This window comes from Diabrotica virgifera, chromosome 5 (genome assembly GCF_917563875.1).
Source record: "Diabrotica virgifera virgifera chromosome 5, PGI_DIABVI_V3a".
Lineage (NCBI taxonomy): Eukaryota > Metazoa > Arthropoda > Insecta > Coleoptera > Chrysomelidae > Diabrotica > Diabrotica virgifera.
The window spans coordinates 237,518,840-237,663,018 of NC_065447.1; the positions used below are offsets into that span (position 1 = coordinate 237,518,840).

Here is a 144,179-nt window from a genome sequence, read left to right on the forward strand (position 1 = left end):
TTTTTTCAAGATATTTGGCACACATATTCGTAATATAATAAAGAATGGCGGTACAGAGCCCAATTTGAAAAATATATTAATATGTGGAAATTACTCTGTAATTAAATACAATATAAAAAAAACGAGCTTGTACCGCCATTAAGAAGAACAAAAAAATACACTTTTTTCAAATACAACTTTTTTATCCGATTTTGTGTTATTTTGGAACTACTAAAATTTTTTATTTCATTAGTAGTTCCAAAATTACACAAAATCTAGGCATCGGATAAAAAAGTTTATTTGAAGAAAGTGTATTTTTTTGTTCTTCTTAATGGCGGTACAGACTCGTTTTTTAAATATTGTATAATTACAGAGTAATTTCCACATATTAATATATTTTTAAAATTGGGCTCTGTACCGCCATTCTTTATTATTTTACGAATACGTGTGCCAAATGAAACGAAAAAATATTCAAAATTACAGTGACAATCTTGGAACACGTTTTGGCTACCTGTTTATCGCTACTGTATTACCTTAAAACATTGTAATTTGCTAAACCAGTATATTTGACTCTACTACTACTCTACTAGCTACCTCATTTTCCACTGTTTCTAAAGACTTGTTTACATGGGTAGAGTTTTGAGGAGACTAGAGTAGTGGTAGTACTCTACCAAAAATGGCTTGATACCATTCACATGAGGAGAGTACAAGTATAGTACTGATGCTAGTATAGTGAAACCGATTTTTGTATTTTTAAACACTCTTCATTATAAGTGCACCTTAAATTCTTAATTTTTTGCTTAAGCTCGTTTACTCCAAAGCCCCTTTGCCATTCTTTCAACGATTTCATCCTCCGCAGCTTGCTGCAAACTTTTATTTCTGTAGTATACACTACCTAAATTCCATAAACACTGGTATTCGCCGTATTATAGCTCTACAAGTTTTAAAGTTTCATCTTCGGTGAACTTCATTTTCACTATTTACACAAAACACAATTCCAGCCAGAATGACAGCGCCCCCATGTACTCTCCTACCTACTCTATTCTGCCATAATTGAGCGTGTTCCATGGGTAGAGTGTGCAGCCGAGTAGACATTTTGGCAGTAGTGGTGGTCATAGAGTAGTTACTTTGCCATAGGTTGCTAGTCACTCTACTTTAACTCCAACTATACACTCTACCAGCTATTCTACTGTGCTGAGCATTTTTACAGGTAGAGTTACTCTACTCTATCAAGTACTTGCATCATTACTCTACCCGTGTAAACAAGTCTTAAATCTACTGAATGAAAATCTACTTAATCTTAATCTACTCTTAATGAAAAATCTCTAAAATCATTTACCCACCTAGTATTATTGTAGAATTTAAGACAGTCCAGTGCCTTATAAATAATTTCAATATGAATATTTTTTCCTTTAATTCGCCTTTGATACCACTCCATTTTAGATTTTGGGGAACTTATTTCATTGTGTTTATAGACCATATTTATTGAAGGAACCCAATCTGGAGATTGTTATTATCGATTAAGTCGGCTGGTTTTCCTATAAGATTAAAATGTTAACATTTTCAAAAATCGTTACTGTTGTAATTGTAACTTACCAGATATAAAATGATTACAGCAGACAGGACAGGAAAATTTTCATTTCGCTAGTAAAACCTGTACATTGTATTGCATTTAACCATTGTTGTCTCTCAGATACCTTATTTAGTTCAGTTTAAAAGTGAACTTTATCTTGACTTTATCACAATTACTTTGCATTTTACACTTCAAAACACAACACCAATGAAGCATATTATCTTTCTAAATTAATACTTCCAGAGAAAATGTTAAATTAATCTTTGTACAACACAAAATTACAAAGAAATACAACTAAAATTATCTAAAACTCATTAAGAACAGATAGAATAAGATTTATCTTTTACACCCAGTAGCCATATTGACATATTGATTTAATTTTGAAAACGATTATATTTCAATTTGGTAAATATAACTCCGCACGACCACGCAACTCGAAACACAAGTACGCAAACACGGTTGCGTGAAGCGTGGCTCGCAATCGTGAAATTTACGAGACTTGCTCGACCTGTAGATTCTTGTTTTCTCAACGGTTGATTTTCCTGGTGCAGAGTCCGAATATTGTTTATCAAGCCAAGCTTTGGCTTTAGCAGTATTTTTGTCTCCAAAAAGCAATCAATTATTAAGGTACGAAATACCTATAAATACCTTTATTTAAAATAACATAAGTTGCTTCACTCTAAATGCTATATCTCATAAACTAATAGATCGATAGCTGTTAAATTTATAAACACATCTTTTGAAGGTCAGGGCTGACTAAAAATCATATAGATTTAATACCAGTAGCATTATCTTCTATGTGTCAGCCTACGAACTATTCAGCTCGCCGATTATAGTTTTGCTTCTCTTCTTGGTTTGTTACTTAGTCTTTTGTACTTTTTCTCTCTTCTAATTAATCTTTTTGTATTAAAAAACAACGCAGATATTATGTTGTATTAATTCTTAAAGAAAACTTATAAAATAGATCACATTACATTTCACCAGTTTTGATAACTTTAAGAAGTCCTTCGGCACTGTTGTTATTCAAACAGGTTCTACAAAAATTGATCATGTTTGACGACTTTGATCCCACTAAAACAAATTTATGTAAAAGTATCTACAGTATGTCCCTCTGTAAGTTGTATCCATATGGAAAACTTTTTTATTATTAATTTTACGAAAAAAGTTATTCTTCATAAAAAGCTCTGCATGGTCCAAAACCTAAGATTCAACCATCAGGTATCAGATTTTATGAATATTATACGAGGTATGTCAAAAAGTTTGAATTTCACTCAAGAGTAAAGTAGCTTTATTTTTCACAATATTGAAAATTGCTATTATCAAAAGTTGTTTGGAATTAAAAACTATATTCTAATATGCACTTACATCCTTCTAATTGAAAAAAAAAATTTTGAAAAATTATGGATAACTAACAATATTTTCAGTAATTTTAGTTCTAATAACTCTTTTATTATTAATTTTACGAAAAAACTGATTCGTAATAAAAAGTTCTGCATGGTCTAAAATACTCTAAAACCTACAATACAACCATCTTATGTCAATTTTATAAGAGGTGTGTCAAAAAAGATAAATTTAGATCAAAATTAAAGTACCTTTATAGTTCAAAATATTTCAATAAGAAGGATGTAATTACATATTGAAACATGGTTTTTAATTCTTAATAACTTTTCATAACAACAATTTTCGATATTGTGAAAAATAAAGGTATTTTACTCTTGAGCCAAATTCATATTTTTTGACATACCTTGTATAAAATTGATAAAATTTGACCTAAGATGGTTGTATTTTAGGTTTCAGACCATGTAGAACTTTTTATTAAGAATCACTTTTTTCGTAAAATTAATAATAAAAGAGTTATCAGAATTGAAATAACTGAAAATAATGTTAGTTATCCATAATTTTTCAAAAAAAAAAAAAATTTCAATTAGAAGGATGTAATTACATATTAGAATATAGTTTTTAATTCCAAACAACTTTTCATAATAGCAATTTTAAATATTGTGAAAAATAAAGCTACTTTACTCTTGAGTGAAATTTCAAACTTTTTGACACACCTCGTATAATATTCATAAAATTTTATATCTGATGATTGAATCTTAGATTTTGGACCATGCAGAGCTTTTTATGAAGAATGACTTTTTTTCGTAAAATTAATAATAAAAAAGTTTTCCATATGGATTCAACTTACAGGGACATACTGTATATTTACTATTAAATATTTATATATTCCACTTACCTCTTAGTCTTGAAGCCTTCTGTATAATCGAATTAAGTGTTTTCATGGTTTCAACACCTTCATTATAATTTTGCAATCTGATATTATAACCATTTATTAGTTCTGCATTTATAGTCATTAATTCTTTATACTGATCCGGTAGTGCGTTTCTAGAACACAAATTAAAACATTATCAATGAAAATAATTTTTTTTTTTTTTTCATAAATTAGCAATATTGATTGTTATGAATAAAGCTATAAATATTTAGAAACCTTCAAACAAGCAAACAAAAAGATCCCAAATTGAAATACCAGTTGAAAATACGTCGTATACTGAAAAGAAAGATAAAGCATGGTTAATGTAGGGATAAGATAATGAAAAGTGCTTAACCCTGAAATGCAACAGACTAACACTTATAATATTTTTTCTTCAAACGTCAAATAATGATGACATTACTTATCTAACTTGATCCTGTCAAATTTGATGTCTCCGCCGGCAGCAGTTTTTTTTCCCATTTCTTTACGGCAGAGGGAAAAATGTTGTCATGGCAACAATATGAAACATGTCACAAAGCAACAATACAAATGTCATTAACAACAATTAAACATCATTTTTATTTATAGTAATATTAAAAGTACAATTAGTTAATGAGGCATTTTCAAAATTGAAACCGTGCAAAAATGTTCCCGACTTTTGATACGCATTGGTAATTGTTGATGATACTGATGGTCGAGCACAACCTTCAGCAATCATTCCCGATGTTGGCGAATCATGAGGGTTTCAAATTTTTTGAGCATTATCGTTCTTATTTCTTATTGAATCCTCTATATATCCTTCGGCAACCGTGCTTGATTTCCAGCCCCCATGTCGTTTGAGGCATTTTAGATTTCCGCCTCCATCAATTAAAAGTGTTGCTGAAGTTCGTCGTAAAGAGTGACCCGTGTATGCGCTTGCATCGTTTAAATTTAAATAACTAGCTACTTTTTGGGCTACTGCGCTGATCGAATGTATTCCCATGACGCTTCGGTAACACTTTTCATTTTGGTACTTGATAAAAATCGGTTTTCTGTGAAATTTTCAGGCCGCAGTGATGCATACTTTTTATACAGTTTAATGTAGTTTTGACCAATTATCGTAAAATATCTAATTTGTCGTGTTTTACTGTCTGGGATTTTGATAATTATTACATTTTCTTTATCCTCAATGTCCACAGTCTTCATTTTTACTATTTCGTCGCATCGACAGGCGCCGGTAACCCCAATTAACAAAACAATCTGAAATATTTTTGTAATTTAGTAGAGTATACTACATGCTTTGCAATATAATTTTTTTTACCTTTAATCCTAAATACAACTTATCTGGCGCTTCAAACAAAAATTTATCAAACTCGTCTTTAGTGAAAACTTTAGACTTCTTTGCAGTATATCCTTCGCTTGTCTTTTTCAGAAAGGCACGTAACTTTAAAAATTTGCTTATATCCACATTTTTTCTAATAACTAACTCGGATTTTATCATAGAGTATCGTGACCACATTGTAGAAGATTTCCATTTATTTTCATTTTCCATTATATTAAAATATGCCAGTAAAACGTCTTCGGTAACTTGCCGTACTCCTCTTGTATCGCACCCCTCTTGGAAGTGCTTGTACGCTAACAACCGATACTTTATTCCGGACTTGGAGGGCCCCAAACGTGCTACTGCATCATTAGCCGCGGACTCAATTTCGTTTAGGTTTTCCATTTTCGCACTAAATTTGCGCTTGCGGTTGCAACAACAATAAGCTGTCTTTAATAATTGAAAACAACTGTCAAACAACTGTAACCAGGGAGACGCAAATCCCACCGACGCGACGACTTAATTATTTTAATTTCTAACATCTAGACGACTTTGATGGTTGTCACAGTTAATTTCGAGTAAAAATAGCGTATGAATTGTACTATTTATAGTTGAAAATTGCTACGTTTGAAGAAAAAATAGTATACTTTATTCGGCAAAGAAGCGACTTTTCTTGACTTGCCCTCTATTACGCGCCTCACTTCGTTCGGCGCGTAATATCGGGCGCGTCAAGAAAAGTCATGCTTCTCCGCCTCATAAAGTAATATACTATTTTCTGAAATTAATATCCGCTAGAGAAATTTGAAAAAATCGAAGTTGTTTATCACTGAAAAATACGTCTACAATGAATTTTGTCAAATTTTTTGTAACATAGTTGCGCAAGAGAAAAAATAAATTCAAAAATGGGGACGTTCGTTAAGATACCCTCCAGAAGGCCGAAAATTTGCATGGTACACCATCTAGTTACGGTACATTTAGTTTTAGTCAATTTTAGCTTATCCCTCTATAGCCTTTATCTAAAAATGGATTAAATTTAAATTAATAGCAAAAATCTTACAGATTATTTATCCTGCAATCATCTGCTTGAACAATTAAAGCTCTTATTTGTGAAGTTCGATCAGCAACATCGGTTTCTAATCGCAATCTTGCATTTTGAATGTCTTGTAGTTTTCCCATCAAAGTCGATACCTTTTCTTCTTCTTGGGGAAAAGACGCACTAGACTAAAATATAACATTTCAAAGATCGTTATAAAAATAATTATCGAAATTAAAAAAAAAATACTTTTAGCTTTTTCTTTTTCAGGAGTCGCTGTTTCTTATTTTTCTTTGTCCTTATTCCTGTCAATCGTGTCTTGTTCACCTAAACCTTTCTCTTTCTTAAGTCCTCTGTCACACAGTCCCTCCATATTCTCCTCGGTTTCACTTTACCTCTCTTTCCACCAATTTCTAAAAGCACTGTCCTTCGTCCCACTTAGTTTTTATTTCTACGTCTGAGGTGACCAAAACATTGCAGTCTTTGTTCTTGAATCCTTTTGGAGACTGTACTCAACCCGGCTATTTCCCTAAAGTTAATCCTGATCCTGTCCATTTTAGTCTTATGTGTCTTAACATCTACTGTAACATTTTCGTTTTAGTTACCTCCATCGTCTTTTCTTGAATCTTCTTTATAGGACAGACTTCACCAACGTACACCAACACAGGCCTCACCATACTCGAGTATAATTTTCCTTTTAACCTTTTTTCGATTTTTCGATCACAGCGTATCCAGCTGATTCGCTTCCAGTTAAATTAACCAGCCTGTATTCAATGAACAATTTATTGATCCAGTTTTCCATTTTGTAGGAGCCAAGATGTTTAAATTCACCTGCTCATAATAATGCTTCTCCAAGCAATTCTGTCTCCCACCATTCCTCTTCATCCAACCACATATACTCCGTTTTCGACATGTTGTTCTAACCAGGGGCTTTGGCTCATGCGCACTGGTTCCTGCACTTTTTAACCGTGAATGGTTGTAAATCATTCAGCCGGTGGTTAGAGCAAGGGGACAGTTCCTATGGTTCAAATACTACGAAATAATACCACAGGAAACTGTAAACTCTTTAATGTTAAAGGGAAATCAACATTAAACATAAATAAACAATACTCTGCGAGAGAATTATACTCTACAATAGTTTGTTATTGTGTGTGTGTGTGTGTAGAGGAAAGGGATGGCCTTAGACGCAGTCTATTAGCCACAGAATTTATTTTTATTCATACGCATATTTATATTAGATGTATATAAGATTAAATATCGATATTAGATTCTTTAACGAAATTTATTATAGCATCGAAGACGAGTTTATTATTGCTAGATAACAGGGAACCGATGTTGAGAGGGAGAGGTGTGTTGTGTTCTATTAAGGAATTATATAGTTTAAAAATAGCTGTGCTATTCTTTTGACACTCCAGGAACATGTGGTTAATGTCACCTATGGACATGTTGTCACAGTCACATAACGGGGAGTTAAGTATCCCTAATTTATGAAGGTGCGCCGGAAAACGGCCGTGATTCAATTTTAAGCGAGTTATAACTGAAGTATGTCTTTTGATATAATCAAAAGTCGTATGCGGTATTTTATTTGGAAGTTGTGGATAAAGCTGAAAATAAAGATTTTTCGATGTCTTGCTAAAATTATTGTAAGATTCTGTCCATCTGTCTTTAATAGATTTTTTTAATTTAGTACTTAAGTCGGTATGTGAAAATATTTTTACGAATTTATCTGATTTACAAGCTTCTTTCGCTTCATAATCAACCCTTTCGTTACCGATAATACCGCTGTGACCTTTTACCCATATGAGAATTATTTTTTTATTTTGCTGATTTAATTGGTACAATAAGTTTTTTATTTCACAAATTAATTCTTGATTATATATATTTATTGGAGGTCCTTCAATAGCTTGCAAAACGGACTTAGAATCTGACATAATACAAACAGTTTGAACTGGATTTAGCGTGCACCATAATAGGCTTTTTTTAATCGCCAAGGACTCGGCGCTGTAAATAGAGAATATATCCGCTAGTTTAAATTTTTCGACATGATTGATGTGTGAAACAAAAAATGCTGCACCTATTCCAACCTCACTTTTGGACCCATCTGTAAATATTTTAGTTACATCCTTTCCAAAAGCATTCAATGTGGTGGTGAGTATTAGGTTATTTAAATTAGGGATTTCTGAATATTCAGGGTATATAATTGTTGGCCGAAATATGATACTTTGATAACTATATTGAAATATTGGATATTTGGGACTATTTAATATAAAAATTTCATAATGGTTGGTATTAACAAAGCCATCTGCCAAGGGAGGGGAATTTTTTATCCTCCAATAAGGTGTTGTAAGATTACAAGTGTTAATAAAAGCTATTTTTCGGATCATACTCGTATTAAATGTTCTGTATTTAATTATTTGTTTTTCAGCTAAGTACTGTCTACGTATATTTAATGGGGGTTCTTGTATTTCTGCAAGGACTGCTTGGTTAGGCGATGACATCATTAGACCCATACAAATTTTTAAAGCCTTATATTGTATACGATCAATAGTGATTAGATTCGTTTTGGATGACGCCCCGTATAATGTACAACCATAGTCCAATATGGAACGAATATATGCTTTGTAGAATGTATACGATACAGTAACATCTGCTCCCCATTTTTTTTTGGAAACCACTTTTAGTAGATTTATGCCGTGTTCGGATCTTTTTTTAATATATTTTATGTGGTTAGTCCAAAGCAGTTTTTTATCTAGTACTATACCTAGGTACTTATATTCGTCGACGAATGGAATCGTGAACTCGTCTAGACAAGCAGCTCTAGCAGTTCTAACTCGGTGACGAGTAAAACATACCAAGGCAGTCTTATCCTGAGAAACACTGAATCCCATGTCATTAAACCAACCTGTTATCAAATGCATACATTCATTTAAGTCATCTAAACATTTCTCATATGAACCATGGCTGAAGTAAAAACATAAATCATCCGCGTATTGTATCATGTTGAATTTATCACCTACTAACGTATGCAGATCTGCAGTGTATATATTAAATAAAATAGGGCTCAATACAGACCCCTGAGGTAAACCGTTACATACTGTGTGTGGACCATGTAATACGTTATTATGATCACGTAAAAATATTTTTCTATTATGAAAGATACTTAAGATATTGGTACATACAGTTTTATTAATTCCAATTTTTTCCATCTTTTTTGATAAAATATTTAGGTCAACTACATCATAGGCCCCTGTTAGATCTATGAATAAACATAATGTATATAGGTTTCTGGAAAAACTTATTTGTATATCTGAAACTAAGTGACTCACCGCATCTATTGTTCCCCGTCCTCTGCGAAAACCATATTGAATGCTTGGTAAAAGGGATCTATATTCCACAAAATGTTCTAATCTAAACTTAATTAATCTTTCGAATGTTTTGGTCACGCATGATATTAACGAGATTGGGCGGTATGATGATGGAATTTCTGGATCTTTATAAGGTTTAAGTAACAGACAAATTATAATATTTTTAAAGCAGTCATAATATTTTTGTTTCCTCCACCAGTCATTAAATAATTGCAAAAGAAAATTTTTAGCAGAATATGGTAAGTTATAAATTATTTTATAAGTAAAGCCATCTAACCCGGGAGCTGTGTTCCGACTATTTTTGATCGCTAAATCCAATTCGTCCATTGTGAAAGAAGTAGACAATTCATCTTCATGATTAAATGGGAATTTGTTAACTGATTTAACCACAAAATTAGAAGCAGAAGGAGGACCTATTTTGTTTAGTATTTCCTCTATTAATTTTTTTGAAAGAGGTTTTTTGGGACAATGAAAATTTTTATTATTTACAGCTTTAACGAACTTCCAAATTTCAGTTAGTGGTGTATTTTTATTAAGTTTATTTAGGAAGTTAATCCAGCTACAACGTTGTTTGTTTTTAAATAAACGTTTAGCTTGGGCAGCTACGTTTTTATAAACTAAATAATTATTATGATTGGACAGAATTCTATAATTTTTTAAGGCCGTTTTCCGTTTTTCTACCATCTTACTACATTCCTGATCCCACCAAATTGGTCTTGGGGAAATGGGAGTAAAAGATTTTTTAACAGGCATAGACCGAGTCGCTGCATTGGAAATCATTTCGAAAAATGTTGATGCATTACTTGTGTTATTTTCAGTAAGTAACTGAGTAACATCTTTTTCCAAGAGTGTTTGGAATAATTCCCAGTCTGCGCATGTGTCATTCCACTTAGTGGATGGGTTTATTGAAAAATTTGAAGGCTTAATTTGGATGTCGATAGCTATTGGGTAGTGGTCCGATCCCATAGTGTCATCTAAAACCGTCCAAGTTAATTTATCAACTAAAAAATGAGAGGTTAATGTTATGTCAACAGCTGAATGATTTCCACTAGAGTTAATTCTAGTGGGAGTACCATCGTTTAATACAACAAGGTCTAGATGATCTATTGCATCTACTAAAATTTTACCATGTCGATCATCAGGTATAGGTCCCCACCTATCATGGTGCGCATTAAAGTCTCCGCAAAAAAGAGTATGGGACTTGAACTGCTGAAATAATTGTAGCCAGTCGGTAAAATTGACAATCACGTTAGGTGGTCGGTAAATAGACACTATTGATAAGTTTATAGAAGGTAAAGTAATTGCGCACACTTCTAAATCTATGTTTAACGGCTGGATGATATTAACCTCTTTAAAACCGAGCCCTTGCGCTACAAAAATACCAACGCCACCATAACCATCAACTCTACATTTTTTAACTAAATTGAACCCTTTCAAAAAAAAGTTTTCGTCAGGCTTAAGCCATAGTTCTGATATAACAATGATGTCAATAGTTGTACTGTTAACAAAATTAATTAAACTTGCTTTATTTGATTTTAAAGATCTACAGTTCCACTGCAAAATATATAGTTTGTCTTTTTTAATATTATGGTCAGGAATCGGGAAGGTTAATAATATTCGGATTCAGATCCACTAATATTAATGTCCATTCCATCTGTGTGATTGTCGGTATCAAACATATTATTAACAAATTCTCTTATATCTGATTCTGCAAAAGAAACTGGGCTAGACGGAAAACTTTTTTGAAGTTGTTTAACGAATGTAGATAGTATAAGTACTGACTTTTCTTTATAGTTCATATATTCGTCCCTATAAGGATTAGGAAGAACAGTATTAGCATTTGATTTTAATGGGGGGTTTTTTTTTATTGGTGACATTTCTGTAGTGGGAGATAGTGGGGAAGGTTTTCGTTTTTTGGAAGTAGGAATATTTGTTTTGATAAAGGGTTTCCTTAATACGGCTGAAGAACTCTGAGAAGATGTTTGCCTTACTTCAGGCAATGGTGGAAAGTTGTTAATATTATTTAACACCGAGAACCTGTTATTCGTAATAATTTTGGCATAGGAAGGATTTACATACATATTTTCAGCTTCTTTAAAGGAAATGTTTTCCTGAGCCATAATATGTTTAATTTGTTTTTGTTTTGTGAAAATAGGGCATTTACGAGAGATTGAAGTGTGTTCATTGTTTTTACAGTAAATACAAACATTTTCTGATTGACACTCATCTTCCAGATGATCCAAGCCTGTGCATTTTTTGCATCTGCTCTCTTTAGATTTGCACTGTCTGGCCGAATGGCCATAACGCAAACATTTAAAGCATTGGACAACCGGTTGTACATAAGGTTCTACTTGAAAGTTACAAAGATTAATTTGTATGTTTTGTGGGATTTCATTGCCCAGAAATTGTACTATAATCATTTGTCTGTTAACTAAACTGGAATTTCCGTCTGAGTCTATAATTTTTCTTTTCATTCTTTGAACGCTTACAATTTGTTTATTGGAAATGATGGCTTTTAGTAGATACTCCTCGGAGAAAGTCGTATCAACCATTCTGACGATGCCTTTTTTATGGGTGTAAAATTTAGGGATATATGCTACTAAGTTATTTTGATTTATAACATAATGATTTACTAGCGAATTAGCGGATTCCATAGTTTTAAATATGACTTTTACGCGGTTTATTCCTACCGATTTTATATCCTCCACTTGTTTACTTAATTTCTCCTCCGGGAGTATATAGTGACCAATTTTAATTGGGAAAAGCCTTCCAATATGTTTTTCTTTACTTTCCACGAAAACAAAATAAGGACCTTTATCGCCTGGTCTATAACGATTTTCTAAATCAATAATATTATTATAACTAGAATCAATATTTTCTTTTTCAGTATTGTTCGGACAATTATTTAAATTTAAATCGGGCGGTTTCCCGCCCGTATTTTCCCCCATGGTTTATAAAATATTAGAAATGTTTTTAAATAATATTTGTAAATAAAATATATAAATCGTAAAATCAAAACCAAACTCTTAAATATAAATAGGAAACAATAGTTGAAATACTAGGTATTTCAATTAAAATATAATTAGCAGGTAATATACTTATCTCAGCAAAAAGTAAAAATACCAGCACACGAATTTATGTCCGCACTATTAGACTGATGAATTCGAACTCTAGTTTGTTATTGTTAACAAAGGGTTGAGAAATACATGGTGTGAGCTGCGAGAATAACTACACTACTTACGAACATGAGAGAGAGTGTTAGCAACAAATTCGTTGTGGCTAGGCGTCAGAATCTTGCACATACTCTTCTATTTACACTAGAGTGGGGCACTGCACTTTCATACACTTTACTGTTTTTTGACAACAGAGATACTAAATATAATAAATTGTTTGTAGGTACAGAGCCCTTGAGAGAGTTGGCATCATAGCTTACGCGAGCCAATAGTGCCTAAAACGATCGGCGCTACACTAGGTACATACTGAAACGGTGTCTAATTTGCTACTGGTGACTTACTAAAAAGAACTGAACTACCGGTGGTTCGAGGGGGCGAAGGGGAAAACTACAAGAAATGTGTTGTTTTGGCATAGCAACAGCAACAGCTGAGCTCAAGTTTTGGGAATCAGTGGCTCGGGCCACAACTATTTATCTGTGTTCCATCAGCGGCGTGGGGAGTTATTTTTTCTCGCTGTGCACAGTTTAAATGCAATTTGAACATTCTGCCACCACCGGAAAAGCGGCTATCCATATACAAGGCGGAGAAGACTACACTACGCGACAAACGACAACACGATACCTAACAATTTTACATATATGCATATATATATAACGCAGCTGGTTTAATTTGATGAGGCGACCATGTCATCTGAAGGGAGGGGGCAAACTTTTGTGATGGACCTGGTATATTCACCATTTGTCGTTTTAAGACGTACGACTCTAACCTTACCGTCTTTCCCTGGTATTACCTCTAATACCCTAGCTAGAGGCCACTTTAATGGAGGCGTGTCTTCATTTTTTATTAAAACAACTTGATCTACTTTCAGATCTGTTTGTGGGCGTAACCACTTTGGGCGTTGCTGCAACCTGTTAAGATAATCTTTTGTCCACCTTTTCCAGAATATTTGCTGTGCCTTAGTGCACCTTTGCCAAGATGTGAGTTTATTGTCTAATTGTTCTGAAATATCTTTGTCGGGATACGCGGTTACTGGACCACCAATGAGGAAGTGCCCAGGTGTGAGTGGCTGCAAGTCGGAGGCGTCATTTGATATTGGAGATAGAGGTCTAGAGTTCAATATTGCTTCAACCTGTGCTAATATTGTGTAGAGTTCTTCAAAGGTATAACTAGAGTTACCTAGGATTCTTTGTAAATGGTATTTTACACTTTTGATGGAAGCTTCCCAAAGCCCACCGAAGTGAGGAGCCCTAGGGGGAATGAACTGCCATTGCGTTTCATTCTGTGATAAATATTCTCTAATTGTGTCATAATTACTTTGGGTTTTGAAAAAGTCATAGAGTTCTTTCAGTTGATTTCTTGCCCCTTGAAAGTTCGAACCATTATCGCTAAATATTTTGGAAGGGTTACCTCTACGAGCTATGAATCTTTTGAGAGTCGCTAAGAATGCCTCTGTGGTGAGATTGGAGATAAGTTCTACATGTACCGCTTTCGTGACCATGCAGACAAAAACTGCGATGTAACATTTCGTTACTGGGGCTTTTCTCAATTTTGAAGATTTTACGAGGTAGGGTCCTCCAAAGTCGACACCTACTTTGAAAAATGGGCGGGATGCACAAATCCTTTCTTTGGGGAGATCTGACATAATCTGTTCAGCTACTTTTGCGTTGAATCTGTGACAAATAGTACAAGAATGGATAATGCGTTTAATTTCTCTAAGAGCATTGAGTGGCCAATATCTGAGTCGGAGATTTGAGAGTGTATTTTGCGGTCCTGCATGCCGCAAACGAATGTGTTCTTTTTTGATCATGAGTGTGACAACGTGAGCTTTGGAGGGGAGCAATAGCGGAAATTTTTGATCGAAGGGTATCTCAGCGTTAGCGAGCCTGCCGCCTACGCGGAGGAAATTAGAAGAGTCGAGAAAGGGATTCAAACTTAATAACTGCTTATTTGACAAGGGGCGATTTGCGGAGATTTCTGCAATTTCTTTTGCAAAATAATGCGATTGTATGGCTTTCACTATGCGATCATGCGCTTGAGAGAGTTCAGAGGTGGAGAGCGGTTCAGAATTTTTCTTTTTATTTTTCAGTACTTGAGTGAATCTTAATACGTACCCCACTGTACGTTGAATGGTGGAAAACTTAGAAAAACGAGAGAATAGAGATAGCCAAAAATTTTCAGGCTGAACAAGAGTCGTAAGAACAACTTTCTTTTCTTCGGGTAATTTGAGAGAGGGTGGGGGTAGGTTATTTACTTGCGGCGTTTCAAAGTCTGGGTTTCGTATGAATTCTGGGCCATGGAACCAAATTTCAAAATTACTAGGTTGAAATGAGCCTCTAGACAGCATGTCGGCTGCATTATCTGGGGATGAAACGTGCCGCCACTGGAACGTTTCACACTGACTCTGTATTTGACTGACACGATTAGCTACAAACGTGTTCCATCTACTTGGGTGAGAATTTATCCAATGTAAAGCAATAGTGGAATCAGTCCACAAATTTACTGAGTGAGGGCGGAGATCATTTTCAAATATACTTAAAATTTTTGTAGTCAACTTCGCGAGGAGCAACATGGCACATAACTCTAGTTTGGGGATAGTGATTATTTTCTTGAGAGGGCATACACGACTTTTACTGGAAATTAAGTTACATGAAATACTATTATCTGAGTATTTAACTCTGAGATACAAAGCACACCCATACGCTGATGAGCTGCTGTCAGCGAATCCATGAATTTCAATACGAGAGACATCTTTACTAACTTGCAATTGTCTAGGGATGACGAGATTTTTTAACTGGAGGAGATTTGACACAAAATCTTGCCAATATTCAAGAATAGCGGAGTCACAGATGGGAGTGTCCCAATCAATTTTTTGCAGCCAAAGTTTCTGCATAAGGATTTTTCCATTTACTATGACTGGATTTACTAGACCTAGGGGATCATATGAGGAGCTAATTATCGACAAAACTTTTCTTTTCGTGAGAGGAGTGACTTCTAGAGCAGTGGGGACAGAGATTTTAAATTCATCGGTAGCGGGGTTCCATTTGATGCCTAAAACTTTGCAGGGTAAGTCATCTAAATTTAAATCTTTTTCTTGGGGGTCAGAGTGAGAGATTTTTTGCAACATCTCTATTGAATTGCTGCACCATTTGTGTAATTGAAAACCAGAGTTAGCGAGGGCGGAGTTTAACTGAGTGTACAAAATTTCTAATTCAGAGAGAGAGTGCGCTCCACACAAAATATCGTCAACATACGTTTGGTAGAGGAGCGCATGAGAAGCAAGAGGGAGATTAGTGTTTTTCTGTGCGATGTCCTTTAAAACTCGACAAGATAAGTAGGGAGCAAAAGTTTGACCAAATGACACGGTTAAGAGTTCAAGACATTCCAGTTGATCTGAAGGGGAGTTGCGCCAAAGTATGTTCTGCAAAAAATTTTGTGTGGGGTCTGTTTTGATTTGCCTAAACATTTGACGTATGTCAGCGGTGAGTGCGAGGGGGAAAAGACGAAATCTTAAGAGAATGTCATACAGATCTGGTTGGACCTGATAACCTTTAAGTGCTATATCATTGAAAGAGAGCTTCGAGCTGCTGGGACAAGAGAAATCGTACACGACTCGAGTTTTTGTCGTAACGTGGTCGCTTCTAATGACGGCCAGGTGGGGAACGAAATACTTGTTCTGCGAGAGCGAATTCGTAAGGGTTAGGGGTATGGGTCGAGCGTGACCTTGAGCTACATAATCATTAATAAATTCTTGATAATCTTTCAACAGATTGGGGTTTTTCTGAAGTTTGTTTTCTAGCGATAAGAAACGCCTCTTTGCTATAGAAAAGGAGTCACCTAGCTTGAGGTATTCGTCGGGGGTTTTAAAGGGCATTTTTACAACGTAAGTGCCATTTTCTAAAATTTTAGTGCTGGAGGTGAACAAATTTTCAACAATTTCATTTTCAGGTGCGGAGTGGGAGGAAGTGTCAAGAATTTCTTCTTGATTCCAGAATCTATTTAAGAGAGTATCTAGTCATAAATTTTCTTCATTATGTTCGAGGGAGAGAGCGTCGGAGATACCTGTAAACGCGTAAACTTTTTCTTTGGGGGTATTTTGGAGACAATGTTGGGGGACATTACCAGAGATCACCCAACCCAAATGTGTATTAATTAACGATGGGAGTCCTTTACCTAAATGTAACAACCCATGAGATAATAGCGAGTAATAAATTTCAGCGCCTCCTAAAATTTGAATCTCGGACGGCACTGCAAATGTGCTATCAGCTAAGCAACTGATTAAATGTGCAGGTATATTTAATTTTGCGGGGTTTATACTATACTGTGGCAGACGTTGTGAAATGGTATCGATAACAGAGCAATCAATAACAAATTTCCTATTATTAACTTTTGAGTTAATTTCCAGCTCAACTTTTTCGCGCGAGATTAGCGTTTCTTGTCCGGATAAGCCGGACACATGCAAATTTTGTGTTTCAGAGGGTAATCCTAATTGTTCAGCCAACTTTGTTGTTACAAAACTATTTTGAGAGCCGTTGTCTAATAACATTTTAACAGTCATGGGTTGACCGTTGTGAGAGAAAACTACCACTTCAGCTGTGGCTAGCAAAACTTGCGATTCCTGATTTCTATTTTGTGTAACTGCGTTGTGCGAGCTCGCGTAAGAGACATCGGTTTGTGACCTATAATTTCCACGATTTACATGGTTACCTGCTTGGGGGGCTTGGTTTGGACGCTCTTGTGCGTCTGGCGTAGTACTTTGACGCGAATGTGCGTCCTGTTGCGAATAGCGGCGTGTGCGAGAGTCCGGAGTATGATTTCTTGAATTATCGTGGTAAGAATTATTTTGCCGTATATTAGAGTGCTGTGGGTGAGTGTGATTATTATTCGTATGATAAGTTTGGGAGCGCGGCGCATATTGAGTGTTGGAGTTTGCCTGTGAGTCTAAGTGAATCAAAGTGTGATGCTTTTGGCGACAAATAGAACAACTTATTGTTGACCGGCAATCCTTGATTGAGTGCTGATAACCTAAACAATTGAAACACAGCTTTTTCTGTTTCACACTATTAAATCTTTCGCGAGGAGGGAGAGCGGTAAATCTAGCGCAAGAATAAATTCTATGAGCACCGTTGCAAATCACACAAGTAGCGTTAAAATTCGGAGAACTGGGGCGTGAGTGGGGGCGGTTTCGTGGCGAGGGGGGGCGAGCATTAGATTCACAACTTGCATGCAAGTTAACCTTAGGTTTGAACGCGACCGTTTTATTTTCTTGTACATTGTGCTTTTTCTCATTAGCGTTTTCAAAACTGGACAAATTTTCTAAAATAACGCAACGTTTATCTATAAAATCAAAAAATTCTTTAAGAGTGGGGATTTGAGCAGTTTTGCGTTCTTCTTCAAAGGACTTTCGCGAGTTTGCATCTAATTTTTGTTCAAACAGAAATACTAAAAGAGCCTCTGTCAAAACTTTATCGGTGAGATTTAGATTATTGAGACATTCGATATCCTTGCGCAGCGATGAGGCAAACTCTCTCAAAACCTCAGAGTTACACTTATTAATTTGGGGGAAATGTACAATATTTGACAAATATTCGTTTACTACAATAGATTTGTTCTCATACCGGTCTCTCAATGTCTTAAGTGCAACTGCGTAATTAGAGTCTGTAACTTTTAAGGTATCAATTAACTTAAGGGCGGATCCCTTTACTAAGGTACGTAAATAATAGAGCCTCTCAGCATCTTTAAGCCGAGAGTTACTGCCAATTAAAGCTTCGAAAATATCTATAAAGCCTCCCCATTCGGAAGGGCGTGAACCGTCAAAACTTCCGAGCTTAATGTCAGGTAACTTAACATTACTATGTAAATCTTGAGAGACAGGTACAGAACTATTATTGCGTATGGGGGTAGAGCTACTAGAGGGGGACAATTTTTTAATTGAATCTTTCAGCGCGGCGATACTAATAACAAACATTTCTTCCGTTACCTCCCTGTCTTCAGAATCTGACAAATTGTCATTTTCTGCTACTAAAATCTCTATCGAGTCTTGTGCGATTGAGTACTTATCAAAATATTTCTCTACAATGTCTAACTTTGCTTCAAAAATTGAAATCGACTTAGTACCCTGTGATTTTTTATTAATCCAATCCTGAACGCGAGTTACCTGCCCTTTGGCAGCTGTCCTGTTATTACATAGCGATTTGTAATCCATTATTTAACTTTTATATGAGCAAAATACAAATTTTCATCAATTTACTTCCTAAGAGATTTGAGTTATGCACTAAAAACAAGGTCGTAGAAAAAACTATGTTAAATACGCGTGTATGCTGAACTGAGTAAACCGACAAAAAAAACTTTTTATACTAGCGATACCTGTTATACATATCACCTTTTTCATGTATCTAAATACTTATACCTACCTATTTACATACAACATAAAAAAAAATCATATATCTTAATCAGCGTAAAACGAATAAAATGCATCATAAACTGTAACAATTACGAGTTACACCCTGTAAATCCTAAAATGTTTTCATATATTTATACACCTAAACTCGAAAAATTAATATTATAACTCATCATCATTGTGAGATTAAAATCAGTTTTAACTATTTCTACTTTAAAAATTATGAAGAAAAAACCTGTCTGTAGTCCACTTGTCGGGTCGGGGTTTCAACTGCTAGATTGCTTGCGGTGTTGCCGTCGCTTCAAAACTTTCTTGAGAGCCTTGAAGCTTTCTTGATTGGAGCGTTGGCGGTGTTGATTCGTCTGCGATTCTTTTGTTTCCGAAGAACTTGTATTCACGCGCTAGCGATTCTGCCCGACACATGCTAGCGTGTGTAGACACCAGCGTGTTGAAATCAGTTAGGGTTTGGAAAAACAGTACATTTACAGATGCTAGCGCGTGTTGACACCACGGTGTGCCGCGGTGTTCAAATCAGTTAGGGTTTGGAGAAACAGTACGTTTACAGATGCTAGCGTGTGTTGACACTATGGTGCTGAAATCAGTTAGGGTTTGGAAAAACAGTACATTTACAAATACTAACAGATTTGGACACCAGAGTGTTGAAAGCAGCTAGCTTTTTTAGTTGTTATACATGCATAGATGCTAACGGCTATTGACATTGATTTTATATACCTACTGCTGTGGAAAAGTATTTAAGTGATTTAGGTACCAATAAATAATTAAACGTTGTTGGGATATAAACATTAATATATTAACACAAAAGAACAACATAAAAAATAATGTTGTTCTGAGGCTATTTCCTTGTGGCATTTTTATAATAATTAACTATTTAGATGGGAAATATGAATAGATAATAACAGCCAAGACTTTACCCGTGAGTACTACTTCATTACTCACAGGTCATTACTCACGGGCTGAAGTAAGGTTCAAGTAGTGCATGCCACTTTTAGTATATTAGTATATAAACCGCAGATAATAGTATATTATTCAACGAGCTTCATCATGTAATGATGGCTATTACTCACGATGATGAAGTTTGCGGCACGAGCCAAAGGCGAGTGTCGTAATTCATCAGAGTGAATAATAGCCATTACGTGCGAGTATAATCCTATACTTTTTCTACGACCTTTTTTATTTTAATTAGTAAAAACATGATTATCAACTAATCGAGATTAAAATTATACAGAATTATAAAAAATGTAACAATGGTTGAGTATACTTTTACGTTTATACCTTGTTTAGTATGTATGAATTTTGACCTTTATCATTTTTAGTGAGAGTGACATTAGCGCATTTGCTGTGTTTATTGGAATTTATAACTTACACTTATTGTGTTTATTTTATAAAGTTATATTGTCTTAAATATATTATAACATAGTTATATTATTATATTATATAGTTAAATTTAAAAACGTACATTATAACTTTATAACATACGTCCACCAATAATAGCCATTTCTTATTTATTACATTGACAATTGGTACACAAGTGCTTAAAATTTTCGTAAACGAATAGAACTTGAATTGAATATTTCTTATTGTATTTTTACAATACATAAGACAGTATTTGCCGTTTTTTTTTTAATTTTATAAAGCAACATTTATTTTTGTATATTATAATTTTAATCTCGAGTACCTAGCTGACAATATTATTTTTTTACTAATTAAAATAAAAAAGGTCGTAGAAAAAGTATAGTATTCTACTCTCATGTAATGGCAATCACTTACTCCGATGAATTACGACACTCGCCTTCGGCTCGTACCGCAAACTTCATCGTGAGTAGTAGCTGTCTATCAATGCATGCTCCTTGAATAACTATGAAGACCTAAGTGGAAGAAGGGGTATGTAACATTTTCTAAAATTTTGAGTTTCTTAGTGAATGAAGGTGGTATGTAATCTCACTATCATATGACACTTATACTGTATCTCTAAAAAGCTTAATAAGAGATATTCTAGTGGATGAAGGAGCATGTAACATTTAAAATACGATTCTTGAATGGAAGAAGGAGGTATGAAATATTTTTCGTCTTTTTCAGGTTTAAATTGTTTATAACTCAAAAATATTAACTTTAGAGAAAAATTACAAAAGACATTTTTTGTTCCCAATGATCAAAAGAACCTAAAATAATGTACCCGGGTTGAAAAAATTGATTTTTTTTAATTTGTTTAAATTTTTTTTTTATTAAATATAGCTAAATATCTACGAAATTATGGTATTTAGATATAGGGAATATAACACGAAAACAATCAGCATTTCTTAAGGACTTCAAAACGCAAAAATATACAGGGTGTTCCATTTGAAAAAAAAAATTCATTAGATTTACAGAAAAACGAAAGTTCTGACAACAATGTAATTGTCACTATTAGGTATATCGGCCGCATTAGAAAACCCTTTGTCACCAAAATCTATAAAAAATCGTGCATGCCGTTTCCGAGATAATTGAGGCTTTCCATATATAAAACTCAGTCTGTGTAATATACTCCATTTAATAATACAAGGCAAGGTATACGGAAGAAGAAAGGCCAGGTCGAATAAGACCGTCATGGCTTAGACACCTGTGAGAATGGTTTAACAGATCCTCTGCATCCCTTTGCCGAGCTGCTATTAACAAAATTACTATAGCCTTGCCAATATAAATGAGTCAGATTAAATAAATTATTACAAGAATTTTTTACTAAGCAACAACATTTTTGTTTAATTTAGTAGTATTTTGTATTTTTATTTATTTATTTATTTATTTACGGGTTTCCCCAATTTAAAAAAAAATATACATATATAACAATATATACATATATTTTGACAACGACACCCGATTTGGGCATCGAAACGTTAATAAAATTATTTTTTTCAATTTAATTGCGGCTTATTTTCTATCTAAATAGTTAATTATAAAAATGCCACAAGGAAATAGCCTAAGAACAACATCATTTTATATGTTGTTCTTTTGTGTTAATATATTATTGTTTATGTCCCAACAACGTTTAATTATTTATTAATACCTAAATCACTTAAACATTTTTCCACAGCAGTAGGTATATAAAATCAGTGTCAATAGCCGTTAGCATATTATATGCATGTATAACAACTAAAAAAGCTAGCTGCTTTCAACACTCTGGTGTCCAAATCTGTTAGCATTTGTAAATGTACTGTTTTTCCAAACCATAACTGATTTCAACACCCTAATGCCCTAGTGTGAACACACGCTAGCATCTGTAAACGTACTGTTTTTCCAAACCCTTACTGATTTCAACACCGCGGCACACCGTGGTGTCAACACGCGCTAGCATCTGTAAATGTACTGTTTTTCCAAACCCTAACTGATTTCAACACCCTGGTGTCTACATACGCTAGCATCTGTAAATATGCGCCCGGGCGCGAGTTGGTTTAACCGGAGACAATGTCTTTAAATAGGAGACTTATTACACTTTATTGTCTATGCGTGCTTAGAGAGAGAGAGAGAGAGAGAGAGAGAGAGAGAGAGAGAGAGAGAGAGAGAGTCCGAACGGACTCCAAACAATCTTAAGAGATAGAGTGAGCTTGTGATGCGGGAAGGACCTTTGATGCCCTTAAGAATGGCTTTAGGATACTATCCAAAGGGGTGGAATGTGGGTGTAAGAGCAAATACATCAACTAAGGTCAGCCAAGGGCTGAAATACTAAAATTAATAGGCTACGAAGGGCCAGTTACCCTTTGAAGGCTCGAAGGACCATTTGTTCTAACCAGGGGCTTTGGCTCATGCGCACTGGTTCCTGCACTTTTTAACCGTGAATGGTTGTAAATCATTCAGCCGGTGGTTAGAGCAAGGGGACAGTTCCTATGGTTCAAATACTACGAAATAATACCACAGGAAACTGTAAACTCTTTAATGTTAAAGGGAAATCAACATTGAACATAAATAAACAATACTCTGCGAGAGAATTATACTCTACAATAGTTTGTTATTGTTAACAAAGGGTTGAGAAATACATGGTGTGAGCTGCGAGAATAACTACACTACTTACGAACATGAGAGAGAGTGTTAGCAACAAATTCGTTGTGGCTAGGCGTCAGAATCTTGCACATACTCTTCTATTTACACTAGAGTGGGGCACTGCACTTTCATACACTTTACTGTTTTTTGACAACAGAGATACTAAATATAATAAATTGTTTGTAGGTACAGAGCCCTTGAGAGAGTTGGCATCATAGCTTACGCGAGCCAATAGTGCCTAAAACGATCGGCGCTACACTAGGTACATACTGAAACGGTGTCTAATTTGCTACTGGTGTGTAACTAAAAAGAACTGAACTACCGGTGGTTCGAGGGGGCGAAGGGGAAAACTACAAGAAATGTGTTGTTTTGGCATAGCAACAGCAACAGCTGAGCTCAAGTTTTGGGAATCAGTGGCTCGGGCCACAACTATTTATCTGTGTTCCATCAGCGGCGTGGGGAGTTATTTTTTCTCGCTGTGCACAGTTTAAATGCAATTTGAACACATGTTAACCTTAAGTTCCCTGTTTTCAATAGCCTTCATTCAATCCTCCAACTTCTCCTCCATTTCTTTACTCTCCTTTATTAATACAAAATTATCAGCGAAGAGTATTGATCAAGGAGTCCCTCTTTTCTTCTCGTCATATTTCTCTATCAACTATCTCAAAGCAAACAAGGAATCTGTAGCCGAAACCAAAGCATTTCGTGTAAGATTGGATCTATAAATTTTCTAATATATAAAAATCGTTGTTTAATTATTACAGTTCAGAGAAATAAGGAAAAAAATATCCTGTTGGCGACACAACCCCCTCGAGACCGAAACCAAATTTTTTGAGTAGCATGGACATCTATAATAATAACCTGTATGTTTCATGCAGCCGATTTTGATGATATACATAGTTATAAACAAATGAAGATTAAAAAACGGTACATTTTCGCTTTTTTCGTCTATTACCAAAAAGTTAAGCATTTTAAACAAATTTGAGAATGAGATTCTCATAAATCGTACAAAAAACTTCAATATGGCGTTCGCGGAATATGTTTATCCTTATTGGTTGCTTAGAAAATTGCAAAATAAGTCATAAATTTGGAGTTTTTATAAATATTCATAACTTATGTAAAAAATAACTTAAAACCTTCTTATTACATGGAATGCTGAGACTTCTGGTGCTTAAGGCTATGGGTACATAATTCGCAAATATTTTACGTGTATCCCTACTTTTTCTGTCTTTACATGGCAAATTACGTGTAGTAAAATTCACACTGGTATGGATATGTAAATATTACTAGAATGTCACTCTACTTGAAAATGTCATCATTAATTTAAAGAGATGGCTTTTGAATGTTCTTGGATAACTGTTATTTTTATAATTGCAAATTATTAATTCAGTTAATAAATGTGATAATTTTTTCACTAACTATGTATTCAGTGATTGTAATAATTTATTTGTACAACAAAGACTAATACTCAATCGAAAAAAGAGGAAAAGTGTTAAAGTGATTTTTTTAATAATATATTGTTATGGAACGCTTACAATTTTGAACATCTTTAACAACAAAATACTTGGATCACAGAATATATTATCCTGATGTATTCTCTGCTTGGATCTTCCACAAATAATACACAATAAATAAATTTTTATTAAGTTCACGTCTTAAATCAATTATTTATCAAATACACTATATATCAATAATATTTAATCAATAACTCAACATATTCCCGATGCAATGTCAAATATTTAAAATTGTCACTGATTGTCAATGTCTGACTGACAATATATGCTGACAATATTATATTCGGCTGAGTGCGTTGTAAGACAAAGATAGATTTGGAAAATATTACCACGGCATTGTGTTCATTTTTTTCTAATCCTGAAAAAACCAATAAATATTTTTGAAAAATTTAAACGCAGAATGAAAGACTAAATTATTACCGAGGGCCGAAAGTCCCTTACAATAAATAAAAAGTTTATTTTGAATGATATATTTGAAATTAAAAATCACACTAAATTTTCTCTTAGTTTTTCACCCCTGTAACTTATTAAAATAAACATTATAGAAGTTCTCATGGACTTTCGGCCCTCGCTAATAACGTAATCTTTCATTCTGCGTTTAAATTTTTCAAAAATACTTATTAGTTTTTTCAGGATTCGAAAAAAAAGCATTGCAGCCGAAAATACGTACCGATCCTCTTAAATCATACCCTAAATTTCAGAGCAATTGGTCAAATAGTTTAAAAGTTATTTAATTTGTTTATCCCAAATTAGTTTTTTTTTGCAACACTATAAGTCAGAAAATGATGAAATTACAGTAATACTTTGGATAGTTTATAAAAGAAGAAGATTTACACTACTAATTTAATTTTAAAAAAATGACAAAAAAATAATTCTAAATATTGCAAAATTATTTTGCAAGAACATGTGAATTAAAAAAGGGACTAACTTCGTCCCTAATTGTCCTACTAGGACAATTGCTTTTCTTCATTCTTTCTAAATATGAAAAAATAATTTTTCTAAGGCTACCGGTTAAAAAGTTATTCTAATTGTTTATGGTAGGGGAGCCCAAGCGGGGATTTTTGCAGTTACTCGAGCGCGTCAGATTATGATATGGGGAGAAACGTGGTACCCTGCAGATGTACCTCTGCCATATAATGGCTCTTAACACAGGGGAGTTCGTTTAGGGGGGCCCGAAAAAAAAAATCTATCCTTAAAAATACTCGAAATTGTCAGATTAAGATAAGGTAAGTTAAGTACATGCAAAACAGTGTATATTTAAAAAATCTGACGATTTGAGCGGGGCGTAAGGGAATTGGGGTACACGTTCAATATTTTTCAAAAATCTATCGATAGATACCAAACACGACACCTCGCAGAGGGGGGTGGGGGGTAAATTTTAAATTTTAAATACAAATCCCGCGATATTTAGCAAAATAAACATCAGATCGAAAAACTGCAAAATACACTTATTTAATATTTTTAAAAAATATATCAAATGGTACCAAACGCGACCCCCCACGGAGGTGGGGTGGGGGGTTACTTTAAAATCTTAAGTAGAAGCCCCCATTTTTTATTGCAGATTTGAATTCTTTGCATAAAAATAAGCAACTTTTATTCGAAACATTTTTTCGAATTATGGATAGATGGCGCTATATTCGGAAAAAACCATTAATGGAAATGGAAAATTAAATTATAAAATGGCAAGCGCCCGCTAAAATGGAAAATTTTACTTAACTTTTTTTGGTTTTAGGACCTAATAATCACAACCCAATAGGTCCCCAAAGCGCTCGAGTGACTGCACATTTAGCATACTTTGCTCCCTACCATTATAAAAAAGCAAAAAATCGAAATGTTTTTGCAAAATAATTTTACCCTGTTTAAATTAATGTATAAATGTTCTTGTTACCCTTTCTATCGGTACATTTTCCAAATGTATGTTTGTTTGTATATTTGTATTATTTGTTATTATCATGTATTTGGTCTTTTTTATATTCATTTTTAGTCCATCTTTTTCAAAGAAACTGTTTGTTTTGTTTAGAAGTAGGTAATTGGAGTTGTTCAGCAGAGCTTGCCACCACACGGTGTTATCTGCACATCTTATGTTAATTGATGGATTCGACCGTTACTTGATGGAAGTTCATTTTATCTCACAATAAAACACTGAAAAACGTTTGTTTTCTATACTTCCACAAAATTTATTACAACTATGTTATTACTACAGCTGTTTCGGCAAAGTGCCTTTCTCAAGTGATATATTTAACAATGTGTTTGCCTTTTTAAGTCTTTAACTGAAGAGGTTGAGGAGTGGGGTTTGTTTTTCTATACTTCCACAAAGTTTATTACAACTATGTTATTACTACAGCTGTTTCGGCAAAGTGCCTTTCTCAAGTGATATATTTAACAATGTGTTTGCCTTTTTAAGTCTTTAACTGAAGAGGTTGAGGAGTGGGGAGTTTTAAACCAAAAACTCCATAAGAAAGCCTTGAAATTAGTGTATCCACCACCACAGAAAGAACCCAGTACCTTCTGCTCTCTCACATATACTGGCAAAATAACAACAAAAATAGCCAGATACATAAAAAAGAAAGGAATAACACCAGCTTTCAGAACTAACAACAACTTAAGCAAACATATTAAAAACAATAAAAGCCGAAAGAGAAAGCAACTACAGAGTGGTGTGTACAAACTAACTTGTGGTGACTGTCCGAAAACTTACATCGGTCAAACTGGCAGAACTTTTGACAAACGGATAGCAGAACACAAAAGGGCTTTCAACAATAGAAAAACAGACACTTCTACATACGCACTTCACCTTCTAGATCATAATCATTCTTTCAATGAAGAGTTTCAAATTCTACATATTCAAAATAAAGGCCTTAAGCTATCACTTTTAGAATCAAAGGAAATTAATAAATTGAAAAATACAGATATAATTCTGAATGACCAACTCGAAACAAACAGCTCCCCACTCCTCAACCTCTTCAGTTAAAGACTTAAAAAGGCAAACACATTGTTAAATATATCACTTGAGAAAGGCACTTTGCCGAAACAGCTGTAGTAATAACATAGTTGTAATAAATTTTGTGGAAGTATAGAAAAACAAACGTTTTTCAGTGTTTTATTGTGAGACATCTTATGTTGTTAATAGATCTTTCGTTAATTATTATTCCTTCACTTTGAGATAGTAAGGCTTCTTCAAATATATCTTCACTATACATTAAATAGTAATGGAGATATAATACATCCCTGCCTAACTCCTCTCCTGATTTCATTTTCTGGACTGGATTCGTTATCTATTACGATTTGTGCTCTTTAATTCCAGTAAAGGTTTTTATTATTCGTAAGTCGCTTTTGTCTATGTCCTTGGTCTTTAGAATTTGGACTAATTTTTCATGTCCTACCTTGTCAAATGCTTTCTCAAAATCAACGTAGCACACATGCACATCCACATTCATATCCATGCATCTTTAAGCTAACACATTAAAAGCAAATAACGCCTCTCTGATTCCTAGTCCGTTTTTGAACCCAAACTGACTAGCATCTATTCCTTCTTCCAGTTTTTTATTTATACGACCATGTATTATTTTCAAGAATAATTTGAGAATGTGACTTATGAATGATATTGTTCTGTATTCACTGCAATATTTAGCGTTTGTATTTTTAGGGATAGCACAATAGGTCGAGAGTAACCATTGTTTCGGTATTATAATATATTAAACCAGGGAGATAAGGCAAAAATATACCATGTTCGGGACACTTGAGCAGCCAGGTTGCAAATGGGTTTTTTGGGTACTATAATATATCTAATACATTATAAATACAAAAATGCCCGTCACAGTTCGGACGAGAAATTTAGTTATTAACAAATAAGTGTCAAAAATGAGAGTTTTTTCGTTTAAATCGCTACATGTAAAAATAGGGTAAATAAATGTCTTATTTATAATATTTTTCTTTTAGTAGATGAGCCAAGGTTTAAAATAGCGTTTTTAGAATTTTGGTCCGATTATGTGTTGCTTCGGATATTGCAAAATAGGACTAAAATTTCGAAACTAAAAAAATTTGCTATAACTTTTGCGAAAATGAATTAAGGACATTCATATTGCACGAAAAGTTAAGTCAAATAGTCCATAAAATGCACAAAAAATTTTAAGACGATGCGTCAATTAGTTTAAAGTTTATTCAATTTGTTTTTCCCAAAGAGCTTTTTTTTTTCGCAATGTCATTGTTCAGAAAATAATAGCGATACGGCAATTCTGTGTAAACAACATGAAATAAGAATAGTCATATTTTCAAAGCGTTTAAAAAAAATCATTAAAAAACATTTTACTCAAATAAAGTCATTTTTGGCTTGTAAACAATTTGAATAACTTTGTTAATATTGACTGTAGGCTAAAACTAAATGGAATTTGAAAAACTGGTATTTTTATACGAATTTTCAAAGAAAAACTTTTCGCCTAGGTTAATTACGGTCAAAGTTAGCCACTTTTTTTATTTAATTGACGGCTACTTTGTTTATAACAATTAAGCAACCTAACTAGAGCCATTTTGAAGTTGAAGATATATACAGAGAGAGTCTGTAATTTGGAATAAATTCAATATCTCAAATACTAATTGTTTTTTTGAAAAATGCTTAGACCCTTCGATTAGTATTTCAAATTGTCCTTTTTGACATACAATAATAATGTATACAGGATGTCCCAATTTAGAGATATGACGTCATCGTTGATTTCCTTAAATGACAACACTGTCATTTTGATAGCTATTTTGATAGGCTGTGTAAAGTTATGCACAACTGCAAAATATCAAATTTTTATTCTCTACCATTTACAAGATAATAGGAAATAACAAAGTTATGTCTGTAATTTGGAATAAATTCAATAATTAAAATACCAATTGTTTTTTTGAAAAATGCTCAGACCCGTCGATTACTATTTCACATTGTCATTTTTGACATACAATAATAATTTATACAGGGTGTCCCAATTTAGAGATATGACGTCATCGTTGATTTTTTTAAATGACAACACTATCATTTTGATAGCTATTTTGATAGGGTGTATAAAGTTATACACAACTGCAAAATTCCAAATTTTTATTCCCTACCGTTTACAAGATAATAAAAAATAACAAAATTATGAAAAACCAGTAATCAAATAATAATTGAATTTTATTTTTTCAATTAAGCAAATACTCATAATGTTGCCCTCAATTATTGTCAAATTGTCAATGGGCAACGTTATGAGCATTTGCTTAATTGAAATAATTAGGTAAATTCAATTATTATTTGATTACTTGTTTTTCATAACTTAGTTATTTTTTATTCTCTTGTAAATGGCAGGGAATAAAAATTTGAAATTTTGCCGTTGTGTATAACTTTACACACCCTATTAAAATAGCTATCAAAATGATAGTGTTGTCATTTAAGAAAATCAACGATGACGTCATATCTCTAAATTGGGACACCCTGTATACATTATTATTATATGTCAAAAATGACAATTTGAAATACTAATCGACGGGTCTGAGCATTTTTCAAAAACACAATTAGTATTTTAATTATCAAATTTATTCCAAATTACAGACATAACTTTGTTATTTTCTATTATCTTGTAAATGGTAGAGAATAAAAATTTGATATTTTGCAGTTGTGTATAACTTTACACACCCTATCAAAATACCTATCAAAATGACAGTGTTGCCATTTAAGAAAATCAACGATGACGTCATATCTCTAAATTGGGACACCCTGTATACATTATTATTGTATGTCAAAAAGGTCAATTTGAAATACTAATCGACGGGTCTAAGCATTTTTAAAAAAAAACAATTAGTATTTGAGATATTGAATTTATTCCAAATTACAGACTCTCTCTGTAGGTAATGTGTAAAAGTTTGAGTAAACTTTGAACCTCAACAGAGTGATTAATAAAGCTTTAAAAATGGCGTCCTAACGCAATTAATTCGTGGTCGGTGGAGGGGAATTACTAAAATACGTGAACTTAAAAAATGAAACTGATTCTGCAAACATATGCTGCGATTAATATCGCTGGAACTTGTTGATGGATTTTGATCATAATTTTTTAAATTTGTATATACTCGTAGTCTTATAGAGTATGTTATGTACACACAACCCTACCTAACATTACAAAATGTTAGGGGGAACTCCCCTTATCACTCAGGGATATGAAAAATAGATTACGACCGATTCTAAGACCTACCGAATATACATATATAATTTTATAAAAATCGGTCAAGCGGTCTCGGAGGAGTATGGAAACTAACACTGTGACAGGAGAATTTTATAGATGTAAATATATAGATGGCTATTAACAAATAGGTGTTGGTGATAGAAGAGTGAAAATTAAGGGTTGCATGTATTTTTTAAATCTACATCATATAAAATTAAGGTAGTTAATTTTGTCAAAAAAAAATAAAAAATAATGTCATGGGGGCAACCCCCCTTATAACTTATGGGTATAAAAAAATAGAATAAAACCTTTTCAACGTCCTACAGGATAAACGTGTAAAATTTTATAAACATCGGCCAAGCCGTTTCGGAGTAGTATGGTAACTAACACTGTTACAGGAGAATTTGATGTATATAGAAGTAACTGCGAATTAAATAATTAAAGTGGCTAACTTTGAACCTAATTAACCTAGGCATAAACTTTTTTTTTTGAAAATTCGTATAAAAATACCAGCTTTTGAAATCCTAAAGTAGATTTACCCTATAGTCAATATTAACAAAGTTATTTAAATTGTTTAGAACCCAAAAATGACTCTATTTTACTAAACTTTTTTCGGAGTAATAAAAACGACTTTCTAATGATTTTTTTCAATACTTTAAAAATATAACTATTATTCATGCATGTGGTTTCCACAGAATTGCTGTCATTATTATTTTCTGAAGAATAACATTGCGAAAAAAAAAGCTCTTTGCGATAAACAAATTGAATAAAATTTAAACTAATTCACGAATCGTCTTAAAAATTTTTGTGCATTATATGGAATGTTTGACTCAACTTTTCGTGCAATATGAAAGTCTTAATGCCATTTTCGCAAAAGTTATAGCACATTTTATATTTTTTAAATTTTGGTCTTGTTTTGCACTTTCCCAAACAAAAAAGGATCAGACCAAAATTCAAAAAGTGCCATTTTAAACCTTGACTCATCTACAAAAAGAAGAATATTATAAATAAGATATTTAATTGCCCTATATTTACCTGTAGCGATTTAAACGAAAAAACTGCCATTTTTTACCCTTATTTGTTTATACGCTCTGAGCTTCGCTGGTGTCGCTCCTGGCGGATTACTAATTCAACTTTCACCGGTATTTTTAAATTTTTTATTTAATTGTTTTCGCTTAATATTTATAACGCAAAAAAGTAATTAAATTGTAATCGATTTTTTTAAGATTTTGCTAATCATTTTGACGTTCTATTGATAAAATATGAATTTTTTACTTCGGATACTTTCACAACTATCGTGTAGATGGCGCAGATTAATTTATAATTACATATTACGGAACATTAAAAAAACTTAAATTCAGCATTTAGAACGTATATATATTTAAGGTAAAAATATATACCACAGCTTTGACCAACTAATATTTCTTATAATTAATGTTTTTAATTTTAATTTTAAATTAATCACTTTGACATTTATGTCAAATTTCCGGTAAACGTTTACAGACTTGCCACTACTGGCGCTCGCGGATTTGTAAATATCCCCTCTACGTACGAGCTCACAGCGTATAACTAAGTTTCTCGTCCGAACTGTGACGGGCATTTTTGTATTTATAATGTATTAGGTATATAGTACCCAAAAAATCCATTTGCAAGGTAGCTGCTCAAGTGTCCCGACAAAAACCTTATTTCTCTGGACTATATGTCATGTTAATATAAACGGATATTATATTGATTATACGCTCTGAGCTTCGCTGGTGTCGCTCCTAGCGGTTACTAATTTAACTTTTACCGGTAATTTTTAAATTTATTATTTAATTGTTATCGCTTAATATTTAGGTACAACGCAAAAAAGTAATTAAATTGTAATCGATTTTTTTAAGATTTTTCTAATCATTTTGACGTTCTATTGATAAAATATCAATTTCTTACTTCGGATACTTTGACAATAATCGTGTAGATGGCGCTAAGATTATAATAGATTATTTATAATTAGATATTACGGAACATTAAAAAAACTTAAATTCAGTATTTAAAACGTAAGTATATTTAAGGTAAAAATATATACCACAGCTTTGACCAACTAATATTGTTTATAATTAATGTTTTTAATTTTAATTTTAAATTAATCACTTTGACATTTATGTCAAATTTCCAGTAAACGTTTACAAACTTGTCACTACTGGCGTTCGCGAATTTGTAAATATCCCCTCTACGTACGAGCTCACAGCGTATATTACTTTTTTCAAAATGATTGGTTATGACAACTTATTAAAACATTAGTCAATTTTCAATAATCTATTGATTTCGAATTAAACTGTCAATGTAATAGTTTCCTAAAAACAACGAAGAACCATTAACCATTTTTATTGCGAAAAAAGTGATCTCATCTACTATAATTTTTTAAAACGTGGGTATGTACTGTAATTTAGCGGCCCTGGCACGAGAATTTTGCTCTCCAGTGTTACCAACATGGCTTGAGTTGCACACCGGGTTTGACGATAAATTTGATCGTTTGTGAGCCGTTTTATTAATATAGATGTCCATACTACCTCAAAAAAATTTGGTTTTGGCCTGGAGGAGGGTGTGTCATGAGAAAAATCTTATTTCTCTGGACTATTAAAAGATCTGTTCATTACCTTTTTCTATACTTTACTATTATCTACATAATTATTTAAAAAATATGAAAATTTTACCTCTAAATTTCCTATGTTAAGATACGCAGCAATAGACTGTATTATATCGGCAGCTAGAGATATATTACTGGTATAAATAGTAATTTTTCCAGATATCTCAAACACCAAATCCAGATCAGTGTCATTCCTTAAACACTTCAAACTCAAGGTTAAATTTGGCCCAGAGTCAAATTCGATATCGTTGGGTAGCAAAAAATTCTGATTGATCCACATGCATATTCTTTGTAGACGTTCGTTAATTTTAAATTCCACGTAGCTGTCACTTCTTGAATTTCGGCCAGGTTCTTTTAAGGAGTACATTGAGAACCTTGGCAGCTGTCGGGTTATTTCGTAAACATGAAATTGGCAACTGTTTGGATACCCAATTAATACCTATAAAAGATATACTGTGATTTTACATATCTTAAATATAATAATACAAAATACAGTAACAAATATAGCCAGGCAGCGCTTAAGGCACTCGATTTTGTAGAGATCAATTTTGAGCTAGTATCGGATTGTGTGGGTGCCCTATTTAAACTAAGAGACCGTAGCAAGGCTACGGTAGCCTGGGTATCGGCGCACGAGGGCCATAAGGGTAATGAAAAAGCAGATGAAATGGCCAAATAAGGCTTATCAACGTCATTCTTCGGACCGATACCCTGCGGCGTTCCAAAGGCAGTAACAACAACGGCTACAAGAAAGTATATAGCTCATAAATCTTTGAGGTGGTGCAGGAATTCACCCGGTCAAAGACAGACGTAACTTACGGCAGATCTAATAAGCAAAGACAGGAAACCAGTCAAAGTCCATAGTTAGTGTTGTAAAATTTCCGGGAAGATTCGAACGCCGGAAAGTTTCCGGAAACTTTCCGGGAATATTGGAAACTTTCGAAAACTTATGGAAATATTCCGTTATTATTAAAATTATTGTAACAAATTATACAAATCAGTAGTTAGCTTTAATTATTGTTGTGGTATTACGGCTACAGAAAAATCTGTTAACAATTAAATGTCCAGAAATACTTTTAAAATTTATTTATATACAGTATGTCCCTGTAAGTTGTATCCATATGGAAAACTTTTTTATTATTAATTTTACGAAAAAAAGTCATTCTTCATAAAAGGCTCTGCATGGTCCAAAACCTAAGATTCAACCATCAGATATAAAATTTTATGAATATTATACGATGTATGTATGTCAAAAAGTTTGAATTTCACTCAAGAGTATAGCTTTATTTTTCACAATATTGAAAATTGCTATTTTGAAAAGTTGTTTGGAATTAAAAACTATATTCTAATATGCAATTACATCCTTCTAATTGAATTTTTTTTTTTTTTGAAAAATTATGGATAACTAACATTATTTTCAGTTATTTCAATTCTGATAACTCTTTTATTATTAATTTTAATTTTAATTTTAATTTTATACAAGGTGTGTCAAAAAATATGAATTTGGCTCAAGAGTAAAATACCTTTATTTTTCACAATATCGAAAATTGTTATTATGAAAAGTTATTAAGAATTAAAAACCATGTTTTAGTATGTAATTACATCCTTCTTTTTGAAATATTTTGAACTATAAAGGTACTTTACTTTTGATCTAAATTAACTTTTTTGGCACACCTCGTATAAAATTGACATAAGATGGTTGTATTTTAGGTTTTAGAGTACTAATCTAATATTCCTAAAAGATAGTAATTACCTTGTAAAACATGATAAGTATACTAGACTTTACCCAATTATGGTTGGAGCCCCTCAAGGTCGTGTCTTCGGTCTACTGCTGTACCTGATAATCACTGCGGACTTACTTACATCACCAGAAATTACAACAAAAACTTGAGCCGATGGCACAGCAGTTATCTTTTCTCTTGAAGACCTAGCTGTAGCATCACACCGACCTTGGTTTTTACAAAAACCATTATTTTAACGACATTCCAGCAAGGTCATACTTGAGAACTTATATCTAGGCTCTGTGTGCTTTGCTGAGGTTCTTATGATTCCTGTGCGTATGTAATTGAAAGAGGTCTTATTTGTCAATTTATGTCTACGTTTTTTGTAGAGTTGGTCTCCATGCACTTGGAAGTTTCTGAGCATCATCCTTGTATTTAATTTTTTTGGAAGTTATTAAATTTCTGTTGCTTCCCTGATTACAAGTTTTGTCATATTTTAGTACTAGCTTACATCGTTGTTTTATTCAAAACTACTTAATTCATTAAAGGCATAGGTGCAAAATTTCGCGCCAATGTGTTTTAAATGCATTCATTTTTTTCGAATATTGAGAAAAATAATAGTTATTTTTGAAAAATTTAAACGCAGAATGAAAGATTTCATTATTACCGAGGACCGAGAGTCACTGAACACTTCTATAATGTTTATTTTAATAAGTTACAGTGGTGAAAAAAAAAAGAGAAAATTTAGTGTGATTTTTAATTTCAAATATCTCATTCCAAAGAAACTTGTTGTCTATTCTAAGGGACTTTAGGCCCTCGATAATAATGTAATATTTCATTCTGCGTTTAAATTTTTCAAAAATACATATTAGTTTTCTCAGGATTCGAAAAAAAAATGAATGCATTTAAAACACATTGGCGCGAAATTTTGCGCCTACGCCCTTAATAAGCTGGGATTTTCCCTTCGACTTCCGGTTTAATCAATTTGCCGCAAATGTGTACAAAATATTTTAACCATTTAATGAAAAACAGTTTTCTCTCTATATTTGCTTTTATTTTGCGGATTTATGATACTATTAATCAAATAATTACCTTCATTCACAACACAGCATGTCATCCAATATTGCATACGGTTATTTGCATTTTTTAGGGTAGCTATCTACCAACGCATAATATAATCAAGTTATGTAAAATATAATTAAACTCCATGACCATATAACCAAAAACAAATTATATACAATGAATCGATGAGTCTGATGATTTTGACTAATTCAATAAATGAAAATATGTATGTACCATTAAAATGTATATATAATATACATACAAATAAAGTTGTAAATCGTATTACGAGTAGTAACACCACTTCCCAGGCAACCAAACGACGTTTTTATAACGTAGATAACACGTCATAAAAATGACCAATTGACGTGTTTCTATGACGTAGTATCGACGTTGAAAATCACGTGTATTTGTCTCATCGATTTGACGTCATAATTGTGACGATTTTAAAACGTCTAAAAGGTGACGTCTTTTATACGTCGGTAATATTCACGTCTTTAATACTTTCAAAAAGTGACCTCTTTCAGATGTTTCAAAATAGGTAGTATAAAAAATAGGTAACATGAAACCTATAGGTCTACGTCTCATGTGTCGATGAAGATATACTACTATTTGTTTAAGATCGCTTGTGCATTAGAAGTAATCTAACATTGATTCTGCATGATTGTACCAGCCCTCGCATTATAGAATTTTCACTATTTATATAAGTATACCTACTTACTGTGTCAAAACTGAAAAAACATACAAACTAATAAATAATTTATTAACAAATTACTCGATAAAAGTCGATAACATATAATTAGTTCATTAACAGAAAATAAACATAACCTCAAACAGTTGTCAAGAAGAATACTGCATTAAACTAACTCACTGAGCAAAAACGAATACAAATCTCTTAATTAACACGTTTCTTCAACTAAATATCTAAACGAAAAGTCTTATTTTATCACACAAGACACAAACCACGTAAACAATAAATGAGAAATTTATTATGAAAATTATTTAACGAAATTGTTTGGAGTAATACAAACAAGCTCCTCCCAATTTTGTGACGTCAGACTTAAACTGTCTGAAAAGAAAACGTTTTTTAAACGTTACTTTAACGTCATTAATCTTACGTATTTAAAGTCACCTACAAAAGACGTCTATATGACGTAATTTTCAAATACGTGTATATATTCAACCAAAACTGACGTTTCCTCGACGTTACATGACGTTAGTTGGTTGCCTGGGTTATAACTCAAGAACAGAAGATTTTAATAAAATTTGGTTTCTTGGATTCTCCCCGAATAGCAGAATTATTCTTCTTGTGGTACTTACTGTCTCCTTTAGTGGAGATTAGTGACTACACTTACAAATCTGTCTCTGTCCAATGCGGCTCGAAACAAAGATGTTGAAAAAACCGAAGCGGTGATGTTGGAGAAAGATAAGGTGAACCAGAAGAACAACTCAATATATCAGACGCTTCCATCGGATGGTCAAATAAATTTCAGTATCCAGAAGTTACCATGAACAAAGGACTCATGTTTATATCCAATGTTATGAAGATATAGTCCAAAAGGCAAAAATGTTACAAGCCAAAATCAGAAGCTTAACTAGGAGAAGAAGCAAGCTAACTTTCGAAACGCATGCATGTACAGGGACAGGCATGCAAGACAAGTGCAAGACGAACAAGAAAATGATTCATGTTACCCACAACGCAATACTATAATACTCCAGGGTAATAAGCTCGAAATAGACCATGTTCGGGACACTCAAAGATGCAGGTAGCTGACTACTTTTTTAGTTATTGTATACCTATAGGATGAAAACCTACCTATTTCCTGCCTAGAGTTCGCGTCCGTTTTTCAATTATTAACAATTTAGTACAAAAATCGCGATTTTTTCGTTTTTTTGCACCCTATTTAAAAGCTAAATAGTTGACATAAAATTAGAAAATTACATTTTTTAGAACATTAAAAAGCCTTCAAAATGCCAATTTTTGAAAGTTAAATAGTTAATTTGTTGATACGAAAACTGCAACATAAGTGAAAATAGTTATTTGTTAATAACTTTTTCTAAAACTACCTTAGAACTTTAGTGTTGCACCCAAAGTTGGGTATTTGGGTACTTAACAAACCCTCAAAATTTGAGACTGATCCATGAATTAGTTTAAGAGTTATTCTAATTGTTTATCCTAGAGACCTTTATTTTGCAATAACGTAAGACAGAAAATAATGAAGATAGGGCAATTCTGCGTATGCCAAATGAAAGTAGAAAACTGATACTATCAAAATGTAATAAAATACGATAAAAAATTATCTAATATAGTCAAAAATCCTAATGCCAAATTTGTGAAATTTTGTAGTTTAAAAACATTTAGAATAACTTTAAAAATATTGTCAGTAGAAAAAGTCATTTTACATATTAGAAAAGCTGGTATTTTACACGAATTTGTAAAAATGTAGTTCAATTGGTGACTAGTCGTGGTAAGTGAAGGGGGAGCTGGGAGCCGACAAATGCACTAGTTCAAAAACTAAAAAAAGCAACTTAAAACTACTATCATTTTCTATATCTCGGGATCTACTGAATATATTTTGATCTTTCTTTTTTAATTTGTATGTAATTTTTCTGTACATTACAAATATGCAATTTGTCTAGACATTTATTAATTAATAAACAGTCTAATTTGTTTAAACCGTTTTGAAAAAATAATTTTTTCCCAGAAATCCATGATTTTAATCATAATATTCCTATTAATCATAGAAGGTATACTTTAATAAATAAATTATCTTCAATAAACAAAAATCATTTATTTATTAAAGTGTACTTTAACTTTTTCTGTGATCATTAATGATACTATGATTAAAAAAAATTATTTTTATAAACAAAATATTTTTTCGAAAATTGTTTAAACAAATTAGACTGTTTATTAATTAATAAATTTATAAACAAATTGCATATTTGTAATGTACGTAAAAATTACATACCAATTAAAAAAAGAAAGATCAAAATCCATTGAGTTATTCCGGAGATACAGCAAATTATATTCGTTTGAAACTGCTTTTTCGGTATTTTAACTCGCTGGATTTGTAGGTTCCCCCTAGTAATCGTTTGCACTACATTTTTGAAAAATCGTAGAGGGTGCTGTGAAGGTATAATGTTTAGGTATTTTTTTAAGAAAAAATACAAATCCCGTTCTTTAAAATGGCATTAATGAGACTCCTTAATTATTATAAACAAATTAGCTGTTAATTAAAAAAAACATATGGCTAACTTTGTCCCAAATGAGCCCAGGCTAAATTTTTTTATTTGAAAATTCCTGTTAAAATACTATCTTTTCGAATATATAAAAAGATTGTTTCTATCGACAACATTTTTAAAGTTATTTTAAATGTTTTTAAACTACAAAATTTTAAAAATTTGGCATTATGATTTTTGACTATGTTAATTATTTTTTATCTTTTTCTAATACATTTTGATACTATCACTCTTCTACTTTCATTTGGCTACTCAAAATTGCTCTATCTTCATAGTCTAAGAGCTGGGAGCGGATTTTGTGCGTGATAAGTAATATGGAAAAACTATACGGGGATATATTGAATTAGTTGTGTACATGACTTTCACCAACGGCCGGAAACCAGAGTTGGGGCCGAGGGTAGTTATAAGGGGTCAAAGTCGCGGATTTTATTATTTTTTTTATGACGCTCATGATCGAGATAGTGCACCAAAATTTGGGAATAAGTAGGTCATGACGTACCTAAGTAAAATCTCAAGGGGCTCAATGCTGCGTGGCCGACAAAGGGGTGGGGGTAGGGGTGAATATAAAAAATATGACGGGTTTTTTGCGACGTTCACGATTGAGATAGTGCACCAAAATTTGGGTATAAGTAGACCATGACATAAATAATTAAAATCCCCAGAGCCGGAAACCAGAGTGGGGAAGGAAGGTAGTTATAAGGGGTCAAAGTTCCGTTTTTTATTATTTTTTTTGTGACGCTCATGATCGAGATAGCGCACCAAAATTTGGGAATAAGTAGGTTATGACGTAACTAAGTAAAATTTCTAGGAGTGGAACGCTGCGTAGTCGACAAAGGGGTGGGGCAGGGGTGAATATAAAAAAATATAAGGGGTTTTTTGTGACGTTCGTGATTGAGATAGTGCACCAAAATTTGAAAATAAGTAGACCATGACATAACTAAGTAATATCCCCAGAGGCGGAAACCAGAGTGGCGGACGAGGGTAGTTATAAGGGGTAAAATCGCGGTTTTTATTATTTTTTTTTGTGGCGCTCATGATGGAGATAGTGCACCAAAATTTGGAAGTAAGTAGGTTATGACGTAACTAAGCAAAATCTGCAGGGGCGGAACGCTGCTTGGGGTACAAAGGGGTGGTAGGCAGGGGTGAGTATAAAAATATATGGGGGTTTTTTCGCCGTTCGTGATCGAGATAGTGCACCAAAATTTGGGAATAAGTAGATCATGACATTACTAAGTAAAATCTCCAGGGGCGGAATGCTGCGTGGGGGACAAATGTTGTGCCGAGTCACAAAAAAAATAATACACACTGCGACTTTGACCCCTTAAAACTACTCTCATCTCCAACTCTGGTTTCCGGCTCTGGGGATTTCACTTAGCTAAGTCATGGTCTACTTATTCCCAAATTTTGGGGCACTATCTCAATCTAGCATGTCGCAAAAAACCCCTTATATTTTTTATCTACACACCTACCCCCACCCCTTTATCGGCCACGCAGCGTTCTACCCCTGGAGATTGTACTTAGTTACCTCATGACCTACTTATTCCCAAATTTTGGTGCACTATCTCGATCACGAGCGTCACAAAAAAAATAATAAAAATGGCGATTTTGACCCCTTATAACTACCCTCATGCCCAACTCTGGTTTCCGGCTCTGAGGATTTTACTTACTTATGTCATGGTCTGCTTATTTCCAAATTTTGGTGCACTCTGTCAGTCACGAACGTCGCAAAAAAACCCCTTATAATTTTTGTATTCACCCCAGCCTCACCCTTTTGTCGGCCACGCAGAGTGCCACCCCTGGAGATTTTACTTAGTTACGTCATGACCTACTTATTCCCAAATTTTGGTGCACTCTCTCGATCATGAGTGTCACAAAAAAATAATAATAAAAACGGCGACTTTGACCCCTTATAACTACCCTCATCCCCAACTCTGGTTTCCGGCTCTGGGCATTTTACTTAGTAATATCATGGTCTACTTATTCCCAAATTTTGGTCCACTATCTCAATCACGAACGTCGCAAAAAACCGTTTATATTTTTTATATTCACCCCTACCCCCACCCCTTTGTCGGCCACGCAGCGTTCCGCCCCTACAGATTTTACTCAGTTACGTCATGACCTACTTAATCCCAAATTTTGGTGCACTATCTCGATCATGAGCGTCATAAAAAAATAATAAAATCCGCGATTTTGACCCCTAAAACTACCCTCGGCCCCAACTCTGGTTTCCGGCCGTTGGTGAAAGTCATGTACACAACTAATTCAACATATCCCTGTATAGTTTTTCCATATTACTTATCACGCACAAAATCCGCTTCTATCTCTCTGACTATCATTATTTTCTATCTTATCTTATTGCAAAATAAAGGTCTCTGGGATAAACAAATAGAATAACTCTTAAACTAATTAATGGATCGGTCTCAAATTTTGAGGGTTTGTTGAGTACCACATTATCCAACTTTTAGTAAAACACTAAAGTTCTAGGGTAGTTTCAGTAAAAGTTATTAACAAATAACGATTTTCAATTATTTTGCAGTTTGCGTAGCAACAAATTAACTTTTTAACTTTCAAAAATCGGCATTTTGAAGGTATTTTAATGCTCTAAAAAGCTGAATTTTGTAATTTTATGTCAACTATTTAGTTTTAGAATGGAGTGCAAAAAATCGATAAAATCGCGATTTTTGCACTAAATTGTTAATAATAAAAAAACGGACGCGAACTCTAGGCAGGAAACAGGTAGGTTTTCTTCCTATAGGTCTACAATAACTAAAAAAGTAGTCAGCTACCTGGATCTTTGAGTGTCCCGAGAAAATCCTTATTACCCTGGACTATAAGAATGAGAAGCGGAAACAGTCCCTCGATACGTGACAGAAAGATTTCTGTTCTGATATTTACTCAGCAGATCAGAGTATTGGACCAAATGGATGAAAAAACTAGGATGAAATTCGCCGAACTGACCGACCAGCCGATTCATATTCCACGAGATATAATGAAGTACGACGTCTACCAGCGTCGGAAACACAGAAGACCCTAACAGCAACTGCTTGGCAACGACTATTAGATGAGATAGCATCGCTGCATTATCACTGGAGTTCGGCCCTAAATGAGCCAATGGAAGGCATGTTTATTTCAGTCCAAACAAAGTTGCAAATTTTGTGCAGTAACTTTTAACAGTTTATTTTTATAAATAGTTAAGTGACAATAATTAAATGAAATACCAATTAGTGAACCCATCGTATTAGTTTTGATTATAATAACGTGATAAACTAGTTTTTGGTTGATTTGTAGTTTAACAACCATCATTAAGGTACGACCTAAGGTAATGTAATTCCAGTTTCATTAAAGAGATATCCCAAATGCATTTTTATCTGTTACGCTAATACCGGATAACGTGCAAAGACATATTAGAGAGATATCGCAAATGCAAACGATAATATCGTGTCAAGACGTAAATAACGTATAACGTTCTATTTCAGCACAGGCAACAAGAGAGTTATCGCAAATGTTCTGGGGCGGGGCTTAACGTTATTATGACAACCGACGTTTGGTATTAAAATGTAACCTAGAAATTAATTTTGAGGAATACTGTAATTGTTTTTTATTGAAAAATGAATTTGGATATTGAGCTGGTTGACATGCATTTTAATTTTAATGATTTAACCAACAATAAATATAAATAGTTAGTATAAAAATAATATAAAATATCTGAATAACTAATATCCTAACCACAAAAAGTAGTCTATTGTAGACAAAATAAAAATGCACGTGTTTCTCAACATAAGATGATTCACAGTATTTAGTTTATAAAATTTGTATTCTATAAATTATTTTTATGTTTCATCCCAAATGTCAAATTAGCGTTAACGTTATTACCGTCCCTTATTTCAACCTAAATAGCGGGACACGCTATCCGGTATTAGCGTAACATTCATTCTGCGCTTGCGTACATGTCAAAATAGCGTATTCCACTATTAGCGTGCGATAAAAATGCATTTGCGATATCTCTCTAATAGAGAGATACCGCAAAGGCAAACGTTATTAGTGTGTCAAGACGTAAATAAGGGATAACGGTGTATTCCACCACAGGCATCAAGAGAGTTATCGCAAATGCTCTGGGGGCGGGACTTAACGTTATTATGACAACCGACTTTTGGGATTAAAATGTAACCTAGAAATTAATGTTGAGGAATACTGTAATTGTTTTTTATTGAAAAATTAATTTGGATATTGAGCAGGTTGACATGTATTTTAATTTTAATGATTTAACCAACAATAAATATAAATAATCAGTATCAAAATAATATAAAATATCTGAATAACTAATATCCTAACCACAAAAAGTAGTCAGTAGTCTATTGTAGACAAAATAAGAACGCAACGTCTTTCTCAAGACAAGAAACAAGATGATTCACAGTTTTTAGTTTATAAAATTTGTATTCTATAAATTATTTTTATGTTTCATCCCAAATGTCAAATTAGCGTTAACGTTATTACCGTCCCTTATTTCAACCTAAATAGCGGGACACGTTATCCCGTATTAGCGTAACATTCACTCTGCGCTAGCTTTATCGCACGCTAATAGCGGAAAACGCTATTACATGTACGCAAGCGCAGAGTGAATGATACGGTAATACCGGATAACGTGTCCCGCTATTTAGGTTGAAATAAGGGACGGTAATAACGTTAACGCTAATTTGATATTTGGAATGAAACATAAAAATAATTTATAGAATAGAAATTTCATAAAGAAAAAACTGTGAATCATCTTGTTTCCCGTGTTGAGAAACACGGTGGTACTTTCTGTGGTAGGATATTAGTGATTCAGATGTTTTATATTATTTTTGTACTGATTATTTATATTTATTGTTGGTTAAATCATTAAAATTAAAATGCAAGTCAACCTGCTCAGTATCCAAATTCATTTTTCAATAAAAAACCATTTATAGTATTCCTCAACATTAATTTCTAGGTTACATTTAATCCCAAACGTCGGTTGTCATAATAACGTTAAACCCCGCCCCAGAACATTTGCGATAACTCTCTTTATGCCTATGTTGAAATAGACCGTTATCATTTATTTACGTCTTGACACGATATTAACGTTAGCCTTTGCGATATCTCTCTAATATGGCTAGACAAATATGACAAAGATGGCTAGACCACTCAAAATGAATATTGACCAATGGCGTCCTTTATATCGTCGTTACAGCTCGATGCACAGGGCGGCCCATAGCTAGCCTAATCTACAGTTTATTATATCTATGATACCGTGTCCCGCTATTTAAGTCGAAATAAGGGACGGTAATAGAGAATTTTTAAACCCTCTACTAGAGAGTTTTTAGATCCTCTACTTTTTGACGTACGTTAAACGTAAAACGTTATACTTGTCATGCGCATGCGCATTGAGTAATAAATAAGGGATAACGTGTTTACTTAAAATAGTTTTTGGATCCTTTCAGAAAATACGCACACAGATTAACGTTAATTGACATTTGGCAAACGTAACCTATAAAACGGCAGTTGTGTGCTATAACTTATTTTATTGAATTATTTGCCATAATGGAAGAAAATGTATTAAGACGTTCCCAAAGACAATTTACTACTTTAAGAACACACAGCATCTCTCCTAAGTTTAACAAGGCAATTCAGTCAAGTGTCAGATTTTTCAAGAAATGGTGTAATTTAGAATTGTTCAAAAACCAATTTTGATTACAATTTTATACATCGTTACTATATTTTTTATTCTAGTTGTCTTTGGTTCAGCTCATATGACTTTTTTTTTCGTTTTTTGTGACTTAGATATATGACATTTGGCAATCTTACAAATACGTAATCCCTTAATAACGTGAACCTTATTTCTACCTAAATAAGGGGATACCTTATCCGCTAATAAAGTAATACGTTATTTTTCTGTTACTGCGCATGAGCAGAATAACGTATAACGTTTAACGTTGTTGAAATAAGGGGCTTAAAAACTCGCTACATTTTGACTTACGTTAAACATTATACTTGTCATGCGCATTGAGTGGTAAATAAGGGATAACGTGTTTACTTAAAATAGTTTTTGAATCCTTTCAGAAATACGCACACAGATTAACGTTAATTGACATTTGGCAAACGGCAGTTATGTGCTATAACTTATTTTATTGAATTATTTGCCATAATGGAAGAAAATGTATTAAGACGTTCACCAAAGACAATTTACTACTTTAGGAACACAAAACATCCATCCTAAGTTTAACAAGACAATTCAGTATGAAGGTCGACCCCTTTCAGCAGAAATAATCCTGTTTTATGTTAGTTTTGGTGTTAAGAATTTTATGGAAAAATTAACTTGCTCAAGTGCAGATATTTTTTTTCCTGTTTAGAAGACAATTTTGAATACTCCTGTAGAAGGCTGTCGGCCACTTGAAAAATCTTGATATATTTGAAGTCCAGAGCAAGCAGTCACTGGGAATATGGGAATAATGTACTTAATATGGATTTATTTTGAGTTGGGACAACCAGGACATCTGTTTTTTTTTTGTTCACGTTCTATACCAAGGAGGATAGTTACTTTGACTTCTTACCGGATTATAGTTATTGTTCGTCCGCTATAATTTTTCCCATGCGTCACGATTCATTTTCGTGGGTTTTAGACTATGCAGAGCACTTTATAAAGAATCATTTTTTCGTAAAATTGATATTAAAAGAGTTTCCCATATGGTTCCAAGTTACGCAGACACACTGTATATCGCAGGTAATGTAACCTCCAAGCCAAAAATGCTGATCAAGAGCCGTTTCCATACATTTACAATCAGTGCTACCTTTCGCTTGCTGTAGGTTGTATGTCATGGCTACTTCTCCACCATCTAACCTCCTTCACTTATCTTCTTAGCTAATCCACATTCAAGCTCCCCGCTTCACTTACAGTTTTGTAACTTCATCTTGCATTGACTCCTGCTCGTTCCCATTCAACGGTCCCGCTGTAGTATAATATGAACACTCTATATAAAACATATTTTAAATAAGATGTTATTAACCTTTAGGGTATTGAACAGATATAAAAACAATATCAGTTTATAGTTTTGTATCACATGTTTAATATGCGTGAACTTGAACTAAGTATATTTGTTATTATTTAGATCGATATAAAATACGCTGAGGAATCAGTATTGTGATATAGATAGATAGTTATTAACTTAGAATGTAGAGGTTGAGACGCTATGAATCATTAGTTATTATTTACGTATAGTCCGTCCGCTATAACTTTTCCCATGCGGTACGATTCATTTTCATACAAATTAAGTCAAAATTTAAAGTGAAACGTACGCCGATGTGTGTAGTATATAGTATTCAAAATGTATATACACATACATCGACGTTCGTTTCACTTTATGTTTTGACTTAATTTGTTTTAAAATGAATCGTGACGCATGGGAAAAGTTATAGCGGACGAACAACACCGGACTCTTATAATACCAATTATTTTTTAGACTAGCGTGGTCCAAAACAGACGTTAAAACTATGTAAAAGTAGAGTACTCACATGTTTCTGGATACAATCAATTGCCATCGACTTTAAGTCGCATTATTTTCTTGTATTTCTAATGTAGATTGAACATTTAATCCAATCACTGTTTGTCATTATGGCTATTTTGCAAGGACATGCAGTTCACTCCATAGGCGTAACAAGGGGGGTTTTGGGGGTTATAACCCCCCCCCCCCCCATTGGGATGTACTTTGAGCTCTATACGCTTAACACCATAGCCCCCAGAGACCTTCCAGTAGTTGTAACCCCCCTCCTTTCAGGTAGTTGTAACCCCCCCTTAGGATCATCCTGGTTACGCCTATGGTTCACTCATGATGGACTGATGAGTCCTAAACCGTTCGTTTTGAACAATGTAAGCCTTTTATATTTTTAAAAATTTTAATTCTTAATTAAGTTTTATACCAACTACACCAGGGAGTTTTTACTTCAAGTTAAAAGTTAATTAACATTTAACCTTCCGTTATACTCGCTTATTACTCGCGCCAATTTTTTGTGATCGAATACTCGCGCACGGTGCAGAAGACCGGGCCCAAAAATATGGGTCAGCAATATTAAAAAAAAATTTTTGCAAAATTGTGTACAATTATATTATTTAATGAATATGATCATTTTGTAGATATACGTTTGTATCAACATTATATTACTTTAATAAAGAGTAACTTTGTTCATCATCATCTTCATACGTTTCCTTGTCAGTCAATACTTCCTCAAATAATTTTAATAATATGTGCTTCTTCTTCTCGTAATCCATATCTAAATATAAATAAACAAATATATAAAAAATATATAAACAGTGAAAATAAGAAAAAGGTCCTAAATTACCTTACTAATTAAAACTATCGATGGCTGATTTAAACACAAAATATTAAACACAAAATTGTGCACAAATACTCACAACCGGTGTAGCGCACTGTGTTGCCTAATAATAAAAGTACAATACTCTTTTTTACACTGCACGTGGACTTCATTCATAGTTGACTGATGACTGAAGAGGTATATGCAGCAGCAATCCAAAATCACCACTACAATTAGAGTTAGTTATTTAGAGGGCCGGTCTCATTCACCATGTGCGAGTAACGGAGGGTTAATAATAATTCTATAGCGATACGAAGTTCGCTGGGTCAGCTAGTGTTTATATTATAAATATATTATGAACATTTACCTTTACATGTATATCTACAGGACTATCTTTCGGTAAAAACAAAGGTACCAGAAGCTGTGATTTTAATTTTGAAACAGGAGGGTGAATCACATGAGTCTCTCCACTAAATATTCCTTCGGCAAAAATTATCGTTGCTCTGATTATTGTGGAGTTATTGGTGCATAAGTAGAGCTCCACATGTGGCTAAAAAAAAAATAAATATTACAGTATTTTCTAATTTTTATAAATCTGTTAAAATCTATTTTTATTGATTTTACGAATCAAAATTTCCATAAACTATCTCCAGGAAAGTAAGGCAAAAAATACTATATTCGGGACACTGAGGCAGCCAGGTTGTAAATGGTTTTTTTGGTACTACATATACATTAAAATTTCAAAAATGCTCGTCACAGTTCGAAGGAATATAATAATTAGTAGGCGCAAAATTCTGGTCCAATGCTATTTAAATGCATTAAGGTGATACAGTAGCTATCAACAGGTAGCCAAAACGCGTTCCAAGATTGCGGCTGTAATTTTGAATATTTTTCGAGATATTTGGCACACGTAGTCGTAATATAATAAAGAATGGCGGTACAGAGCCCAATTTGAAAAATATATTAATATGTGGAAATTACTCTGTAATTAAATACAATATTAAAAAAACGAGCCTGTACCGCCATTAAGAAGAACAAAAAATACACTTTCTTCAAATAAACTTTTTTATCCGATGCCTAGATTTTGTGTAATTTTGGAACTACTAATGAAATAAAAAATTTTAGTAGTTCCAAAATGACACAAAATCTAGGCATCGGATAAAAAAAATTATTTGAAGAAAGTGTATTTTTTGTTCTTCTTAATGGCGGTACATACTCGTTTTTTTAATATTGTATTTAATTACAGAGTAATTTCCACATATTAATATATTTTTCAAATTGGGCTCTGTACCGCCATTCTTTATTATATTACGAATAAGTGTACCAAATATCTCGAAAAAATATTCAAAATTACAGCTGCAATCTTGGAACGCGTTTTCGCTACCTGTTGATTGCTACTGTTTCCTCTTAATTTCAATAAATACTTTTGAAAAATTTAAACACACAATGAAACATTATTACCGAGGACCGAAAGTTCCTTAGAATAAACAAAAAATTTCTTTTGAATGAAATATTTGAAATTAAAAATCACATTAAATTTTCCCTATCTTTTTTCACGCCTGTAACTTGTTAAAGTAAACATTATATAAGTTTTCAGGGAATTTCGGTCCTCGGTAATAATGTAATTTTTCATTCTAAGTTTAAATTTTTCAAAAATACTTATTAGTTTTCTCAGGATTCGAAAAAAAATAAATGCATTTAAATTGCATTGAATCAAGATTTTGCGCCTATCCCCTTAACAAATATGCGTCAGAAATGGCAGTTTTTTCGTTTAAATAGCTACAGGTAAAATAATGGTAATTTAATAATTTATTATTTAGAGTATTCATCTTTTAGTAGATAGAGAAAGAAATGGAAGTTTTTGAATTTTCATCCGATTATTTGTTGCTTCGGAAATTGCTAAAAATACTAAAAATTTTGAAAATTAAAAATTTGCTATAATTTTTGCAAAAATGCACCGAGGGATTTGATATTGCATGAAAAGTTAAGTCAAGTAGGCCTTATAATCCACAAAAAAATTCAGGACGATTCGTCAATAAGTTTAAACTTTATTCATTTTGTTTATCTCACTCTGTTTTTCAATGTTATTCAATGTTGGTAGGGGAGCAAAATATGCTAAATGTGCAGTCACTCGAGCGCTTTGGGGACCTATTGGGTTGTGAAGAGTAGGTACTAAAACCAAAAAAATTTAAGTAAAGTTTTCCATTTTAGTGGGGACTTGTCCATTTTCAATTTAATTTTCCATTTCCAACAATCGGTTTTTTAGATTATAGCGCCATCTATCCATAATTCAAAAAAAAATGTGTGTACTTTTTACGCACGTAAGAAGTTATACTTCTATTATATGATTTCAACGAAATCAATATACTTTAAACAGTTTCTTTACCACTTTCCAAAAATTTTTATTAAAACAATACCAAAAATTAAAAAAATAAAAGAATAAAACACACAAACACATTGAAAAATGCCACAAATGATTTCTGAACAATAATTGTTGCCAAAAATTTTAATTAAATACGTGTTTTCTGAAAAGAATTATATAATAATATACTTACAATCATAAAATCTATAAAAAAAAATAAAAAAAAATGATATAACTTGCATTGGGCTTGAACCTACTTCCCGTGTATCCCGCCGTACGAGAGTCGAAGTGATTTCAAACTGCACCACCTTCGCGTATACGTCATGTGGGAATATACACAAACTGAACAACTTTTTGACATTTTGTTTATATGAATTTTTATTAGTTTGATTTTTGTCGAATTAAAATACAACAATATATAGAGTAAGAAAACGATACATTAGATGAAAATTTGTAGAGAGTTTGTTCGTAATCAGATTATGTAAATTAAAGCATTGCCTACTAGGGGTATAGCATAGCAAGTACTAGGTAAGTACATTATTTCTTTTACATTTTCCAAATAGGTATGAAGATAATTTTTTATTGGAATACAACTGAAACATTTAGAATTACGTACCTGTGGCTTTTCAAAACTATTTAAAAAGTCACTATAATTATAAATTTGATTTTATTTCTGTCCTCACAACAATAAAAACTAATATATTATACAACATTTTTGTTTACCAATAACTTCCATATTGAACAATTATTGACAGATCATTTCAACACCCAATCAGAGCCCGTATAAAGACTAATACCAAACTGTCGGTGTGCGCATGCGCGCAGATCAATATAAATTCACCCTCAATCTCAATCGCGCCTAAAGAAGTATAACTTCAAAAATGTCTTGAATAAAAGTTACTTATTTTTACGTAAGGAATCCAAATATATAATAAAAAATGGGGCTCCCATTTAAGATTTTAAAGTTTTTCGATCCGATGTTCATTTCGCGAAATATCGCGGGATTCGTATTTAAAATATTAAATTTACCCCACATCCCTCTCCGTGGGAAGTCGTGTTTGGTATCATTCGATAGATTTTTGAAAAATATTGAGTAAGTAGTTTTTAGTATTTCGATCTGTCATTCATTTCGCGAAATATTCGCGATTTTCTTGTGAAATTTTGGGAATTACCCATTTCCTTACGCCCGGCTCAAACGGTCAGATTTTTGAAATATACACTGCTTTGCATGTATTTAACTTACCTTCTCTTAATCTGACGATTTCGAGTTTTTTAAGGATAGATTTTTTTTCGGCCCCCCCCCCCCCCCCGCCCTTAACGAACTCCCCTGTATTAAGAGCCAATATATGGTAGAGGTACATTTTCATTGTACAATGTTTCTCCCCATGTAATAATCTGACGCGCTTGAGTAACTGCAAAAATGCAGGCTTGGGCTCCCCTACCATTAGAAAATAATAATGATACGATTCTGCGGATACCTACCGCATGAAAGAAGAAGACTTATATTTTCCATATATTTAACAAAATAAACAAGTCATTTTTACCATTGCAAAAACATTTTACTTAAAAGATACATTACAAAATATTATAAAACCTAAAGTTTGAAACCTTTATCTTCAAGGTCATGTCTTCATTCTTTCTGTCTATGCTCTTCTAATACCCTTTCACTATTTTCTATGACATATAATCAACATAAATTATACAAATCAAATTAAAATATAACCACTTTTAACAATTTTAAAAACTATCTATAGAAACTTTTTTTATTATCTAGTTATTATATTCCGCAACTAATGATGATAGCTGATAGCCAACTGCGGAGGAGCTATACAGAAAAATACGAAATTGAGTCTCCATCGCAACATGAGTATGATTGCATTAAAATGTTATTCATGGAAATAGGTTGATTCATTCAACATATATACCAATTTAATTCAAAGTCACTTTAATTTTAAATAAATTATATATCAAGGGAAATATACCATGAATAAATTTAGCAATCATCGATAGAGTTTTTAGGTGTTAAAATGTGCATAGTCTATTAATTGCTTTATTAAAGCTGGCAGATAATGGGTGGAATGCATAAAACGTAGTACCTGCTAATGCTTCAAGTATGTACTACATTTTTGAAAATTTAACTACACTTACAAAGCATTACTACACTTACAAATGCTTTTATAAGTATTTTACTACATCAAATGTGAAAAACCATTTTCAGTTTCATTGCAACACGAAACTACAGCCGCACCATATCCTAGTCCAATCAGAGAGTGCAGCAAACACCCCTACCGGTTTCGAAACTTATTAGTCTCTCATCAGGAGGCACATATGCTGCTCTCTCTGGCCCAACTAGGACAAACCCCGGCGTACAGTCACGGATTGCAACGAACGAAATGGCAGGGATGCCCTAGCGGCAACTGCTAGCTAAAGACTAAGTTTTCAGTCTAATAGCACACAAAACAATACCAAAAATATTATTCTGCATCCCAACAGATTAAAAAGCATTTAGTGCTTGGTAAGTGTAGCAAAATCTTAAAAAATGTAGTACATACTTGAAGCATTAACAGGTACTACGTTTTATGCATTCCACCCAATATTTGCAATTTAACTGGAAGTGTTATTGACGTCATGCAATTCCTGTAACGATCATTGGTTTAATCAAAAATGATATGTCCTTTACGCAAATTTAAAAAGAAAACCATATATTAAAAAATGGTTTCTACACTTTTAAACACTAGACTAACCTTTTTTCATGAATAGAAGAATATATCATTAACCCATACGTTATTTTCATTAACAGAAGAATAAATTATTAACCATAGGTTAAGCGACTACATAAGATATAATTTTTTGTATATTATGACATATGTATAGATTTAAGATAGTCTCTAAAGGCCCGTTTTCACGCTACGTTTTCTTGTACGTTCTGTGGGTCATACAAAACGTACGACAAAACGTACGTTTTGTCAATAAGCGGATTTAATTTTTTCGATTCGACAAGACGTACGTTTTGCTGTTTTCACGCTACGTCTTATTGTACGTTTTGTGTGATAGGACAAATCCTATACATTTTTCGATTCGACAAAACGTACGTTTTGCTGTTTACATGCCACATTTTATTGTATAGGATTTGTCCTATCACACAAAACGTACAATAATACGTAGCGTGAAAACGATCCTTAACATTCCCTATCGGACACATATCACCTAGCATCTATCACGTATTACCATTATTTGGAAAGTTTGGAGTCACACGGTCACGCCAAACAAAAGTCTTCGATCATCAAGCCTTCATCAAGCCAATTTATCGAGTGTACAGGGCATATATCTCAATGCGTTATTAAACAGTCGAACTAAAATACCATCGTGTCTACCGAAAAAAAAATCCTAAGAAAGTGCATGAAAAAGCGTTGGTGGTATCCATCCGTATTAGTACACCCACTCACTAATCTTCCCACCATAGAGGATAGAATTTATTCTCTCAGCAAAAGATATGTACTACGTACGATAGGCAGCTCCAACATCGGAGTTAAATATATCCTAAAAGCTGCATCCCACCATGCTTTCCAGAAACAAAATTTCCTTCCCTCGAGCCAATCTTCTTCACTTGGCCAGAAACAAACTTCCTGATGAGTATTAAATCCTAAAAGAAACTCCCTAAGATATATATCGCAGATAATGTAACCTCCAAGCCAAAAATGCTGATCAAGGGCCGTTTCCATATATTTACAATCAGTGCTACCTTTCGCTTGTTGTAGGTTGTATGTCATGGCTACTTCTCCACCATCTAACATCCTTCACTTATCTTCTTAGCTAATCCACATTCAAGCTACCCGCTTCACTTCAGTTTTGTTACTTCATCTTGCATTGACTCCTGCTCGTCCCCATTCAACGGTCCCGCTGTAGTATAATATGAACACTCTATATAAAACATATTTTAAATAAGATGTTATTAACCTTTAGGGTATTGAACAGATAAAAACAATATCAGTTTATAGTTTTGTATCACATGTTTAATGTGCGTGAACTTGAACTAAGTACATTTGTTATTATTTACAGGGCCCCCGTAAGAACTACTGGCGCCTGTGTGCAAAAAAGGATTTTGGCGCCCCTTGTCATTTTATAGGCATAGGTATTTTGATTTTGTTTTTTTATTTATTTTTTGGGGTCCGGACAAATAATCCCCGGACCAATAATCCCGGACAAAAAATCCCCACAAATGATCCCTGGACAAAAAATCCCCGGACAAATAATCCCCGGACAAAAAATTCCCACAAAAAATCCCTGACAAATATTCCCCACAATTTTTTTGGACAAAATATCCCCACACAAAATTCCGGACAAAAAATTCCCACGAATTATTTGTTGCCGGATAATTCTCTAAAAGTTTTCCCGAAATTTTACCAAATTTCGAATTCCAATTCCATGCCGAAATCTTCAAATTTTACATTAATCGTCCAACACTACATGAAATACAATTTTTACGTACACCCAGCTCGACCAAAATAGCCGAGTTGGGCGTACAGAAGAAACTAACTGCGGTAACGCAAATGCATCTGTAACTCCTTTGTACAAGTTGAATAGTGGGGAAAATATCAAACGGTTTCTCCGTAAATTCTGGACTGAGACAGCATCCGTTGTCAGCATTGTTGTTTAATCTGGCCTTAGAGTATGTCATGCCAAAAATTTATCCAAAAATCAAACCAGACATAGCTACTCGGGGAGAGGCCAGATGGGAGAAGGTCTGTAGGTGTAGGACGGCCTAGAAAAAGGTGGAAAGATGCAGTCAGAGGAGATTTGGAGAAAATGGAAGTGAGACAATGGGAAATAGTGGCACAGAACCGACAAACATGGAAGGCAATAATAAACGCGGCAAAGACTCTCGAAGAGTTATAACGACATAGATGATGATGACTAAATATTTTTGACGCTAAATGTACAAAAAGGAACAGGTTTTTTGGATTAGGTACAATCAAGATTATCGTTGTCAAGACCAGCAGTTATCATCACGAATACGCAATGTACTGGACATACTTATTCAAAACAAAGTGAGCAAAAGATTTAAGCCAATAATTACAACATGATTCCCACAGCCTTAGCTCATTCCCCATATCATTCTCTCCCACGATTTTTGAAAAAACTCACACTTTTTTGTCACGTAAAATTTGAAGTTTCGACATGGAATTGGAATTCGAAATTTGGTACTTAATCGAAACTACAATTCATGCTTAGTATTAATTGCTATTCATTATTTTCGTACCGAAAAGCGGTTTCATGGCGATTGCTATCTACTTATACCGATTGCATTCACCGGAAAACTTTTAGAGAACTATTTGGCAGCAAATATTTCTTGGGGATATTTTGTCCGGGATTTTTTGTGGGGATATTTTGTCCAAAAATATTTATAGGGATTATTTGTCCGGGGATTTTTTGTCCAGGGATAATTTGTGGGGATTTTTTTCTGGGATTATTTGTCCGAGGATTATTTGTCCTAGCTTCAATCCACAGGGTGCCAGGCGGTGTCGTGGTTGAAAAATTATTTAAACATTTTTTTAAACAAATTCGCAAAAAAAAAATTTGAACAAATTTTTTTTAGATAACTTGTGTCATTCTGAGTAAAAAAGGTCCCTTGTCATTTTTCTCTAAAATGGATTGTTGTCGAGTTATACACGATTTAAAATTTGAAAAATGCGAAAATGGCCATATAACTCGACAACAATCAATTCTAGAGAAAATCACAAGATACCTTTTTTGCTCAAAATGACTGCTAGAATGATTGCTAGATACCAAATTATCTAAAAAAATTGTTCAAAGGAAAAAAAATATTTTTGTGAATTTGTTTAAAAAAAATTGTTTAAACAATTTTTCGACCAAGGTACCGCCTGGAACCCTGTGGATTTGTTATAGGACCTTTTTTGAGTAAGTTTTTGCAAAGAAATCTAATCGAAATAATTTTGCTAACGTGGGCAACGATACAGCCTGCACTATAGCGCTAATTGTTAATAATTAAAAACAACAGCTTTGTAATAAAATAATGACAAAAATTTCTTCAGAATGTTGAAGGAGGGGTTTTAAACTTTGATTTGGTCGCTTTTTGACTTTCATAATAATAATTTTTAATCGAGTTATTAAGCCTTGAAAATGTCATTTTCGCATTTTTTAAATTTTAAATTGCATATAACTCGACAACAATCAATTTGAGTGAAAAATGGCAAGAGACCTTTTTTACTCAGAATGACCCAACTAAAAAAATTTGTTCGAAATGAAAAAATTATTTTGTGAATTTGTTTAAAAAAAATGTTTTACCAATTTTTCGTCCACGGCACCGCTTGGCACCCTGTGAATTTGTTATAAAGACCTCTTTTTGAGTTAGTTTGTGCAAAAAAATCGAATCGGAATAATTTCGCAAAGGGGGCGACGATACAGTCCAGTCTAATTAGTTATTTGGTAGGTATGCGATTTTCAAATATTGTCGATTCATCATTTGAGCGCCGCAGAATCGTTCGCTTATCGATGAGATAGAATTACCGCCCACACACTATTGCTCAACCAATGTGTCTGGAATTTTTCCACGAAATCAGCGCATAGTTAGGTATTTCTTATCTACAGTTGGGCGTTTGTTATTTTTATACCGGGATTTTTTATTTTATGCTTATAGAAAGACTAAAAATGTTATCCAAACGAACAAAATAAAACTGAACTATTTAATTTCTCAACTTTTATTTTAAAATTAATTTTTGCTTTTTTATTTTTTTTGTAAATCTTTTTGCACTTTTTGACCCTCGGTTTTGGCGCCCCTAAAGGACGGCGCCCGTGTGCATTGCATACTTTGCACATATGGTAGCGGGGGCCCTGATTATTTAGATCGTTTTAATATAAAATACGCTGAGGAATCAGTATTGTGATATAGATAGATAATTACTAACTTGAATGCAGAGGTTGAGACGCTATGAATCATTAGTTATTATTTACGTATAGTCCGTCCGCTATAACTTTTCCCATGCGGTACGATTCATTTTCAATCAAATTAGTACGAAAGTTGATAATAACCGAAATACAGGGTGTCAAAATTAAACTTTTATTTTATTTATTCTTGAATATTTCCTAACAGACATGAGATAATAACACAAAATTTGATAAACGGGGATTTTTGGGACGAGAAATCTAAATTCGTCACCAAAAATAATGTATTATTCAGAGGGCGCCACATACGCCTTTCAGCGCTCATTTAATAGGTTCAATTTTTTTATTACCCACCCTACATAGTTTTAAAACCAAAAATTTTATTCTGTTAATTTAATAAATTTTAAGAGGTAGTTATTGCGCATTTTTTGGCATACAATTAAGAGTTTATATTCACCATTGGCGTGCATACGGGATATATCTAAAATGTTTATACCCGTATGCACGCCAATGGTGAATATAAAATTCTTAATTGTATGCCAAAAAATGCGTAATAGCTACCTCTTAAAATCTACCAAATTTCATTTGCATATCACAAACCGTTTTAGAGCAATAAATAAATCGTCAGTTTGTAAGAACAATTTCAACACCCCCTATCTCGGAAACAAAGCATTTGCGGGCATACGTTTATAAAGCACACTGTCATTATTTATCATGCAGAATTACCCCTTAAAGTTTGCCGTACTTATTTAAAAACACCCTGTATTGACGAAAAACAGGGGTAGTTGTTAAAGTGCCTAACTTTTTCATTATCCAACATAAGCGAATAAATCAAAAAACAGAATGTTAAGAAAACCTGAGGCTACAGTTGGGTTTTAATTTCAGTATTTTATAAAAGCTAGAACATTCCACAGGGTGTTCCAAAATTTGAGAAAAAAAACACAGTTTGATTCGTACACCCTGTATACAATGACAATGTACCTGTCTATCAACAATATTATTACGGCGATATTGTTAAAGAATAAGGCTATAACATATTAAAAAATTACTTAAATCGGACATCAGGTTTAGGAAATACAAGACATTAAATGACCCATTTTTGGGGTGCCCATTTTTTGTGCCGGTGAGTGTATTTTTACTGAAAAAAGGTATACGACATTTATCTCGCTAAACTCAACCGTTTTCGAGATAAACGCATTTTAAATCTGCGAGGCAACATAATTTTTTGCATAATATTTATCATTGAAGTTACACCCGAAAAATAACTTAAAATCATAAACATTTACAAAAATGTATCTCAAACTTCTTCAAATGGAATTGAGAACTGGCACAATAATTATTATGGTTTCAAGTTTATTTTTTGGGTCTAACTATAATGATATGCAAAAAGTATGTTGAATCGCAGCTTAAAATGTGTTTATCTCAAAAACAGTTGAGCTTAGCGAGATAAATGTGGTATACCTTTTTTAAGTAAAAATATTAAGAGAACAAAAATGTTGATTGAGCGCTGAAAGACGTATGTAGCGCCATCTGGGTAATACATCATTTTTGGTGGTAAATTTAGATTTCTCATTCCAAAAAACCCCCGCTTACCAAATTTGGTGTTGTTATCCAAAGTCTTTCAGGAAATATTCAAGAATAAATAAAATAAAAGTTTTAGTTTGACACCCTGTATTTGGTTTATTATCAACTTTGGTACTAAGGCAAGTTACATTAAATCGACCAATTTTAAGCTCAGGAATGTAAGGTCCATTCTTTACCAAACACCTTACCTTGTACCTATATAGGTATGTACATATTATATTATACACTATATACATGTATGTGTCGCCTACCCGTATACTGAGGTCACGAGCCGCCACTGCATTACTTGTATTATAGTTTATGTCACTAATAATCCCTGGGGTTGAAGCGAATAATAAAAAAATACTAAATTCTATATTTTGTTTTAAGAAGTATACCTACTTTTGGATCAGTGCTATTGGTGCTAATTGCAAGCTCCAATCTAGTGTTCGCAGGAATGACACCACTATTTTCGTAACTTTCAGTTTCGTAAAAAATATTTTCGTTATATTTTGTGTTCACATCGTAATGCTTTAGTTCCATCAAAAGGGACTGCTTTTGAGCTAACAATTCTCTGATCAGGTTCTGATCCGATTCGGATCCTTTGTTTGTTGTTAAGACTTTGGTAGTTGTGTAACCCTTAACTGAAATGATATAACTTTTGAATAAATAAATCTCAAATTAAAAAAAACAATTATAAGGAACAAAGTAAAAAGTGGATTTTTTTTAATGTTTAGTCATTTAACCCTTAAACGCCCAACCTTTTTTAGGTTCCATGTATGCCCAAGGGTGGATAAAAAATGTCCACCTCGAAAATAGCTAATATATTTATTGAGAGTTGTTGGAAATGGATTAAAATTAAGAATATTATGCTTAATAAATACAGCATCTTCTAAAATATTAATATAAACAATTCACAAACCTTACAACAAAATTACAATGTACACAAAAATTAATATACCAGTAAAAGCCAGTAATTCAGATTTGTCGATTTTCTCCACATTCTTCCTTTCAGCCCCCTCATATGTCGATTATGTAATTATACGTCGATAATTATATGTATTATGTTCCTACCAACGAGAAATAATATAGAAACCTTTAGTAACAACTTTTACCAAGGGTGTACTTTTTGTGCCCACCCATATTTAACTTTTATTTTCAAAAATATCGGTAGAACCAAATTAACATTCGATAAAGAGCTGTCTTTTTAACAATAAATAATTTTTGAAAATTTTTTAAATACGTAATAAATATGTTACAAGGGAATACGCATTTGGTGGACATTTTTTACCCACCCTTGGGCGTTTAAGGGTTAAGGCATGAATATCTATAGTTTAAACTCAGGACCAACTTGAATACAAGAAAAGCATTCTGACAACCTAATGTAAAATGTTAAAACAAATGGGACGAGGTAGCAAAATTTTCATTTTAATAAATTAATGGAACAGTGATTATCCCTTTGTTCTCTACTCCCTTTTACGTTACATTTTTATAAATATTCTATTGTAAGCCTTGTTCTTCTTTTTCCTTTTCATTATTTTCAATACACTAGGTTTCACAGAAAAGGAAAAAGATTTTGGGTACAATACAACATGACAAGCCTATGGAAATACTCAAGAAAATCAACACATTGTTAATTTGGTCATTGATCACTGAATTTATGGAAACACATCAAAAGGGATACACACCTTAAGAAGGGCACGAGTAATATTTTCTGATGAAGTTTTTATATTAACTACTGTATTTTATAAAAATATACAACAATGTTAATTAAGAAATAGTTTATATTTGACGTTTCGATTTTCATCTAGCTAGATAATGCTTCTCAAGAAACCAATTAAACAATGTTTATGTATATGCCAGGATAGAATGACAGCAAACCAACTGAGATTTAGAAAAGACTTTGGCACTAAAGCACAGCTATGGGATACTTCTCAACAGTGGCGTGCTGGCAATATAAATGAATCGGTGCAATCAACGAGAGGCCGCGGCCTCTTGAGGCCGGTCAAATAGTTTCACAAAAAATTTTAGATGTAACTAAAAAAATATTTTTTAATTTATAATCAAATGTTAATTTTGTTAATAGTATCTATCAAAAAACATTTCAAAAAAATTAAAAATTTTTTTAATTGTAAAATACAAGTTAAGTAGGTAATTGAATAAGACTATATACATAGATAGATTGCTACAGATAATATTTATTTTCATGCCTACAAGTATATTTATGGTTTTCCAATTTTCTTCAAACATGTATGATGTATGTACCTACTCTGCAGAATAAAAAAATGGAAAAACGTCTTGCACAATTTTGACCGAATTATTGGAAGTATCAAAAAACGATTTGATCAAGACAAATCGTTTTATGATGATATATTCACTCTACATCCTAGAAATTTTGATACAATAAAAAATGGTATACCTTTAACGGCATTTAAATCATTTACTGAAAAATTCAGAAATTGTTATCCTACCATATCGGGGACTGCAATTATAGAAGAGCTCGTGGATTTTGTTGATAAATCGATTGTATTAAAAAATAGGATTTTGCAAAATATGTACTGACATTATAGGAGATCGAGTTAATGATGAATATGTTCAGTCTACAGAAAATATAAAGAATGATGTTATTAATCTAAGTGATAATGAATATGAAGTAACAAAATAAATGACAATGTTGTTGATATCGTGAAAAGTTCACCTCCATGTGGTACTAAAAAGTGTAAAGATCGTATAGCTTACTGTTACGCTGTTTTGCTTAAGTACAACTTATATCAGTGTGCTTATCCAAATTTAAATAGTATATAAGCATTTAATAACTTTTTCAGTGACACAAGTATCTTGCGAAAGAAGCTTTTCAACGTTGAAATACATAAAAAAATCGGTTAAGAAGTACTTTAACACAAGATCACTTGGAAACATTTATGCTAATGAGAGATTCTCATTCTGAGAAACTCAGAGATTCAGACAATACAATACTCTTTGCGGACAGCAGAGGAAGGCTGCAAATTTTGGTTGATCGCACTACGCAATACTGCGAGAGGTATGGAAGGGCCCTGAATACAAAAAAATCATGATTGTCAGTAAGAACAAAATTGAAGACGAAACAATCTACGTTAAAGCATAAGCTTTAGAGAAAGTACCCAGATAAAATTACTTACGACCAGAGCCTATTTTAATTCAAATCAGGCAGGGCCGTAACTACGATGTTAGGGGCCCCGGGGCAAAGGTGATCTGGGGGCCCCCTGCCGGAAGTCTGGGGGTTTCCCCCCAACGGAAAGCGGGTCCGGAAGATGTTTGATATTTAACCCCTTGAAAACGCATTTTAATGGATTATATGACTGAAGTTTCTTGAACCTACATATTGCCATTTTAGTTGACCAACACAAAAAAATTTTGAAATCTCCTGATTTTTTATTCGCTTTAAAAAATTTAAAAGAAAAACAACAAAATGAACAGATAGTAAAACAAAATGAGATAATAAGTATAATGAAACAATAAAAAGAAAATTTCTTGAAACTTCAAAACCGAATGGAAAAATGCAGGAAGAGGTAAATCAGATTACTGATGAGATACAGAAAATTGAAAAGGTGGAATAAAAATTCAAGAATGCGGTAAAATTCGATAGGGAAAAAGTGAAAGAAAAATTGACCGAGATAGGAAAATGTCAAAAAGGAGGAGACCGTCGGGAAGTAATTGTATACAGCTCTAATGAGAGCAGAATCCTATTTGACGAGGATATTAGAAAACGATATCCGGTACCTTCAGCAGTGACACTCTCGAAGGCGAATACCATCACTGCTGTTAGATTTATTATGCTGTGGTACTGGTAGGGATGATTCCAATGTGCTCATTCCATCTTACCCTTACCTTTCTTTTCAATATGTGGTATCATGGTAAATGGGTGCTACTTTTGTATGTATATTAGTAATATATATATACAAGGTAGCTCAACTTCAGTGAGTAATTTATGTTTATTTAGGTAGTACTCATTATGCTTTTTATTTTTTTTGTAAATCTTTATTGTTATTCCTAAATAAACATTATTATTATTATTATTATTATGTAGTTCCGTTCACGTACCAAGGTGTGATCTGGGGTAACTTGGTTAAGACAAAGTAGCTGGGACCGGGGGCCGCTATTCCTGTTGCATTTTAGTTTTTATTTCACTAAAATAACTAATTTCCTCAGTAACAATTTATATCTTTACGAAAGGTCTCGGGGGCCCCAGCTTAGCCCGGGCCCCTTGTCCAATGGCATTTTAGGTTTTATTACGCCGAAATAACGAATTCCCTAAGTATTAATTTAAATTTTTATGTTAAGGTCTCGGGAGCCCCAGCTCAGCTCAGGGCTCAGGGGCCCCTTCTAAGGGTTCTGTTCCAATTGCATTTTAGTCGAAAATACTAATTTCTCCAGTGAAAAATTAAAACTTTATGTTCAGGTCTAGGGTGCCCCTATAAGGTCTTTTTAAAATTGTGCCATTTGAAAATATTTCGTTGGGATCGGCTTTTAAAATACATATTTTTATTTTCCTCGTTAAACTCTATGCACGGTCAAAAAAGGGGGGTCAAAATAGGGGCACCTGCGGGGCCCCCTTGGCCGGGGGCCCCGGGGCATCGCCCCGGTTGCCCAAATGGTAGTTACGGCCCTGAAATCAGGTCCGAGGCACTACACAATTTTCAAGCCCCTAAATATGATTTAATAATAATAATAATAACTTTTTTAAATGAATTAATTATTTAATAGAAATATAGTTGCACCAGAAATTTAACTTTTAATTAACAATCAATAAAATTTATATTTAAACAATTAAACATTGTTTAAATACAGTGTGTCGCATTTAAGGTGTAGGCAGCTCTATATTTTGGATATCAAAATAAACACAGATTTGAAGTTTTGCAAAGTCATACAGGTTGAATGTTCACATTTTTTAAGAAAGCTGAAATTTAAATTTTAAACGCAACCTACTGCGACTCCACAAACCGGGTAAATTTTCGATATTTTGCTTTGCATTAGAGAAATCGTAAAGTTATTTGAAAAAGTACTTCCAAATCTTATTCTAACCCCACATACTAAATTGCATGGCAAAATTCACTTTTACTTTTTTCAGTATTTGTAGTCAGGACCCTAAAATTCATCTCAGCTGTCCCGAGATACATATCTGGCCAGCCGATTTTAAGTTTTATTGTTCTGACTACAAACAATAAAAAAATAAAAGAGCGAATTTGGTCAAAAAACTTGTTGGGTCAGTAATATTTGGAACAACTTTCATAAATGACTTTTTCGATATCTCTAACTCGAAGCAAAATATCGAAAATTTACCTTGTTTGTGGAGTCGAAGTAGACTGCGTTTAAAATTTAAATTTCAGCTGAGTATCTTAAAAAATGTTAACATTGAACATTCAACCTGTACTATGACTGCGCAAAACTTCAAACCTGTATTTATTTTGATAGTCAAAATATAGGGCTCTTTTCATCTTAAATTCGACACACGGTATATATTATGTAATTTCCTTTTGTAAATAATGTGGTTGTTGAACCATAAAAGAATAGATCGTTCTTGAACAAAAATGTAATGGTTGCTATTATTCGTTGAAGAACGTTTTTCCAATGTTCCTTTTCTTCTAAATAACTTTTTTCCATTAATGTTATAATTTGTCCTGCTGTACTACTTCTCTTGACTAATAATGACTAACGTACCAATTGATGAAATATGTTCAGGAGTTCGCTCATGTTGATATTTTTCCTACTGTCCTATTGATATTTTTCTAGTCATTATACCCATCGAAAGTTAGAAGAACAATAATTTTCGTGGAAATCAGTAAACTGTTTACAAACGTAACGATATACACGGCTACGTTTAGGAGTGTACAATAACCACGCGCGAAGAATTTTTCCCCATTAGCTTTCATTTTATAAAAAATCGCAAATCTCTGGTTTTATTATTATCCAGTTAGGCAGTAGTCCATTCTTTCACGGTTTTTGCTCTAAATTTTAAAGAACCGCTTAGATTGACATGAAATTTGGCATTCGTATAGCTTACATGTCAAAGAAAAAAAGTGATATTGTGCCGATGTGTGCTTTTGCCCTGGGGGTGACTTTCACCCCCTCTTGGGGGTGAAAAAATATATGTCCAAAATATATATAATAATTTAAATTCCAAAATAATATATTATAATTTTAAGTAACTTTTGTTCTATAGAGTTTTTTCGCCAAGTCAACACTTTTCGAGTTATTTGCGAGTGAATATGTTCATTTTTCAACAAAATAACCACATTTTTAGACGGTTTTTCGCAAATAACTCAAAAAGTAAGTATTTTGTCGAAAAAAACGTTCTTAGCAAAAATATAGCCTATAAAAAAGTAAAAAAATGGTGTACGCGCTAGGTCTCTGGATCTCGTAGAACTAGAGTTATAGCCAATGAAAAATAGATTCATATTCACCAAATTTCAAATAGAATATTTCGACGTGAAATAGCGAAAAAATTAAGCACTTTTTGGAGAAAACTCATTATAACTTTTTTAAAGTGTTTAAAAAAAGCTTTATTTCTGTTTCTACAAAAAGTTTTTATCATTAAATTTAAGCAAGTTACGCTCAAAATAAAGTTGGTCCCTTTTGGTTTTGCAAAAAAAAAATCGGGAAGACCAACCCCTAATTAGCAACTTAAATGAAATTAATCGTTACCGCCTCACAAAATATTTTATTTATGTTGTGTTTATATGATCTGTAAGTTTTATCGATTCAAATTTCTTATTTTTGAAAAAATTTGGTTTCAAAATAAAATTTTTAAAAATTTAAATTTTGAAAAATATGCTTTCTTTCAAAATAATTTAAAAATTGTTAGAGATACCAAAAATCTCGAAAAACAAAAAAAGTCAGATTTGCTTTTCTGAATATCATTTTTTTTTTTTGTTTTTCTGTTAGACAAAAATTGATTAAGATTTGGTGTTTCTAAATTTACATACATTCGTGATCAGTGAATCGTTCAACCCCTTTTAACTACAGCCCTTTCAATAGTAAGGACTTTGAACCGATGAAACTTACAGATCATATAAACAATATATACACGAGTCAAGAAACTTGTGAAGTCGTAACAAGTTCATTTAAGATAATAATTAGGGGGTGGTTTTCTCGATTTTTTTACCAAAACCAAAAGGGACTAACTTTATTTTGAGCGTAACTTGTTTAATTTTGATGCTAGAAATTTTTTTTATAAAACAAGAATGAAGCTTTTTTAAACACTTTAAATGAGTTTTAATGAGTTTTCCCGGAAATGTGCTTCATTTTTGGTTATTTCACGTTAAAATATTCCATTTGAAATTTAACGAATATGAACCTATTTTTCATTAGCTATAACTCTGCTTCTACCAGGTGTAGAGACGTGATGTATACACAATTTTTTTAAATTTTTTACAGGATATATTTTTGCTAAGAATGTTTTTTCGACAAAATACTTACTATTTGAGTTATTTGCGAAAAACCGTCTAAAAGCGTGGTTATTTTGTTGAAAAAATTAACATATTCACTGCCAAATAACTCGAAAAGTATTGACTTAGTGAAAAAACTCTATAGATCAAAAGTTACTTAAAATTAGCCAGTTTATCCATTTCCTGACTTTCTTTGGACGAATATTTTTTCACCACCAAGAGGGCACATCCGAAAACCACCTCCAGGGCAAAAGCACATATCGGCACAATATCACTTTTTTTCTTTGACTTGTTAGCTATGTGTATGCCAAATTTCATGTCAATCCAAGCGGTTCTTTAAAATTTAGAGGTTTTGCAAAATTTTACCGTTAAAGAACGAACTACAGGCCGCACATCAAAGAAACATGAAACGTAAATCACGTTTCATGGAAATAAAACACTGCTAAACAAATAGATGTCCGGCCATTTATGAAACTCTCCGAAAATAAAAATGTTTTATGAGCATGAATCACATTCGTTTCATTGGTAGGCGGACTTCAAGATTTGTTTACCTGTGTTTTATTTTCATGAAACGTGTTTTACGTTTCATGTTTCATGTTTTACGTTTCATGTTTCTTTGGTGTGCGGCTTGCCTTATATAACACACTCACTAATTTTATCAATATACTGATTTGGTCGATTATTTATGAATTATTGTTGAAATTACAGATTTACATATTTTGGCCAATCCCCTTTATCGCTAGGAAAACAGTTATTGACCTTGTTGTTTTCTATAGGAGATGACGGAGATGAACTTGTGACAGGTGAAATCGCTGAAAATCAACAGTGGATCATCATTTATCAGTTTCTGTTCGTAAAATGAAAGAATTTTGAAAATTTATTTTCTTATTGCAATATAAAATTTTCTTGTGATCTTTCCGGGCCCCATTAAAATGCGGGCCCGAGGCAGGTGCCTCATGGGCCTAGTGGTAAAACAGGCCCTGCTTAGTATGTGAGCTAAATGAACAATGGGACCGCAGCCTTGAAATAAAACGACGCTTTGAGATGGACAGAAGCGCTTTCAATGAGATGAAAGCAATATTATGCAATGGAAAACTGGAAATAGAAATTAAATCTGTATTAAGATGCTACGTATTCTATGTCTTTTTATATGAAGTTTCGTCTTCTTCAAATACAAATCCACTAATGGATGTTGGCGATCACATTTTCCATTAACTCTCTGTTTCTTGCAATGTGGATCAGTGATTGTATGTCGGTAATCCCTGTCCATTGCCTTATGTTTCGGAGCCAGGACATTTTCTTGCGTCCTATTCCTCTCTTGCCTTCAATTTTACCCTGGATTATAAGTTGAAAGAACTGGTATTTTTCGTTTCGCATGATGTGACCCAAATACGCCGTTTTTCTTTTCTTGATGTTTTCGAAAAGCTGACGTTCTTGGTTGATTCTTTTAAGGACATCCACATTTGTGACTTTCGCCGTCCATGGTATCTTTAGGATACGGCGATAAAGCCATATTTCGAAGGCTTCTAATCTGTTTATATCCCTCGTTTTGAGTGTCCAGCCCTCTATGCCATATAGCAGCACCGACCACACGTAGCATTTAGTAAACCTTAGTCTCAGTGTAAGGTCGAACTCTGAGCAGCTCAGTACCTTCCTGAATTTTACGAAAGCTTGTCGAGCTTGCTCAATGCGACATTTTACTTCCCTGTCCGATGCCCAGTCTTCAAAAAGCCACGTTCCTAGGTATTTGAATTTGCTCACTCTCTCAATGGACTTAGTATTCAAAATATATATAGTTATATATATAGTATATATGAAGTTTAAGCCTGGACAATAATTACGTGCGCAACTGAAAAAATACTTCCCAGCTTTGAGATGTGTTGCTATTGAAGAACTGTCGAAAATATCATTAGTCCAGAGAAATAAGATTTTTCTCGTGACACATCACCTCCAGGCCGAAACCAAATTTTTTGAGTAGTATGGACATCTATATTAATAACCTATATGTTTCCTGCAGCCGATTTTGATGATATACGTAGTTATAAACAAATGAAGATCAAAAAAGGGCAAATTTTCGTTTTTTCGTCTATTACTAAAAAGTGAAGCATTCTAAACAAATTTGATTCATAAAACACATAAAAAACTTCAATGTGGCGTTCGCTGAATACATCTATCCTTATTTGTTGCTTAGAAAATCGCAAAATACTTCATAAATGTTCATAACTTATGTAAATATTAAGTTAGAACCGTCTTACTACACGGAATGCTAAGACTTCTTGTGCTTAAATTATATTTTAAATTTCAAAGCAACTGGTCAAATAGTTTAAAAGTTATTTAATTTATTTTTCTACGAGCGTGCAAAAATGTCTACTTTCGCGCACGCATTTTAGTTTAGAAAGTTTCATTTTTCCGCACGCGTGTTACTTTTCCGCACGCGTGTTACTTTCCGCACGCGGTTTTTACTTTTCCGCACGCGTGATAATTTAGATATGTTAATATGGCCTAAAAGTAATTATAATACATGCAATAAACTAATATTTAGATATTATTTACTAATTTATTTCAAATATATCTTATTGTGTTCCTGTTTTAATGAAATTAACGCGAAAATTCCACACCTGCAATTTTGAACCAATCAAAATACGTTATTTTGACAGATCACCATGGCAATGGAGGTATTTTATCGGAAATTTTTTGCTCGTGGGGTACCCAACAGCGAATTATAGTGGAAATTTTTTGACGTTTACAAGAACAGAACATTTTTGACAGACTGGTTTTTATTTGTTTACATAATTTAGTTTTGATTCATTTTCTATCACTTGTAGTTACTCAAAACTTATGTAAAATTGAAGAATATACTATTTTCTATCTTGAAATGGTATTCCCATGCAACTACAATGAGTAGAAATTACGAATTTGAAAGCCTAAATAATTGCTGACAAAGCTATGGCGCGCTATTGATCTGTTCATGCAGCTTTGGATTTTCAAATGCAAATTTGGTGTGGAATTTTCTTACCGAATACCACGCGAAGTCAAATTAATATCCGGAAATTTTTTTTTGATCATGAATATTTTTAGAAAATTTCCGTCGTCTGCGACTCGGGAAATTTTCAAAATATTCATGATATCAAAAAAATTTCCGGAAATAATTTGACCTCTAGTGGTATTACTAGTGACAATTCATCGCTTGAATTTCGTCTCGTTTTGAATCATCGTCATGGAAACCAAGATTGTCGTCATGCTAACTAATTATATTGAAAGTTTGGTTTTGACAACCTTGTCAAAGAATTAATTTTGTGTATGTATTTTTATATTAATTAAATAAATTGATTAAGATTTGGTAATTTTTTAAAGACTCTTAGAAAAAATATTGTTCCTAACTCTTGCAGAAAGTCTCTTTTCCGCACTCGACTGCTTGCCGAACTCCCGCTTCGCGTCGTTCGGCAAACTGCAGTCGCGTGCGGAAAAGAATGACTTTCTGCACTTGTTGGGAAAATAACTATTATCCCAAATTAATTTTTTTTGCAACACCATAAGTCAGAAAATAATGAGGTTACAGTAAGACTTCTAACATTTTATGGAAGAAGAACATTTATTCTATTGACTTAATTAAAAAAAATGACAAAATTTAATTTAAAACAGTGTAAAATTATTTTGCAAAAACACGTCGATTTTTTGCTTACTTATAAACAATTAGAATAACTTTTTAACCGTTATCCGTAGAAAAATATTTTTTCATATTTAGAAAGACTGAATTTTTATACACATTTAGAAAGAAAAACAATTGTCCTAGGACAATTAGGGACGAAGTTAGCCCCCCCCTTTTTTTAATTCACATGTTCTTGCAAAATAACTTTGCAATATTTAGAATTATTTTTTGTCATTTTTTTTAAATTAAATTAATAGTGTAAATCTTCTTCTTTCATAAACTATCCAAAGTATTATATCTATCCATATATATACTGTAACTTCATTTTCTGACTTATAGTGTTGCAAAAAAATTTATTTGTGAAAAACAAATTAAATAACTTTTAAACTATTTGACCAATTGCTTTGAAATTTAGGGTATGATTTAAGCACCATAAGTCTCAGCATCCCGTGTAATAAGAAGGTTCTAAGTTAATTTTTACATAAGTTATGAATACTCATATAAACTCCAAATTTATGATTTATTTTGCAATTTTCTAAGCAACCAATAAGGATACATATCCTGCGAAGGCCATATTGAAGTTTTTTATACGATTTATAAGATTCTTACTCTCAAATTTGTTTAAAATGCCTAACTTTTTGGTAATAGACGAAAAAAGCGAAAATTTACTGTTTTTTGATCTTCATTTGTTTATAACTATGTATATCATCAAAATCGGCTGCAGGAAACATATAAGTTTTTATTATAGATGTCCATATTACTCAAAAAATTTGGTTTCGGCCTGGAGGGGGTTGTGTCACAAACAGGATATTTTTTTCCTTATTTTTCTGAACTACATGGTCACAGTCACAATACGTAACAAACACGGAAACATTAAAAAAAATGAAAAAAGAAAAAGAAATATTTTGGTCATCTACTAAGAAATGAAAAATAAAAGTTGATGCGGTTGGAAAGGAAAGTGGAAGGAAAAAGAGGACCGGGAAGACGACTAACGTTTTGATTGAAAATTTTAAAGGACTGGAGTGGAAAAACAACAATACAACTCTTCAGAACCACTGCAGATATAGTAAAACGGGCCATGATGATCGTCAATGTCCTTAAAGCATTTTTATAGAATAAAAATATTTCCCCAGTTCTGTCATCACTTCAGATAATAATTAATTAAAAAAAAACAAAGAAAAACAAAAAATATAAAGATTAAAAAGGGTTCAAGGCAGGTTTTGTTTATATTCGATTCAGAGTTGGACTACCATCTCCATATAGCAACTATTTCAGCATCCTTATGCATTATCAGTGAAGTTTATGCAGTCACAACTCTGAAGGGAATACAAACATTCTGCCTCTTTTAAAGCAAACCATCGCGATGCAATGAACCCACCTTTTGGGACGCAATACAGCGACATCTCTCGTATTACGAGGAAAACAACGAAAAGCCCCAGATACAAAGTTTACTACTTTTTAAACAATTAGAATAATTGAAATAAAAATATAATAAACAATATTTTAAATCTAAGACTTTTCGTTAATAAACTGCTTTCTGGCTGCATCTCTTATCTCCGGATTTTACAATATATAATCACGTAGAGACGACGAAAATAGGAGAAAGCAAATAGAGGACACTTAGGCCACGCATTTACCCTCTCTTCGTCTAGGAAAAGGACCGAAAGACAGTTTCTAAATACTCAAAAACTGAGTAAAATGAAAAAGATTAAAAAGGGTTCAAGGCAGGTTTTGTTTATATTCGATTCAGAGTTGGACTACCATCTCCATATAGCAACTATTTCAGCATCCTTATGCATCATCAGTGAAGTTTATGCAGTCACAATTCTGAAGGGAATACAAACATTCTGCCTCTTTTAAGGCAAACCATCGCGATGCAATGAACCCACCTTTTGAGACGCAATACAGCGACATCTCTCGTATTACGAGGAAAACAACGAAAAGCCCCAGATACAAAGTTTACTACTTTTTAAACAATTAGAATAATTGAAATAAAAATATAATAAACAATATTTTAAATCTAAGACTTTTCGTTAATAAACTGCTTTCTGGCTGCATCTCTTATCTCCGGATTTTACAATATATAATCACGTAGAGACGACGAAAATAGGAGAAAGCAAATAGAGGACACTTAGGCCACGCATTTACCCTCTCTTCGTCTAGGAAAAGGACCGAAAGACAGTTTCTAAATACTCAAAAACTGAGTAAAATGAAAAAGATTAAAAAGGGTTCAAGGCAGGTTTTGTTTATATTCGATTCAGAGTTGGACTACCATCTCCATATAGCAACTATTTCAGCATCCTTATGCATCATCAGTGAAGTTTATGCAGTCACAACTCTGAAGGGAATACAAACATTCTGCCTCTTTTAAGGCAAACCATCGCGATGCAATTGAAGCGTTTTACATGTCTGCTCATATGGGAACAAGGAAAGACTATCTATAGAGATACTGGGGGGTAAGAATGGGGCTAAAGAAGAAGAAGCAGACACATAAAGCCTCGTTGCGGGACGGCAGCTCATTTGTTGTGCGGGAGCTAGGTCGTAGATTCGTTAGGGAGGGTGAAGGGGTGTTAAGATGACTACACTACCATAACTAAATACATAAGGGTACTTACTCTGACTAGAGGATCTTTCTACTATTTAACAAAAAGGGACGCCGTTTGAAATAAATCCTCTATTTCACCTATGGGTACTTACTGGATACTTTCTTACTTACGGGTACCAATCGGGGGGACAATCATCATTGATTCCTCTTTGGGGTTACATTGGGACAACATCTTTCCTTATTATTGGCTTCTATGCCATATTCTTTCTTTTCTCCTGAACTAAAACTTTCATACAGTTGCATTAGTTTTCTGTTAAAATTTTTCCAAAGGCTACAGAAATGAGATGATAGATACACTTTCACAAACATTTATTTAAAACTTTACGGTGGTTTTTTTTTAAACAAACAAAAAAACTTTTAACAGGAAATGATTTTACAGGACAAAATATCTACAAATCTTTTACATTACAAAAAAAATCTTCAATTTAACATAACAAAAGAATGACAAAAGAACTTGTTGGACAGTGTATGTCAAAACAAAATTTTGACGCAGCTGTCAAAGGTCAAAGTCACTGTCATTTTAATTTACAAGTTGCATCATGAAAGCACAAACAACTATTATTTTTCAAAACTCTTTACCAACAAAAATATTTATCCATTTGGGATCCTTGCAAAATTTAAAAAAATATATCATACCATATTTAAACAAAATCCTTTATCACACGTCACAAACTACACGGAAAGGGGGTTCATCTACAAACAAACAGGGTCATCGACCTGAGGTGGGCTTCATGGCTTCCTTTTTATTTCGGGGCAATCAACTGGATAAACATCACGGGACTGGAACTCAAAATGTCTACATCAGGACATCAATCGGGACTCGGAAGACTTCATTTAAACAGGAACTTGGACAAGATACAGGGACTTCATACCACGCCGGCGTATAGTACTGCGTCACAACTCAAACACAGTGTAAGAGCACCCAACTTCACTACGGGGTAAAAAAAAACATCGTGCCCTCACACTAGATCTTCCAGAACGACATACTATACCCTTTACCGGCGGGTAACAAAAGGCACCACGCCCTTTTGGGGTGAGTCGGCAAGCGATCTTCACGCTTGAAGAAATCAAACCGGACTGATCTGCGCTTCGGTCTGAAGCCACAGATCGGGGAAAATACGACGGAAGTACCGAGCGATTTTGATCCTTAGGGATGCTTAGTTGACAAGAACTCAACTTTCAGTTCCAGATTTGTTCTAGAAAGTTCATCTACGCATTAGAACTGTACTTTTGTCAACACTTCTTACAAATTCTGTTTTTGCGTCTCAAATAAACAGGAATCTTGTAACACATTGAAATGTTGCTGCAATACTTCATGGCTGTATACAGGGTCGGCTTGGGATCTTATAATGATATTGAACTTCACAAAATAAATTAAAAAAATAGACATTCTTTTTGGGAATTGGGATATTAAATTAATGTTGGAGTTTTTTCAAACGTTACACAATGAACCCACCTTTTGAGACGCAATACAGCGACATCTCTCGTATTATGAGGAAAACAACGAAACGCCCCAGATACAAAGTTTACTACTTTTTAAACCATTAGAATAATTGAAATAAAAATATAATAAACAATATTTTAAATCTAAGACTTTTCGTTAATAAACTGCTTTCTGGCTGCATCCCATATCTCCCGATTTTACAATATATAATCACGTAGAGACGACGAAAATAGGAGAAAGCAAATAGAGGACACTTAGGCCACGCATTTACCCTCTCTTCGTCTAGGAAAAGGACCGAAAGACAGTTTCTAAATACTCAAAAACTGAGTAAAATGAAAAAGATTAAAAAGGGTTCAAGGCAGGTTTTGTTTATATTTGATTCAGAGTTGGACTACCATCTCCATATAGCAACTATTTCAGCATCCTTATGCATCATCAGTGAAGTTTATGCAGTCACAACTCTGAAGGGAATACAAACATTCTGCCTCTTTTAAGGCAAACCATCGCGATGCAATGAACCCACCTTTTGAGACGCAATACAGCGACATCTCTCGTATTACGAGGAAAACAACGAAAAGCCCCAGATACAAAGTTTACTACTTTTTAAACAATTAGAATAATTGAAATAAAAATATAATAAACAATATTTTAAATCTAAGACTTTTCGTTAATAAACTGCTTTCTGGCTGCATCTCTTATCTCCGGATTTTACAATATATAATCACGTAGAGACGACGAAAATAGGAGAAAGCAAATAGAGGACACTTAGGCCACGCATTTACCCTCTCTTCGTCTAGGAAAAGGACCGAAAGACAGTTTCTAAATACTCAAAAACTGAGTAAAATGAAAAAGATTAAAAAGGGTTCAAGGCAGGATTTGTTTATATTCGATTCAGAGTTGGACTACCATCTCCATATAGCAACTATTTCAGCATCCTTATGCATCATCAGTGAAGTTTATGCAGTCACAACTCTGAAGGGAATACAAACATTCTGCCTCTTTTAAGGCAAACCATCGCGATGCAATGAACCCACCTTTTGAGACGCAATACAGCGACATCTCTCGTATTACGAGGAAAACAACGAAAAGCCCCAGATACAAAGTTTACTACTTTTTAAACAATTAGAATAATTGAAATAAAAATATAATAAACAATATTTTAAATCTAAGACTTTTCGTTAATAAACTGCTTTCTGGCTGCATCTCTTATCTCCGGATTTTACAATATATAATCACGTAGAGACGACGAAAATAGGAGAAAGCAAATAGAGGACACTTAGGCCACGCATTTACCCTCTCTTCGTCTAGGAAAAGGACCGAAAAACAGTTTCTAAATACTCAAAAACTGAGTAAAATGAAAAAGATTAAAAAGGGTTCAAGGCAGGTTTTGTTTATATTCGATTCAGAGTTGGACTACCATCTCCATATAGCAACTATTTCAGCATCCTTATGCATCATCAGTGAAGTTTATGCAGTCACAACTCTGAAGGGAATACAAACATTCTGCCTCTTTTAAGGCAAACCATCGCGATGCAATGAACCCACCTTTTGAGACGCAATACAGCGACATCTCTCGTATTACGAGGAAAACAACGAAAAGCCCCAGATACAAAGTTTACTACTTTTTAAACAATTAGAATAATTGAAATAAAAATATAATAAACAATATTTTAAATCTAAGACTTTTCGTTAATAAACTGCTTTCTGGCTGCATCCCATATCTCCGGATTTTACAATATATAATCACGTAGAGACGACGAAAATAGGAGAAAGCAAATAGAGGACACTTAGGCCGCGCATTTACCCTCTCTTCGTCTAGGAAAAGGACCGAAAGACAGTTTCTAAATACTCAAAAACTGAGTAAAATGAAAAAGATTAAAAAGGGTTCAAGGCAGGTTTTGTTTATATTCGATTCAGAGTTGGACTACCATCTCCATATAGCAACTATTTCAGCATCCTTATGCATCATCAGTGAAGTTTATGCAGTCACAACTCTGAAGGGAATACAAACATTCTGCCTCTTTTAAGGCAAACCATCGCGATGCAATAAACCCACCTTTTGAGACGCAATACAGCGACATCTCTCGTATTACGAGGAAAACAACGAAAAGCCCCAGATACAAAGTTTACTACTTTTTAAACAATTAGAATAATTGAAATAAAAATATAATAAACAATATTTTAAATCTAAGACTTTTCGTTAATAAACTGCTTTCTGGCTGCATCCCATATCTCCCGATTTTGCAATATATAATCACGTAGAGACGACGAAAATAGGAGAAAGCAAATAGAGGACACTTAGGCCACGCATTTACCCTCTCTTCGTCTAGGAAAAGGACCGAAAGACAGTTTCTAAATACTCAAAAACTGAGTAAAATGAAAAAGATTAAAAAGGGTTCAAGGCAGGTTTTGTTTATATTTGATTCAGAGTTGGACTACCATCTCCATATAGCAACTATTTCAGCATCCTTATGCATCATCAGTGAAGATTATGCAGTCACAACTCTGAAGGGAATACAAACATTCTGCCTCTTTTAAGGCAAACCATCGCGATGCAATGAACCCACCTTTTGAGACGCAATACAGCGACATCTCTCGTATTACGAGGAAAACAACGAAAAGCCCCAGATACAAAGTTTACTACTTTTTAAACAATTAGAATAATTGAAATAAAAATATAATAAACAATATTTTAAATCTAAGACTTTTCGTTAATAAACTGCTTTCTGGCTGCATCTCTTATCTCCGGATTTTACAATATATAATCACGTAGAGACGACGAAAATAGGAGAAAGCAAATAGAGGACACTTAGGCCACGCATTTACCCTCTCTTCGTCTAGGAAAAGGACCGAAAGACAGTTTCTAAATACTCAAAAACTGAGTAAAATGAAAAAGATTAAAAAGGGTTCAAGGCAGGTTTTGTTTATATTCGATTCAGAGTTGGACTACCATCTCCATATAGCAACTATTTCAGCATCCTTATGCATCATCAGTGAAGTTTATGCAGTCACAACTCTGAAGGGAATACAAACATTCTGCCTCTTTTAAGGCAAACCATCGCGATGCAATGAACCCACCTTTTGAGACGCAATACAGCGACATCTCTCGTATTACGAGGAAAACAACGAAAAGCCCCAGATACAAAGTTTACTACTTTTTAAACAATTAGAATAATTGAAATAAAAATATAATAAACAATATTTTAAATCTAAGACTTTTCGTTAATAAACTGCTTTCTGGCTGCATCCCATATCTCCCGATTTTACAATATATAATCACGTAGAGACGACGAAAATAGGAGAAAGCAAATAGAGGACACTTAGGCCACGCATTTACCCTCTCTTCGTCTAGGAAAAGGACCGAAAGACAGTTTCTAAATACTCAAAAACTGAGTAAAATGAAAAAGATTAAAAAGGGTTCAAGGCAGGTTTTGTTTATATTTGATTCAGAGTTGGACTACCATCTCCATATAGCAACTATTTCAGCATCCTTATGCATCATCAGTGAAGATTATGCAGTCACAACTCTGAAGGGAATACAAACATTCTGCCTCTTTTAAGGCAAACCATCGCGATGCAATGAACCCACCTTTTGAGACGCAATACAGCGACATCTCTCGTATTACGAGGAAAACAACGAAAAGCCCCAGATACAAAGTTTACTACTTTTTAAACAATTAGAATAATTGAAATAAAAATATAATAAACAATATTTTAAATCTAAGACTTTTCGTTAATAAACTGCTTTCTGGCTGCATCCCATATCTCCCGATTTTACAATATATAATCACGTAGAGACGACGAAAATAGGAGAAAGCAAATAGAGGACACTTAGGCCACGCATTTACCCTCTCTTCGTCTAGGAAAAGGACCGAAAGACAGTTTCTAAATACTCAAAAACTGAGTAAAATGAAAAAGATTAAAAAGGGTTCAAGGCAGGTTTTGTTTATATTTGATTCAGAGTTGGACTACCATCTCCATATAGCAACTATTTCAGCATCCTTATGCATCATCAGTGAAGATTATGCAGTCACAACTCTGAAGGGAATACAAACATTCTGCCTCTTTTAAGGCAAACCATCGCGATGCAATGAACCCACCTTTTGAGACGCAATACAGCGACATCTCTCGTATTACGAGAGATGTCGTAAAAAATATAAACTAACTAAATAATAACTTGATTCAGTTCCTTACCTTCTCCTTCTGATGATATACAAATCAAATCATTCTTCCCAATAGATCTATAATCACCTTCAACTACACCCGATACTCCAGAACTCATGGTGTCTTTGAAAAGGACTTCTCCGGTTTTGATAGACCTAAAATCCACCTTACCATTAGACCATCCTGTAACCAGCTGAGGCGTTCCTTGTCCAAGAAGATCGTAGTAATGCAATGAAATGGCGAAGTGCTTAGACTAAAAAACATAGCAACACACATGGTAAATAAATATTATTAATATTATTAAAATACACTCACTATGTTTTTAGATTTTATTATTTTATAAATTAAAATTGATCAGTTTTCATAACCTAATAAAATAAAAAAAAGTCAAAATGTAAATTCGTACAGGTTAAAACAAATTTTATATCAAAGTTTAGGTGGGTACAAAAGATATTTTCAAGAAAGTATCCAAATCATACAAGGGGATCATTGTTTAAAAAATTAAAAAGGGGTCATTTTTGCAAAAAAATATACTTTTTTAACTGCTGAGGGAATTCACTCATTAATGAAGGTCTATGGGATTTTTTTCTGCAAAGTTGAAGGGTAATTCTTTCACATAAGACTTACTAAATTAAATTTGACTCCCTATTTATTTAAATAATTGTATATAAAATTTTAAAAACAAATTTGCAAAAAATTATTTTTAGCGTTTTAAATAAGCACTATAAAATATCTTGTTTTACAGATTAAGTTGCGCTATGTTATCAGTATTAAGCAAAAAAAATTGGTCCAAAAATATTTAATATTTTTTGAGATATTGAATTTCTTTATTAAATGTTACTATATTTTAAATTGCAAAAACGCGGTTGTTGCCAAAGAAATATTCACCTGCTTAAGATGTCATTATTTTTATTTTTATGTATATTTTCGATAAATGTATTGATTAATTCAAATTTCAATTAAACTCCCCCCTAAAATGGCATTTGAAAATTATTCAAATTTGTTTATAATTTGTTTTTTTAATAACATCGCGGGGATTAAGTATTTTGAAATGTCGTTTCGATAGTTGGGTTTCTGGGAATTTTTTACTAATTAACAAAATTTTTTTGTCGTTTTTTCTTCTTCTTTTTTTTTTCTTGGAGTTACATTACTACGGGCCCTTTTAGGGTTACATTTTATTAAGAATATCGAATCCCTGAGTTGTAGATTCTAGACCTAAAAATATTAAGATTTAACTAAAATATCTTAAATAAAATGTGGCTACTTACTGAGTTACAGGGTGTTTTATTTAAAAATTTAAAAATTATTCTTACCAAGTACTTTAAAACTATTTGACGTATCCTTATCATACTTGGCAGAAAGTGTGGCTATTATACACCCTACTAAATTGTGATTAATAAACGTTTCTAGCTAGTGCCAGAGGCGTACGACAGGGGATAGTGAATGATTGACCCTTCCCAAATTCTACGCCACTGAGTGAATTACTATTTTAGCGAAATTTTTCGATTCTCCAATACTTTGTATGTAAATAACTTTATTGGTATTGAAAAAGCCATCAGTTTGAGAGATATTGGAAGTTTAAAATGAATGAATAAATGAATCAAAATAACTATGCCGTTTCATTTTTAACGTCCAATATCTCGAAAACTAATGACTTAATCGTTACCAGTAAAGAGTATATTATTTACATAGAAAGTATTGTAGAATCGAGAAATTTCGCTAAAATAGTAATTCCCTCAGTGGCGTAGAATTTGGAAAGGGTCAACCATTCACTATCCCCTGTCGTACGCCTCTGGTAGTAGATAGAAACTTTTGTTTATTACAATGTAGTAGACTGTATAGTAGCCACACTTTCTGCCAAGTATGATAAGGATACACCAATTAGTTTGAAAGTACTTGGTAAAAATAATTTTTAAATTTTCAAATAAAACACCCTGTAACTCAGTAAGTAGCCACATTTTATTTAAGTGATTTTAGACCAATCTTAATATTTTTAGGTCTAGAATCTACAACTTGGAGATTCGACATTCTTAATGAAACTTAACCCTAAAAGGGCCCGTAATAATATAACTCCAAGAAAAAAAAGAAGAGGAAAAACAGACAAAAAAATTTGTTAATTAGTAAAAAATTCCCAGGAACAAAATTATCGAAACGGCATTTCAAAATATTTAATCCCCGCAACGTTATTGAAAAAACAAATTATAAACAAATTTGAATAATTTTCAAATGCCATTTTATAGGGAAGTTTTATTGAAATTTTAATTTATCAGTACATTTATCAAAAATATATATAAAAATAAAAATAATAAGATTTAATACAGGTAAATATTTCTTTGGCAACAACCGCGTTTTTGCAAGAGAAAATAGAGTAACATTTAATAAAGAAATTCAATATCTCAAAAAATATTAAATATTTTTGGACCAATTTTTTTTTGCTTAATACTGATAGTATAGCGCAACTTAATCTGTAAAACAAGATATTTTATAGTGCTTATTTAAAACGCTAAAAATAATTTTTTGCAAATTTGTTTTTAAAGTTTTATATACAATTATTTAAATAAATAGGGGGTCAAATTTAATTTAGTAAGACTTACGTGAAAGACTTACCCTTGAACTTTGCAGAAAAAAATCCCATAGACCTTCATTGGTAATTGAATGACCTCAGCAGCTAAAAAAATAATTTTTTTGCAAAAATGACCCCTTTTAATTATTTAAACAATGATCCCCTTGTATGATTTGGATACTTTCTTGAAAATACCTTTTGTACCCACCTAAACTTTGATATAAAATTTGTTTCAACCTGTACGAATTTACATTTTGATTTACATGTAGTGTAATTTTATTTTACTAGACTATCATGAGACATTGATTGAATAATTGTAGTAATTTTTATACAGTCCGTCCGCTATAACTTTTCCCATGCGTCACGATTCATTTTCAAACAAATTAAGTCAAAACATAAAGTGAAACAAACGTCGATGTGTATACAGGGTGAGTTTTTAGTGCGGGATCGGTCGATAATTCGATAACGGTATAAAATATCGAAAAAAATTATTAAAAAAAAATGTAGGCAATGATATTCTCCAGGCTTGGAAAATATGTCCATTTCTACAGGGTGATCAATAACTGCGTGGTATATCAAATATGTAATTTTTTAAATGGGACACCCTATATATTTTTTCACATTTATATTTCTCTAATAATTCTTGTTCATATAATATAGAGTTTTGTGTTACTATACAGAGTATTTAACAAGTTATGACCATTTTTATTTCGAAATCCCTATGAGATTAACACCATGTATATAAAGAAGTAATTCATAAATAATAAATTGTTTTATATAATGAGATAAACAATATACTGTAGTTTTTAAATTAAGCTTAATTGAAATCATTGACGAATATTTGTATACAGGGTGAACTACAAAACCAAATTACGATTTTCTCAATTTTTTTAAAAGAATCACCCTATATTTTATTTTTTAAAAACATTATATTTATGATATTCTTTCATTTTTATATAGCATTCCCTATACTTAAACTCGTTACTTTTCGAGATTTTTTTAGTTTTCTTCAAATATCGGGAATACATTCAATTTTTCTAGTAGAAATAAGTTAGTATTGAGCTATAATTATACAAAATTATTTTTATTCAATAAATAACTAACACAAAATATAAACCATAGCAATATGCAGTAAATGTACCAATAAATGTGATATTAATAAATTATCATATTTCCCTAATATACAAGAATCGTAAAATTCCTACAAAAAAAAATAAGTCTTGTGTATAATAATATAACAAGATTACTTTTATTTAATAAACAACTCACACAAAACATAAATCAAAACAATATACAACTAATGTAATAGTTTTTAGATTGTTATAGCAACAGTATTCGAAGCCAAGAAGTTTTTAGTAACACATTCCTAATTGCAGATTATGGCGCGCAGTTATTATTGATATAATTCTCATACTATTTTTCATTACTATGCATCAAGAAATCCCTACTTGGATAACACTCATAGTCAAACGAGGTGATTTATAAATGTTTAAGATGCTATTGTTGGCGATTATGTGATTGGCCCACATTTTTTTGACGGTTGAGGTTTTTACACGACCACGGTATTCCAGTTCTTCCAAAATTGATTTTTTCATCTGGGGCTATATAAAAAACCTTGTATACCAGAAGCATCCAACAATGCCTGATGATATGAAAAAAAGAATAGGTGGAGCTTTTAATAATATTGACTTACAAAAATATTAAGAAATGTGGTTCGGCCATTTGAATATCGGCTACAAAATTGCATAGACCTTGAAGGTGGGCATTTTCAACATTTACTTTAGACTTATATCTTTAACATCACATTAATTGGTGCATTAATTAAACATTGTTATGATTTATATATTTTGTTAGTTATTTATTGAATGCAAATATTTGTTATTTTATTACACAATACTTATTTGTTAAATTATTTCTACTTATAAAAATTGAATGTATTCCAGGCAAATAAAGAAAACTAAAAATATCTCAGAAACTAATAAGTTTAGGTATAGAAGATGCTATATAAAAATGAAAGAGTATCATAAATACAACATTCCTAATAAATAAAATATACTGATATAAATAAATAGGCTGATCTATGTAAAAAAAAATTAGAAAATCGTAATTTTTTTGAAGTTTAAAAGGGCTTATAAAATTGAATGTTTCACTAAACACTTCTTGGCTTAGAATACTGTTGATATAACAATCTAAAAACTATTACATCAGTTGTATATTGTTTCGATTTATGTTTTGTGTAAGTTATTTATTGAATAAAAATAATCTCGTTATAATATTATATACAAAATAAATTTTTATTTGTATGAATTTTACGATTCTTGTATATTAGGGAAATATAATAATTTTTTAATATCAAATTTATTGGTACATTTACTGCATATTGTTATGGTTTATATTTTGTGTTAGTTATTTATTGACTAAAAATAATTTTGTTTAATTAGCTCTCAATACTAACTCAAAAGAATGTGTGTGTACTTTGTACGCACGTAAGAAGTTATACTTCTATTATATGATTTAAACGAAATTAATATACTTTTTTGCACGATTGATCATTTTTGACGGTTTACCGTGACAGATTTTACGTCAGTAGGTGACATTTACTAGCAACTCGACGGTAAGTAATCCAACTCGACGGTAAGTACTCCAACTCGACGGTAAGTAATTCACTTACCGTCGAGTTAAAAAATCTCTTAATTTTAATTTATTTTTTGAAAGAATAAAGAAAACTAACGAAATATTTATTAATATTGAAACTTACGGTACAATTTGTTATGTCTTTGAACGAAATATGCCAATAGCGTCTTTTCTTCGATTCTTAAATTCTTGCCTTCGCACCATTTTTTAAAACTTTGGTAGGTATTTTGATAACGGATTTTGGATTTTTCGGGAATAATTGCGGAACATCCTTCTTCCCAAGCCCGTTCAATTTCTTCAAATTCACTTTCGCTCATATTTTAATTTATAATAATCAAAATTGTACTTAAAATTATTGACAACTAAATAAAAACTCAATTCTCCATTGTTGTTATGCACCCTAGTTACTACCTAACAACCAAAGTATCTACCTTGACAAAATGAATGAAACTAGTCAATTAGACGAAAATGTTTAATTTTATAATTTATAATGGTATCAATCGTGCAAAAAACGTTATAAGCATGTCGAACGTTAAGGGTAACCGATCTCAGACAATGGGGGCTATGCTGTATCCTTTACGTAAAGTGATTACGTACATGTGTAAAGTTCAGAATTACGTACATCAGATTACAGTCGTCAAAACATAAGTGTATAAAGTGGTATGATGTTATCAAAAAAATTACGTATCATGTTATTTAGGGTTCTGTCATGTCCTGACTGTCAGTTAATTCATGTTAACCCAACTTTTTGCTTGTTTTTAAGTTTAATGTTTATATTTTGAAAAGATGAATTTTGTAAATCGGTTATTTATGTACTTAAATGCTGTGGCAGAAAGACATAATTTAAATCTAGAGTGACTTCAGTTACGAGATGGATTACGAGACAACCAGTAATCCGTTTTTATGAGATATTTCAGTGCCAAAAACTATTACTGTGATATAAAATTAAATAAAATATTGTAATTACTACTAGATTAACAATCTTATATTTTTTATGTTTAGTGATAATGTTTAAAATTTAATGGACTAAGCTCATGTTGTAAGTTTTTATGCTTCTTTAATACAATGCTTTTTTGTCTTAATTTCATTGTATTTACTGAGAAAAGAATTATAAATTTATTTTAGACTTGATGAAACAAATAAATTTTGCGAAAGCTTGATATTAATACATTCACTGACACAACTACATATGAAGTCACTCCTTAAGAAGATGTGACTACATGTGAAGTGTGTCCGTTAATGTGTCTACAGAGTTTTTTTTATTCTGCCCCTTAACTTAATGACTGCAACCTCAAAATACAGATAACAGACACTAAGAATTCAGCTTTTTCACCCATTTAGTGAAGATGTTTTGTTTACAAATCAACATTATCAGTTTATCTACATTTCTGTATGCTATACCGCTATACCTACTAGAGGTGTATGCTAGCTTGGGAAAAGATCACTACAGGAGCAATGCAACCAATTTGTGACAATAATGTTAGAAGATCCTAACGATTCCAGAGCAACAACTAACACATCCAAGGAGGAAGCTACAGCTACCTGAGGAAAGGAATGCGGAATGTTTCAAACAATCAATGTTTAGAGTTTTTCAAACAAGGAAAGGTTAACGCAGACCTATTCTAACTTGGCTATACTGTACTGATGATAGCTAATGAGTCAGAGACATGTGTCTGTCTTCACATAGTATATCTTAAACATACTGTATTTTTTCCATCCTTGTTGCGAGACGTGCTGATATGTACTTCCTACTTGATTTTACTGTCAACTCGCACTGACCATGAGGAAGTGGTTCAAGCACTTCAAAAAATAAAGGAATCAGGATATTCCTGGCGAAATATGGAAGCCATTAGAAGAGGCAGGAATAAGTTGGCTAATACGTTTATTTAATAGAATTATGGAAGTTGGACAAATGCTAAACGAATGAAGAAGCAGTATATTTGTACCCGTTTATAAAAACAAAAAAAAATACAAAAATGAACAAACTACAGTCATAAAACTACTTACACTTCATGAAAATATGGGAGAGGCACAGTAAGTACTCAGTTCTTATTTATACTCATTAGTTTTGGATCAGTAAACAAGGGAACTGCATAGACCTGGATAATGCGTACCAAAAAAAAGTTGATTAATAGCTAGCTGAAAATTATTTGTTAATAGATTAACAGTGTCTAGTCAGACAAACTTTGATGTATGGGAACAGGGGAAGTATTAATTGTGGAATAAGTTACAGTATATTTGTACCCGTTTATAAAAACAAACAAAAATACAATAATGAACAAACTACAGAGTCATAAAACTACTTAGACACTTCATGAAAATATGGGAGAGGCACAGTAAGTACTCAGTTCTTATTTATACTCGTTAGTTTTGGATCAGTAAACAAGGGAACTGTATAGACCTGGATAATGCGTACCAAAAAAAAGTTGATTAATAGCTAGCTGAAAATTATTTGTTAATAGATTAACAGTGTCTAGTCAGACAAACTTTGATGCATGGGAACAGGGGAAGTATTAATTGTGGAATAAGTTAAAAATTTGGAACGTCAGACTTTGAAAACGTTCCATGTATTTTGTCGGACAGAACTTCCAATTGATTTGTTTCCATTTCATTACTCTCATGCAAAAATCAGACTGGTGTTTATCACCAACTGGGCATTTTAATGAGTGGAACAAGAAGAACATGTCAAATGACAGGAATCATGTTGGTTAGTAATATCAGTCTGATTTTTGCATGAGAGTTTAATGAAAGGGTAACAAATCAATTGGATGTTCTGTCTGACAAAATACAAGGTAGTTTTAGTAATCTACGTTCCAAATTTTTAAACTGTTCCACAATTAAAACTTCCAGTGTTTGCGTACATCAAAGTTTGTCCGACTAGACACCATTAAGCTATAGGGCTTTTCATTCACAGTCATTTGTTTTGAGCTTCTGTCATATGCCGTATAATCCGTGTATAGGGCTTTTCATCGATTGTCATTTGTTTCGAGCTGCTGTCATGTGTCATATTATATTAATATATCTACGTCATATGTCTTTGGTTTGTATCATTGGTATATGCCAATAACGTATGATGTAGATATATTAATATTATGAGACACAGGACAGAAGCTCGAAACAAATGACTGTGAATGAAAAGCCCTATATTAATATTATATATAACATATGACAGGAACTCGAAACAAATGACAATTGATGAAAAGCCCTATTAGCAAATTTTCAGCTTGCTGTTAATTAACTTTTTTTGATACGTGGGATCCAGGCCTAGCAGGGTAAGGGTGCACTCACTAAGGAGACCAAAGGATGGTATCCTCGCCTAGAACAGAGTATCCTACTACTCTTCATTTTCGTGAACGATCTCATCGCATTTAACATAATGCATCGGGCGATCCATGATATGGTACGAGGGATACCAGGAAGTGAGGGTTGGCGCTTCGTTGTGAGCACAACTTTACATTCCCTGGTACTTACTGTATCCTGATGATGTAGTGTTAGTAATTAGTAGGAAATAGTGAAAGCTATTTAGAACAAAACCAAAAATTCATTTTATGATATATTATATTGAAGTACTAAACAACTAAAAAATCACTTAAAAATTAAACACTAAACCAATTAAACTAAAAATCAAATACAAGTCTATCACACAAACAACTTGGTTTCACAAATAAAAATAACAATATTTATTAATATAACATAAACATTTTCACATAACCAAACTAAACGGCAAGTAATTTTTGTTTAGAAAAGTTTAAAATTACGTTTACGCGTGCGTTTACCTAAAAGAAATTACATACGAAGGTAGGCAACCCCTTGGATATCATTGATACAGCATACCGATTTTACACACAAGATTACAGCCTGTAATTCGAGTTTACCGTACGTAATCGGTTTACGTAAATGATACAGCATAGCCCCCATTAATTGGAGTCGTCGCTCCGCTCCTCCTCCAAATAATTGTCTTCGATCGGTATAAAACCCTTACCGTTCTCCATACTTAATATGCTATTTATTTATATGAAATAAAAGTTGGCAAATTGAATAATCCTAAAATTAAAATAATTGATGTTAACCCTGATGACTTGAATGATAATGGTGAATTTATTAATAAATTTCTAAATCAAAATTTACCAGATGATTCGATTCAAACTGATATTAAAATTATTCACAAATTTCAATCTAACAGAAGTAGGGGAAATAATGTAAATGTAATAATTAAACTTTCTCCTAAACAATTTAATTATTTAATTTCTAACAAACAAAAAGTTCATATTGGACGGAACAGTTATCAATTTTTCAAATTTCTAAGTATTATTCGGTGTTTCCGATATTGTAAATTTGGCCACTTTTCCGACAAATGTGAATCAAAATATTACTTACATTTGTCCTCTCTGTGGGGGTAAACATAAAAAGGATCAATGTAATAATACAACTAATTTTAAATATTCTAACTGTACGTACCCTAAGAATATTATGAAACTAAACGATATTGATGTTAATCATCACGTTTTTGATATAAACTGTTCTTGCTATTTAAAACAGTTAACTAAAAGTAAAGAAAAAGTTAACTATCAATTCTAGCAATCAAAATCTTTTAAAAAGAATCCTGAAAGAACTTTATTGAACGTTTATTTTCAGAATATAGGAGGCTTGCGTACCAAACTTGATGACTTACAACAAGTGGTTGCTTGTTCTGATTATAATATAATTATACTAGTTGAAACCTGGCTTAATTGTGACTTTGGTAATGCTGAGTTGGGACTTTCCAATTACAACATTTTTAGAGACGATAGAAATCATCTAACAAGTCATAAGCAACGTGGAGGAGGTGTTCTGATAGCTACATCTAAATATTTACAAGTGTGTGAAGTTGTTATACCACAAAGTCATATTGAACAAGTTTTTGTGTCACTTAAGTGTCTCAATCAAACTCTTATTTTGGGTTCTGTGTACATCCCTCCTGCGTCTGAACAGCAGTGTTACATTGATCATTGTAGCAGTGTTGAGTTTATTTTTGAAAACTTTCCAGATAGTGAGATGATTATATGCGGTGATTATAACTTACCCCATGTTAAATGGATAAATGATGAATTTGGAATTAGAGTTGAATGTATTCCCAATTCTCCTGCTAATGATTTGTGTAATACTGCCAGTTATTGTAATTTATCTCAAATTAATGTGATAGCTAATAGCAGAAATACTTTTCTTAACTTAGTTTTTTCTAGTTTATCTAATATAATTGTGTCGGAACCATCTGATCCCTTGTTTGACAAAAGTGTCCATCATACTCCAGTTTCTTTGGAATTGTTTGTTAATTTTAACTCATCAACTTTAAATTATGAAGAATACTTTTTAGATTTCAGAAATAATGATTACTTTAGCATAAATTATCTTTTGGCTGAGATTGATTGGAAATTAGTATTCATCAACAAAAATATCAACGAGGCTATTGGAACCTTCTATGAAATTCTATTCAATTTAATACATAATTTTGTACCCATTAAAAAATATAAAATATCCACATATCCTAATTGGTATAACTGTGATCTGAAATCGTTAATATTAAAAAAGAAAACTGCTCATAAAACATTCAAACAGACTGGTAGGGAAGAAGATTATAATATATTTTCAAGTATTAGAACTCAGTGTAAAGAGCTTACGAATTCGCTATATAAACGACATGTTCAGGAAACTGAAAACAATATATCTGAAAACCCTAGATCATTCTGGAAATTTATAAATAGTAAAAGAAACTCACATATGTTACCATCAGTTATTAAGTATGCTGATTATACTGGGGAAAATAGTCAAGAAATCGTTGATATTTTTGCGAACTTTTTTTCAACTGTCTACAATGATGCTGTAGTTAATCAAATTCCTATTTTTAAATTTGAGAAATCTGCGAATGTAAGCAATTATGTTGTTGACGTTAAGAAAATAGTTGATAAGATTCTGAGTGGCTCATGGAAGCTTACCAGGGGGCCTGACGAAGTTCCATTGTATTTTTTAAAAAAATGTGTATACACTTTGGCAGAACCAATACACCATTTATTTAACCTATCACTAACATCAGAGATATTTCCCGATTTCTGGAAATCTAGTTTTTTAAAACCAATCTTCAAGTCTGGTCAGAAAGATAAAGCTGAAAATTACCGTGCAGTTTGTATACAGTCAGAGTTACCAAAACTATTAGATTTTTTTTTAAATAGAATGTTAAGTTTTGATTGTAAAACATAATAATTGGTGAACAACATGGTTTTAGCCAAGGTAAATCCACAGTTACAAATCTCATGTATTACACAAATTTTATCATTAACTCGTTGGAGTCTGGTTCTCAGGTCGATTCAATCTATGCTGATTTTTCAAAAGCTTTCGATAGAGTCAATCATGAGATCTTGATTGCCAAACTTTGTGGCTATGGCATTAGCGATAACATCTCAAATTGGGTTAAACATTATTTGGCTAATCGTTCTCAAATGGTTAAATACGGTAGTTTTTTGTCAAAACCAATTCATATAACATCAGGTGTTCCACAAGGTTCTCATTTGGGTCCACTGCTGTTTAATATATTTGTTAACGATTTACAAACAGTAATTAACTCCGACCAATTTCTCTTATTCGCTGATGACATAAAAATCTTTAGATCTATTGCTTGCCTCTCTGATTGTGAATGTTTGCAGTTGTCCTGAAATAATTTTTCACGTTGGTGTGAAGTAAATGTTTTAAACTTAAATTTAAAAAAATGTTTAAAATCACGTTTAGTAAAACGCAGGCTTCTTTTAATAATAATTACACACTATGGGCCGGTTGTTCGAAAGCTAATCAAAAATGATCATTATCAAATATTTAATTACTGTCACAACTGTCAATGTCAACTTTAATTGGATTGCTGAAAACATAATTATTGATGAACAATTATGAAATTAGTTAATCAATTATGTTAATAATTGTTATGTTAATTGATTAACTAATCTCATAATTTATAATCGTATGCGTTTTCAGAAACCCAACCAAAGTTGACATTGACAGTTGTGACAGTAATTAAATATTTGATAGTGATCATTGTTGATTAGCGTTCGAACAACCGGCCCTTAATGGTACTGTTCTGCAAGAGATACATCAGGTACGGGATTTGGGTATAACACTGGATAGAAAACTGAACTTTAATGATCATATTAATGACATAACTTCACGTGCCCTTAAAATGTTAGGATTTATCCAGAGAAATTCAAAGGACTTTTCAGTTTTCACGTTTAAAATATTATACTGTTCAATTATAGAATACTGCTGTATTATATGGTGTCCTTTTTATAATACCCAGAAAACTCAATTAGAAAAAGTTCAAAACAGATTTTTAAGGATATGTGGTTATAAAATGGGTTTAAGACGTGGAGATTATAATTACAGTTATATTCTTAGGGCCGGTTGTTCGAACGCTAATCAAAACTGATCGTTATCAAATATTTAATTACAATTATATTTGATTAAGCGTACTTCTGACAGATGTCGCATTTTGAGGTTATATTGACTGATTTATTTTATTATTTTGGTTTTAATTTAAAATAAAACATAATTAAACTCTTTCTGATGTTAATTTCTTGTTTTTACTTACAAATCAATAATAATAATAAGCAATTTTTAATAATTTAAGAGCTGCGGCTATATTTTAATTACTGTTTTACCTACAATCAATAACTGATTAGTGTTTTACATGTATTTTTCATGTCGCGATTTGATTCCCATCAAGAAAATTGATTACAATAAATTATTGATAATAATCAACTTCTTGATTAGCGTTCGAACAACCGGCCCTTAATCAACTTAAAATGAACAAATTAGAGACAAGAAGAGCTGAATTCGAATTATATTTTTTACATAAGCTTCTAAATGGATTTATTAATTGCCCTGAAATTTTAGGTTTAATCTCATTTAATATACCTATGCGAAGAACCCGTAATTCTGACCTGTTTTTTGTAGATTTCCATTCTACTAATTATGGACTTAATGAAGTTATTTCTAGGATGTTACGTACTGCGAAAAATTACCAAACAGATTTAGAATTATTTAATACTTCAACTGCATCATTTAAAACACATGTTAAAAAACTGTTGTAGGCTTAGGTATCTTACTGTATTTCATACATATTGTACAAAAACTAAAAAAGGGTTTAGCCCGTCAATAAATAAATAAATAAATATATTTTATTTAAATATTAAACTAATTTATACTTACTACTTCTCAAACATTTTTATTAAAACAGTGCCAAAAATTAAAATAATAAAAGAATAAAACACACACAAACACATTAAAAATGCCACAAATGATTTCTAAGCATTAATTGTCGGAAAATTTTTTAACTAAATACGTATTTTCTGAAAATAAAATTATATAATAAATATACGTACAATCATAAAATGTATAAAAAAAAATAAAAAAATAAAAGTTTTTATTGGGATTCGAACCAGCTATCAGCGCGGTTGGTATATTGGGGTTCATTCGCCTTAAACGCTTCGCCACGGAGGCAATGTGTCATTATGTGCGAAGATCGACTAACTAAACGGATTAAGCTTTTGACATTTTTGAATTAAATTAAATTATTTTGATTTTGAATTGAAATGATTTAGAATTGAAAAAATACAACAAAACATAGAGTAAGAAAACAATATATTAGGTGAACATTGATAGAAATTTTGATGGTAATCAAATTATGTAAATACTAGTATTACATACTATTCTTTTTCTCATGATCATCTTTCAGTGCGTCACAGTTTTTCGATTTCTTTCTAACGCATTAAATTGTATATGACAGAAAAAAAGTCACGTCGGTGATTACTTTGGTAATTATTCTAGTTCGGTGATTATTCTAGTTGTCGATAGATGGCGCCATAATAAAAAAAAATATTTTTTTTAATTAGATAATAATATTACAAATATAATCTGTATAATTTATAAGACTATACAAATCAAAGAAAATACCATTTTATAAATGCAAGAAACACATTTCATTTGTTTTTATTCCAAATTGAAAATAAAATGTGACAACTGCCAGATTTAACTAAAATGTCATGTTAGAATAAATGTCATAAATGTGTATTATCACGGACTTACCCTTTTTCCTATCATTTGTTACGCACTGAAAAATGCTCATGAAAAGGAAAATATGTATTTTGGTAGGTTCAAATAGGTAGGTACCTATGATACATTTACAATTATTACGTACCTGTTGCTTTTGAAAACTATTTAAATGTCACTACAATTATAAACTTTTTTGTTTCTGTTCTCACAACAATAAAACTAATATATTATACATTTGTTTACCTTCATATTGAACAATTATTTATTATTGACAGATCATTTCAACACCCAATCAGAGCCTGTATAACGACTAATACCATACTGTCGGTGTGCTCATGCGCGCAGATCAATATAAATTCACCCTCAATCTCAATCGCGCCTAAAGAAGTATAACTTCAAAAATTGAGAAAATCGTAATTTGGTTTTGTAGTTCACCCTGCATACAAACGTCAATGATTTCAATTAAACTTAATTTAAAAACTACAGTATATTGTTTATCTCATTATATAAAACAAATTATTATTTATGAATTATTTCTTTATATACATGGTGTTAATCTCATAGGGATTTCGAAATAAAAATGGTCATAACTTGTTTAAAACTCTGTATAGTAATGCAAAACCCTATATTATATGAACAAGAATTATGAGAGAAATATAAATATGAAAAAATATATAGGGTGTCCCATTTAAAATATTATATGTTTGATATACCACGCAGTTATTGATCACCCTGTAGAAATTAACATATTTTCCAAGCCTGGAGAATATCATTGCCTACATTTTTTTTAATAACTTTTTTCGATATTCTATACTATACTCTATACCATTATGGAATTATCGACCGATCCCGCACTAAAAACTCACCCTGTATACATTTTGTATACTGTATCTGTATACTATATACCAGCGGTTCTCAATCTGTGGTACATGTACCACTGGTGGTACATTTCATTTTTTGAGGTGGTACACAAAACGCAAAAACAGCCAAAATCAGCACCACTATTATAGTTAATTAGATCACCTAGTTAGATATGTATTTCAGTTAGGTGGTACCAAAAATAATAAAAAGTATTTGGTGGTACATGACACAAAAAGATTGAGAACCGCTGCTATATACTACAAAGATCGGCGTAACTTTCACTTTATGTTTTGACTTAATTTGATTGAAAATGAATCGTGACGCATGGGAAAAGTTATAGCGGACGAACAATAACAAAATTATCTGTTTAGTCAGAATTGATAATAACTTAAAAAAAAGAATAACAGACAAAAATTTACCAATAAAAATAATAAAAACCGAAGAATTTTTAGGCTTTTAACACATAAATTGTTTGCAGACAAATGCTTTTCAATTTCTAATAATCTAATACAAAAAAGTAGAGGAAGATCAAAAATGAGATGGGTTGACGGCTTGAAAAGGCAATCCGTGTCAGATAGATAAACTTTGCTCAGGACAGACACAAATGGAGACAAGAAGGAAGGTCTACGTCCTAAAATGGATAACATGGGCTACATAGATAGAAGCTAATGATCCAAAAATCACTGCAGGATGCAGATTTTGTTTAATTTGGTAAAGCAGTAAACGACGCTCTTTGACAGCTCTTTCAGTTCTTTCAAGTAAGCCGCCAACTAAATATGAACATTTCTACCATAAATGTATGACAATAGCAAAAGATCCGCTAAGATGTAAGTTAATAGTTGAGAACAACCCCATAGAACAGGTGATGCAGTTCAGATATCTGGCCATAGATATATCAAGCATTCACGACCCAGTAAAGAACCTGAGGAGTTAGATCAACAAAGCATCTGCATTGTCAGGATGTCTGCGGGAGATAGTCTGATCAAATCCGTATATGCGCACAGATAGTAAAATTAGAATCTACAAGACTTGCATACGACCGATCATGACATATGGCATAGAAAGACACCAAGAAAACGAAACAGATGCTAAGAGTTGCCAAAATGAAAACCCTAAGAACAATAGTGGGGAAGACAAGAAGAGACAGAGTAAGAAATACAGAACAAGAAATGGTAAGATGGGGAAAACAGCGCAAGAGGATGTGGTACAACCATGTGAGTACCAAGACGAATGGATGAGAATAGACTCCCAAAAACTGCCCTAGAAAACAACCCGCCCGGTTTGAGACCCCCCGGTTGACCACCTAAAAGATGGAGGGACAGTTGGCAATCTACCTCCTAGGAAATTAACCAGAGGCAGCTTCAGAATTAAACAGATCGAAAGAGCTCCAAGAGGTAAAAGAAGAAGAATAAGAAGAAGAAGAAGAAGAAGAAGTAAACGACCACTGCAACCATGTTCTAGGTATTACTCTACAGTTTAGTCAACATATAGAATTGATCTAATAGAACTATTGAACTCAAAACCTATTTTTATTATGATACAAAATGGTACTAATGGCACAGCTGCTAGAACTTTCTCAAGCCTTTTAAATTTGAATTTCATCGTGATTTTCTTAATAGTTATTTAATTTCGGTATTTTTCATATAGTGAATACTATAAACTTGAGAAATATGTGTCACGGTAGTAACTTATTGTATTATGTCTTATTATAGCGATTTCCATAGGCTCGTCATCTCTTGTTATACGTGAATGTGGGAGTAGAACAACGCAATCTGGTGTGTATATATTAAATCTGCGTTGTATTGAAGCACGTTTTCCATATTGCCTTTCCTTGTCTCCCACGTAGCGTTTAGAGTGTATTGTGTGGAATTATCTAAGGACTAAAATGCCGATTTTCACCTTTGACAAAAAATTTTGATAAGTAACCGAACTGTTGCTTATAATAACAAAAAAGTCCTTAAGAAAAATTGTATTGAGTGTACATTTTCTTTGAATATTTTTACAAAAAATGTCTTTGTGTATTAAAGAAACAAAGTTTAAGAACGATGCCAGCATTATCCAAGCTCTAAACTCAAAACAATATTGGATAAAGGACAAAAAATAGTCATAAACCAATGTATGTGAAGATTTATATGAAACTAATTAGGAAACCAACAGGTTTAATTTATACAGGCTGAGTCACTTGTATGGAGGCAACTATGAACAACAATTTTTTTTATTTATTTATTACAGCTCATTTACAATCTACTAAGTAATACAGGAGTATTTAGCAAATATGATGAGCGGTATATGGTTTGTAGCGGGTACCGTCCATTAACGGTTCCCCAAGTCTTCACCTAATCCCCAAGGTCTTCAGGCCAGGTTCTGTTTAGACGTCTAATAGGTAGTGGTGGTTGGTATAATTCTCTTATGATTTGGCAATCATTTTTATTTCTTTCTTTGGCTCTGTCATCAAGTTCCAAAAGTATAATCCATCTAACCATTATCGCCGAAATGGTCTACTGGTTACGGTGCTATGCTTTATCGCGCAATCTGAGTTCATTTACCAGCCATCTCAATATTTTTCTTCATTAAATTCCGAATAAAAAAATCTAGAATGAATAACCATTTTCAATTTCGTTGCAAAAGGAAAGCACAGCCGAACAATATTCTAGTCCAATCAGAGAGTGCATCAAGCACCTCTACCGGTTTCGAAACTGATTAGTCTCTCATCAGGAGGCACATATGCTGCTCTCCCTGATCCAACCAAAACAAACCGCAGCGCGCAGTCCCGGATTGCAACGAACGAAATGGCATAGATGCCCTAGCGGCAACTGCTAGCAAAAAGACGAAGTTTTCACTCTAGTGGCATATAAAACAACATAATGCTATTCTACATCCCACCAGAATGAAAACAATGGGAACCTTCTCTGGTTACACCTCCGAGGCTTCTACAATTTGCAAGCCATACGGATGCTGAGACTAAGGAAGATGAGGGAATTCTACAATTTACAATTCACGTCCCATCTGCTCAGCGCTGTAAAGTTCCAACGAGAATGGTTCCCTTTGTACTCTAATCAGAGTAAATGTAAATCAAAAATGAATAACCAAAAGGAAAGCACAGCCGAACAATATTCTAGTCAAATCTAGCGTTAGTGGAGTCACTGAAGGTGGATTTGAGCTATTACCTCCGATTTCGTTGAACCTCCATCGATTTACATGAAAATTGGTGAGTGGTTAGAGGATATCTCAACGAACAAAGGTGACATGGTGCCAACTTGCGCTTTTACCCTGGAGGTGGATGCCGCCCCTTCTCGGGGGTGAAAATTATTTTATTAAACATAACCCCATAATTCGATAGAGGGACAAATTTCAAGCAAAATTTGTTATATAAAGTTATTAAAATAAATCAAAACTTCTTAAGTTATCAAAGATCAAAAATTTTAATTTTTCTTGAGAAAAATGCATGTTTTTAACCAATTTTTCATCAATAACTCAAAAAGTGTAAGTTTTTACAAAAAAACTATTATTATCAAAATTGAAGCCAGTAAAAAGTGAAATAAACCCCTTGCTACAAAAACCTTTTAATGTTAACTAAAAGTGAGTTATAGGTAATTGAACGTATATTTTTTTCGGCGAGTAAAAAACTCTAAGTATTCAAGCTGAAATAACGGGAAACTGATGCATTTTATAACATAAACTCATTAAACATTTGTCAAAGTACTTAAAAATATCTATTAAATGAGCCCCCGAACATGTTGATAGCGTTAAAATTTATGCCCCAAAATTTTTTCAAAATTTATCTTTTAAAATTTTTTCCAAAAAATGTTATTGTTTTTTTTAATAACTCCGTTTATGTTTAACATATTGGATTCATCTAAAAACTGTTTGAAAGTTAATTCCACGTTCTATTTAAGTACGTTGAACCTAATCTTGTAAACCCTTTACTTTTTTAAAATAAAAGGTTAAATGATCCCGGTTGCATGGTTCCCACAGCAAAATTTAAGATTTAAACGTTTCAGCTAAAACAGGTAAAATATTTGGCAGAGAAAAAACTAAAATTGGGTTTTATATAATTTTTTACGTATATTGAGTATTTTTGGAGTTATCATCAAAAGAATATGAAAATTACAATAATTTTAAAAATTATGATTTTTTTAAATCATATCTTTTTTTCAAAAATATGCATTCTAAACCGGTCAAAATTATCGAAAACATTACTAATTACGAAGTTTTTGTAAGGATTACTATAAATTTTAATTTTTGTGGAAATGGCGTATGTTTTATTTTTCACTTTTTCCTAAAAAATTCGAAACGGTTCTGTTATTTTCATTATAACTTGCTCAATTTTGACGCTATTACCTTGTTCTGAAGCTCATTTGATAGGTATTCCGAAGTACTTTGGCAAATGTTTAGAAAGAATATTTTATAGATTGCATGGTTTTCCCGTTATTTAAGCTTGAATACTTAGATTTGAGTACCCGTCGAAAAAAATACACATTCAATTGCCAATAACTCACTTTGAACTAACATTAGTTTAGTTCTTTATATGAGGAGTGTATTCAATTTTTTATTATCTTCAATTTCAGTAATAATAACTTTTTTGCTAAAGCTCTTAGTTTTTGATTTATACGTGAAAAAACGATTTAAAACTTGCATTTTTTTACGAAAAATAAAATATTTGGTCTTTAATAACTCAAAAAGTGTTGATTTATTTTAATAACTTTATATAGCAAATTTTGCTTATAATTTATCCCTCTATCGAGTTATGGTATTATTTTTAATAAAATAATTTTCACCCCCGAGAAGTGGTGGCATCCACCTCCCAGGGCGAAAGCGCAAGTTGGCATCATGTCACCTTTGTTCCTTGAGGTACCCTCTAATTACTCACCAATTTTCATGAAAATCGATGGAGGTTCAACGAAATCGGAGGTGAAAATCTTCAGTGACGTACATTTGGTCGAAAAAAGGAATTATATTGAAAAAATATTGGGATGGCTGGGATATGAACTCAGATTGCCCTATCACAAGTTTAGTGGCGTTATAAAGGGCAACAATTTATAACGCTTAAAGTGCAATAAACATTACATTCTTCACAAAACTCTTGATACAAGAATAAAAACCAGCTAAACGCGGTGAAAATGACTGGCGCGCACACAATATTGCAGCTACAAAAAAATGATATGAAAATTACGTGGCGCAAAACTGTATTTTCATTTTAATGGAAAATAAAATTATAGTTTTATTAAGAAAGATTTTTCGTAGTATTTAATAATTTGGAAGTAAAACGCGCCCTGGTGTTGAAGTTGAAGTTTGATAAGAACATTTGAACACTGTTGAAGTTTTCATTATTTGAACAACTACATTTAGATGTGAGACGTGGACTATTAATTAAAAAATTAAAATATTTAAAAATCAATAAAACCATCGTTTTTCTTTCGAATTACGAAGGTCCTAACTGCAATTTAAGTGGTTGAAGAACATTGAGTAAAAATAAAGATACTTGTCCCCCTCTTTTTTGTTTATTTATTATTGCTTTTGTGCACGAACGATAATAAAGTTAATTATTTTTAGCTATTAGTCAGTATCTTATATAAATTCAATTATCGTTACTTTATTTCCTTACGACTTTGCTCCAAAATGAATCGTGTTAAAGTTGTGTGTTTGTGTGTTGTGTTTTATTGTCACTGGTTTTCACAACCAACTTGCCAGTCAATTTCATAATGATTTTTTAGACTATAACTTATCACTAACTCTGGTAGTATGTGTGTTGAGTAAGTGTCTTGTTACTTTGCAAAGTCGACGTCATTGTCTTTGCAAAGAGACGCTAATTGTATCAGAACGTCTGCGGTCCCTCCGGTGAGTACCGATCCCACAAGGACAGAAACTATTTTCATTCATTAATTTATAATAAACGAAAAATCTCTGACCCTGGTGAGATTCGAACTCACGACCATTCAGATCTTTCGATCCAAAGGTAGGCGCTCTTACCACTGAGCCACAGAGGGGGTCGTGTTAAAGTTATAAGCAAGTAAAATAGAAAAAAAAAACGATGGTGTTTACCACTTTAATTAATTAAATAAATATTTTAATTTTTTTATTAATATATCTTTTAATATTTGAGTGGGAAGGAAACTTAATTATTATTATTGAAGTAATCACAAAATTTTTCCTGAATGACATCTCTTACATACACCTCAAAACAGATCCGTTCTGTCTGGTCTATTTTGAAAGTATTTAGCTTGACCCTCAGTAATAAAACTAAAAATACCCTGTTTTTAGATTATCTACCTTTGCCAACAGCTGTTGATGATTTCTATAATTGGAATTTATATTATTCAACCAGCTAAATTACTTACTTTGACTCGCCACAATCGTACTGCTTGTTCGTAAACGCCTACAGTGCCATTCGATACCGAATATGCGAATCTGTTCTCTGGTAAAGCCAATAAATTCCTCTACCTACATATATTATATAGTAACATTTCCAGTCAATAATGGATTCACTGTGTACTGTGTGTTTAGAAATGATTATTCCAAAAATTACTTTTGATGCGAGAGAATAAAAAAGTCACTTGGTGCAAATCAGGGTGGTGTGGCGTAAGACATGATCTTTCACTTCGTGGGGAAAACGACAAGGTTTCTGTTTTTTCAGACCTGCTACATATTAGAGTAGACTCGAGAGACGAGATTCTTAAGAATTGGAGCAAAACATATTTTCTACCTATCGCATCAAATTAAAAACGAATTGCAAAAATATTTGACTAAGAGCAAAATAATTATTGAGGAGGTGAAATATATGCTTCGGCTTTTTTGGTTTTAACTGATGCGACTGCTGATATTAGTGGCATGCAAACGCGTTGGACTGCAAAGTACAAAAGCATCAGAAAATTCCGACTATTGTACCAGTTTTAGATGAACTTTCGCAAGACGCATCGGATTCTGAAACGCTGTGTCTAGGTACACGCTAACGTGTACGCAAATAAAAAAGTTAGGTACACGCTTAAACGTCATTAAGCCAGTAACGTCATTATTTAGCGTGTACTATGACTGGGTTTTTGGTACACGCTAATTTGAGCCGCGTGTATGCCGTGGTATTAAGTATCTGTAAGTATTGTGAGTGTCGGAGTGTGGTTAGAATTTGTCTAATCGCGTTATGTTTTACTTTAATAGTAATTTGTAAAGAGTTTCCTTATTTTTTACTTGTTTAGTGTTTTTTTAATTAACTATGGAGTGTGTACAATAATTTAGTTCTTTTAATGATTTTAACAACATTCTAAAACAGTACCTATGAAAAAGATAAGAGACAAAAATTCGTGATTAAGGGTAGCAGAAGTAATAAGATAAAATATACGGGGCAATTGATTAGTGTGATAAAACTCAGTAGATCCGCTAGACTAGAGTAATAGATATCAATAAAAGTTAGTATCAAAAATTTTAACAAAGTTTAAGCTTCATATTACAAAATTACTAAAATTAGTTAGAATGTTACAGGGCGTTCGATAATATAGTGGCAGACCAAACTTATGTTTTTTTAAATGGAACACCCTATATTTTATTTTATGTTCGAAATCTTCTTAACTTCCATATCACAAAAATATGCTAATTGACACCCAAGTCGATGCCATAAAAAAAGTTTAAAACATCTGAATAGTTTTTCTTTCCTTCCCCCTTCCCCTTCTCTTAATAAAAATATTTTCTATCAAACAAACAACAAACACTAACCATAGGGGCCGTCCATTAATCACGTGATGTTTTTTTTGCATTTTTTACGTGATTTTTTCGAGCCTCACGTGATTAATGGACAGCCCCATATCCAAATAGCGTGTACCAAAATATAAAGTCACTGGACACGCTAAATAATGACGTCATTAATGAAGTTTAATTCGCGTGTACCTAACTTTTTTATTTGCGTACACGTTAGCGTGTACCTAGACACAGCGATTCTGAAACGAAAACCAAAGGGTATCAGCTGTGCAGGGAAGACCTTCTCGATCTTTTTTACTGCCTTCTTCATAATTTTATAGCGGAGGATACCAGATTGTACGAGGTAATGAAAACAAATGAAGTAAATAATGAGATTTTAAACGAATCTGTTGTTGAATACGTAGATGTTATTGCTCAAGCCACTCCGTTTCATCCAGCGGTATGTGAGGCGTGAGGTAATACAAGCAAAATTGCGTTAATTATTCCATGTATCAAAAACATGTAGCATTGAACGTACATTTAGCACGTGAAGACGTGGAATTGCTCAACGATGGCTATGCAAGGTTAAGTGGCCTGTGCATGGTCAGTGTCCACAGGAAAACAGTTGAGGAGTATACTGAATTTATTGGCAAAATAATGAACAAATTTGCATAGCAACCTACAAGCCTTCAGTTATTATTCAAATCGAAATTTAATACACCAATAAATATAAAGGACCCCGCACAAACCTTATGGAAAATATGTCCCAGTGGATTTCGTTCATACTTTGGGAAAATACACTTTGAAGCATCCTGATAAAAAGTTCTCATGGGCACAACTCAATCGTATGAAGGATTTTCAAGATATAGAGGCCCAAACTCGGAAAATTATAAGATTTACGGGGTATTCCAATTCCGTGAGTTACTGGTTATTTGGCAACATGTAGAAGTTTGGATCAAGGAAAAGTACTAGTAGTCTATGATTTTTTCCTGGTTATCCAATGGCGACCTTTACTTTGACCTTGACCTTGAACGGACGTCATCTTCTATAGTTTCGAGGGTTTTCGGCATTAAATTGATATAAACAGATTAATCATGGGTTTTTGGTATCGCTAAACACGAATATGCCATCAGAATTGCCATCCGGATGACGTGGTGGCCAGGGCCTCTGCAAGGGACGTTACCTTCTAGAGTTTCGATGGTTTTCGGCATTTAATTGATGCAAATGAATTACTGGAGGGTTTTTTGAGGTCGCTATACACGAATATGCCACCAGAACCGGCCCCCAGAGCACCTGATTTCCAAGGTCAGTGAAAGGGGCTCCTGGAGTTTCGAGGGTCTTTGGTACTACATTATTGCAAACGGATTAGTTATAGGTTTTTGGGGTTGCTGAACACGAATACGTGATCAGCACAGACGCAGGAGCACCTGGTGCCTAAGACAGGTTATCTTCTGGAGTTTCGGAGGAATCAAATGGATTACTCTTAGGTTTTTGGGGTTGCTGAACATGCATACACTATCAGATCCGACCCACGAATAACATTGTGCCTACGGCACAATGTGATCACGTATTCGTGTTCAGCAACCCCAAAAACCTATAATTAATCCGTTTGCATCAATGTAGTACCAAACACTCTCGAAACTCCAGGAGCTCCTTTCATTGACCTTGGAAACCAGGTGCTCTGTGAGTCGGTTCTGGTGGCATATTCGTTTTTAGCGACCTCAAAAAACCCTCCAATAATTCATTTGCATCAATTAAATGCCGAAAACCATCGAAACTCTAGAAGATGACGTCCCTTGCAGAGGCCCTGGCCACCACGTCATCCGGAGGGCAATTCTGATGGCATATTCGTGTTTTGCGATCCTAAAAACGCATGAGAAATCTGTTTATATAATGTAATGCCTAAAACCCTCGAAACTCTAGAAGATGACGTCCGTTGAAGGTCAAGGTCAAGGTAAAGGTCGCCATTGGATAGCCAGGAAAAAATCCTAGACTACTAGTACTTTTCCTTGATCCAAACTTCTACATGTTGCCAAATAACCAGTAACTCACGGAATTGGAATATCCCGTAAATCTTATAATTTTCCGAGTTTGGACCTCTATATCTTGAAAATCCTTCATACGATTAAGTTGTCCCCATGAGAACTTTTTATCAGGATGCTTCAAAGAGTATTTTCCCAAAGTATGAACGAAATCCACTGGGACCTATTTTCCATAAGGTTTGTGCGGGGTCATTTCTAGCCTTTTTGCCCTATAAAATTGACTTTGTTGATTTCTCATGAAAATAATATACTGTATGAAACTTGTGTCTTCTCTTGCCAATTCGCGTTCATGTCTTCAAGTTTGAGCCGTAGCGCGTACTATCGAAAGTGTTATATACTTACATACCTACATACAAACATACATATATTATTATATATTATGTTACAGTTCAAGTTGATTCTCAGTTAGAGTTGACTTTTCCTAGTTCGAGTCAACTCCAACTGAAACGAGCAGTAAAAGTTGATTTCAAAAATTTAAATCAACTTTTACTAGTTGAAGTTGACTCTTCCTAACTCTTGTTAGTAAAAGTAGATTATACAATTTATACGAGTATAATCTTATGTGCATTTTTGATGAGTGTGCGTCTCTTTGTTTTGACCGTTTCAACTACTTATTAGTCCATGCTGTAACGTCGCCCCCGTTAGCTAAATTATTTTGATTCGATTTTTTTTGTACAAACTTACTCAAACAAATACATCCTTATAACAAATACACAGTGTCAGGCGGTACCGCGGTCGAAAAATTGTTTAACCAATTTTTGTTAACCAAATTCACAAAAATAATTCTTATCTACTCTACCACATATTATGTATAAGTTTTTATTGTGTGAAAATTGTAAATATAGATAGCAGTACATGAAGGGTTTAAAGTGTGCCTGAAGTAATAATGTATTTTAAATGGGATTTACTTTTTCGCACTGTTTTTTAGCACACTTTTATATAATCAAATATTCTTTTCGCCTTGTCATGGTGATGACATGTGAGCAATAAATTACAAAAAAAGTTTTGACAGTTTTGTGGTTTGACAGAAGTTTGAATTTTTAAATGTCAAAGTTCTAAAAAATTGTAAAATAGGAATGTATTCCAGTGACAAAGAGTTGCGAGTTTTTTTATTTGTTTTTTGGTAGATAAAATATTGTATGAAACTGTGCGTGAAGTACTTTTTGCGCACTTAGGCGATGTATACCACTCGGCCCGCTCGTGCTCTAAACATCGCGTGCGTGCGCAAAAAGCTTACTTCACGAACTGTTTTATAAATAACTAAGTATTTTACTCCGGACAAATTTTTTTAGATTATTTTGGTCATTCGGAGCAAAAAAGGTCTCTTGAGGTGATTTTTCTCTAAAATTGATAGTTTTCGAGTTATACGCGATTTAAAATTTGAAAAATGCGAAATGACCATTTTTAAGGCTTAATAACTCGATTAAAAACTATTATTATGAAAGTCAGAAAGTCACCTCATCAAAGTTTAAAGCCCCCCCTACAAGATCCTGAAGAAATTTTTGTCGTTAATTATTTATATGGGAAATAAGCCACAATTAAAATGAAAAAAATAATTTTATTAACGTTTCATTATTATATAAAAACATTATTTTTTATTTTGACAACGGCACCCGATTTGGGAGTCGAAACGTTAATAACATTATTTTTTTCATTTTAATTGTGGCTTATTTCCCATATAAATAATTAATCATAAAAATGCCACAAGAAAATAGCTTCAGAAATTTTTGTCATTATTTTATTACTAAGCTGTTATTTTTAATTATCAACAATGAGCGCTGAAAGCTTATTGAGGCGGCCGTCAATGTGAGTGCGAGTAAGATCCTCCATTCCGACCGTCCAATGGTGCATCTCAGTCGCACTCACATTGACAGCCGCCTCAATACGCTCCTAGCGCTCATTGTTAATAATTAAAAATAACAGCTTAGTAATACAATAATGACAAATATTTCTTCAGTACCTTGTAGGGGGGTCGTTAAAATTTGATTTGGTGACTTTCTGACTTTCATAATAATAATTTTTAACTGAGTTATTAAGCCTTGAAAATGGCCATTTTTGCATTTTTCAAATTTTAAATCGTGTATAACTCGAGAACTATAAATTTTACAGAAAAATCACAAAAGACCTCTTTTGCTCCGAATGACCCAAATTAATGATATAAAAAAAATGCCCGAAGTAAATTTTTTTTTGTGAATTTGTTTAAAAAAAATTGTTTAAACAATTTTTCGATTACGGTACCACCTGACACCCTGTGGACTCGTTATATGGACCTCTTTTTGAGTAAGTTTGTGCAAAAAAATCGAAATGGAATAATTTACCTAACGGGGGCGACGATACAGCTTGGACTATAAATATCACGATTTGAACATAATATTATACAGTAACATTTAATTTCTAGAATCGGTTGTTTGTGTGAATCAACTTTTACTAAATGGCATTGGGAACAGGGCAGTAACTACCATTGGGGCAACCGGGGCAGTGCCCCGTGGCCTAGACACATACATTTGAAAAGGATGACCCTCCCTCTAGTTCAGTCGGGTAAAAAATATTTTATTTTTTCTATGTACTTTCTTTCCGTACAGGGTGAACAATTGTACCCCTTGCACCCCGCTGCCGGCGCTTATGCCGCCTACTGTAGCACTTTTTTCTTTTCATAGTATTTAGTATTTAGCTTGACCCTCGATAATAAAACTGGAAAATACCCTGTTTTTAGATTATCTACCTTTGCTAACAGTTGTTTATGGTTTCTGTAATGGGAATTTATATTATAATATCAAATATCACTAATCAGCTAAATTACTTACTTTGACTCGCCACAATCGTACTTCTTGTTCGTAAACGCCTACAGTGCCATTCGATACCGAATACGCGAATCGGTTCTCTGGTAAAGCCAATAAATTCGTCACCACCTCTGTCTCTACGTGTTCTGCCAACATTCGATCCTTATCAAATATACGGATGTTGAAATCTTCTGAGCTAACAATGAGCTAAAATAAAAAGTGATTGTGTTGTGACTTTTATTAACTACATACTGCAAAATGTTGTGAATACTTTACCGACAAAGACAAATAAGGAACTGCATTATGTATCAATGCCTATCCGAAATTGCTTCTTATTGCTGCATCTTTATTAAACCACCGATTTCGAAAAAATATTAACGTTGTAAAAACTTTCCATGGCGCGAATATAAAATTTAATCAAACCATAATTTACTTTCCTTCTAAATACAAAGAGATTCTAAATACAAGAGCTTTAAGCATTAGTAAATCTAGTCAGTGAAGCAAGTTATCGAAGAGGCCTTAAGTTAACATTTCAAAGACAAAGTGGATGGCAGTTGGAAAGATAAATCACGGTCTGCTTTGCCTTGTGTAAACGTGTAAACCATTTGAAATCTATTAGCAGCTGGTTAAATGTAAATTTAGGCTCTAATGAAGAGATAATATCCAGGGTCCAAATATCATGTAACGCTTTTATGACCTGGAAGCCAGTTTTAGGTAATGTTGATGCATATTTGCAAGAAAGTCCTGAAATGCTATGGTTGGTCTATTTTATAGTTGTGGACTTAAAAAATTAGAAGCATTCGAATTGTGTTGAAGTCGAAGGATCCTGAAATTATAGTGGGTTACGCCCACTTCCAATCAACATCATAAAGAGGAGAAAAACAGAATACTTCGGCCATATAAGTAGAGGACCTAAATCTACTTCACCTTATAATACAAGGAAAAGTGGAGGGAAAGAGATGGATAAGTCGAAATAAACTTTCATGCTTGCGTAATATTAGGCAATTGGGTGGTTCCACAGTAGAAGAATTTATTGTTTCAAGCAACAGCCGATTAGACCGGGAGATATTATACAGAAGTTCAGCCACGATTTTCTAAGTCCTGCCCTTTGCAATAGTGGAAGGGTAGACGAGGTACTTACAATTTGTGGAAATATCCACAAATCTCCTGTGACATTTTCCTGTAAAAATTAGATTTTCCCAAAAAATAAAAATAGGGTTTTGCGATGAATTTCTGAGTCCTGCCATATTCGTAGAATGACATACTATGGATTTTATGAAGAAAATTTTTTGGTCAGGAGGGTTGCAAACGGGCTAACGGAGTATATATGTATACAAATATGTATGGAAAATAATGAAATTTTTATGATCTTCTGGGTCCTGCCAACTAAATAAATGAAACATATTTGACGGACTAAGTTTTTCAACCTAATAAAAATATTTGTAAATTAAATATTTTTAAAAGATTTTTAATTGAAAAACTTATTGGCCCATTTTTCTGGTGGCACCTCCAAGGCTTCTACAATATGCAAGCCAAATGGATGCTGCAGTGAAGACAAAAGGGAAGGAATTCTACACTATGCAATTCACAACCCCCGTCTGCAGCGTGGTAAAGTTCCAACGGAAAATGGACCTAGTTACTCTATAGGAGTAATACTAATATAAAAATAAAAATGTATACATTTTTATTTTTGAAACATATTTATTTGAAAATGATAAAAAAATTGTTGGCATGACGTCTCCTACTGTTTAAATATACTTGTCCCTTGGAAAATTATGCACAAAATTTTTACCCTGATTCCGTGATTTTCTGAGTCCTGCCTTTAAAAAGTTATAATACTCAAATACAATCAATACTTTTTCGGTACTCGGCAGGAATGTTAAACGGTTCTTGTAAGACGGCAGGAGGCTTAGATTTGTAAGAAAATTCGTGAAATATTCCACGATGTTTTGAGTCATGCCATTTTGCATATGTTTCAAGAATCTTAATATAAGTCTATTTACAAAGAGGCAGGATGATTTTATAGTTATTTCGTATACAGGGTGGGGCATTAGTGTGACAAAGTCCAATTACTCGTTTGTCGTAAAAGATACGAAAAAAAGTTATTTGGGGCAAAGAGAGGATCATAATTTAAAAATACTTTCTAATATACAGGGCTACCCGTATTGACAGGGTGACACGAACTTACGTTTTTTTTTAATGGAACACCCTGTATATAATTTTAAGATTCCTAAGATAATTTTAAGACAATTTAACACAATTCACATAATCCAAAAATATTTCCTAAGGGAGCTAGAGCTCTTTGAAGATGGCGCCTTGTAATTAGATTTTTTTTATCTCCAGAACGCTTCCATTTCGATAGACATAAACTGGTCCGTCTTTTTATCTTTCAGATATAAATCGATTCCATCAATTGCGAATCTCTAGTACCGGTCATAGGAGTCCGTTTTGGGTAGGGCAACGGTTATTTTGTCGCATAACTTTTTTGTCTTTGACTTTTAAGCATTTTTGACACTATATTATTAAATTATGAGGTATTCTAGTACTAAACGGTACTTTTGCTGTAAGTCGGTAGGATGCACCGTTTTCTAGAAAAATCAATTTCAAAATTTTTCGTATTTTGAATTTAAGAAAAATTTCAAAAAAATAAAAAAAAAACGGCGTATTTACCGACTTAAAGCAAGAGTAACTTTTAATACTAGAATGCCTCATAATTTAATACTCTACTGTCAAAAATGCTTAAAAATTAAAGCAAGTTATGAGATTTCGTTGATCTACCCAAGACGGACGCCTATGACCGATACTAGAAATTCACAATTGATAAAATATTCATCTCTGGAAGAGAAATAAACGTATGTACCAGTTTTGGTTTTTCTAAATAGTTTTTCTAAATAGTTTTTTTTATTTTTTTTTTCAAATTCAAAAACCGAAAAATTTTTCAAATCGATTTTTCTAGAACACGGCGTATCCTATCGACTTAAAGCAAGACGGTACAAGAATACCCCATAGTTTAATAATCCAATGTCAAAAATGCTTAAAAGTTAGACACAGAAAAGTTATGGGATAAAATATCCGTTTCCCTACCCGAAACGGACGCCTATGACCGGTACTAAAAATTGACAAATTATGAAATCGATTTATCTCTGGTAGATAAATAGGTGTACCAGTTTTCGTTTTTCTAAATAGAAGTGTTCTAGAAGTGGAGCTATTAAAAAAAAACTAATTAGAATACGCCATCTTTAAAGAGCTCTAGTTTCCTTGGGAAGCACTTCCGGACGAGGTGAATTGAGTTAAATTTTCTTAAAATTATCTGAGGAATCTCCGGGCTTCGATTGTTAGAAGAGTTTCTGGACACCCTGTATAATAGGTACAATCCCTAGTATAACCAATTAATTGTAAAATTATTGATTTTCTTCCTATTACTTTTATTACGTTAACTTAGATACAAATATGATCTAATCGCTTAAAATAAATATGTTACAGTTTGGTATTAGATTTGAAAGGTGTGTAAAAATGCGAGACATTACTCAGGAAAATAATATTTAATACCGTACGATTCTTTAACGATATAAAAATTAATTTTTATGTATTAAATATCTTTGCGGATATCCTGCCACGTTGTAAACGGTTTTAGATTAGTGTCTTTTAAGCATGCCTGGCATGGCATGACTCAGAAAATTGTGGTGATATGAATATGTTTGTATAACAACCTGCAATAATTTTACTAACTTAAAATTTTATTTTTATATACGAAATAACTACACAACCATCCTGCCTCTTTGTAAATAGCTTTATATTAACATTCTTGAGATATGTCCAAAATGACATGACTCATAAAATCGTGTAACTTTCCACGAATTTCCTTACACATGTTTTAACTATGTTTAGTAAAAAAGGTGTAACTAAACATCCTGCCGTTTTGAATAATGTCTACTTAAATTATTTATTTTATAATAAAATTTATTTTATGATTCAGAAAATCACGGAACCAGGGTGAAAATTTTCCACAGAATTCTCCAAGAGACAAGTGCAGTTAAACATTAGGAGACGTCATGCCAACATTTTTTTCGATCATTTTCAAATAATTATGTTTAATTTATTAAGTTGGCAGGACTTAGAAAATTATGAAAATTTCATTATTTTCATTATTATTAGTTATGTACATTATTAGTATTAGTACATGTTCGTATATCCATATTCTCCCTTAGTCCTTTTGCAACCCTCCTGCCCAAAAAATTTTCTTCATAAAATTGATAGTATCCTGTCATTCTATGGATATGGCAGGACTCAGAAATTCAACGCAACTCCCCATTTTTTTCCTCATGGAAAATCTAATTTTCACAGGAAAAAGTCACAGGAAACCCGTGGATTTTTCCATAAATTGTAAGTACCTTTTCTAACCTTCCAGTATTGCAAAGGGCAGGACTTAGAAAATCGTGGTTGAAGTTCTGTAATATCTCCCGGTTTGACGGCCAACGTCTGAATACGGATACAGCACCTAAAGAAGAAGAATTCAATAGAAGAATAATCTTTCCTTCAATATCACCCAAATTAAAAACAATTTTCTTTGATAATTGAACTAGGTACTTTTAGGTAATTAGGTAACTAGGTAATTAGGTAACTACGTATTTTTAATTTGTATTACCTCATTTTGTCCATCTTGATTGTAATCCATAAAAATAAGAGAGGTTGCAATATCTCCCACAGCTGTCCAGAATATTTCGGTCCCTTGATTATTGTAACCGTGAACGGAAGAATTTCCTCCGACCATTATAACATTTTTGATATCTTTAAAAGATCCTACAGCAATAGATTTGACTCCATCAGGACATTCTTTATATAATACGTCTTTGTTGTCATGGACGTGGTATGCTAAGATATGTGTGCTAGTACCTACAATTAAGTTTTTAAAGGAATTTAATGTACCTACTTAAGACATTCATTTAAAACTAATAACAGAATCATCATCATCAATCAGCTAATCGCGTCCACTGCTAGACACAGACCTCCATCCATTATTTTCAGTGTTCACTACACTGGGTCGCGTATAGCCAGTTTCCCACTACTTTTTTTATGTCATCGGTCCATCTAGTTGGTGGTCGTCTTCGACTTCTTATATACAGGGTGAGTCACCACTAACGGGACGGAAGATTACAGCAAAATGGTAAAAGATTTGTAAAAAATTTTAAATTAGTACTTTGTAAGTTGATAAAATTTACATTATAAAATTATTTTGAAATATACAGGGTGTCCCAATTAATGGAGACGTATCAAAGTTTTATTTTTTCTTATGGAACACCCTGTATTTTATTGCATTTTTTAATTGTCCTCAAAAAATAGGGTATAGTTTCATAAGGCTTCCCTATACCTATGTACAGAGTGTTCGTAGTTATGTTGACTTTTCTTAAAATTTAGAGTTTTAATAGAAGGCTTATTCTCAAGTTATTTAAGAAATTATGAAAAAATTACTTTTACATTTTAATAGTTGGACACTGGTTGAATGTATTCCATTCTTGATTATTACGCATTTATTTACAGATTGTTCAAAATTTACAGTTTCATTATTGGATTATTCAATATGTCATATTATCCTTATTTTAAATGGAACACCATTTATATTAATAAATAATTATACTAAACAGATTTACCTTTTTCGAATGGTATATAGATTTCCGATGTCCTATACCTATGTCTCATAGTTTTTGCGTAATTTGCAATTATTTAAATTCTTAATCGGTAAATCAATTTTAAAACAAAAGATGTAGTTAATTAATGTCATTGTATGACATTGTCATTTTATTACAGTACGGTCTGGTAATTATCAAAAATATAAACATCCGTGTATGATATTCAAATTTAATTGTTCCTAAAAATGGTGACCAGGATTGACAAAGATGGATTTTTTAAGTGGGTTTTATTAAAAATAGGTTTGTTCCAACACGACCGAGAACCGTCACGAAACGGTAACGCTCCTGCGCAGTAAAAAAAATCTGTTCCAGCAAAAATGTGATCGTCATAGGATCGTCCTTCCCACTGTTCCAACAAGAATTGTGATCTTTCGGTGACGGTTTCGTGATGATCATTTCAGTAATCGGGCAAATGCATAATGTGCTGGTTCGACTGACTTGCGCACTAGGATTTAATTCTTTAAATTTTTGAGCCTTTGATCGACTAAAAGCACACATGCTGTCACCAACAAAAATGACAAATTTATGATAATGATAGATAAATCAGTTATCAGTCAGGTAACCGTTCCAACATCGGTTTCCAAATTACCGTCATGGGACGACAACTGGGCGATACAATTATGAACATGCGCACAAGAAACGGGACAAGTAGTTTCGTGACGGTTTCTGGACCGTCATGTTGGAACAAACCTATTGTATATTATGCTACACTTCCTACTACCCCAGATGATATGCAATTAAGAATTTCGAACGCTTTTGCGTCTATAACACCATCTATGTTAAATAATGTAAGCAAATCATTTGAAGATAAAATCTCTTGTTGTATTGCACAAGAAGGCAACCATCTATTACATAACTGATAATTTTTACGTATAGTAATTTGTGGTCCATTTTGTATTATTTATGTATTTGTTTTAATAAAATTCTTTTGTTTTGGTTTGTATTTAATTATTTTCAATTACGAAAAAATTTATTTTACAAATCAGCGACTAAAGTATACATTTTTATTTACAACTACACTCGTTTATACCAACTATGCCAAGATAATGGGTTTAAAAATGGAGAGTGACTCTAAAATAAATATTTTTAAAATCGATTTACCGTTTAAGAAAATTGTAAATTACGCAAAAACTATGACTCCTAGTTATAGAACATCCCTATACCATTCGAAAGAGGAACCTTTGTTTAGTATAATAATTTATTAATATACGATGTTCTATTTAAAATAAGCATCATATGACAGATTGAATGATCCAATAATGAAACTGTAAATTGTGAACACCCTGTAAATAAATGTGTAATAATCAATCATGTAATACATTCAACCAATATCCAACTATTTAGATGTAAAAGCAATTTTTTTATAATTTCTTAAATAACTTCAGAATAAGTCTTTTTTTAAAACTCTACATTTTAAGAAAAGTCAACATAACTCAGAACACTCTGTACATAGGTATAGGGAAGCCTTATAAAACTATACCTTATTTTCTGCGGACAATTAAGAAATGCAATAAAATATAGGGTGTTCCATAAGAAGAAATAAAACTTTGTTACGCCGCCATTTATTGGGATACCCTCTTTATTTCAAAATAATTTTAAAATGTAGCTTTGATCAACTTACAAACTATTAATTTAAATTTTTTTTAAATCTTTTACCATTTCGCTGTAATCTTCCGTCCCGTTAGTGGTGACTCACCCTGTATATGCAGTTTCTGGGCCCATATTGCATGATCCGTCTTGTTCACCGTTCATCTTGTGTTCTATCTAAGTGCCCTGCCCAGTTCCACTTAAGCGTCGTGATTCTTTAGATGGCGTCTTGAACTCCTTATCTTTGCCTGATTTGTTGGGTTGTTATGTGGTCTCGAAGGCTTACGTCCAGCATTGCACGTTCCATGGCTCGTTGTGTAACTCCAAGTTTATTTGCGGATTTTTGCGTCAGTGTTAAAGTCATAACAGAATAAATAATAGAATACCTATTAGTAATATATCTTTTTCATCATCAGGTAGAATCACCCCAACCGTTAAACAGGTGATTGTCTGGTTAATATTTAAGTTAGCAATTTCTTTATTAGATTCTGACCAAAATACTCTTCCAGTGGTAGAGTTATTTCTTCTATGAGGACTATGAATCAAAACCTAAAATAAACATTATGTGAAATTTAGATATTGATAACCCAAGAGGAAGATAGTCGGCAAAGACTACAGGGCCCCCGCAAGGCTGAGCGGCACCCGCGTGCCTATATTTTAGCGTCCTTTAATTTACTATATCCACTTATGAAATAAATCTATATTTTTCTATTATTTACTTATAATAAAATAACAGAAATTGCAAGAATTCAAATTTGATTTTTCTTGTAACTGATTTGCTGATGATGGCAAATAACAAATAAAACATTAATAAATAATATATTAGTTAAGAGCATAGGCGCAAAATTCAGGGCCCTTGCTTTTCGAATCGTGAAAAAACTTATGCTTAAGTATTTTTGAAAAATTTAAACGCAGAATAAAAGATTGCATTATTACGGAGGGTCGAAAGTCCCTGAAAACTTCTATAATGTTTATTTTAATAAATTACAGGGGTGAAAAACTAAGAGAAAATGTAGTGTGATTTTTAATTTCAAATCTCTCATTCAAACAAAAACTTTTTGTTTATTCTAATGAAATTTCGGCCCTTGGTAATAATATAATCTTTCATTCTGCGATTATATTTTTCAAAAATATTTATTAGTTTTCTCAGGATTCGAATAAAATGAGTACATTTAAAAAACATTCATCATCATCATCAGTAACTCGACAACCCTTTTTGGGTCCTTTCTGTAATCTCAAGTGTTTTCAGATCTTGTTCCACTTGTTCCATGTATCTAAGTTTGAGTCTTCCCTTTGACCTTCTCCTTACTGGTGTTTGCCTCATTATATATATTTTGGTGTTTCAGTCTCCAACATTCATTCAACATGGCCCATCCAGCGCAAACGTCCGATCTTTATGAATGTTATGACGTCGGATTCGTTGTATGCTGCGTATAGTTCAAAATTATATCTTCTGCGCTATACGTCATTTTCTTTCACCCCTTATATAATATATAATGTGTCTATAATATAATAATAACACATATTATGTGTCTAAGGATGTTTCGTTCAAACGTACCTAATAGGTTCTCATCGCTTTTCGACAGTGTTCATGTCTCTAATCCAAATATAAGGACCGGTTTTATCAGGGTTTTGTATATTTTGCATTTGGCTTTTCTCATGATGTTAGATCTTAGATGTTTAATTAGTCCATTATATGTATTATTAGCAATATGTAATTTTCTCTTAACTTCTTCGCTGACATTGTTATCTGCGGTAACTAATGAACCAAGATATGTAAAATTTTTTACGCCTTCGATGTTATAGTTTCCTATTTATAAAACATTGATCCGAAATTTTGCGCCTATGCTCTTAAATCTAGAAAGTGATACCTTAAATCTAAATTGAGTTAAATGGGTGTTTTTCTAGATTTGACTGCAGCAAATTCTTTTACATTATTTTCAAAGTCAATTTTATTGATGACGAGGTTTTGCTATTTAGCTAATATTGCCATACGAGATAATCTTTCCTCTACCATAGTAGAACTCAAATAATCTTTATTAACTTATTTTTAGAATTATCGTTTAATACAACATAATGCAAAATTAGGCTAATTTGCTTTGTACGACTTGAATCTGGGGTACAGTCCATAATTATTGAATAATATTTGGAACAATTCACCATACCGTAAATATTATTTTTACTTTAAAAACCACCTGAGAAAACATTAATATGGAAAAGCAGATATTCGGATATTATTATTGGTTTTCAAAACAAATTATTGTATCTAGTAATTATTTATTAACACTAAACATAAAATAAGATTTTAATTATTATTTCAGTAATAACACAATATTTGATTTTTGAAATTCCTCTAGGAGTCCATGAAAAAATTAAAATCGCATAAAAAAATGATCTCGTTTAAAATAAATATTACTTATTTACCAAACCTTTGGTTTGGCGCCCTTTCGGTAATGCGCCCCCGTGCGTCCCACGCGTTTCACGCGTTGCACGCCTGGTTACGGGGGCTCTGAAAGACTATTGCACATATTTAACATAGGAGCAAAAGAATTTAATATGACAATCTCAACTCAGAAAACTAAAACAATATTAATCAGCAAATAAAATAGAAACTGATAGCATCAGTATTGAACAAGTAATAGAAATAAAATACCTTGAAATTACACTGTCCAACTGGACAAAGAAGTAAGAGATCAAGTACAACAATCATACAGACTGGCAGGATTCCTTGATAACACTATATTGCGAAACGACATAGGTACATCAGAAACAAGACCCGACACAGCCTCAACACAAAGGCTACTGGAAACGGCAGAGATGCGAGTATTGACAAAATACCAGGAAATACGCTGAGAGATCGAGAAAGGAGTGAAGGCATTAGAAGAAAATGTAACGTGCAGTGTAAAACGAATGAACACTACACAAAAAAACAATGGAATATCAGAATAAGCAGAATGGGAGAGTCCGTGTGCAAGAGATAAATCACCGATTGTAAAAAAAAGTATCAGACAACCGCGCAAAAGATGTAGCGACCACCCTCCATAGAGGTACCAATCCCCAATGAAAAAGCAGAATTATTTATAAAGAAGAAGAATAAGCAAAATGACCCTAAAATGACCCTAATGTAATATAGGCATTTAAATATTAAAATAAAAATTAATTTGATTCTATAAAAATAAAAATCATGGTGTTTCCCGTCATTTGGTGTTGCCTAATGTGGTCCGACCATATTACTTCTATTTGTAAACACGCCACTCTATAATAGACTCCATAACTCTATGTGAGTTATGTGAGTTATAGAGTGCGAACTCTATAACTCTAATAGACTATATATTATCTTATTCAGAGGTGTTTTTTGAGAGTTACAATGCAATCATTCTGTAAACTTTACACTCTTTACTTAAGACCGATTCCAGGGGCGTCATTTGACAGGGTCAGGGGGGCAAACATGAAAGTGACTGAAATTTACAAAAACTACACAATTTTATTACTATAGTATTGTATATGTAATGCTTGCCCCCCCCCAGTCAAAATTTCAAATGACGCCCCTGGCCGATTCTTAAATACGCTGATCCAACGTGGTATCCTGATTTGTTTCAAGAGACAAAACTTTGTTGAGAAACGTTCAAATAAAAGCCACTCGAATTCCATTGGGACTGAGAAGACCTTCTTGCAGGGAGAGTATGACTCCTAACACTTCATTTGAACATTTCCGACAACGTGATGACTTAATTATGTATCACATTTAAAATATTAAAATTCAATTTCGGATATCTCGACGGAATGTTTACCATAAATCGAGATGAACGCCCCAGAGAATTTAAAAAGAGAACTTTTCTACAAGATCAAGTCAGAACTTTCTATCAATAGACTAGGAAGGATCTTTTTTTAGGTGGATGTGAGAGGTGGCATTCGGATTTTTGCAGATAAAGTTAGGTGATAACTTAGTTAATAATAATTGACTTATGCTCCTTCTCAAATATGCCCGGAACATTAATAAAAAAAAAATAAAATAATTAAAAATTTCAAAATGTTTGTTTTTGTTCTACTTTCTTTGCTTATAACTTTAAAACGATTCATTTTGGAACAAAGTCGTGTAGGAATAAAACAAAGATAATTAAATTTTCTATCAGATACGATTAGTTAAAAATGTCTTGATTTAACACCCTTGCTGTAAAATAGCAATAAATATAAAATAAGGGGGCAAAACAAGCCTGTCATTATTCAATGTTTTTCCATCCCTTAGGTTACACCTGGAACCTTCCTAATTCGCTTAGAAAATTTTTGTAATATGCTAAAACCGTTTACCAAATTTCATTAAAATTGACTTACTAGATTTTGCATAATAATTTTGCAATCTAAACTTTTTTTAAAAAATTAAAATTTTTTAAAATCTGGCACAACAAAAACTAGAACATACAAAGATTTATCAATTTTTTTACATATAAAAAAGCACTCCACGTATCTAATGCACTTTACAGATTTGAAATCTGATTATTTAAGCAGCCTCAGAAATGTTTTAAATTTATAAACAATTTTTTGGCTTATAAACAAATTAGTGCTATATCCAGGAGGGAGTGCTACGGGCTCCTTTATTTAGATGGACTTACCCAAGTTTTTTTATGTATGTTGACCCGTAGAACACGAACCTTTTGGGTAACAGTTGATCCGGATGTCGATAAGATTGTTATAAACATAGAACTTGAGGAATTACATAACATCGATTTTTCGCAAAATAAAACATTTTTTTGTATCTCTTGGGTAATTCTAAGCGAAAAATGTTCTTACAAGTTTTTTCGTAGGATGCATAGTTTTCGAGATAAACGTGGTGGAGTATTCAAAAAATCGAAAAATTGCAATTTTTGAACGAGAATAATTTTGATTAAAAATAAAATAGCAATTCTGCTGACAGCATTTGAAAGTTTAAGAGGATGGGTACGTATTTTCGGCTGCAATGCTATTCAAATGGGGATTTATTTTTTTCGAATCCTGAGAAAACTAATAAATATTTTTGAAAAATTTAGACGCAGAATGAAAGATTACGTTATTAGCGAGGGCCGAAAGTCCCTGAGAACTTCTATAATGTTTATTTTAATAAGTTACAGGGGTGAAAAACTAAGAAAAAATTTAGTGTTATTTTTAATTTCAAATATCTCATTCAAAATAAACTTTTTATTTATTCTAAGGGACTTTCGGCCCTCGGTAATAATTTAGTCTTTCATGCCGCGTTTAGATTTTTCAAAAATATGTATTGGTTTTTTCAGGATTCGAAAAAAATGAACACAATGTCCGTGGTAATATTTTCCAAATATATCTTTGTCATACAACGCAATCAGTCGAATAGAATATTGTCGTATATAATATCACAAGAGAGAAAATTTTGCCGGCAATATTTTCGACTGGTATGAAAGTTTGTTGCCTGGCAATTTTCGCGAATTAAATTTTGACTTAAATCACGAGACGTCAGTCGAGTGATTTTGTCAAAATTTCATAAGCGAAAATTACCAAAAGGCAACGAACTTGAATGAAACCAGGAGAAAATTTTGCCGGTAAATAATTTTCTCTCGAATGATATTCGACAAGACTATTTCACGAGACAATTAATGCACCATATCAACGAAATATAATATTTATTTATTTGTTATTACCAGACACTTTCGTGACAGATCTGTCATAATTTAGTCGCTGAGAAATCTCGTCGCTAAGGAGTTTTGTCAGTAGGAAACGATGCATTGCTATGCCGTTTTATCAGTTAAAAACAGTCTAGTGAAATAGTCAGCATAATATTGTCAGTCAGACACTGAAAATCAGTGACAATTTTAAATATTTGACATGAATCGGGAATATTTTGAGTTGTTGATTAAATAATATTGATATATAGTGTATTTGATAAATAATTGATTTAAGACGTGAACTTTATAAAAAGTTATTTATTGTGTATTATTTATGGAAGATAGAAGCAGAGAATACATCAAGATATATTCTGTGATCCAAGTATTTTGTTGTTAAAGATGTTCAAAATTTTAAGCGTTCCATAGTAACAATATATTATTAAAAAATCACTTTAACACTTTTCCTCTTTTCTCGATTGAGTATTAGTTTTTGTTGTAGGTACATATAAATTATTACAATCACTGAATACATAGTTAGTGAAAAAATTGTCACATTTATTAACTGAATTAATAATTTGCAATTAAACAAAAGATAACAGTTATCCAAGAACATTCAAAAGCAATCTCTTTAAGTTAGTTATGACATTGTCAAGTAGAATGACATTCTAGTAATATTTACATATCCATACCAGTGTAAATTTTACTACACGTAATTTGCCATGTAAAGACAGAAAAAGTAGGGATAGCCGTAAAATATTTGCGAATTATGTACCCATGGCCTGAAGTCAAATTATACCGGTTTTAATTATAGGCATTGCTAAAAATTAATTTTTTTATTATTTGTTTATTATTTGTTTAAAAGCCAAAAAATTATTTATAATTTTAAAACATTGCTGAGGCCCCTTAAATAATCCGATTTTAATTCTGTAAAGTGTATCAGATAGGTAGAGCACCTCTTTATATGTAAAAAAATTAGCCAACTTCTAAATGGTCTACTTTTTGTTCAGAAAGATTTTTTAAAATTTGAACTTTTTTAAAAACATTTATATAGCAAATTTATTATGCAAAATCTATTGGGTCGATTTTAATGAAATTTGGTAGACCATTTAAGTAAGTTATAGGAATTTTCTAAGCGGATTATTAAGGTTCTAAGTGCCACCAAAGTGGTTAAGAAACATTGAATAACAAAAGGCGTATTTTGCCCCCTTATTTTGTATTTATTGCTATATTGCAGAAAAGGTAATACTTTAAGACATTTTTGACCAGTCGTATATCATACAAAATTAATTATCTTTATTTTATTTCTCTACGACTTTGTTCCAAAACGAACTGTTTTAAAGTTATAAGCAAAGAAAGCAGAAAAAAATCGATGTTTCTCGAAATTTTTAAATATTTTAATTTTTTTTATTAATGTTCCGGGCATATTTGAGAAGGAGCATAAGTCAATTATTATTACTGAAGGTGTCACCTAACTTTATCTGCAAACATCCGAATGCCACCTCTCACATCCAAAAATACACGTTTTTTACAGATTAGTCCTGATCTACAAATAGAGTTTTTGAGAGCTGGAATAACCTTAGTGATAACATTGTCTCTGCCCCCTCTACCAACGCGTTTAAAAACAGACTCGATCGTTTTTCTTTTAAACCAAAATTGTATTTGTATTTTTTTATATTGTATCTACTAGTAGGCTACTAGGCTACTTATGTAATTTCTTCGATTTCGGGCATAATAGGGACTTGATCACTATTGATCAGGGTCCCTCTGCCCTTGCTTATGTATAATAATAATAACAATAATAATAATTTACCTTATCAGTAGTTGTGGCAGCCGTAATACAGGGATGAGTCCCATCATATTTCCCAATCGTTACAAGACCAGGAACGATCTTGTAATTAAGTTCCAATGTAAACACAGGTCTTACAATTTTATCCATTTCTAAAAAAAACTGACCTGTTGTCGAAAATTTTTCGTGCGTTGGGGGCCTATTGTATACTATACAAACAGATCGTAGTCAAGGGAATATCGATCAAAACGCAAATAAGACAAACCGCATGTTTTAGAACGTGTAACTGTTTTTCATTGATGCACTGACAATTTCTTCAAACATTTTTATTGGGCGTAATATCATATTTACATTTTTACATATTATGTTGCCGGATGTGCTTTGTTTTGAAACGATATACACTGCTTCCGCTAATGACTTAACACGAAAGTGTAAAATATTCGATCCTTTACGTATTTCCTATTTATTTGCGACTTGTTGTATGATATACATCATCAACAATTAGCTTATATTTGTCCACTACTGAACGTGGGCCTCCCGTAAAATTTTCCACCTATTTCTATCCCAAGCTTCTTTCATCAAATTTGTGGTGATGCGTTTTATATCATCCATCCAAATCAATATGGCTTTAGGGAAGGAAAATCAACAGAAGATGCTATTAATAAAGTTTTTAATATAATTGGGGGGAGCACAAAGAAGTATGTTTTGATGATCTTTATAGATGTTTCTGGAGCTTTTGACAATTTACGGTGGTCGGCATTATTCGAAAGACTTCGACAGATGCATTGCCCCAGAAACTTGTACGGAAGTTTCAGAAACTATTGTCAAGACCGATATGCCAGCTTAAGTTGTCCAATGGATAAAAAGACGAGATATATAACTAAAGGTTTTCCACAAGGTTTAGTGTGTGGACCTATTTTTTGGGACATAATGTTAGAAGAACTGTTGGAACGGTTAGCTGTGGATCTTGAAGTTCTAGGGAGCATAGCGTATGCGGATGATTTGTTGCTTATCATAGATGCTAATTAAAGAAGAGAACTAGAAATAAAATCAAATGGAGTACTTGAAAATATAAATGAATGGATGAAAAAAGTTAAACTAACTATATCAGAAACAAAAACAACGTATAGCCTTATAAAAAGAAGACTTGAAAGAAATCCAAGTATACAAATAAGGGGGAAGGCAATAAAAAGAACAAAAATAACTAGATCTCTTGGTATCATAATCGATGAACCAAGACTCTTTACAAACCATATAAATAGCGTCTGTGAGAAGGCAGCGAAAGTCATGCATTGCATTGCAAGCCTAGCACAAAGGGAATATAGAATTCCGTTCCAGCATATGCGTGTATACCTGAGTACCATACTTGCCTCAATTGTAGGGTACGGTGCAAGTGTATGGGTACACAGACTAACAAATAATACAAATAATGAAAAACTGAATAAAGCACAAAGAAGTTTCCTTGTTAAAATGACAGGAGCCTTCAGTACTACAGCAACATCAGCTTTAACAGTCTTGACTGGTGTAATACCCATGCACTTGGAAGCACAAAAACGTGCATGTAGATATTGGCAGAGAAAAGAAAATTATGAAAAAATAATACAATTAATGGGAATAGAAATCAGAACAAAAAGAGAATTAGAAGAAATATTAAATAGAAAATGGCAAAACAAATGCGACAATTCCCCTAAAGCAAGACGTCTCTATAATTTCATTCCAAATTTAAATAATATACCAAATTATTTTAACTCAAAAAAAGGATTAATACATTTTCTTACACAGGACACGGTCCGTACCCTACATATCTACATAGATTTAAGTTAAAAGACAATGAATATTGTGAATGTGGAGAAATAGGCACACCAGAACACATAGTATTTAATTGCGAAAAACAAACAAATACACAAAAACTACAAAGAATGAGAAGAGACCTTGCTGGCATAAATATAGAAAATATAATACAAAATGAAGAATTATTTAATACACTAAACAATTTAGCGGACATAATATCAAAGAAACAATTAGAATTATATAATATTAGACGAAGAATAAATCAAGTAAATAATATCCAACCTTTATGAATTTGAATAAGAAATTATACAGAAAAAAAAATTAAAATTACATATAAAAATATAAAATAAAATATTGGGATAATTAAATAAATATTTATATAATAAAAAATTCAAAATTAATATCAAATAGAAAATAAAATTAAATAAATCAAGAATCAAAAAATTATTAATCAAACAAAAAAAAATTAAACTAAAAACCTGAAATTTTAAAACTCAATGGTCTGAGTGTCCAATATCAAATATTCAGTATTCATATCCGAAATTGGACAGTATCATTTTATCACCCAGTAGATCGAATGCATTTATTTGTTATTAAACACACACACGTAATTAATTAAATTACATACACATTTGGTCAATTAACAATAATATAATTTGGACATCAGCCAAAAGTTGCTGACATAAGATAAACAATTTACCTTAATTAGATACACAAAATCACGCGGGGCCCGTGTTTACATTGACCCAATTTAAACTTATATAAAACTAAGATCTCTTGTCTAGAAATTCAATTATTATTAATTCATTAACGCGAGTGATTGTCTTCAACGCTCAACATTTAAGTCTCTACTCAAAGTACCCCGGGTCAACATCCATAGTGTAAGTCTCATCAATAAACTCTGTTACTATTATTGGGTGTTTCCATCACAACTTAAAGACCATCTACACTGAGCCAACGAAAGGATATTGTTCATGGTCCTTCGAGCCGGATTGACAGAAGGGATGCACAGAATAAGTAATGGACTCCTGAGTCAAAACACCAAACTAGGATGGATAGTTTCGGGGATAGCACGAGAGAAGGAGACTACAAAAGCAGAAGTATGCTGTATGATATCCAGACAAGAGATGGACATACAAATAAAGAAATTCTGGGAATTAGAAGAAGTAAATCAGGAAACAAGTTTGTCAGTAGAAGAACAAGAATGTGAAGAAATGTATCGACAGACAGTAAAAAGAGATGAAGACGGGAGATACGAAGTGAGAATTCCGTTTAAGGAAGACGTAACAAAGCTAGGAGAATCTAAGCAGCAGGCATTCGCCAGATTGATGCAACTAGAAAGAAAGTTTGCAAAAGACAAACAGCTAGAAGCGAATTACAGACAATTCATGGAAGATTACGAAAACCAAGGTCATATGGTAATAGCAGAAAACCAGGGAGATGGGTACTATCTACCTCATCATCCAGTGAGAAAAGAGGACAGTACTACAACGAAAATAAGAGCCGTGTTTGATGCATCAAGTAAAAGCTCATCGGCAGTAAGCCTGAATGATATTATGCACACAGGGCCGAAATTACAACAAGATTTGACAAATATACTATTACGATGGAGATCCAATAAGATACCATACTCAGCGGATTTGGAAAAAATGTTTAGACAAATCAGAATGGCAGAAGAAGACCAAAAATATCAAAAAAATTTGTGGAGAAAGGACACAAAGGACCCAATACAAGAATATAACTTAACGACGGTGACATACGGCACAGCCGCAGCACCATTTTTAGCGTTGAGAACAATGCAGCAATTACAAGAAGACGAAGGAGCGAGGTTCCCGTTGGCATCGAAGATTGTAAAAGAAAACATGTATGTAGACGATATACTAGGAGGAGCGGAGACAGTGCAGGAAGCAGAAATAGCCCAAAAGGAATTAATACAACTGTTCAGAAAAGGAGGTTTCATTCTCAGAAAATGGTTGAGCAACGAAGAAAAAATAATGGAGAACGTACCGGAGGAAATGAGGAACGTAGACTCCAAGGCATTCAAACAAGAAGAAGTACGGAAAACGTTAGGAATACACTGGTCCCCTAAAGAAGATATAATCACATTCAAAATAGGGATAACGACAGCAAAGAAAATAACGAAAAGACACGTACTGTCAGAAGTAGCAAAACTATACGACCCACTAGGGTGGATAGCACCTGTAGTAATTCAGGCGAAAATGTTCATACAGGAATTATGGGAGCAAAAAACCAGTTGGGATAAAGAGTTAACTAGCAACCAACAAAGCAGGTGGAATACATACCAGGCGCAATTAGTAAATCTGGAGAAAATAACATTGCCCAGGTGGAACAACTTAAGCAAGACAAACAGAGTAGAACTACATGGATTTGCAGATGCATCTATGAAAAGATATGGAGCGGTAATCTACTCAAGGGTGTTAGGCCCAGAAATCAAAACGAATCTAATGATAGCAAAATCGAAAGTCGCACCATTGAAAGGAAAAACGACATTACCGAGGCTCGAGTTGTGTGCCGCGGTGCTATTAGCAAATTTAATGAAGAAAACCCTACAAGCATTGAATAGGGAAAACATTGAGGTATATGCATGGTCAGACTCAATGATAACCCTGGCTTGGATAAGGGGATCATCAAAAAGGTGGAAAATGTTCGTCGCCAACAGAGTAGAGGAAATAAGAGGCGTTATAGGACCGAAAAATTGGCATAAGGTAGATACGAAGGAAAACCCAGCGGACATCCTCTCACGTGGAAGTACAGCATCAGAATTATTAGAAGCAGAGCTATGGTGGAAGGGACCAACTTGGCTGACTAGTAACAAAACATTAACGCAGGAATCAGAAGAAATACCAGAGACAAATGAGGAGGAAGTCAAAACGAAAATAACGGTGCACACGACAACGATAAAGGAGGACATATGCGAGAGATTCTCAAATTTAGAAAGAATGAGAAGAGTACTTGCATACTGTAGGAGATTTGCAGACAAATGCAGAAAAAAGAAGGACAGTGGACAAAGTCAGCTGACAGTCCAAGAATTAGAGGAAACGCTATTAAAGGTGATAAAGCACACACAGCACGCCTACTTCAAACAAGAAATAAAGAAGCTGGAGAAGAAACAGCAGTTAGACAAGAAAAATAAATTAGCGTCATTGGTACCATTCCTGGATAGACAAGGAATTCTAAGAGTCACCGGAAGACTGAGACACACGAATCTAAAGTACGGAGAAAAACATCCGATAATTTTGCCAAAGGATAGTGCATTAACAAAGTTACTTATAGCAGATAGTCACGCAAAAAATCTACATAGAGGATTACAACAAACACTACAGTATATAAAAAGGAAATACTGGATAATCAACGGCAGAAGAACCGTGAAAGATCATCTAGCAAAATGCTTAAGGTGCAGGAGGTATAAAAGCCAAGCAGCACAACAATTAATGGGAGATCTACCGAAAGACAGAGTGAACCCGAGTCATCCCTTTACTAACACAGGGATAGATTATGCCGGGCCAATAAAAATAAGTACCACGAGAGGCAGAGGACAGAGGAGCTATAAGGGCTACATCTCAGTATTTGTGTGTCTGTCAACGAAGGCAGTACACCTCGAAGTAGTAAGCGATATGTCTACGGATGCATTCATCGCGGCGTTCAAGAGATTTACGGCACGCAGAGGACAGTGCAACAACGTATACAGCGATAACGGAACCACATTCGTAGGAACAGCAAATTTGTTGAAAAAAGAAAATCAAAAAATAGATGACGAGATAAAACAAGGATTACTGGCACTAGGTACCCAATGGCATGTCATACCGGCATATGCACCACATTTCGGAGGACTATGGGAGAGCGCAGTGCGGATAATGAAATATCACTTGAAAAGAATCATCGGGGAAACAGTTCTAACATATGAAGAATTGAGTACGGTGCTGACACAAATAGAAGCATGTATGAACTCGAGACCATTATGTGGGTCAGCAGAAGACCCTGAAGGGAAAATAGCCCTGACACCAGCTCACTTCCTTATAGGGAGAGAAATTATATCACCAAATCGGGAAGAAGAGCTTACGACTTATTTGAAGATGCCGACGAGGTGGAGATTATTGGAGAAAATAAAAAGAGACTTCTGGAAAATTTGGAAACAGGAATACCTGCACCAATTACAACAGAGAAATAGATGGCATAAGGCGCACTCTAACATAAAAGAAGAAGAAATAGTTATAATAAAAGAAGAAGATACACCTCCAGGCAGATGGCCATTAGCGAGGGTAACAGAAACACACCCTGGAGCGGAGGGACTAACCAGAGTCGTAACAGTGAGAAAGGCGAACGGGAAACTGACAAAAAGACCCATACATAAACTAATACGACTGGAAGAAGAGAAACAGGAAAAGCCGAAGAAGGCAGCAGCACTAAGATGGAAGAAAATACTAGTAGCTATAATGTTTTTAACGATGTTAAAACCCATAAAGGCAGAACCGTATAAAATATATAATCCGGAACCAGGATTTTTCACAGAAGATCTTGGAGAGGTCGTTATAGACCGGGGAACATTTCGAATAAAGGTGTTACTAGAAAAGGGAAGAATTCGAACAGAGCACCAACTAATAGGAAATATGATACAAGGAGTACGAGAACTGTGTCAGGATATAAAAATCGTGAATTGTAAGGATATAATAGGGAAGTTAGAGGAAGGACAAAGAAAGGCGGAATCAGTAAGCGAGGGGTTGACAGTAGAAATAAAAGCAAGGGAAAGAAGAGGAATATTAGGAACAATATTAACCTCAGTATTTGGAGTCAATGACGAAGCCTACAGTAACATTGAAGCATTAGACAATAACCAAAAGGAGCTAATAAAGGGATCACAGCATCAAGCGAAGATAATGTTAGAAACAATAACATCAATCAATCACACAGAGAACAGGATAAACGAGCAAATGAACAAGTTTAACAAAGCACTAATCACAGGCCTACAAGAAATATCTAAAGGACTTAACGAAGTAGAAGACAAAGCACAGAGACTAGAAACCGAATATAGCACGTTGCGAATACAAACGATAGCGTTGCAAGTTATGGAATTCATAAACGAATATACTCAATTTTACGAGGGAATATTAAACCTTCACTATAACCACGGACACTTCATTGATATAGTGAAACCGGGTGAGATAAACAAATTGATAGAGAAAGCAGGGCAGATACTGCCACAAGAGGTCGAAATACGACGACAGCCCATTATAGAAACAGAAGTCAGTCATGACGACAGATATATAACAGTCATCGGCTATTTCATAGTGACAGGGAAAATTAAGTACAGCATGCTGAAAGTCACGGCCATACCACTTAACGTTGAGGGGTCGGTGTTGCGCACATTTGTCGCCCCAAGGAATCTACTGGTCGTAGATTATAACACACTGCACTACTTCGAATTGACCGCAGAAGATAGGGAAAGATGTTTACTGTTGACAAAGACGCAGATAGCGTGCTCACCAACGGCTATAAGGAACATGGATACCCAACCAAACTGCATACTTGAAGAAATTTATGAGCGATCTAAGAATAGCACATGTCCAGTGGTAGCCAGGACAATACAGACAGCTCAATGGAGTACGATGGGTACCCCCAACCTCTGGCTCGTTATCACGCCAGTCACGATACATATATCCATTATTTGCGATGGAAATCGGAGCGAAAGAGTACTGGAACGAGTCACATTCCTGAAACTTTCACCCAAATGTATCGCCCAAACGAAAAATATTACATTACTCCCCACTAGCAGTGGGATGGAGAGAGCGGTAACAAGCTACCTGAAGGCGCCAATCACTCCCGTGGCCCAATTGGTGGCGAGGACACCCCGCAGGTTTAACATGCCTCTAAACACCTACCTGGACCTACCAGGAGGAGAGCTACGGCACGCGTTACTTGAGGAGGAAAGTCTAGAACAAGAAATGACGCATACGCAGTGGCAATTGATTCCAGAATCTAATTGGCATTATTTTGTAGCCACCGGGACCATCACTATAATGGTAATTATTGGGATACTCACGTTATGGAAATACCGTCCTGTTGTACGACTATGTCGTTCAGGGAATCCACATACGCAGACTAACGAACAGGAAGTACCTGTATTAAGTAGTAATCGGCATAACAATGTACCGTCGACTTCAAAGGCCGACATCCCACTCTCCACATTTTCATCCAATTGCCCTAATTTTAATCTAGAGATAGAGTCGGACATTGAAAGCTAGAGTACGGTTGGAAGATTGTTGATTATTCTTAAACTATTTATTTATTAACATGTTTGAATTTGACTATTTTATGTAATACTTATATGTAAACTTTGAGTATTGACACTTGGGCCAGTTTTTGCCCGAGTCCGCAGTATGTCCAATATCAAATATTCAGTATTCATATCCGAAATTGGACAGTATCATTTTATCACCCAGTAGATCGAATGCATTTATTTGTTATTAAACACACACACGTAATTAATTAAATTACATACACATTTGGTCAATTAACAATAATATAATTTGGACATCAGCCAAAAGTTGCTGACATAAGATAAACAATTTTCCTTAATTAGATACACAAAATCACGCGGGGCCCGTGTTTACATTGACCCAATTTAAACTTATATAAAACTAAGATCTCTTGTCTAGAAATTCAATTATTATTAATTCATTAACGCGAGTGATTGTCTTCAACGCTCAACATTTAAGTCTCTACTCAAAGTACCCCCGGTCAACATCCATAGTGTAAGTCTCATCAATAAACTCTGTTACTATTATTGGGTGTTTCCATCACAACTTAAAGACCATCTACACTGAGCCAACGAAAGGATATTGTTCACTGAGGCTAACCAAAGTACCATTAAGAATATCATAAAGTCGATTAGACCTGCACTTAAAATTATTCGTGACTATTTTTAGATGAATGAATGAATCTGAGAATGAGAAATGGGAGCACTTATATAAAAATTATATGTTCAAAAAAAAATTAATAATTTATCTTTTGTTTATTAGTTTTTGTTTATTTGTTATTATTTGTTTATTAGAATTGTTTACAATTTGTAGTTTTCATAATTATTAGTAGATTAGGGCTATTGTTAATTAGTCAAATATAGAAAATTCTTAAAATAATAATAATGTAAAGATAAACTACTGTAATCCCATCAGGAAACGACCTGGATTAGCCACAAGAGGCCAGGTCATTTGTATAGTACTATAAATAAATAAATAAATAAATAAAGTCGGTAGTCGTCCTCGGGAAAAAAATAATCATTTTTTTCAAGAATTTTTTTCTCAGAACCTTTATTAAAAATGAACATAAAACTTTTTACATATTAATATCTAACTCTTAGAGAGTACAAAAAATATATCTTTTTTCATTTATGCACGTTCACGTACACTAATATTGTAGAGGGCGCAAAATTCGAGGCCTCGAAGAATGATGGCGGACAGTTAATCTCAGGATTGGGATATGTGAAACAAAAAAATCGTATTGCATTTGAAAATTGCCAATTTACTACAATTTGACCAAAAAATAAAAAATAAATATTTTTTAACCATGAAAAACTGATGAAAAAAGGACGATTTTTTCACAAAATTTTTTCAAATTTCCGTAAAATCTGTTTTTTGTGGAATTTTTCACTAACGGTGGTAAATTATCACGTAAGAAACCTTCCCTTTTCAAATGCAGTATGAGTTTTTTGTTTCAGATATCCCAATCCTGAGATCAACTGTCCGCCATCATTTTTCGAGGCCACGACTTTTACGCCCTCTACAATATTAGCGTACGTGCATAAATGAAAAAAGATATATTTTTTGTACTCTCTAAGAGTTAGATATTAATATGTAAAAAGTTTTATGTTCATTTTTAATAAAGGTTCTGAGAAAAAAAATCTTGAAAAATGTTTATTTTTGGTCTTCTAAAGTGTACTAGTACCTTTAAAACATAGCCCATAAACAGAACAAGAAGATTATATTGGCATTAAATAATTCTTCTAGGTGGTGTGTTCACTGATTTCCTAGTATTAAAGTCGATATTTTTACTTATAATGTAATTTTTAAACGCTTTTCTTTAGTTCAATAGTTTGGGTCAAATCTTTAGACGTTAATTTGACTGCTTTTTCTTCATTGCAAATGAATGAAAATTTGCAGAAATTATGCATTCGCGGGAACAATACACGAATAGTCAATAAATTTTTTTTTTACGTTTATTAATTGTTTAAATAAAAAAAATGATTTTAATGGAAAATGCATAAATTCTCTTGTTTTTTAAAATGAAGAAACTTGAAACTTTTATAGATTGCAGCTAATTATATGAACTGTATATAATTTCACTTTTTACGTTAATTGTTTACGTTATGCTTCATAAGTAAACAATAAAGTTTAAAATTTTTGCAAATTGATGTGTTTGCACACAAACATAGTGTACAAACAAACAAAATAAACACCACAGCCTTAGCCAAACATTCAGTAGAAAATAACCATAGTTTTGATTTTGAAAATGTACAGATTCTGGAAAAAGAGCAAAATTATAACAAAAAATGTACATTGGAGATGATCCACATAAAGAAAGACCAAAATTGTATCAATAATAAAACTGATATTAAAGATCTCTCCAATATATATCACAATTTGATAAATTAAGTGTGGTTGTAAGCACACCATTGGTAAACACTTTAAATACGGCATTTTTATTTTTTTGTTACGTGCTACCTCTTATAGCAACTCCACAGAGTTGCAGTTTGTATCATTACATCAATTTTGTTTAGCCAGGATATATGTCAGCGTTCTAAGCTTCTTCTGTACAGTATCTTTTCCTATATAACGATCTACATAAACACATATCTCATTTCTCATAACATGTTTCCAAATAATGTAAATTTCTTATTTTAATTGTATTTAATATCTCATTTTTCTTTATTTCATTCGGTTACAAAACGTGGTTGTCTCTTAATCTTTTGAACCAATGTTATTTTTAAAAATCTTCTATATGCCCACATATCAAATACTCTGTTCTATTATAATGTTCTATCATTAATGAATATCCTTGTTTTAGCGTTCAAGCCTCTGTTCCATATGAAATACAAAAAAAATACGCACCTCAGTATTCATATTTCGAGTTACATACTCAGATCATAACTACAAAAAATCTTGCTCCCATTATTAAAAGTTAAACATTAGTCAGATTTATTTCTTTCGTATATTATGTAACTTGATCTCCTGTATATTATTGTTTTGGTTTTACGACCACCATCCAAAACCGTTGTGAAGTGCTTTTACCATATGCCCAATGCCCATTCATGCCTGGCATTCTCTCATAACATCTTAGAGAAACACGATGTGCATTTTTTTAAATTTTCAAAATATTACGTGTATTGTATATAAAATATGTTTGTTAACAGTGTAATGTTTAATAATTAAAAGTGCTTATTGAAAATGGCAAACAGCCGAAACGTCTAAGCAAAATCAAGTGTTTTATTTATAACAGACCGCAAACCCAGGAATTAAAAACCAACTATTTAAAAATTCACGGTTAGGAAATAAGCAACATATATTTTAATAAACATGACGATATATTTTAATGTTTGAAAAGTGTAAGACTAAAAAACAAAAATAAAAAAAATTCAAACTCGAACGAATATTCCAAAAAAACTGTTAGACAGATTAAATATACAAAAATCCCACACATTCCTTAAAAAAATTGAAAAAATGTAACACATTCGTTAAAGAAAAGCGTAGTGCGCGTCTTCATCGAATAAACGCTTTTCTTTAACGAATGTGTTACATTTTTTCAATTTTTTTAAGGAATGTGTGGGATTTTTTATATCTAATCTGTCTAACAGTTTTTATTTTCGAATAATCCTTCGAGTTTGAATTTTTTTATTACTACATATTACGTAAAGCAAAAATACAGTTCTAATATTTTCGCAATTTGTATAAATGTTTCATCAAATTTTATTCTTTGTCGTTATGCAACATTTGATTGCCATTTTGTCTAGGTTAATAAAGTCTTATCTAAGAATAGGAATAAATTCCGATGTGATTAACCTTCGTTTCTGGACTTCAAGACTACTTTAAGTAACTACAGCATCCAAGCAATCATAATTTGCTCTTATAGTCGTCATGTTATCGTCTTTGTATTGTCTTATTATCTTGTATTCAGAGATACGGGAGAATATTTTGTTTACACTGAGAAAAATTATTACTCTTTCCTCTCCGTATTTTCCTACTATGGGGTTGCTTGCTTTCCTTTCGATTCTGGCATTACCATCTCCTAGTGTACAGATGCCTTTGTTCTATGTAATATTTACAAGAACGTCTCTTATTTTCTCCTAAAACTCACCTGCTGTTAAACCAACCAGCCTCTATCCTGTGGGCAATTTCTCGATCTGGTGTCCCATTTCCCGTCATGTAGGAGCCAAGGTATTTAAATTCTTCTACTCGTGCCAGTTTTTATCCAAGCAATTCTATGTCCCAACCATTTCTGTTCCTCCCAACCACATATACTCCGTTTAAAACGTCCTTTCTCAATAACCCTTCTCCAATGGTCCAACATTTCTTTGCTCTCCTCAACTAAGACGGTATCATCAGCAAAGAGCATTGACCAAAGAGTTATCTCCCTTAACTTCTCTGTCAGAACATTCATAATAGTACATTCTTTCACGGTTTTTGCTCTAAATTTTAAAGAACCGCTTGGATGGACATGAAATTTGGCATACGTATAGCTTACATGTTAAAGAAAAAAAGTGATATCATGCCGATGTGTGCTTTTGCCCTGGGGGTGACTTTCACACCCTCTTAGGGGTGAAAAAATATATGTCCAAAATAAGTTCGGAAATGGGTAAACTGACTAATTTTAGGTAACTTTTGTTCTATAGAGCTTTTTCGCCAAGTCAACACTTTTCTAATTATTTGCGAGTAAATATGTTCATTTTTTAACAAAATAACCTCATTTTTAGACGGTTTTTCGCAAATAACTCAAAAACTAACTAAGTATTTCGTCGAAAAAAATGTTCCTAGCAAAAATACAGACTATAAAAAAGTAAAAAAATGGTGTATGCGTTAGGTCTCTGGATGTCGCAGAACCAGAGTTATAGCCAATGAAAAATAGATTCATATTCACCAAATTTCAAATAGAATAAATAGGTCGACGTGAAATATCCAAAAAATTAACCACTTTTTGGGGAAAACTTATAATAACTTTTTTAAAGTGTTTAAAACAAGCTTTATTTCTGTTTTTACAAATAGTTTCTAGCATTAAATTTAAGCAAGTTACGCTCAAAATAAAGTTGGTCCCTTTTGTTTTCACAAAAAAAAATCGAGAAGACCAGCCCCTAATTAGCAACTTAAATGAAATTAATCGTTACCGCTCCACAAATTATTTTACTTATGTTGTGTTTATATGATCTGTAAGTTTCATCGATTCAAAGTGCTTATTTTTGAAAAAAATTGGTTTTAAAATAAATTTTAATTTTGCAAAATATGCTTTTTTTCAAAATAACTTAAAAATTGTTAGAGATACCAAAAATCTCGAAAAACGAAAAAAATCAGCTTTCTGAATATCATGTATTTTTTTGTTTTTCTGTTAGACAAAAATGGATTAAGATTTGGTGTTTTTAAATTTGCATACATTCGCGATCAGTGACTCGTTCAACCTCTTTTAACTACAGCCCTTTCAATAATAAGGACTTTGAACCGATGAAACCAACATATCATATAAACAATACATACACGAGTCAAGAAACTTGTAAAGTAGTAACGATTAAGTTTATTTAAGATACTAATTAGGGGGTGATTTTCTCGATTTTTTACCAAAACAAAAAGGGACTAACTTTATTTTGAGCATAACTTGTTTAATTTTGATGCTAGAAATTTTTTTATAAAACAAAAATGAAGCTTTTCTTAAACACTTTAAATAAGTTGAAATGAGTTTTCCCCGAAATGTGTAATTTTTTATTATTTAACTTTAAAATATTCCATTTGGAATTTGACGAATATGCACCTATTTTTCATTAGCTATAACTCTGCTTCTACTATGTATAAAGACGTGATATATACACCACTTTTTTATGCTATATCTTATATGCTATATTTTTGCTAATAATGTTTTTTCGACAAAATACTTACTATTTGAGTTATTTGCGAAAAACCGTCTAAAAGCGTGGTTATTTTGTTGAAAAAATGAACATATCCACTGCCAAATAACTCAGAAAAGTATTGACTTAGTGAAAAAACTCTATAGAACAAAAGTTACTTAAAATTAGCCAGTTTATCCATCCATTTCCTGACTTACTTTGGAAGAATATTTTTTCACCCCCAAGAGGGGTGAAACTCACCCCTATGGCAAAAGCACACATCGGCATAATATCACTTTTTTTCTTTGACTTGTTAGCTATGTGAATGCCAAATTTCATGTCAATCCATGCGCTTCTTTAAAATTTAGAGGTTTTGCAATATTTTACCGTTAAGGAACGGACTATAATATGATTAAACAGGTAGGAACTCTGTAAAAAGCCTTGATGCAAACCAATCGTCACTGGCGAACTTTCAGTAAATCCGACAAAAGCCTTTAGTTTTGGTGTACGCTCCCATAAACATACCGTCGCTGATTTGCAAAAAGGGGCCAAGTAACATTTTTATATTTTTACTAAGTGGAACTTAGCTCCTTTTTACACAACCAGTTTAAAAAAAATGTTACTTGGCACCAAAAAATTATGAGATTATCTTAACAACAATAAGTAATACACTTGACCTGTTTTTACAGAATAGGTAAAACCTTCGTACCTTCACGAGCCTTGCGTGCTTATTAGAAACTCATTTCTTTCCCGTGCATGTCCATAGCTCCTTTCTAGTAACTGTCGTACTCCTTCTCAAGCTCTATAATTACCAAGTGTAGCTCCCTTTTGTTCCCAATTATCTATCAAATGTTTCTGAGTCAAAAAAGCATCCAATGTCCACCTTCCTAGCATAAATCAAACTTTTCCTCTTCTATCACTGTCTCCCTCCTTATCTTTTGTTTTATAGTTCTCTTCAAAAATTTTATTGTGTGCAACATTAAGTTTATCCCTCTACAGTTCTTATAGTTCTGAATGTCCTCTTTATCTTGAAACAGTGGCACCATCACGCTCTCCCTACATATATTAAGCATCATTTATTCCTCATATATATCCTATTCATCATTTGCCACAATACATCAATCTCTTTTTCAATTCTTCATCTTATTTAATCTCGAGAATCTCATCTCTCATTATCTCCGGTATTACATGCTCATTTGCGGTTTCGCCTCCTATGGTGTTCTTCATTTAGGAAATTTCTAAAGTACTCATATCAACTTTGCTTTATTGGAACATCGGATTTTAACACTTGTTCATTCACTCTCGTAATCTGCCGCACGTGAGTCAAGTACTTTGATGAGTTCTCCCTTGCTTTATTTATTTATTTACGGGCGAACCCATTTTACAAAATAAGTACAATAATTTAAAAAAAATACAATTAACATGTCAAAGGTTACAAGACAAAAAATTACAAGGCAATTGAACACGAAAGTACACAGACAAATAATATAAATAATAAACATAAAAAGTAGGTACCTACATCTGATAATAACTGTCGTCAAGTGATATTTGACAATACGGCCTTGAATCTATTTAAGCTGTAGGAAAGTCGAGTTCCTGAAATTGATTTGTAATTCTTTGGCTTCGAGATAAAAACAAATAATGAGCATAATTTGTTCTATGCATTGGTACAGAAAATGAAACCAATTGTCTTGTCTGGCGGTTGGGAACTGCAAAATTAATTTTGGCTAACATATCTGGGCAGTCGATTTGTGAATTTACCAGCTTAAATAATAGAATTAAGTCGTGATGTAATCGACGGCTTTTTAATGTAGTAATATTTAGCATCTGTAAAATATCGTCATAATGCATATACTGGCCAAGTTTAAACGCAACATGTCTAAGGAATTTATGTTGCACATTCTCAATTTTATCACTATACAACTGATAATAGGGAGACCACACCGAAGAGCAATATTCCAGATGAGATCTAACAAACGAACAATATAGAATCTTTAATGGTTGGATGGACGTAAAATCAGAAGTAACTCGTTTGATATATCCAAGAAGCCTCAAAGATTTGTTAATGATGGTTTTAAAGTGCTCATGATAAGTTAGTGAGGTATCTAGCCATATTCCAAGATCTTTGATTACAGTTTGTGATAAAAGAACAGATGTATTAATACTGTAATCATATAGTAAAGGGTTATTAGTTCGATAAAAACGCATGACATGACACTTACTTGTATTCAGTTCCATACCATTATTGATGCACCAACTTTGAAGTTTAGTCAAGTCGTCTTGAAATTTTTCAGCATCTTCACTTGATCTTATTACAGAAAATACCTTTAAATCATCAGCAAATAGGAGTACCACACCATGGTGAAAACTTTTAACTATATCATTAATAAACAGATTAAACAGTAAAGGTCCCAAGTGGGATCCTTGTGGTACGCCAGAAGTTACAGAAATTTCATTGGAGTTAATACTGTTAAAACGTACAATTTCTTTTCTATTGGAAATATAATCTGCAAACCATTTTAGTAACGATCCAGTGATACCAAAATTTTCAAGTTTAGTTAATAGGAGCTCATGATTAACTCTGTCAAATGCTTTTGATAAGTCTGTATAAATAGCATCAACTTGATGACCTGCCTCCATTGCTTGTGTTATATAACTAATAAAATATAGAAGGTTGACTTCTGTAGATCTGCCACTGCAAAATCCATATTGTTGAGACGCTATTTTGTGCCTAAATACTAATGATAGATGTTCTGTTAATATGGCTTCAAACAGTTTGGGAATGGTGCTTAATATAGATATAGGACGATTGTTCTTTATATCATGTTTATTACCGCTTTTATAAATTGGTGTTACATAACTCAATTTCCAGTAACTTGGGAATTGACCTGATGATAATGACTCATTGAATATATATTATAAGGGACGAGCTAATACAAAACTACAGTATTTCAATAAGATAGGAGGTACTGCATCAGGACCTGGACCTTTCCGTGGTTTCAGATTAGTTAGATGTTGATAGACTTCGGAGATGCTAACAGAATAATTAGAAACATTCTGATCACTATCAGTTACGAGTATTTGATGTTGAGTTATATTATCCTTACGATACACGGATAGATAGTGAGAAGCAAACAGATTGGCAGATTCAGACATAGAATTAGACCTAACATTATCAAGGAACATTTCAGAAGGTAGAGAATTCTGGTCCTTATTGGCATTTGCAAATTTCCAAAACAACCTACTGTCAGCCTGTATAGAACACTGGGCATCACTCACATACTGACTATAGCATTGTTTAGAGAGTACTTTACACTGAGATCTAAGGCACGAAAATTTGTCGTAACGTCTAAATTCAACAACGTCTTGTATTCTTGGTGTGCTATTTTCTTCCGTATAACTAGTTCCCGTAATTCAGGTGTAAACCACAGAGGAAATTTCTTAGCAGAATTTTTTTTGATGGGAACATGAATCTCGATTATTGAAAATAAGACATCGTAAAATATATTAATAATTTCATCTAAAGACTTACCCAACAGCACATCATCCCACAAAACTGCACCTAAACAATCATTAATAACTTCAAAGTTTGTGTGTGTGTGTGTCATCGAATTTCCTGACTGTGGACTTAATCCATTAGCCGAACTTATTTTTGCTCTACAGATATTTATCTCACATATTACTATTAAAATAAGATTTTGTATTTTAAAGATATACCTAGATTCTATAACAATAAATGGATAATTTAATCTTTAGCTACAATCATACAATATTTCATTTATATACATATATCTATATCATAAATATATTCTAGTATTATTCAATATTATTCTTTATTATGTTTTTTTTTTATTATTTTTTTTTTTTTTTTTTTTTATTTTTTATTTTTATATATATTTTTTTTCTTTCTTTTTTTTTTCTTTTTTTTTTATTATTATTTTTGTTTGTTTTTTTTTAATTGTATTATAAGGAATGTCAACAAGGAGTACTTCTGCTCAGGGGTCTTTCAGAGCAATGCACACACACAAGACTAGACCACGGAAAGGTAGGTAGACAAATGGGATAAACACAGGTATTATAGTTTACAATTTTAATTTTATACTAAGTATGTGTTTAATTAGGATCTCATATACACGTTCGTCTAAACTAGATAATATTGTTATTAGATTAAAAGGTCTTGTAATATTGGTTTCTCTATATACTTGATTCATGAAATGATTTATTTCGATTATCTTTAGTCTACAGTTTAGTATCATGTGTTCTGCAGATCCTAACTCACCACACTCACAAAGATTACTATCACTAAGACCTATTTTAAATTTGTGTTCTGGAATTAGACAGTGTCCAAATCTAAGTCTGCATATATATGAAACAACGATTTTTTCGCCGTGATAATGATTAAACCAGGATTTAGCTGGAATATTTAATTGTATGTTTTTATAGAATAGCCCTTTTGTTGAGTTGTTATACCATTGTTGCCAGGTTTTGGTTTTATTGCTAGTAATATTAGCGTAAATATCATTTAATGTTAATTTATATTCACTGTCAATTTCTTGTTCGGTAGCCTTCTTAGCTAAAGTATCTACTATTTCATTGTGTTTAAGATTAGAGTGGGCTTTTACCCAACAAAATGATATTTGTTTGCCCTTATCCTTAAGTGCGATATATGCCTTAATAATATCAATATATATGTAGTTTGATATGTCCTTCAAACTTTCCAGTTTAAGTAAAGCACTTTTGCTGTCTGTAAGGATTAGGAATTTCTCTTCATTATTGTTTATACTGCTTATATACTGCAATGCTCTCAGTATTGCAATAAGTTCTGCTGAAAATGTTGTAAAATTTTCATTAAGTCGTATACCCTCTTTATACCTTGTCCTAGGGTCCCACACGGCAGCGGCCACCCTCGAATTCATTTTTGAGGCATCGGTATAAATTTGGTAATGTCCCGGAAATAAAGTTTCTATATCCACATTAAACATGGCATTCCTTAAGTACACTGGAAATTTCGAGTAATCTCTCATGTAGGTTGGTTGTATGTTTGGTATATTGTTTAGATTTATCTGAAACATAGATGGCAGAGTTGATGTATGTAGTTTATTTTTAAATTGTCTTAATCTATTGTAACTTTCAGCAAGTAGTAATGTTGTCTTTTTCCTCCAGTATTCTGTGGTTAGGTCATTTATACAAAGTTTGTGGCAGTTGTTACATATTATGCTTTCTTTAGTTATCATTTTAGTTATAAATTTTTCACACAGAATTTTCCTTCTTAACCATAACGGTGGTTCATTACATTCTACGCTTAGGTTTGATATTGGAGTACTCATCAAAGCTCCTATACATAATCTGAGACATTTATTTGAAAGGATGTCTATTTTTTGAAGATGGGTTTTGGCGGCTTGATTGTAAAAGTAACATCCGTAATCTAATATTGACCTTATATATGACCTATACATTAGTAATGCTATGTTGGGATCTGCTCCCCAGGTTGTATAGTTTACTGCTCGTAACGCATTGTACCCTTTGTCAGCTCTTGCTACGATATACTCAATATGATCTTTCCAAATCATTTTCCTATCCAGTATAATACCCAAATATTTAACTTTAGGTTGAACTTTAAACGAGACATTTTGCAACTCCACTACTTCTGGAATGTTTCGTTTTCGGGAGAATATACAAGCTTGTGTTTTTTTTGTTGATATGTTTAATGCTATTTGATCTAGGTCTTCTTGTAGATGTTTAAATACTGTATTTATTTTTCTACTGCCTTGTTCTATTTCCAATTGGTCTACATATATGCATATATCATCTGCGAATTGTAATATTTTACCTTGTTTGCTAGTAATTATGCTTTGACCTATATGCGCTGTATAAATAGTGTATAATATTGGACTTAAGATGCTCCCTTGGGGTAACCCGATGTTTGAAACTCTGGGTCCTATTAGTTTGTTATTGATTTGAAGATAAAGAGTTCTATTGGTGTAAAGTTGATGAAGTTTCCAGCAGAGTGTATCTGGCAGTCCTATTTCCTTCATTTTGTGGTATAGAAGTTGTAGGTTCACATTGTCATATGCGTTTTCTATGTCTATGAATGTAGCAAATACCGACTTGTTGGCGGAAAATGAGTTATATATATCCAGTATTAAGTGCGTTAAATTTTCCATCGTAGAACATGATTTTCTAAAGCCGAATTGTGTTGCAGGTATTTTAGAATTTTTTTCTAACCATAATTCTAGTCTACATTTAATCATTCTTTCCATTGTTTTTAACACACATGATGATAGTGAAATGCCTCTATACGAATCCGGACAGTTTGGTGATTTGTGTGGCTTAAGAATTGGAACTATGATGTACTCTTTCCATGCACGTGGTATATCCATACTCATCCAGATATTGTTTATTACGTTTAGTAGTTGAACTTTCTTATGTATGGGTAAATTATACAACATACTATAGTGTATACCATCTAATCCTGGAGCTGAATTATTATGTCTTTTTAGGCAGTTCTTTATTTCTTCCAGACTAAATGCTTCAGTGAGAAACATGTTGTCTTCGTTTGCTTCGTCATTGTCATGTCTATTATCCGTTGGGTTCCTGTGATTAATTTCTCCTTCTATAACCCAAGGTCTAGCAATTTTATTAAAAAATATATCTGTCCACTCATTTTCAACTATCGGATTATTGGGAGGATTATAAACGTTTTTTAATTTTCTGATTTCATTCCATATTTTGCTAATAGGTGTATTTTTATTTAAACTACTACAAAAGTTTTTCCAAGAAGCTCTTTTGCTGCCTAAAATAATTCTTTTTTTATAAGCTTCTGCTTGTTGATATTTTAAGTAATTATCGTAATTAGATAGTCTTTTAAACTGCAAAAAAGCTTCTTTTTGTTGTCTTATAGCGTCCCTACAATCATCATTCCACCATGGTTTATTAAATTTTGCATTGGGCCCTCTCTTCCTCTCTGGAATAGAGCTTTTACTAGCTAAATTGATTGAGTCACAAAATGTGGAATATTCTTGCTCTGAACCATCTGATATATTATTATTCTTTTCATTGTTTAAGAGATAGGTAAAGAAAGCCCAGTCTGCCTTTTTAATATCCCATGTAATTCTAGATCTAGATATATCATTAGTGTCAATGACAGCATTGCTATTAGTAACGTTACTATCAGTATTATGGTTAAATTCTATTACTATTGGGTAGTGATCAGAACCCAGACTCAAAGTTTCTGTGTGCCAATCAAATTTGTAATAAATATCCCTAGAGCAAATTGTTAAGTCTATAGCAGATCTATTTAAATGCATAGGTTTACGAATTAATGTTTCTGACCCATCATTTAGGAAATTAAGTCCACATTGCTCCATAGCCTCAAAAAGATAAATACCTTCTTGATCGGTGACATCACACCCCCACATTTTATTATGGCAGTTGAAATCTCCCCCTATTAAAAAAGGTTTGTGTAAACTATTGAAAAATTTAACCCATTCGTTTTTTGACACACATAATTTGGGTTTTGCATAAATGGAATATAAGTTTAAGTTTTTATTATTTATCTTAATCTGTACTGCAACGCACATGACATTATTTATTTTATAAAAATTTAAATTGTTCTGAAAATTGATATTTTTTCTTAATAATATCGCTACTCCTGCATAACCATCTGATCTATCTTCACGAAAGATGTTATATTGGGAAAAGCTTATCTTTGAATTTGGTTTTAACCAAGTTTCACTTAAAAGAATAGCTAAGAATTTATTTTCGAAAATGTACTTTTCAAAATGGCCTTTATTGTTCACTATTGATCGTGAATTCCATTGTAAAATCTTATTATTTACTAGGGCCATTTAAAACTTTTTCTATATTACTTTTAATGTCGTCTAAAATTTGTTTGTTTGCTATTGGAATTAAGTTTTTGTCTAAGAAATTTTTAAATATTGTTACTATATTATCAGTAATTTGTTTACTAGTTAGTGAGTTTTGTTGGACTATTTTTGTTTGATTTTGATATAATGGGTTGTTTATAACTGGTAGCGACGGGTAAGCAGAAGCGCTTGCAGTGTCCAGTATATTTTCGTGTTCTTTTGAATAAGGATAAACTGATTTATTTTGAGCTCCTTCGCTCCATTTTCTTTTGGTTGTCACTGTGTACCTATTTCCTGTGTTTGTTGAATTTAGGACTGTTCTATAGCTACTGCTGTATTTTAATTTTGCTTCTTCAAAAGGTAAATTTTCATTTGCCATTATATATTTAATACCCTTTTGTTTTTCAAACTCAGCGCATTTGTTTCGATCTAATGCTGAATGGTTTCCAAAACATAATATACAAGTGGGATCTGTTAAATCACATACATCTGAATCATGTTCCTGTCCGCACTTGCTGCATCTTTTCTTACCACGACATTGTGACGTAACGTGCCCGTACCTAATGCAATTAAGGCATTGTATTACTCTTGGAACATAAGGTTCCACTTGGTATATCATTCGCTCAATGATTACTTGTTTTGGAATCATTTGGCCTCTGAAAGACACCACTATCGTACCCGTCTCCACCAGTTGATCATTTTCTTTTCGCTTTATTCTTTTAACGTTTATTACTTTAAAATTGCCGTATCTTGGAACAATAATACCTTTTAATTCGTTTTCTGAAATATTTTTGTCTACCCCTTTAATTACCCCACTCTTTTGAGTAAAAAAATTTGGAATATATAAATCGTAATTTCTTTCTATTAACTTTTTACATTCCACTAAAATATTAGCGCTTTTATATGTGTTACATTCAATTTTAATTTTATTTTTTCCTATAATATTAATATTAACAATATTATCTTTAATTGCAGGTACTGCACCTAAAATTAAGCGAGCTGTCGCGATACGATGCAATCGGCCGATGTTCCCTTCCTTATTCTGCATAAAAACAAAATAAGGACCTTGGTCACCTTGACTGTATTTATTTTTCACCTCTGACATTATGGACTGGCCTATATTATTATTTGTTTTATTGCTTACCTGATAATCTGGTAAAAAGTTTTTTGGATTTGTTATCGGTACCTGTTTTGATTGTGTATTAATATTAATATTTATAATTTCCTCAGACTGTTTTTGTTTTTCATTAACTTCATAATCCATATTACTAGCAACATCGTCAATCCTTCCTCTGTCAGGTGGATTTCCTCTGCCATCTGAATTTAATTCCATTTTTTGGTAAAAACAACAACAACTCTAATAATTAGCACTTCGATCACACAGAGAACTATTCGCTTCCGCTGCTACAATCGAACTGAACTTCAAAGTTTGCATTTTTAAAATCGTAATAATATTGTTCAGGAATGTTATCAGTGTTAGTATTTTTAAACCTTAAAGAAGTTACAAGTGGAGGGTGGTGATTATCGGGTATAGTATAGCTTTAGTATAGCCTCTTCATATCCTTGGGTATTTCCAACTCTACATTGTGATGATAATATAATTTTATCTTCTAGCGTGTGCCAATGTATTAAGCAAAAATTGTTTTTATACCATCTTTGACAGTATAAAAGACGAAATGGAAAGCCATTTGATCATTCTCGGTGTGCTGAACGAAGAATAATCAAGAAGGTATAATAATTGAGTTAAGTATATCCCGACCATATTCCGAACCCTTCCGAACCCCGCCGACTTGGCGTGTTGAGCGATTTCTACGTTTAATTTACCTATTCCATACAAGAGGTGATCGTAATTCTTTACATGTTAGCCAATCTTTTGGAATCCAGCAAAAAAAATGTCTAGATTTTCTTTATAGTGCGGCAGATTCGTGCAAATATTATTAAGAATTGCACATTTAATGATACAAGCATATAATTTGGTCCACATATACTGCACATATAAAGGTACAAATTTAGATATGAGGCCATCTCAGATTTTGCCTTTTACAAAAATGGCGGTCATTCAAAATGGGCGACTACACATATGTGACTAATAGCACGATATCTTTTGAATGAAAAGTCCAATCTCAACCTTTGCTACATAGGTTCTTTTTGTGATTTACAAGATCGATATCGTGAACTGGAAGAATCATGTTTTATCTGGTTTCTTATGTAAAACTATTTTATATTATGTAAATAATTTATCAAATTGTCTATCAAAAATAATTACAT

General features: G+C 32.8%; 1 protein-coding gene across 3 annotated transcripts; it reads right to left on the bottom strand.

Moving 5' to 3' along the window:
* Nucleotides 1-2,471: 2,471 nt before the first annotated feature.
* LOC114332363 (Bardet-Biedl syndrome 2 protein-like) lies at nucleotides 2,472-120,346 on the bottom strand. Of its 3 annotated transcripts, XM_050651824.1 has the most exons (11): nucleotides 120,183-120,346; nucleotides 113,147-113,309; nucleotides 110,132-110,379; nucleotides 105,511-105,693; nucleotides 77,900-78,122; nucleotides 58,986-59,227; nucleotides 48,123-48,305; nucleotides 33,481-33,852; nucleotides 6,161-6,324; nucleotides 3,789-3,937; nucleotides 2,472-2,623 (listed from the first exon to the last, which is right to left on the bottom strand). In XM_050651824.1, the coding sequence occupies exons 1-11, from the start codon at nucleotides 120,306-120,308 to the stop codon at nucleotides 2,523-2,525; spliced, it is 2,154 nt and encodes a 717-aa protein (XP_050507781.1). In that variant the 5' UTR covers nucleotides 120,309-120,346; the 3' UTR covers nucleotides 2,472-2,522. The 3 variants fall into 3 exon arrangements, 1 of the variants encoding a protein (XP_050507781.1); XR_007698381.1 differs by lacking the exon at nucleotides 6,161-6,324; XR_007698380.1 differs by lacking the exons at nucleotides 2,472-2,623; nucleotides 6,161-6,324; nucleotides 33,481-33,852; ... (5 more) ...; nucleotides 113,147-113,309; nucleotides 120,183-120,346 and adding an exon at nucleotides 12,743-16,545 and having other exon boundaries at nucleotides 3,791-3,937.
* Between the last annotated feature and the right edge of the window lie 23,833 nt (nucleotides 120,347-144,179).

Bases quoted from the DNA above. Each gene is read 5' to 3' on its own strand.
- LOC114332363 (XM_050651824.1), bottom strand. From the start codon at position 120,308: ATGGATAAAATTGTAAGACCTGTGTTTACATTGGAACTTAATTACAAG. The intron at 110,380-113,146 runs GTATTCTATTAT...ACTTAATTGTAG, and splicing joins AAAAGATATATTACTAATAG to GTACTAGCACACATATCTTA. The intron at 78,123-105,510 runs GTAAGTAATTTA...TATGTTTTTTAG, and splicing joins TACGATTGTGGCGAGTCAAA to TCTAAGCACTTCGCCATTTC.